Source organism: Neomonachus schauinslandi, chromosome X, assembly GCF_002201575.2.
Source record: "Neomonachus schauinslandi chromosome X, ASM220157v2, whole genome shotgun sequence".
Classification (NCBI taxonomy): domain Eukaryota; kingdom Metazoa; phylum Chordata; class Mammalia; order Carnivora; family Phocidae; genus Neomonachus; species Neomonachus schauinslandi.
The window spans coordinates 67,564,513-67,674,658 of NC_058419.1; the positions used below are offsets into that span (position 1 = coordinate 67,564,513).

The window sequence follows — 110,146 nt, forward strand, 5'->3', positions numbered from 1 at the left end:
AACTTTCAGGGGCACCTGGGTGGCTCAGATGGTTAAGCATCTGCCTTCAGCTCAGGTCATGATCCCAGGGTCCTGGGATCGAGTCCCGCATTGGGCTCCCTGCTAGGCAGGGAGCCTGCTTCTCCCTCTGCTTCTGCCTCTCTCTCTCCCTGACTCTCATGAATAAATAAATAAAACATTAAAAAATTAAATTAAAACTTTTAAATAAATAAATAAGATGAATCTCTTGTAGATAGTATATAGTTGGATTATGTGTTTTTAACCATTCTTTCAATCTCTGTCTTTCAACAAAGCTTAAACCACTTAAACTTTAGGTGATTACTGATAAGGAGGGACTTTTGTCACTTTACAATCTGTTTTCTATATGTCTTATAGCTTTTGTCCCTCATTGCCTGCATTCCTGTCTTCTTTCGTGTTTAGTTGATTTTGGTGGTGAAATGTTTAATTTCCTTCCTCATTTCCTTTTATGTATACTCTGTAGCTATTTTCTTTTTTTTTTAATAATTTTTTTTATTTATTCATTTGAGACAGAGAGAGAGAGAGCAGGAGCAGTGGGGAGAGGCAGAGGAAGAGGGAGAAGCAGACTCCCTGCTGAGCAGGGAGCCCGATGTGGGGCTCGATCCCAGGACCCTGGGATCATGACCTGAGCTGAAGGCAGACGCTTAACCATCTGAGCCACCCAGGTGCCCCTCTGTAGCTATTTTCTTTGTGGTTATCAAGGGATTACATTAGTATCCTAATGTTATAACATTCTAATTTCAATTTATAACTGCTTAACTTCGGTAACATACAAAAATTCTGTTCCTTCACAACTCTGTCTCCACTCCTTTTAGTTGTTGATGTCACAAAATTATGTATTTTTTTTTTTAAGATTTTATTTATTTGCGAGAGAGACAATGAGATACAGAGAGCACGAGAGGGAGGAGGGTCAGAGGGAGAAGCAGACTCCCTGCTGAGCAGGGAGCCCGATGCGGGACTCGATCCCGGGACTCCAGGATCATGACCTGAGCCGAAGGCAGTCACTTAACCAACTGAGCCACCCAGGCGCCCACAAAATTATATTTTTATACACTGTGTGTCACAAAACATAAACTAATAATCTTTTTAAATGTGTTAACTTCTTAAATTATGTAGAAAAAATTTGGAGTTACAAACAAAAGTTACAATAATACTAGCTTTTATAATTGCCTATTATTGAAATCTTTATTTCTCCATACGGCTTCAAGTTACTGTCTAGTGTTTTAGAAGATTTCTTACAGGGCTGGTCTAGTGGTAACAAATTCACTCAGCTTTTGTTTATCTGGGAATGTCTTAATTTCTCCCTCACTTCTGAAGGACAGTTTTACTGAATATAGAATCCCTGGTTGATGGGATTTTTTTTCCCTTTAGCACTTTGAATATATCAGGCCACCACCTCTGACCTCCAAAGTTTTTTATGAGAAATCTGCTGATAATCTTATTGAAAATTCCCTTGTATGCGATGAGTTGCTTCTCTCTTACTGCTTTCAAGATTCTCTCTTTTTCTTTGGCATTTTAAAGTTTGATCCCTATGAGTTCATCTTACTTGGAATTTATTGAGCATCTTGGATGTTTATATTCATGTCTTTCATCAAATTTGGGAAGTTTCCAGCCATTATTTCTTCAAACGTTCTCTCTGCTCCCTTCCTCTCTCTTTTCCCTCTGGGACTCCCACAGTGTGTATGTTGAGCTTCTTAATGGTAGCCCACAGGTCCCTTCGGCTCATGTTCATGTCTCATTATTTTTTTTTTTCTGTTCATCAAACTCCATACCTTCCATTGCCCCATCTTGAAGTTTACTGATTCTTTTTTTATGCCTGTTCAAATCTGCCTTTGAATCCCTCTGGTGAATTTTTTATTTTAATTAATTATTGTGCTGAAAAGCTCCAGAATTTCTTTTTGTTTTCTTTTTAGATTTTCTATCTTCTTATTGATATTTCCATTTTGTCCATTCATTATTCTTATGACTTTCTCCACATCTTCCTTTAATTAATTGAACATCTTTAAGACTGATGCTTAAAGTATTTTTCTAGTAGATTTGTCATCAAATCTTTTGCAGGGACAATTTCTGTTGATTTTTTTTTCCTTTGAATGGGTCATACTTCTTTTCTTTATATGCCTTGAGATTTTTTTTTGTTGAAAACTAGACATTTGAATCTAATAATGTGGTAATTCTGGAAATCAGATTCTCCTTCCACAGGGTTTGCTGTTTTTTGTGATGATGATGATGATGATGATGATGATGATGATGATGATGATGATGTTTTAGGCTGTCTCTGTGCTGAGTTTCAGCCTGCGGTAGAAACTTAAGATCGTCTCAGGTCTTTTTTGAGCCTGTCTGTAGGCATGCATGCTCACTTCTAATTTCCCCATATATATAGTTGTTTTTAAATGTCCTTATCTCTAATGCCTGGCTCTCAAAAGGGGGAAAAGAGAGAAATCAAAGGGGAGAGGAGGGAAAGGGCATCAGTCCTTTAAATCCACTGGGAGTCATTTCAGCCAAATGGGGTGGGGTTTGCAACAATGCAGGGAGATGCAACAACAATGGGCAGTGCTTTTTTGTCTGTATCTCTGTGTTTCGAAGCAACAGTTGATAATCAGAAGGCAGATCCTTGATATCTGGAGAACATGATCCTTTCTGCCTACCGTGGCTCCTGCAAGCTGTGTGCAAGCTGCTCCAGGAACACATGCAGAGCTGCCTGCCTGTGGCTGGGGGTGGGAAATGGGTGGTTGCTACTGTGTTAAGAGCTGAAAATGACCAAAATTAACTTCAATTTGCCATGCAAGCCTTTCCCTGGATGTTTTGATCTTTTAATACACTCCAGAATTCCAAAACAGTTACATCAGACACTTTCTGCCAGTGCAGTTGTCTAGGAGGGAACACAGATTCCTGATGCTTCCCACCCCACCATCTTCCTAGAATCCTCTCACCCAAGAGCCCTAATTTTTATTATGTTATGTTAGTCGTCATACATTACATCATTAGTTTTTGATGTAGTGTTCTATGATTCCTTGTTTGCGTATAACACCCAGTGCTCCATTCAGTACGTGCCCTACTTAATACCCATCACCGGGCTAACCCATCCCCCCACCCCCCTCCCTTCTAAAACCCTCAGTTTGTTTCTCAGAGTCCATAGTCTCTCATGGTTCATCTCTCCCTCTGATCCACCCCCCCCTTCATTTTTCTTTTCCTACTATCTTCTTTTTTTTTAACATGTAATGTATTATTTGTTTCAGAGATACATGTCTGTGATTCATCAGTCTTACACAATTCACAGCACTCACCATAACACATACCCTTCCCAATGTCTATCACCCAGCCACCTCATCCCTCCCACCCCCTATCACTCCAGCAACCCTGAGTTTGTTTCCTAAGATTAAGAATTCCTCATATCAGTGAGATCATATGATACATGTCTTTCTCTGTTTGACTTATTTCGCTCAGCATAATACCCTCTAGTTCCATCCACGTCGTTGCAAATGGCAAGATTTCATTTTTTGATGGCTGCATAATATTCCATTGTATATATATACCACATCTTCTTTATCCATCCATCTGTTGATGGACATCTTGGCTCTTCCCATAGTTTAGCTATTGTGGACATTGCTGCTAGAAACATTGGGGTGTACGTACCCCTTCGGATCACTATGTTTGTGTCTTTGGGGTAAATACCCAGTAGTGCAATTTCTGGGTCATAGGGTAGCTCTATTTTCAACTTTTTGAGGAACCTACATACTGTTTTACAGAGTAAGAGCCCTAATTTTTAATACACTTTATTTTTTAGAACAATTTAGACTTACTAAAAAAAATGGAGAAGATAGTATAAGGAGTCACCATATACCTTGCACCCAGTTTCCCCTATTATTAACAGTTTTTAGCAGTATGATACATTTGCTACAATTAATGAACAAATATTGATACCTAATTATTAACTAACATCCATAATTTATTCAGATTTCCTTACTTTTTAACTAATGCCTTTTCTGTTCCAGGATTCCATCCAAGATATCTCATCACATTTAGTTGTCATGTCTCCTTAAACTCCTCTTGGCTGTGATCATTTTGATGCTTCCCTTATTTTTGATGACCTTGACAGTTTTGCAGAGCACTAGTCACATATCCTTTCTCTCAGAATTTGTCTGATGTTTTTCTCGTGATTAGACTTGGGTCACATATTTGGAAGAGAAAGATTGCAAGGTAAAGTGTCATTTTAATCACATTATATAAAGGGTACATACCTCAATATCACTCATCATCAATGAAATACAAATCAATGAGATATCATCTTACACCTGTCAGAATGGCTAAAATCAAAAACACAAGAAATGACAAGTATTGGCAAGGATGAGGAGAAAAAGGAACCCTTGTGCACTGTTGGTGGGAGTGCAAACTGGTAAAGCCACTCTGGAAAACAGTATGGATATTCCTCAAAGAGTTAAAAATAGAGCTACCCTACAATCCAGTAAACACACTACTGGGTATTTACCCCCCAAATACAAAAACACTAATTCAAAGAGATACATATACACCCATGTTTATTGCAGCATTACTTATAATAGCCAAATTATGGGAGCAGTCCAAGTGTCCATCAATAGGTGAATGGAGAAAAAAGATGCAGTGCATATATACACAATGGAATATTACTCAGCCATAAAAAGGAATGAAATCTAGCCATTTGCAATGACATGAATGGAACTAGAGAGTATAATGCTAAGCATAATAAGTTAGTCAGAGAAAGACAAATACCATATGATTTCAATCATATGTGGAATTTAAGAGACAAAACAAATGAGCAAAGAAAAAATAAAAGAGAGAAAGGCAAACCAAGAAATATACTCTAAACTATAGAGAACAAACTGATGGTTACCAGAGGGGAAGTGGGTGCGGGGATAGATGAAACAGGCGATGGGAATTAAAGAGTACACTTATCACGATGAGCCCTGAGTAATGTACACAATTTTTGAATCACCATATTGTACACCTGAAACTAATATAACACTGTATGTTAACTATGCTGGAATTAAAATTAAAAACTTAATTAAAAATGAGTATATACTATCAACATTATTTGTGACTCTGCATGTTGAAATTGATCACCTATTTTATGTAGTGTTTGTCAGGTTTTTCCACTGTGAAGTCCTATTTTTTAAAATTAAACTTTTCATTTTAAGACAATCATAGATTTACATATAGTTGTTAGAAGTAATACATAAATATCCCAGGTACCCAGTTTTCCCCAGTGGTAACATCTTATAATACAACAGTGCAATATCACAACCAGGAAAGTGGCATTGATACAGTCAAAATTCAGACATTTCCATCACCATTAGCATCCCTTATGTAATTCTTCTATACCCACACCCTCTTCCCTCTCACTCTCACTCACTCCTTAACTCCTGATGATCACTAATCTGTTCTCCATTTCTATAATCGTATGATTTCACAAATGTTACATATATGGCACCATACAGTATATGATTTTTGGTATTGGCCTTTTTCACTCAATATTATTTCTCGGGAGAATTATTTATTTGACAGAGAGAGACACTTAGGGGTTAGGAGTGTACCTGAGTTTATTTTGTTGCAACAGCACACAACGACAGAATCAATTTCTAGGAACCCAAGAGGGTCACAGAAGTTGAAACTCAGCTGCATTGAAGGGATCTTTTAGATGGGAATGAAGGATTACACATGAAGTTTTGTGGAAGTTCATAAAAGAATGTGGCTTCAGTTATAAAATCAGTTACATTTCTTTGACCTCATGGGTTCATAGACCAAAAATTGTACCCTCTACACTATCTTTTCTAATATAAATTCTATCATATCCTAGGTTTGACATGTAGTTATTATTTTCCAAATCATTTTTTCATTACAACTTCAATTATGGTTACCTCCCCAATCCCAGGTTTTATTTAGAATTTAAAAGTACCTTTTCCACTTTATAGAACTTTAGTTGTTTTTCAGATTTAATTTTTAAAAATAGATATCAGCATTTGAAACTGAACATTTTTATATCGGTGACAACACATTTTTTCAGAAACTCCTAAATATAAATATAATTTTCCTATCTATGAAAACGGGTGTTTTTTAAATTGTCAAAGTCCCAATCAGTGTTTAATGTTAACATTTATACTTTTCTTAGATTTTAAAAAATATGTAAGTCCAAACTTTGCCATATGTTTATGTCAACCATTTGCTGCGAGGGTTTTTCATTTCTCACTGCCCCCTCTCTCTCAAAGCTACTTATATACATTATACCCATTTTCTGGTTTATTTTCATTAAACTGTACACTCTATGTAGGGCCAGATAGAGATGTCTTTCAACTTTATTTGAAACCTGATGAAACCCTCTTACACTGTTGGTGGGAATGCAAGTTGGTACAGCCACTTTGGAAAACAGTGTGGAGGTGCCTCAAAAAATTAAAAATAGCTACCCTATGACCCAGCAATTGCACTCCTGAGTATTTACCCCAAAGACACAGATGTAGTGAAAAGAAGGGCCATATGCACCCCAATGTTCATAGCAGCAATGTCTTCAAGAGCCAAACTGTGGAAAAAGCCAAGATGCCCTTCAACAGATGAATGGATAAAGAAGATGTGGTCCATATATACAATGGGATATTACTCAGCCATCAGAAAGGATGAATACCCAACTTTTACATCAACATGGATGGGACTGGAGGAGATTATGCTAAGTGAACTAAGTCAAGCAGAGAAAGTCAATTATCATATGGTTTCACTTATTTGTGGAACATAAGAAATAACATGGAGGACATTAGGAGAAGGAAGGGAAAAATGAAGGGGGGCAAATTGGAGGGAGAGATGAACCAAGAGAGACCATGGACTCTGAGAAACAAACTGAGGGTTCTAGAGGGGAAGGGGGGGTGGGGGGATGGGTTAGCCCGGTGATGGGTATTAAGGAAGGCACGTATTGCATGGAGCCCTGGGTGCTATACGAAAACAATGAATCGTGGATCACTACATCAAAAACTAAATATGGTGACTAACATAACATAATAAAATTTAAAAATAAATAAATAAAAGCTAATGAGATCAGATAATTCAAAATGGTCAATATGTAATAAAGTTAAAATTACTTTGACAAGGTCATAGACATTTTCAGAATGAGCTTTATTTATCAACGAATCTCTGAGGAAATTTCACTTCCTCAGGGCACCTTGTGTATCTAAGACAGAACTACATGTCCCCTCTCCAGCATGTTCTATCCTTTTACCGGGTGTTCTTTTTTCTCTATAGCAATTTATCTTCACTGACACTCTGTATTATTTGTTAATAGATTCTAGGCCTGTGTTCCCAAACATGATCTTATTTGTTCACTGATATATCCCCAATTCCTCCAGCAGTGGATGGCACACAGTAGCTGTTAAATGTTAAATCAAAGTACAAAGAACCAAAAATCGCCTAATGACTGTCCAATAATCAGATTCTCCAGTGGCGCAGAAACACATTAATGACATCTAAAAGTGAACAACTTCTTCTGAGATTTTTTTTTCCAGCCCTTTCCTCCTTCAACATGGTAATTGAAGCTCACTGGCCTGGGAGTAGCCTCCATCTATCAACTTTTGGTCAGTGAAGAGGTTTCAGAGAAAATAATACAATTATCAATCAGCAAAAGGTCGGGGGGGGGGGGGGGAAAAAGGGGAAAAACTAACTGGTAGTCTCAATGGGGCATTCCCGGGCCAGATGTCCCGACTCGCCACAGCGGTAGCAGTTGACTTCACTCGTTTTGCTGCAGTTGATGGCCATGTGACCGGTCTTGCCACACCGGTAACACTTGACTTGGGTGCAGTCTTTCTGAATGTGGCCATATTCACCGCAAGAGTAACACTTGGGCTCTTCCTGACGGTCACAATCACGAGCCAGGTGGCCTGGTCTGCCACAAGTGTAACAGCACTGCTCTCTCTCTCTCTTCGGCTCACTACAGTCTTTAGCGATGTGGCCACTTCTCCCACAGTTGTAGCAGATGTCCTCGAGAAGGTCACAATTCTTAGCATGATGGCCAGACTCACCACAGCGGTAACAGATGTCAGGTAAGTAGGTGGAACTGCACGGAGAACCTCTACCACGGCCTCTGGCTCCGCGCCCTCGGCTCCCTCCTGCTCTAGGGCATCCCCGGGCCCAGTGGCCAGACCGCCCACACTTGAAACATTCGTTACTGCTCATGGCGGAGGTGAGATCTTACGGTGAGTCGGCCCACCACTGCCCCGAAGGCTCCAACGCAACTCCCCTTAGGGCGGCTTAGAAACAAGTGGCCGTTTTTCTCTAGGGGCCTCAGCAACGTCACACAAGGTTTGCGCACGGCCCCAATTATGCGTCACAGGCATTCCAGCTGCCCTTCCCCCCGCCCCCCGCCCCCCGCCCCGACTTTCCTACTACCCTTGAAGTCAAAAGCATGGCTGAGTGTTGATGTTTTCTGTTTTTGTTTTTGTTTTTTTAAGTAAACACTTGGATCTTTAAGTTTGTTTGAATCCTTCCCTGTTCAGAAAATATACCCTGTAAGATTTCTTATAAATAAGAATTATATCTTTGTGATCTAGTAGATGATGTTTTTACACACGTCCTATGGACATAGGAAAAACATGTATGAGATGTATCTAATCCAGTAAATGAAAGAAACAAATCATAGCAAATTAGACCAACCTCTTTGTTTTAAAAAATAAAATACAAATGCTCATAAAGATATAAGATACATAAAGTAGAAAAAAAAAGTCTTTAAAATGCCACAGTGACAGGCGTCTGGGTGGCTCAGTCGTTAAGTGTCTGCCTTCGCTCAGGTCATGATCTCAGGGTCCTGGGATCCAGCCCCGCATGGGGCTCCCTGCTCCTCAGGAAGCCTGCTTCTCCCTCTCCCACTCCCCTTGCTTGTGTTCCCTCTCTGGCTGTGTCTCTGTCTGTCAAATAAATGAATAAAATCTTTAAAAAATAATAAAATAATAAAATAAAATAAAATAAAATGCCACAGTGAGGGACGCTTGGGTGGCTCAGACAGTTAAGCATCTGCCTTAGGCTCAGGTCATGATCACAGGATTCCTGGATGGAGCCCTCAGTCCAGCTCCCTGCTCAGTGGGGAATCTGCTTCTCCCTCTGCCTCTCCCCCTGCCTGGTGCTCTCTCCCTCTCTCTCTCTCAAATAAATAAATAAAATCTTTTTAAAAAATAAATAAAATGCCACAGTGATACTTACTCACAATCTTGCATATGTTATTGAAGGAATCCTAGTTTTCAACATAATCGCCACCATTTGTTATAAAACATAACAGGATTGAAGCAGTCAGTATAAAGAACACATTATCACTTGGAAAATAAATTACAAAATCGTAATTTAAATATTGGGCACATTTCCTCTCTGTTGTTTTCCAAATTGTTTATATCTTATATAAACTGCATAAAGATTTATGGACATGTTCATTTATATAGATACAAAAGTAAGTATGGAATACTAGACACTGAAATATCAACCACAGCTATTTTGGGTTTATATGATTGAATGCAATTTTTTTTCTCCTTATTTTCCTTCTTGTACTTTACAACTTTTGAAATGAGTTTAGGTTATTGGTAATTTTATTTTATTTTATTTTTAAATTTTATTTATTTATTTGACAGAGACAGCAAGAGAGCACAAGCAGGGGGAACAGTAGAGGGAGAGGGACAAGCAGGCTTCCTGCTGAGCAGGGAGCCCGATTTGGGGCTCGATCCCAGGACCTTGGGATCATGACCTGAGCTGAAGGCAGATATGCTTAACCATCTGAGCCACCCAGGCACCCCGGTTATTGGTAATTTTAAAAACTCACAATAAATATTTTTCTTACAAATATTTTTCTTTAGATTACTAGTTAACTAGCTTTGCGCAGTGGCAGTATCGTAGCCAATGAGGTTTATCTGAGGCGCGATTATTGCTAATTAAATTACTAGTTAACTATATGTTTTGCGTATGAATTTTTTTTCTGGCAGGCAATACAAACATATTTGGTAAAACACAGACATAAGAATAGTATATGTAGCCTGTTATTGATTTATAATTTCATTCCATTATGACTGGAGAACATACTTTGTATAATTTCGATCATTTTACATTTACTGAAGCTTGTTTTATAGCCTAGCATATGATCTGTCTTGGAAAAATGTTTCTTGAGTGCTTGAGAAGAATGTTTACTCTGCTTCTATTGGTTGGAGCATTCTCTAGATGTCAATTAGATCAATTTGGTTGATAGTATTGTTCCAGTTTTCTATATCATTGCTGATTTTCTGTCTACTTATAGTATCCGTTATTGACAATAGAATATTAATTCTCCAACTATTATTGTTGGATTATTCATTTATCTATTTAATTTTGTCCATTTTTTTCCCCATGCATTTTGGGGATCTTTTGTTAGGTGCATTATGTTTTTAGTTGTTATAGTTTCTTGATGAATCATTTTTATCATTATAAAATGCTTTAATCTTTTAAATATTTCTCCAAGGTGTCACATTTCTCTCCAACCCACAACTACGCTAAAGCAGGTCTACATCATCTCTTGATCAAGTGATTTTCTAAAATGCAAAGTGGACCACATCACTCTCTTGCTTAAAATCTTTCTCTTCAATAACTACTAGATAAACTCCACTAGGCCCAAGAGAGGAAGTAATCTTCCCAAGATCAAATTAAGACCATGACAGAGCTAAGACTACATCCCAGGTTTCCCAACTGAATACTCCCTTTACTGTATGTACCACTGAGCAGGGTACTCTGGACTGGCTTATTCAATCTTCATTTAATTATCCTTCTTGTTTGAGAAGTTGGAAAGTCAAAAAGTCCACTTTCTATACTCACTTGCAGCCATAGTTCTGGAGGCAAAATAGGGTCTATCAATTAGAATCAACTCTTCAAGATTTGGAAGGCAAATGTGACATCTTCCAGTTACATTTTGCCTGTTCCTGACAAGTGAATTGTGCAGGCTTGCCACACAAATAACATTTTGATGTTCATTCATCAGCATTGTCTGCCAATAATCAGTTCTGGTGGTGACAGCAGCAGCTGTGGTTTTTCACTTTGGTTTTGGTGTACTCTTGAGGTCATGGATGCGGTTGTAGCCTCAAAGGTACTAGCGATTCTGGTTAGTTTTTACTTTGGTTTTTGTTTGTTTTGAGAGGTACTCTGTAAATTCTGCCCTAGGTGGGGCCGCCAGAACCATGATCCATGCTCCCAATTCTAATGGGGACCCCATTATCCTGGGCCCCAGGGTTCACACTCACGATCTTAGACTGGAGCCCACAGACCCAGTGGCACCACTATAATCCCACTTCTGGGAGTACTTAAACCCTCAAGCCCACATTCTGGATTTCCTAAACCCTATCTTAAGGGCCTCTAGGCCAAGAATCTCTGATCTGAGCCCCTGACCCACCCAAGACCCCTAAGTCCAGTTCTGGGGCTTTGGGGCTCAGATTTGAGCACACAGACACATTGAAGATGGCTTACACCAGCTTGGAGCCCCCATCCAAAGAACCCCACCAGACCAGGACCCCTACCTTTAATGATGCCTATGCATAGACTCACTCCAGGGTCCCTCAAGCCAAATGGGGATATTTTGGATTGGGAGGGGACTTCAAACCTGATCCTTTTTCCCCATCCCACCCATCCAAGAACTGCCCTCCCTCAGAAGCCCAAACCCTATTTCGAAAGGATCCTCAAGCCCCCAGCCAGAGGACAGGTCCCTACCACAAGGCCTCATATTACTCCTCCATGTCCAGCTGCCAGAAATCCATATTTTGTAGGGAGAGGGCAGGCTCAGGAGCAAAGCCGTCACCTGCCCCGTTTTTTCCCTCAGAAATTTTAAGTCTCAGCCATGTTCTCTGTTAGATGGTTTTTTGAAGGGTGGTGGCTCTAGGGGAGGCAGGGGCCTGGGTGGGGGCTGGGGAATGTGCTTACATGACTGAGGTGGCAGCAGCGGTGGTAACAGAACTCTGGTTGGTCAGTTCTGTATTCTTCTGGGAGTTATTCCTTGAGACTCCACCTAGAACCTGTTCCTCTTCTCCTTCCAAATAGTTTGTAGGCATGTAATTTTTTATATTAAATTCCTTCTTACATCTAAAATACAGATGGGAGGGGCGCCTGGGTGGCTCAATCGGTTGTGTCTGCCTTCAGCTCAGGTCATGATCCCAGGGTCCTGGGATTGAGCCCCACATCGTGCTCCCTGCTGGATGAGGAGCCTGCTTCTCCCTCTCCCTCTGTTGCTCCCCCTGCTTGTGCTTGGCGTGTGCTCTCTCTCTGTCAAATAAATAAATAAAATCTTCAAAAATAAATAAAAATAAAAAATAAAATACAGATGGGTTTTCTGCTCCTTACAGTGATTCCTGATTGATACAAACATCTCCCAAATTACAGTTATGACCTCCTTAAAAACATACACATCCTCTTAAATAACACATCTTTGCTCTATAACCAGATATCTTTATTGCCCATACACAAGACTGGATGGATTCTAGACCCCAGTGTATCTAAATTTGTGTCCCCTGGCTGGATTTTGTTGCAAGAGGTTTTTCTCGAAGTAATTTATCAGGGTGTCAATAAACAAATCAATCCCATTACTTGGTCTCTTAGCCATCTTGTTCACATATTCAAACTAATTAACTGTTAGCAATGAAATTAAGGCCTTTATTATATGAGTTTGTTACTGTACCATCTTGCCAGTCTCTGCTTTCCCATTACCTCATTCCTCAAAAATCACAAAGAACAGACAAATTCTTGTGCCAAAGTAGACTAGTACTATCATGGAAAAATTACTGGACTCTGAGAAGACAAGGATACTTATTTCCTCAGTTGTTTTATATCCTTGTAACAATAGCTTTTGCGAAGTTAAGTCCAGTTCTGTGTCAGATTTAGTTGATGTACAATTTGACAATGCAAAGCTATATTCAAGGGATTAATAGAGTATTCTTGATTGCCTCTTGATTGCCTCTTCTCCCTGCACCCCAACCTCAGTTCAGGGTATTCACAGGTTTCAAGAAATCCTCTGTGTTAGTCAGGATTCTTCAGAGAAGCAGAACCGACATGATATCTTTATCTATCTATATATGGATATTTATGACCATACCAATATGACACATATATATCTCCAACATGGCTATAATCATATATTCATAATTAAAATTATATATTTATATCTATCTGGGAAGTCCAAAATCTGGGAAGAGTTGATGTTGCTGTTCAAGTCTAAAGGCTATCTGCTAGCAGAATTCTCTCTTGCTTGGGGAAGGTTAGTCTTTTCTTCTATTCAGGACTTCAACTGACGGATGAGGCCACCCACATTATGGCAGGTAACCTGCTTTACTCAAAATCCACAGATTTAAATGTTAATCGCACCCAAAAACACCCTCATAGAAACATCCAGAATAACATTCGACCACATATCTGGGCATCATGGTCCAGACAAGTTGGCACATAAAATTAACCATCACGTCCTCTAAGAGTGTAGGGTGAGGGAAATAGAGCCTCAGAATGCTAGCCTCAAGTGGGTGGATACACTAGAGGTCTCCAAATTTCTCCTTTACCACTTCTGAGGAACTGCTTATGAACTGGGAAGTTCAGACAAATAGGTAGGCCCAGGACTCTAAGTATTTTATAGGATTCAAAATTTACAACTTGTGCCTCCTTTTTAAATTTCTCTTCAAATGGGACCATTGTAGATTAGGGAAGTTTTGTCAAAAGGAAGAGAAGTGGAAAGAGCAAGTAATTCCATCTGCAAGAATTATTATTGAGGTCAGACCTCATTTTTACACTACTTAAAAAATGAACGCTGTCCATTTATTTAAAAAGATAAAGATGATAATTAGAAACATGGAAAAATAGTTAAGATGACACATTGTTACAGCTTATAAAAATAAAAATATCGATGTTAAAACATTACATGTTTAAACAAAAATGTAAAAAACATAAAGATATGCTAATGGCATGAGGTTTGTTTTTGGAGTAATGAAAAATTCTAAAATCGTGGTGATGGCTGTACAACTCTGTGAACATACTAAAATCCATTGCATTGTACACCTTAAGTTGGTGCATTGTATGGCACAAAATTATATCTCGATAAAACTTAACAACAACGAAAAGAACGCAAAGAGCAAATAAAGGTAGCCAACGGGGAGACTTGGCAAGGAAATGGTGAGCTAAGAATAGGAATGGGATTGACGAAGGAAGGATGGGCTGCAGAAGGGATGGTGATGGAGGCCGGTGAGACCAAGGGGAGGAGAGGTGGAAGAAGCAGGATGGGCTAGGGCCCTGGGCCCTGGGGAAAAGGTGAAGAAGGCCCGAGGGTTAACCTCTGAAAGGCGGTACTGGGTGGGGGTGGAGAGAAGAGGGCGTACTCCGCGCATGCGCCAGAAGCATACTGCGGCGGTCCCGGAGAGGCCGTGCTTTAACTGGCGTCCTCGCTGCGGCTGGAGGCGCCCCTGGTTCTCTTTCGCCTGTCCAGTTCTACCTTGGCCTGTGCAGCCACCCTAGATCCGCGAACTTTGTGCCGCCGCTCCCTCTACCCTGTCTTGCGGCGGCCAGCGCTAAGAATTCACGCTACGACACTCGGTTCAGCCAGGAGGTAGGAGAAGAACATGGAGGGCGGGGGAGGGAACTCGGGACGGAGAGATTCTTGATCTGTGTATTCTCCCGGTTCACGAGAGGAAAAAGTGGGGGACAGCATGGGTGTCAGGCCTACAAAAGGATGTTGAGCGTTTACTTCCCATTGTGAAAGGATACAGACTCTAATCAGGGTTGAGGCACATGAGCGTCGTTGTTTTCATAACGTTCTGTTTAAAGATTTGGGGTTCCTCTTACGTAGCAGAAGGTGTATTTAAAGGATGGGCCTTAGTACTAGGCTCATCCAATTATGAGAGCTTTCTTGGCCTTTGTTCCGGGTGGTGGGTCTTACTAACGGAGTCTGAGGGTACTCCAGCTCCTCCCTGGGGGCCGGGGCGGATTCCATCTACATTTGCTCTCTGCGGTCACCTGCAGTGTTTCCACTTCCCTAGTGTATCACACGTAACTCCCATTAGGAAACGCTCGTGGTGTCTCTCCTTGAGTAGTGGGGCACAGCTATGGCGAGAAACACGTCCAGACGGCGTCAGGCGTGTGTATAAGAAGCGGAGGAGGGAGGGCAGGGAATTGGAGAGGACGGCCTTGGTGCGCATGTGTATTTGAGAGGTTGGGGAGGCGCGGGATCGCGCACGTATATTTGAGAAGGCCTGATGCGAGGGGGAAGGGGCCCCAGTTGGGGAGAGTGGGAGGTAAGCACGCGCAAGCTTGGGGCGTTGCGGGGTGGGGGCGGTGTCGAAAGCGTAGCTAAGAAAGCAAAGTTTCTAGTACACAGTTGGCAGCGGCAGTTGGGAGGGAAAGTGAAGGCGCGCATGCGTATTTGAGACGACATTGTGACGGTTGGCTTTAGGAGGAGAGAGGAGCGCAAGCGTATTTCAGACAGAATGACGGGGAGGGGAGGCGCGCGCCGTAGGTGTAATTAAGATTGCAAAATGGCGAGGGGGGAGGTAAGTTGTCTTTGCTTGGCCGTCTTGGGCTGGGGGCCCTGCAGAGAAGTAGAATCTGCCTTTCTGGTTGGGTGAGGGCATCTGCCGAGCGGGAGATGTCCTAGGCTGTGGCCAAATCCACGAGAAATTAACCCAGAATCTTAGCCTTTCACTGGCCTATTGATATATGGGTTTGAAAATGCCGAGGCGATGATGACTGTCCAAAAGGTTTCGGCAGCTGGCTGTGTGTAGGAAATGGGTAAAATGGGACCACTGGAGCTAGGCCACATTCCGGCAATACACATTTGGAGGGCTCTCTGTCAGACTTTGGGCCGCTGTACTCGGCTCTGGACACATTCTCTCATCCCATCAGAGTAGCAGAACACAGTGATTGCGGTATTGTTAGAATCTACTGTTAATGTTAGGCAGAAGCTCTTGATGTCCCCCACTGCAGAATATTGGTGTGAGGATTTGGCTGTGTTTCCAAGTGCTTGTTACACTTTAAACCTAGGATTTGGGCAAATGGTAATGATGGTATGAAGGTGACCTTTCCTCCAAATTATTTTTTTCTGTAAAACTTTAGCCTAGGGGGAAGGTTTTTTGAGGTAGCCGTACTTGTCGTGGATCTCAGAGGGCTTCAGTGAGGATCTACTGTAAATCGCTAAAACTAATAGTTTATCACTTAAATATGTAGCACAAAGGGCACAGGATTCAAAATAGAAGAGACCGTTCTTGCCCAGTAATCCTAGCTGTGATCTCATACTGGTCCTTTTCCTTCTCTAAGCCCATTTCGCTATAGTAATAATTATATTTAAACGTCTATAGCACTTAAAACTATAATGCCAGGTACTGGTCTAAGTGCTTTTACATGTGCCCTAACTCATTTAGTACTCTCGACAATCTTAAGAAATAGCAGTACCATTATTCATATTTTACAAATGAGAAATGTGGGGGACACAAGATTAAGTGGTTTGTCCAAGGCTTTACATCCATTTGAATGGCTGAAACTGGATTTTTATCCAGGTTGTGTGACTCCATAATTCTGTGCTCTTAAACATTATGCTTTATTCCCCTGAAATGAGGGTTCAAAATTTAAAGGACCCTTCTTTTATGATTTCAGATTTTGTTTGTAATTTACCTGTGCTGTTTAAGAAAGGAGACCTGTTTGCTCTTGGCTGCTTTTTACTCCATGCATTGTACAGGGTTACAGCTGTAGAAGACAAAAAGTAAAGAACTGTTGATTTGGAGCCTACCGGGGTGGCCATCCTTATCTACCCTTGTCTTCTATGCTTTTTGTTCTGCAGAGGGTTTAAAATGGCCGACTGCGGCAGGCTGGACACACCCTTCTTGTTTTGCCTGATTTGAGATCTGGTCAAATGCTTTGAGACAGCGGTCTTTTGCTGCAGTAGAGATTTTTTTTTCTTACCCATTATTAATATTTCGGTGTGTTAATACAAATGTCCAATAGTAAAGGAAAGGTTCTTGTTTTTTTCTTATAATAAAAGACTGAAAATACATGCATTTCTTTTACTATTGGTTAGGATGGATTCACTGAAGTGCAATTACTGTCAATGTTTTTAACACTCCTTATGTATTGACAGATTTCATTCTGAAAAGGTCGTACCAATTTTTACTCACAAGCATTGAGTCGTGTTTGTTTTGAAAACTATATGTTATGGATAACAACCAGTATTATTTTAATTTTGCATTTCTTTGATTATTAGGGAGTTTGGACTCCTTTTTCCTCCATATACTTCTTAGCAGTTTCATTTTCTTTCATGTGATGTTAGTTCAGGTCTTATACTGATATATCTGTTGCAGTTTCAGTTTACTGTTACTGTTACCTATTTGAAAGTGTTCTTCAAATTAAGGCTATTACTCGAATTTCTGCAGTGTTACATATTCCAGGTTATTGTTTGCCTTTTAATTTTTGTTTTTAAATTTGGGGTTAGAGATTCGAAAGCAAGTGGTCAAATCTCTATCTTCTGTTTTGTGATTTTTCTTCCATTGTTTAAGTTTGAATAGTTCTCTCAATCTAGAAATTTGGTAAATATTCATTGTAGCTTTGTTTGAGGGTAACCATCAAGTTTGCGGAAAAAGGATCTGTAATTTCACCACCCAGAGATAACTCAGTGTTTATAAATGTGTTCACGTCTTTTCATTCCCTGCATTTTTCTACAGTTGATCATATATTTGTACTATTTTATGTTGGGTTTTGAGTTTAACATTATAACATGCATTTTTCCACGTTAAACATTCTTGCAATTGTCATATAATGGTTTCATGATACCTTGATGTCTGGAAATATTTTTAAATTTTCAGTATTTTAAATGATGTAATGAATGTCTTTTCATTTTCATTTAGTTTTTATTGTTTATCTATTTTGAGTTATTTCTTTATAGAATAGAATTCCAGAATTAGAATTGTTCATCAAAAAGTTTGAACGTTGTAAAGACTTGCTATAGTAACGTTCGAAAAAATTATGTCATTTTTTCTGTACCCAGTTATTTAGGTATTTAGAAAAATCTTTTTTGCTACCTTATATGTAATAGAATGGTATCTTTGTTTTACCATCCATTTCTCTGATTCCTGGTGAGGCTGGATTCTCAAATGTTAATTATTAGCTCTTCTCTTTGTGAACTATTCGATTTGGGTCTGAATGTTATGTATTTGTAAGAGCTCTCTATTATGTGTGCTGTAAAAGGATCTATTATCCCTTGTTATTTATTGCAAATGACAAATGCGATTTGTTGCACATACACTCCCGGTATATGTTGCCATTGAGTCTTAAGAAATGTTTGTGATTCCAAGGACAACTGCTTTGTGGGATACATGTCAGATTCTTGGTAGCCATTTTGAGATAACATTTGTCTGTCCTTTAAACAGATAGCCATGTCTTTTTATTTAAAAAGAGAGCACTCTTGAGTGCCGCATAGCATTGGTACGTCCTGGCTATGGGTGTGGAAAGAAGACATGGCAACATTTTGTCCCTAATAAGAAACCAACTTAGACAAGACACAAAACAATAGAGCCCTCTCCCCCATCCATTCTGGGACTGATCTTATTTTGAATACTTAGGAGTGATCTGGAGGAGGATATGTACATAGTGTAATGTCCACATTTATAGATAACACTAAGCTCTTTGGAGGTGTAAAATGCTAGGAGGAACAAACTGCAACGCCTGAGAAGGCATTGTAAGTGTGGGCTGACAGTGGCAGAATGGAACAGTGTAGGCAAGAGCAATATGATGACTTTAGGGGGAAATAGCATGTTAAGCATATAAAAGTGGCCTCGGAGACACTGGGTCCCAAGACGGGGATCTCAGTGTAAATGGCAGCAATCTATTGATGTCATCAGCTCAGTTTGCTGGTGCAGAGACGGAAGAGCCATTAAAACCCTAGGCCTTATTAGGAACGGTATGGGACACAGGAAAAAATCCATCCTGTCTTTGTATAAAACCATCTGAACCAAATGACTAGTTAACACTAGTAATCTCTCTTCAAGGAGTCTCTTACTATCACTCAGTGTTGAAAAGTGGTTGGGAAGAGTGTATTACCTCCTTGTTTCATTTTTCTTATTTATTTTGTTATTTATGATTAGGTAATTTAGAATAGATATTCTTAAAGGTTTTGGGGTGAGGTGTCTTAGAAGGTTTCCTGAAACTGGGTCTTTTATTTGTGGTTCAGAGAATCTGTTTAATTTTATTTATTAAGTAAACCTCTCTAAATTACCATTCCCAATACATGGGCTCTGTACTATCTCATATATTTAATAACATTCTAATTTTTACTTTTTCAGTGAAGGGTAGGGATTATAGGATTTAGAGGTGTCAAGTGATTTGTTACTTACTGCTTTTTGCTGTCCAGTTACACTGGGTTAATCCAGGTAGTCGTTAGCCCCCATTTTTCAGCATTTTGTTAGTTGCAGATGTTAAACGAGGCTTATTGCGTGTGTGGAGGAGGTTGACAGATGTATAATAAGCAAAACAAAACAACAGAGCTTGTATTGTAGAGGAGGTGGTTGAGAAGATCCTTAACAGGATGGCTCTGCCCATCCTAAGCGTGGGAGTTCCCAAACCCATCTCTGATCAGGAGTTAGGGAGAGCGTGGGTATTTGAAATAGCCTAAAAGCCTTTAACCTTTGATTTCTACAATTTGTTCCTTCTCTCTCTTGATGTTACAGCCAGCAGCAGCCTGGAGCAGCGCCCCCTGGAAAGAAATTTTACATCGGCCATTATAATACAACCTGATAAGTGTTGTAGCACTTACCAGGTTGTATTGTAATTGTCTGTGTATATGCCTGTCTCCCTTCCTGTGTTCTCAGTTAGACTGTAAGCTCCTTGAGGGCAGGGACAGTGTCTTCTCCAGAGCCCAGCCTGGCACATTAGTAGGCCTCAGTAAATGTTTATTGGATGAATAAATGAATGAGTCATCAACAAACATTTATCGTGTGCCTGCTAAGGTGATCTCCACAGGCTCTGGACTGTCAACTGTTTATTCAAAATGCATGTGGTCAGAAACGTGCTATTTCTTTGTGGTTATGCATCTAAAGAGTTTTTCTGAGATAATGTTGTTTTTGTGTTTGGATTTCAGTCCTTGGTATTTACAGATGTTGCTAGTGTTGCCCCTGCTGACACACTCTTCCTTGGTGGGACCTGGGTGGTAGCTGCCAGATAAGGAGCCTCATCCTCACTGCCCAGTGTTCGCTATCTGTAGACTCATCCCCTTTCCACTTCTCCTCAGGTCATCCTTCAAATGGTGTTCCTAGGTAGGGCTGCACGTTCTAGATCAGGGGTAGGCAAATGCAGCCCATGGACTGCCTGGTTTTGCAAATAAAGTTCTTCTGGAACACATGTTATTTGTTGATATTTTGTCTGAGGCCTTCCCGGCCTGCAACAGCGATGTTGAATGACTACATCAGAGACCTGGTGGCCCATAAAGCCTGTCCTTTACCGAAAAAGATTGCCTGCCCAGCTTTGGATCATTACTCGACTGTGATGGTTTCATATGCCTCTCCATTCACCAAAGATATTTTTAACGTCTCAGAAACTCATTTATTTACCTCATTCATTATTGCTTATAACAGGTCTTTTTCCTATTTTACAGGTGGGCCAGCTAGAACACACTTCAAACTAGATTGATTATAAGGCCTCCACCAGGGTCCGACAGTTAGTCAGTTATACCATGTACTTCAGCATCAAGTTTGGAGTTTCATCTCTAGAAATTCCTTTTGTTAAATCCTAACCTGAAGACCGTGGCCATATCATACCTTGGTGCCTTATCCCTTGCCCCCCCCCTTTCCTGCACAGGTCTTTGCAATGAGAATATGGAAAGTAACAAGTTAATGTGAGCTAAGGCAGAAAGGTAGGCCAAGGCAAATGTTTACGGGGTCTGAATGCTAATACACAAAGAAATGGGATTTCTGAAATAGTCACTTACTTAGACTTCATACAGTTAGGGAGCCTGGACTTCCAAGAGCTTAGGGCCTTCCCCTTTACCCTCTCTAACCTTCCACACATTATCTTGGAAACCTGCCTGTGGGTGTATTGTGATTCATTTCATGTCATTAAAAAGTTGAGAGCTCCCAAGTCCAATTCAAGAAAGCTAGATCTAAAAAAACAAACAAACAGAAAGGAAAGAATATAGGATAGTCTCATTCTAGGAGTAAAATGGTGGGAAAGGCCTTTACAGCATTGTTTTTCAAGCTGCTTGTTGGATTTTCCCCAGCATTTTATTGTGAAAAATTGTAAATGTACGTATAGAAAAGTTGAAGAACTGTACATTGAAAATCCATCTACCTACCAACTGGATGTTGCAATTAACATTTTGCTATATTTGCTTTATTGTGTATTATCCATCTTTGTCGGATAGGTTTTTTAAATGTTTGTGGTGGTGTCCATTTTGAGCTCATCTGTATCTGACCCACATGGTACTGAAAAGGAGTTTCTTTTTATTCTTATCTGTATTTCCCAAGTGGGAATGGATACTACTGCAGCCTAACTATGTATAAGCAGATCTGCCTGGTAGTGAGATTCCAGGGAGAGAAGCCATTTGACGCCTGAAAGAAAATGTTTACAGCTCACTGTTTACTGGAAATGGTAGGACAAGAAAAGATGGAAGTCCAGGTCCAGTGTCAGTGAATCTTTCCAATCAAATATTGCCCTACACTTCATTCACTTCACTGCCTGGGGGGAGGGGAACAGGTCGTTTTCTGAGCAGCTTCTGCTTGGTTCTTAGACTTGAAGGAAAAACAACAAAGTCACATCAGAATGCCCCCTAGGTGATTAAGGATTAGCACAACTCCTTGGAATTTTAGCAGATGGATTTTTAATTTGGAATACTGTCGAATCATATTCTTTAGGACCTTTTCTATTAGCAGTAGCTGCAGAGTCAATTTGGGAAGCAACCATGAACTGAAATCTTAATTTCTCTTCATCATGAACATGATAATGGTAAACGTTACCTGTTTGTGTCTGTCTCCCTTCATTTAAGCTCAAGGGCAGAGACTGTATCGTACTCACCTTTGTAATTCTCATAGTAATAAATGTTTGAATCATTGAAAATGTATTGTTGCATTTAATATCTATCACATGGGCAAATTTAAAAAAAAATGTTATACTGATGTTGGTGGGGTTATCCAGTTTCAGTATAATCCTTTGTAGGGGCAGTTTGGTAATATATAATGTGGCAGAATAAAAATTGTATGTCTTTTTGACCACACAGTTTCATTTTTAGGGATATACCCCAAAATATTCTAAAGAAATCCTAAAGAAATATTCTAAGGGTATTCTAAAAGATGTAGTTACGGGAATGTTTACAATGTTCATAGCAATAAAAAATGGAAAAAAAACTTACCTCTTCATGAATAATCATTTGGGTAGATATATTTTGATGTATTCATGTAATATTACAACATGGCATTAAAAGTAAAAATAGTCTTGTAGACGAATATTTTACTTGGAAAGATGTATCAAGTATATTAATTTAAAAAAAAGCTAGAGAGCAATAGTATGGTTTTCATCCAGTTTTTGTGAAATAAAAATTCATGTTTGTTTGTGTACGTGAAAGTAATTGGGAGAACATACCCCGAGTGTTAAACTTTCTGGGATTCTGGGATTTTTTTACTTTCCATCTTAATATATTTCTGGAACTTTTTTCACGGTGTGCATTTATGACTTTCACAGTTAGACAAACATGGAAAGTATTTCCATTTTGAAATTTGTTGACCTAAACAGAAGTGGAATAAATTGGGCAGCAAGGGGGCTGGAAACTGGAGTAGTTTAGTTTAGTTTAGAAGAGAGCTAGGTGGAGTGGGAGAAGGGAATGGAAATAAGATCTCTGTCTTCAGAGAGAGGTGCTAACTACCAACTACTCTATTCTTGGCTCCTTAGTGCAGGCATTTCATGGTAAGGTGTCTACACTGACATTTGCCATTTATTTCCCAATTAGGCCCGGTACAAATTTCTCTCCCCTTCTTGTCCCTCTGGGCTGTAATAAGCTCAGGAATTGCCGGCGGCAGCTGCTGCTTGTACGTGTGCGGATCGTGCTCTAGTAACAGCTGCTTTACTTTATCCAGTAAAGAGATGGCTCAGACTCATCAAGTCTCCTGTTCCCCTTCCCCAGTGCTTGGCAGCGTGAAATCTTCCCCACTTGCAGCGGGAGAGCTTTCTGCCAGGCTCTCAGGATTAGTAGTAGATTCTAAGACATTTTTGCTGATGGGGAATGCAGTAGTTAAAAATGAGCCCTGAGAAACTGCTCCTTGAATTTTCCTGGGGTTCAAGGGTTGTCTGCCTCTCACTGGGTAACAGGAAACCTAGTTGCATTTGCTGGTACTGCCAGCATCTAATGATTTTAATAGCTTGGGCTTTGGGCCATTGCTGAATTGCCAGATTTCTGGGTTGCTTTTCATGCTAAGCAGCTAGGGACTGGGAAACTTAGTGGCGTTAGGCTGCTTTCTTAGAAAGAAAGGACCCCTGGGGATCTTTGGCTTATCCTGTGTGGGTCTTAGGTCTCAGAGTCCCAATCCTTCCTAGTGGTTGAGTCTTGGGAGATAGGGGAGTAACCATTGCCTCACCTAGCTCCCTTTGATCATTTTGATAACCTGGGCAGCGGATAAGGCAATAGATACGTTTAATTCCTTTCACACACAGGTAAAGTGAGTCCTGGTGGGAGTTGAGATTGTGAATGACAGGCCTTGGCCCAGAGCCCATACCTTTCCTCATTAGTGTGAACCAAATGCCATCCAATGACTAGATGGAGGTTTCATCCACTTTTAGGGAGCTCTTTTTATCCAGGATTACAGAATGGAGGGTCATAACTGCCAGACAGAAAAGGGCCCCTAAGAAATCAAGTTTACCCCCACTCCGAGGTAGGGATATTGAAGTCTAAAGAGGGAAAGACTTGCAGGCAGCTAGGCAGATCAGCATGAGTTAATATCTGAGTTCTAACACTTTGATATAGCCAGTTACTTGGTGTCTCTGTACCCGAGTTACCACATTTAAAATGGATACACGAATTCTTACTAAATAATAATTGTAGGCATTGCAACAGTCTGCCAGATAAAGAAGAGAGCAAAATCTGAGGTCCATGGTGTGGGCTGGATGACATGACCAAGGTGGTAAAAGTAAATTCAAAGCTGTATCTCAAACCTTGGCTATTCTGTCTTAACATTTCTTTCTTCTTCCTTCTCTCTATCCTACAGGTGACACCCAAGTGTGATCAGAAGCCATGCCACTGGTGAAGAGGTATATTGAGCCCCGCCTGGCCCAGTGAGGTTACCTGAGAATTGGGAGAGGCTTAGATCAACATCCTGCACATCCTGTTATCAAATCATTGTGAAGTCTTGGTAAGTGGCTAGTGGCTTTGGCAGGCTAGCCCAGTTGGTGGGAAGGGGCAGGGAAGGTGGTCTTAGTAGGTATTAGGCGATTACTTGATAGTTTCCCCATCATGGTATGAATAAAAAAGGTCTTAAAATGTTCAGACTACACTAGAAAATAATGAGCCTAACGTTTCATTTTTTTCATTCTCCCATTTTTGCAGATGGGCGAATTGCTTATCTTGCCCAAGATTATAGCTAGTTGATGTAGGAAGTGGATTTGAATGTAAGCCAGTACTGTGTCTTCTACCCAGTGCTTCCTCTAGGTCCCATTTGAGTCCAAGGAGGCCATGTGAGACAGAAATGTTTTTTATTCCACACCGAAAGATTTTTATAATAGCCTCTGAGGTGGTTCTTGCCCAATGAAGTAAATGTTCATGGTGTAAAAAATTTTTATGCAGAAAATCACCTGGGATGCCTGTTAAAAATGCAGATTCCTGGGCAGCCAGAAACCTTGTCATTGGTCAAGAGCAACACTAAGACCTACCTGTCACTTATATTGAGGCTTCCTGCCCAGTGGGTTCATCAGCAAGCCAGAACGAATCACCATTGCCATGGTTGTCCTTGTGAGGCAGTTGGGAAGCCTTGGTAAGTCGCCGGTGGTTTGGGTGGGGGTCCCCCAGTTGGGGGTAGAGAAGAGATGGTTGTGATGCAGCGCTTCCTCCCTTCCTTAGACAGTTATTAAGTGCTCACTAGTTGCCAGAGACTATTCTAGATATTAACAGAGTTCTGCCATCGTGGAACTTTCATTCTTGTGAGAGTAGACAAAGGAATAAAGAACGAGTAAAAGCAGAAAGTATCATAAATGTTGAAGTTTTTCCATTACGGTATGAAAATTGTGTTAAAAATGGGTAGGTTAGACTAAGCAACACCTTGTGTTTTTTCCCCACTTCCCATTCTCCCTTTTTTGTTTTAAGATTTTATTTATTTATTTGGGGGAGAGAGAGGGAGAGCAAATGAGCACACACAAGTTGGGGAAGGGGCAGAGGGAGAAGGAGAGAGAGAATCTCAAGCAGACTCTGCACTGAGCGTGGCGCTCGACGTGGGGCTCGATCCCACGACCCTGGGATCATGACCTGAGCCAAAATCAAGAGTCGGATGCTTAATTGCCTGAGCCACCTAGACTCCCCCCACCCATTTTCTCTTTTAATACTTGCCACTGTCTTTCAGTACATTGGAGGCTGAGCAAGGTGAGTATGGGGCGGTCATAGATGATGAAAGCAATCTTCTTCCTTTTTGTAACCCCTCAGTAGGCTGAATTGGGAAGGATGTCTTTCGGAAAGTGTTTGAGAGAGTCTGCCAGCTCTTCCACACGAGTGAACATGTAGCAGAAGAGGGGGTCCTCTCGGTGATTAAGGTAACACAGTGATTAGGTAAATAGGGGAGGAAAGGATGACTGCCCTGACTCCTGTCAGGGAGGCTCGTAGAAATGTCCTTTCCAGGGGACAGTACCTTTAAAGCCTGCAGTTTATTCCGTCGTACATCCTCCTCAAAACAGTTGGGGTAAATTACATGCTTACCCAGTCTGTGATCACCCCTGCAAAGGATCAGGACTGAAATGGTTCCCAACTAAACTGGGTCGCATAAGTTACATGTCACAGATAATATCAACATGACACTAATTATTCTCCCCTTATGGGGAGAGTCTATTCTTTCTAACCAGATTTGTTGGGAGTTTTTATCAGACAGTGGAGCTACATACATCTTGTCAAAAGTCAGCTCATAGCAGAGGCTCATCATTTCAGCAGCAGCCAAGTATATAGCACTTTGGGTTACTAATTTCAGAGGCAGCAGGGTCTTCTGGATTGCATTTAAACCAGCTGGACTAGTATTCATTTTTGGCTCCTAAGGGGTCCAGCCCCTGATAGGCTCCAGGGACCACTTAAATGATCCAGAGTTAAAGTGGGCAGCATATATAGTATGACCATCCCTGGGCTATCTCTGTAGAGGCCCACTCCTACTCTAAGCTTTTTTAAAGAATGCCAGATCATTCCTTGGTGTCTGCCATTTTTCATAAAAGTAATAAAGGTCACCTTTTCCCGTGAGGATGGTCTTGAGATGGTGCCTTCATAGCATAAGGTTCCCCATATGATCTCTGGAATACTTGGATAATTTCTACTGACAGAATTAGATAATTAGCCTGTGCTGGGAACCTGAATGATAGGAAAATTGTCTTTTCCCTAAGGAAAAGCCTGGGATAGCCATTCATACAAAGGGAGTTCCCATATTCTATGTCCTTCATGAGAGAGAGAGAGAGCACAAGCAAGGGGAGTGGCAGGCAGAGGGAGAAGCAGGTTCCCCACTGAGCCGGGACCCCGATGCAGGACTCGATCCCAGGCCCCTAGGATCAGGACCTGAGCCAAAGGCAGACGCTTAACCGACCAAGCCACCCAGGCGTCCCCCTTCACAGCTTATTTTAAAATGACATTGGTCTTGTATAAGGATATGAATGTTAGCATGCTGTCAAAAACCAAGTCTCCCTATCTCTTTCTCTATATGGGCCAAAAGGGATTATATAAATCTGGCTTTTGCTATCTGAACCTCAGTTCTTTCCCTAGGGTTTCCCTATTCCCATTATCTGCTCTTTATTTTTGTGACAGCAAGTCTGTTGTGGTTTTCTTTTTTTTTTTCTTTCTCTTGTCGTTCTCTTTAGGCTAGCCATCACCCCTGTAGTAGCACCCACGCACAACTTGTGAAAATTTTCTGCCGGAGGTCATAGAACAGTAACAGTGATTAGCAGTTAATTATAGGTGCCTTTTATGTTCTAGGCAAGGGCTTTGCATGTATTTGTCATCTCATTTTAACTTAACAGTAACCCTGGGAAGTGTGATTTGTTCCTACTTTACAGACAGTAAAGCTGAGCCCCAGAGAGGTGGTGTCGCCAGCATGCCACAGGGAGCCAATGGCGGAGCTGTATGTGTCACACTCCAAAGATCTGAACTACCTTCCTGTCCTTGAAGCACTAGATGTGAGGAGTGTGTTCTTCATTGTTGGGACTTCCTGCCTCCTCATGGGGCCCTTGTCACTGTCTTCTTCCGGGACACGGGGGCACACGTGAAGGGTTTGTTTTCAAAGGGGGATTCAGATGTGCAAGAGAGATGGTGTGAGGGCTGTGTAGGTCCCTTCAGTTTCTAGAAATAACCACTCTGGGTGAACTAGCCTTTATTTCCCCCACCCCCCCACACAGCTATTCACTGTGTGCTTATCTTTGTTGGCTTTTCACCTTTCGGTATTGCCCCCACCCTCCTGCATGATGTTTATGTTGCACAATTTCTGTGAGGGTATGTTTTCTTCTACCCCCCGCCCCCCACAAAAAGGAATCACAAGAGTCAGAGTCACAACTGAAAATCCACTGCTTACAGAATGTTAGCTCAGGTGCAGCTGCACCAAGGGCTGGAGCAGCTTGCTGTGCAAATCAGTGTGTCCCAGCTGGAATTCAGCATAAACATTGCATTCTGCTAGCAGACAGTACTGATAAGATTACTCTTTGTATGTATCGAGTGGAAAATAACAGGGATACCTATCCGTTAACACTTGCGTAAATTTTATTGCTGGTAAGGTAACGGTGTCCAGATAGTTGGCATAGACTGAGGTTTGGCAAGCTATGGCCCACATGGCAGCAGCTTGTTTTTTCAAATCCGCAGTTTTGTTGGAACACAGGATCATGCTTATTCTCTATTGCCCACAGTTGCCTTTTGGGCTGCAGTAGTGCCGAGTATTTGTGATGGACTCTGTGGTCCACGGCCTGAAGCGTTACCATCTGGCCCTTCACAGAAAATGTGCCAACTCCTGGCACAGGTTAGATGTACTGTGTCTACAAATCCTTGCCTCCCCCCCTCCCATTTTCTTTTCTGTGGGGCTTGAATTTACAGCTAACTAATCCTAGAAAGTACAGAATTTCATAGTGGTCAGTTTGCCTCTGGATTTCCTCCCACTCAGATTAAGTTCACCAAGAAGGCACATTCACAAATTGGGCCATACATACAGAAAGAACTGTGTTTCATATGCCTCATTGTAGTTAATCATTTATCATATATGGTGCCCCCATTCTTTTCCTTCTTTTCAGGGATAACCATTTTAAAATTTAGCCATTCTCAGGTATCCAAAATGTTAGAACTCATGTTTCCTAATTATGACTTTACCTAATTTTAATACATCTCCCCACTCTGTAGCATGAAAGCAGCCGTAGACAATATGGAAACAAATGGGCAGGACTGTGTTCCAGTAAAACGTCATTTACAAAAACAGATAGCAGCCTGGAATCAGCCCATGGGCTATAGTATGCCATCCCCACTCTACATTATACATACAAGAACAAGAGGATTTGAGGTGTTCCATTAAAGCAAACATTAAGGGTAATTTTTACTCAACAATTCGTGTGATACAGGGGCGCCTTGGTGGCTCAGAATGTTAAGCGTCTGCCTTCGGCTCAGGTCATGATCCCAGGGTCCTGGGATCGAGCCCCACATCGGGCTTCCTGCTCAGCGGGAGCCTGCTTCTCCCTCTCCCGCTCCCGCTGCTTGTGTTCCCTCTCTCACTGTGTCTCTCTCAAATAAATAAATAAAAGTCTTAAAACACACAATTCGTGTGATACAGTAACAGTAGCACGCTGTGCTTAGTCAGCCCTCCAAAGTGGCTTGTGATCTATGCATTATGTACATGACTTAAAAGTCATCTAAATGTTGGCTCGAGTTCTTGGTAGAGTGATAGCATTTTCATGGGGCATGTTATTACCATCCTTTAGAGGATCCTCTTCCTTGCCATAGTTTTCCTTTATTTATTTATTTTTTTGATACAGTTGACAGAGTGTTACATTAGTCTCAGGTGTACAGCATAGTGATTTGACAAGCCTTTATGTTATGCTATGTTCACCACAAGTGTAGCTGCCATCTGTCACCATACAATGCCATTACGCTACCATTGACTGTATTCCCTGCACGGTACCTTTTATCCCCATGACTTATTCCTGTTTAGATTACTACAGCTTTGAAGTGTTATCTTGAAATCTGGGATTGTGATACCTCCAGCTTTGTTCTTTCTCAAGATTGCTTTGGCTATTTGGGGTCTTTTGTGGTTCCATACAAATTTTATTTTATTTATTATTTAAAGATGTATTTATTTGCTAGAGAGAGAGGGAGAGGGAGCGCAGGAGCGGGAGGGAAGGCTAGAGGGAGAGGAAGTGAGGGAATCTGAAGCAGACTCTGTGCTGAGCCCAGAGCCCAGGACTCAGATCTCACAACCCTGAGATCATGACCTGAGCTGAAACCAAGAGTCGGGGCACTTAACCGATTGTGCCACCCAGGCACCCCCCCCATATGAATTTTAGTATTATTTGTTCTAGTTCTATAAAAAATACTGTTGCTATTAATAGGGTTTGCACTGAATCTGTAGATTGCTTTGGTTAGCATGGACATTTGAACTATTAATTTTTTCAATACATGAGCACGGAATATGCTTCTGTGTGTTTGTGTCATCTTCAATTTTTTTTTTATCAACATTTCGTAGTTTTGAGAGTATAGGTTTTTCACCTCCCTGGTTACGTTTATTCCTAGGTGTTTTATTATTTTGGATGCAGTTGTAAATGGGATTGTTTCCTTAATTTCTCTTTCTGCTATTTTGTAATTAGTGTATAGAAATGGAACCAATTTCTGTGTTGCTAGAGCTTTCAGTATTATGTTGAATAAAAGTAGAGAGAGTGGATGTCCTTGTCTTGTTCCTAATGTCAGAGGAAAAGCTCTGAGCTTTTCACCATTGAGTATGATGTTAGCTGTGGGTTTCTCATAGATGGCTTTATTTATGTCGAGATATGTTCTCTCTGAACCCACTTCATTGAGAGTGTTTAATGGATGTTGAATTTTGTCAAGTGCTTTTTCTGCATTTATTGAGATGCTCTTAGGATTTTTATCCTTCGTTTAGTTAATGGTGGTGTATCACATTGACTTTGCAGATATTGAACCATCCTTGCATCCCTGGAATAAATGCCACTTGATCGTGGTTAATGATTCTTTAGTGTACTGTTGAATGTGGTTTGCTATTGGCCTGTAGTTTTCTTTTTTTTGTAGCTTCTCTGTCTGGTTTTGGTACAGTAGGTTTTTCTTTGCATGACTTGGAATATTTATTTCATTTTTTTTCTTATCCTTACATTATCAGCTCTAGTGTTTACCTTCTTCACCAGCGTATGTTTTCTATGCTACTTAGGCCCATAAGTGAGTCTAATACAGAGATTACTTTAGATGTAATCACTGTCCTATTCTAAGGTCAAGGTAGGAGGCTGTGATTTTGATAATTTGCTGTGTCAAAACCTAAATTTCTCATTCAGGATAGGAGGCATTAATCTTTCCAATGATATCTAAAAATGTGATCCTGACAAAGGAACAGGTCTCTCAGTCGGGTAAGTGATTATTTTGATGTGGAAGTGAATATTTTTTTGACCTTTTGTTGTATGTATTATATTTAATAGCTTTCTTAACAATGACCCTACCTTGCATTTCCAGAAGAAAATCTTTTACTTTTCAAGGATTTTGAATTAGGTTTCCTAAATTTGCTACTTTTAATGTTAGTCTCTATTTTATTTTTTTACTACTTTGTTTCTGTGTTCAACAGTTGGAGTGGCAGGCAGTCTTTGTCAGTTGTTGAAGTTAGGATCATTAATGAAATCTTGTTGCCGTATCTTTTCCGTTTAGCAGATCTCAAACGTGTTCCACACCATTAAATAGACTTTCATAACATCTCTTTTAAAATGGCACATAATATGCCACTGCATTAATGTAAAATTTTAATTCTTATCTAATATTTGGGCTCTTGTTCAGTTACTGCTCTTTTAATATTGTACAAATAATGATGTGAACCTCTCTGTAGATAATCTCTGCACGTATCCATATTTGTTTACCAAGGTTGAATTAAATGTTCACTCCCTAGCCTAGTAATGTATGAACATGCCTATTTTGTCATATCCTCACCAATATGCTATTATATAGTTTTTTAAAAAAAATCGACCAATTGCAAAGGTGAAAAGTGGTCTTCCTTGATGTTCTAGTTTTTATTTCTTTGATTTCCTAGTGAGAAAGAACAGTTAAAAATCTTACTGGGGACTTTTTTTTTTATTTTCTTTTTTCACACAGATTTTGAATCTACCATAGGTTGTAGCTCTTTTCCCCAATTTGGTGTGGAAGTTGTTTTTTATTCTATTTTATTTATTTTTATCCAAGTATAATTAAACATACAGTGTTATTAGTTTTGGGTATACAATATAATGACTCAGCAATTCTGTACATTACTCAGTGCTCCTCATGGAGCACTCTCTTAATCTCTTAATCTCTTAATCTCCTTCACACATTTCACCCATATCCCCACCCGCCTCCCCTATGGCAACCACCAGTTTTGTTCTCTATATTTGTAAGAGTGTTTAGTGTTTTTGTTGTTTGTCCACTCTCACTACTTTTATTCAGTGTAGTACTGGAAGTCCTAGCCACCACAGCAGTCAGCCAAGAAAAAGAAATAAAAAGCATCCAAATTGGTAAAGACACAGTTAAACTGTCACAGTTTGCGGATGACCTATTATACATGGAAAAAAAACAACCCTAAAGTCTTCACCAAAAATCTATCTGAATGAATGAATGTAGTAAAGCTGCAGCAGGAGTTTGTGGGTCTTCATGTTAGGATTGTGCCATTTATGTAACAGAGCTACTCTTTCTGCTTAGCTTTTGTGTCTTATTTCTCCCATTACATATTGGCTTGCCTGTTCGTTTTATCTTTTTTAATCCTTCTCACATTTGTAGCTTATTCATCAGTTCTGCTTACTTCAGGCTTCACCTTCATCGTTTAAGGTTTACTTGCCTGTGGCCCTCATGGCCTCACCTCTGCATCGCGTTGGCTTGCTGTGTGTTCTCTCAGTTTCAGTTCCCTTTGCTACTATGATGATTTTAAGAGCCCACTTCTAATACTGAGAGCACAAATTTTATTAGGCCTGACTTAGCTTAGTTATTTATATATATAATGCCCATAGCAGCAGTTTGTGGGTCTTCACTGTAGTGTTCTGCAATTAATAGGATTATTATACTCTGTCTCTGCTTTTTTTTTTTTTAACTCTGTTTCATTTCTTCCGGCTTCTAATGCATCCATTAACAACTGGCTTCTCCATCCTTTATTTCAGAGGTTTCAATTGCAAATGCCTGCGGGGTCCAGATGGGGTAAATGCATAATATGGTTCTGATTTTTATTTTCTCCCTTTTTCTTCAGATGCTGCTTAGGGGTTTTGGCAGGGAGCTTTTCTTTTGTTTATCTACTTTGGATAGAGACCTTGGAAAAGAGATTTCTCTACTCTTAAAAACAAGAGTGCAAATTGGATGGTAAGAGCAGCTGATGCTTCTGAGAGGATTAGTAGGGAGTGTTTGGGATTGGTGTTCCATGGAACATGCACCTTTGATACAAAGAGCAAGGCCATGATTCCTTGGCTCTTGATTGTTACCCAGTGGGAAACCTGCCCAATATTGACAGGACTTTCAGCTCTCTACAAGGAGCCTGATTTTGAGCTGTTAGTTTGCTTTTTTTAAGATTTTATTTAATTATTCATGAGAGGGAGAGAGGCAGAGGCAGAGGGAGAAGCAGGCTCCCCGTGGAGCAGGGAGCCCGACATGGGGCTCGATCCCAGGGACCCCGGGATCCTGACCTGAGCCGAAGGCAGACGCTTAACCGACTGAGCCACCCAGGCACCCCTGTTAGTTTACTTTTTAAAAAAAATTCCACAGTCCAACACAGCATGTTTATAAATGTTTTTATGACCTCATAGCATCTGCTTCTTCATAATTTTGGCTTATTCGTAGTGTTACCTTCTTCACATGTGGTATTGAGAAATGGGTGTGTAGCCCTACCCATTCAATTTAACCTGGAGGTTGGCAGTTTCCCTTAGGTAGTGTTTAAAACTAGGTCACAGTTTTGAATGGAATTGTATAGATTAGACTAGGATAGATTAGGAAAGAATAGATCTGACAAAGGGTAAGTACTCTGTGAAATTTAAGACACTGAGTGAAACATTGTGAGCAAACTGGCATCCTCTGGTCTGGATCCACACCTCTAGACCCACATAATATTTCCTAAAACTCTGGTGGTTGTCGGGCTGGGGTGGGCGGAGGTAATGGGGAGTTGTTTAATGGGTATAGAATTTCAGTTTTGCAAAATGAAAAAGTTCTGGAGATTGGTTACTCAACAATGTGAATATACTTAACACTACTGAACCTAAAAGTGGTTGAGATGGTATTAAAAAAATCGAACAAGAATAGTCCGTTAAACAGAAAATTTACACAGTCATCAGAATATCCTTGGGTATGTTAAATATAACACCTTCAAATTTTAAGAGTTTCGTGACCATCCTTCCATTTCTGTATATCAAGGGTCTGTTCATAAACTGTGGCCCACCACTTCTTTTTTTTAACAGCCTGTGAGTGAAGATGTTTACATTTTTTAATGGTTGGGAAAAAATCAAAAGGAGGATAGTATTTCGTGACATGTGAAATAGACAAAAACTCAAATTTCACATTTATTGGAACATAGCACCACATTGATGTATGTATTGTTTATGCCTGTTTTATGCTACAGTGGCAGAAGAGAGTAGTTGTGACAGAAACCATATGGCCTGCAAAGCCTAAATTATTTACTACCTGGCCGTGAACAGGAAAACTTTGAGGTCGCTCTGTTGCAATAGTTACCAGATCCCTCACAAGGACCATCTTTGATGGCTTTAAATGCCTAATTAGCAGTTTTGTTATGGACTACTAGGTAGGGACTGTTATTCTATTCTAATATGTGGGGGAGAATCTCACTTCCTTTTTCCCAAATGTGACTCCCTAACGAATTCTGGAAAACTCACATTCTTGGTGAACTTCAGTTGTGGCTGGAATCCTGTTAGCAATTTCCGGTATTGTTGGCTCCTTTGTTTTCAAGAAACAGACTTCTCTTGGGCCATCCAAGCAATCTGGACCACCCACAGCTATGCATGGCCAGCCTCTAAGATAGACCGGTATCTCCTGTGAATTCAAATACAGAAAACCCTATATTCTAATAAAGACAGTTTAAAAAATAAAATTCAGTTTCCCCTCTGAGGAAAATGTTTTGAGGATTAGAAATGGTGGTTCCAAGACTGATCTGGGAATGTTGGCAACAGGGGTTTGTATCCTACATCTAGTATGTCACCTTTAATATCTTTTTTTAAAATACAAACTGGATATAGTTAATGTATAAACACAATGCTTTGATATACATTGTGAAATGATTACTATAGTCAGATGCCAAACAAACTTCTCACTTAGTTAAAATTTTCTGTGTGTGTGAGGAAAGCACCTGAAATCTACTCTCAGCACATTTTCAGTATTCAGTACAGAATTAATTGTAGATACCATTTCATACATTGTGTCTTAATTCCTCTTTATCTCTGCTTTTTTCTTTTTTTGTCTCTGCTTCCTCATATTTATTCAAGCTTTAGTTTACCTCCTTGCTTTGTATTCTGCCTCCTCATAAATTTTCAATTACTCATCATTAAACCTTGCTTATCTCTCTGCTGTCCTTGGCTGTATCTCATGTTTCCCAATTCTGTCCTTCATGGTTCAACTCCCTTGGCTATGGGCCTCACTCTCTTTGCATTCCACAAACTTCATTGTTCAGTGCAAGAATTTCAGTGTCTTAGCTCACGCCTGCTTGGGTAGTCACTTTCTGAGTCATGAAATAACACAGCACTTGGGTAGTGTATTCTACACCTGGTACATTCTACCTTGGATGACAGGACAGGTGATATTCTAAAATTTATTGCTGTCTATAGGACTGCCTTTTCTCCAGAACTACCTGTGGCTGGGACAGTTTACCTTAGATGGGACTATGAGTGTGGCTACCGTTTAATTCAGATGTGTTTGTATTACATTTTTACATCTTGACCTCTAAGTAAATAATGCTCCTCATTTCATATATTCATTTCTAAAGATGCTCTGTCTATACTTTTGCAACTTGTACTTAAGTATAAATGTTGGAGAGTAACTAAGTCAAGCCAGATACCGTAGTCTGAAGTAATGTCATAAAGCTACTTTTAAAATTTACTTTCCAATTTCAGAAGCACTCACCTATCATTGATCTTCCTTGGCCACTTGAATTTTTGTCTGTCGTTGTGATTGTGTCACAACTTATGTTCATTGGGTGTGTGGTCCTGCGACAATAACTTTGCCACGGTTCGAGGCTCTTAAAACATTCCAGCCAGGGTTGTGGTGGGTGTATCTACTCTCTGTCCCACCACCAGGTAATAACCAGGTCTAAATATTTCACATTCCTGCCAGAGTTCTGTTCATGTAGCCCAACTCCATACTGTTTTCTAAATTACATAGGATTTCTGGTTTCAAGAAATAATACACAGGCTTAGGTCAAGAAACAGGCGTTTATCACATAGATACACATAGTGAGGAAAATAGGGATTTCATAGGAATCTCAAGAACAGAGTGGCATGGAAATTCATCTATGGTGGCTCTAGGGACTTAAGCACATGGACTTAGTGGACCCTTTCCACTGTGCCATTGACTTGATTCAGCTTTCTGTTCTCCTGTCTTATCTACATTTTCCCTCATTCATCTTCCCTATGCCTGGCTTTGCCCTTACCTTGTCTTTGGTGACGCTTTTAGCTTCAGATTTCACCGTTAATTACTTGTTCTCATGGTTTCTTCTCAAATTTCAAAGAGTTTGAGCGCATCTAATTGGCTTAGTTTATCTTTATTTGTGCAGTGCTTTTTCATGCTTAGACAGTTCCTAAGCTGCTGGCAGTGTATGGATTGATCCCACCAGCTGTACTCAGTGGAGAGGGTATAATACTGGATGATGTGAAACAAAACCTGATCATAAAGGGCTGTGCTACAGCTTGACAATAAACAGGTCTTTAGAAGGAAATGGGCGGGGGCACCTGGGTGGCTTAGTCAGTTAAGCGTCCGACTCTTGGTTTCGGCTCAGGTCGTGATCTCAGGGTCGTGAGATGGAACCCCGCATCAGGCTCTGCGCTCAGCAGGGAGTCTGCTTGCGATTCCCTCTCTCCCCCTCTGTCTCTTCCCACCACGCACGCACTCTCTCAAATAAATCTTTTTTTTTTTTTAAAGAAGGAAATGGGTATATGTTTGGGAGGAACCAGAACTGCCACATTTGGTCCGATGATTCTCAGATTTGTGAATCTATTATCTATCCATGTTATTCCATGCCTGTTGGAATGGTAAACTGAGAACCATGCCTAGCCATAATAGAGACAAAATCATGCTTTCCAGTGTCAGCACCTCATGGTTATATCAGAATTCGTACATCATTGTCAGAAGAGAAACTGTCAAACCCTACTTGCTTATTTCTTTGAAGTTGCTGTAATACCAGCCACTACCGATTGCCTCAGAGCTTTACCCTAAATGGGTGCATGTCTGAGTCACAAAGGCAATTGCATAACTAGTGGCTTTGCCACAGTATAAGCTGGACTTCTAAAAAACGTTTCATCCTGGTTTGTGGCGGGGATTGTGTGTGATTTTCACACAACAGTCATACCCTAACAATTTCAAATGTTTCTTTTTCTGCTGAGGGTCTGTTTCATGCAACTATATACCTGATACTAATTTCTATACTAATTTGATTCTTTTGGTCCCAAGAAATGAAGAATCACTCAGCCTGCCACGTTAATAGGGGTTTATTTTATGTAAACATGTGGAACATGGTGGAGGATGGGGATTTAGTGGGACTCTAAATGAACAATATTAAATGTGGGAACTAACTAGATTCAAGCAGCCCTGAGGTACCTTAACGGCAGTACGTTTGGATAATTATTCTTGTGCTTCACCATTGACATCACTTGGCCGCCTCTACATTTGCTGTTTCCCCTAGCTTAGTGGTTTTCTGTCACGGTTGCACTTTAGAATTAACTGGGGGACTTTAAAAATAAACCAGAGCAAGATGTTGTGATTTAATTGGCCTTGAGTGGCCCCAGGCACCTGCATTTTTAAAACTCCTCACTCTTCATTCTTCTTTTGTGATCAGCTGGCTTCCCCAACCTTTATTTCTCTACCTTCTGTGTCCTTGTGGTACTCATGGATTGTAGTACCTCATAAATTTGCCTTCTCTTGTCCTTCATGAACTCCCTTAGAGAAGAGGCTATGGATATGACAGCATCATTGAAGTGTCTACTACAAGGGTTGCCAAACATTTTCTGTAGAAGTCCCAGATAGTTCATACTTTGGGCTCGTGGGCCACACAGTCTCTTCTGCAACCATTCACTTGAAGAAACAACCACAGACAATGAATACAAAATCTGTTAGCAGCCAGATTTGACCCATTGGCTCTAGTTTGCTGACCCCTAATCTATGCCCTTCTTGTTTATAGTAAAACTTATTTATTCTTTCTCAATATTTTCTTAGCTACTATTCCCTAATTTGTTATTAACTGAATTTAAGAAGTATTTTGTAGGGGCACCTGGGTGACTCAGTCAGTTAAGCGGCTGACTCTTGGTTTCAGCTCAGGTCATGATCTCAGGGTCCTGGGATTGAGCCCCGCGTCGGGCTCCTTGCTCAGTGGGGAGTCTGCTTGAGGATTCTCTCTCTCCCTCTGCCTCTCCCCCTGCTTGCATGCTCTCTCTCACTCTCTCGTTCTCTCTCCCACAAATAAATCTATTACAAGAATTATTTTGTAAAATTCTGCTTTGTCTAAAAAATTCACTTGGAGGTATTGTAATAGCATTTGATTTGGACGTTCATTTGGTCAGAATTAACATGTTTGCAACATTTCTTCTCCCCTTCTAAAAACATTTTATTTAACTCTTTTTATATCCTAATAATCATAATTTTCATCATGTCGCTCTCCAATATTTCTTATGTCATTCCTTAGTTATTTCATGCCTTATATAGCCAAAATTAGATTGTTTTCTATTAATTTTAATAAGTGGTTATTTTTCCTAGCTTATTTCAAAATGGAAGTGCTATTATTGTTCCTGGTTATAAAGTGAAGAGGTACTTATAAACAATTCAGATAACACAGGATATAAAAAAACATAGTCAAGATAAGCTATAATCCCATCATTCAACTAAAACCATCGTTAAACCTCTGGTATATAAACTTCCTGAATGTGAGGCTGTCTTTGTCTAATGTTATTGAGCATTTATTTTATCTAATTATGCCACCTGTTCAAATTCTGTACCGGTTAAGCAATTTTATGATATAATTTGGCTACAGGAAAAGAATGTTCTTCATGTGGAAACAAGTATTCTGGTTGCATTGATGGGTATGTTTACAGTCTTGTAAATTAAGAAATTTGCGTGTTGAAGATTATTTACTTCTTCTTATATGTCAGTTGTGGTGAATGCCCTTGTAATTTATTTTTACACTTGACTCATCATTTCCTTACCCACTAATTTTTAGTCACAGAAGCTGCAGTGAATTCTCTCATGGCCCTGAGTATGCTTTGTTCCCATGGAGAAGAACCTAACTGGAGACTGATAGTGTGGACATGTTTCTGGCATCAGGGATGAGGGTAAGTATGCATTTGGAAGTATTAAGAGAAGATAATGTGATAATAAAAATCAACGGCTGTCGTTTGTTAGGAGAAACTCCCTCATTTTCTAACTGAACCTAGAGAATTACTTTAGACAGTTTAGAGAAAGCATATATATCTCTGAGGCACGGTTGCTGGAAGTTAGCTACAATGGGCCACCAAAGGATTTTTACACTCCTTGAAGTCATCCAAGTAGAGAAAATTGCTTGAACTTTTTTTTAAATTTAAAATAAGAATGACTCTTTTTATCTGGAACTTGATAGTAATGTCACTAATTAAAATATTACAACTGAGACCAACAGCTTAATATCTAAAAAGAACTTCTGCATCACTAAAGAAAAGTATCTTGCTGGGAAAAGTTAAGGAAACAAATGTACCACCTTTTTTTTTTCTTTTCTTCTTCTTCTTTTTGGTTTTTTTTGGGGGGTTTTTGTTTGTTTGTTTTTTAGGAAGATGCCCTCTCAAAACAAAACAAAATGATTTGCCTAGCTAGGAAGATGCATTTCTAGGCACAGTGAGCCACCCTTATCCGTTAGGGAAAGTTTTCTACCGGCGTAGGGAACCGTTTGCCTGTACAGTTCCCAGATGCCAGCCAAGGCCAGCCTTGCAAAGCAGGCCTCTCTGAGGATAGTAGTCTTAGGCTTCCTTATGTTAACTTTTTTCTGTGTACATGAGTTGAATGTATAATAAAAGGTCGAAATTAGAGCAGTCTGTGATTGATCACATTCAGACCCTGTTTAAGGGAAGAGAGGGTGGGCCACTTCGGTAAGAGTGAGTTTAAATACATGATTTCTGTTCTGTTTGGGGCATGTGAAAAAATTTGAGAGTGTCTGTTTGGGACACTTGTATGTCAAAGTGTGGTCTAAGCTTATGTGTAAAATATTTTTCACAAAATCTTTGATACGCTAGCTATTCTTTCGCTTCCTTTTTTCCCCATGCTATGGTGACAGTTAACCGTGAAAAGTGTGTTAATTTTAAAATTCCTGTGTCATTCCTTCCCCACACGTTAATTTGGAATTTGACATTCAAGGAACCATTCTTTAAGAAATAAGTCTAAGGGAATGAAATTTTTGTTCTGTGGTCTCACATGAATTTAATTAGAAAACTGAAAGTTAGTTTAAAATAAACAGGCCTTTCCATTTGACAAGATTTAAAAACAGATTAACTGGCTATCTGGACATAATTCAATTTAGGTAATCCTATTTTTGCCCATTATCAGAAATTAAAGGAATTGCTGTAACCTCTTTCATGCATTTTCCAGATACAGTTAAAAATGTTGAGGGGCACGTGGGTGGCTCAGTTGGTTAAACATCCAGCTCTTGGTTTTGGCTCAGGTCATGATCTCGAGGTCCTGGGATTGAGCCTGCTTGTCTCCCCCTCTCTCAGCCCCTCCTCCCCCCATACTGTTTCTCGCTCTCTTGCTCTCTCAAATAAATAAATAAATCTTTTTAAAAATGTTGAAGTCTGCACACCAAAATGTTCACGTTAGTTATCTTTTGAGGCAGGTTTAGCTAAGTAATTGTTATTTGGGGGGAGGGGTGTTTTGGTTTCCTTGATTTTCTTTTTCTTAATGAAAATATACTATGTTGAGAAAAAGTGAATAATTTACTTAATTTGGTAGTTTAACAAAGTATTCTGACACCACCTGGCTGTCCTGCAATTCAGTTCACTTCTGAGGCTAACTACGCCAAGTTAATGCCACATCCCACAAGTTAAGGGGCAGAGCCTTCCTGAAAACTGCCCTCCCTTCTGCAAGTCTTAGGTCCATCTGTATTTCTGACTAACTAGCTAAATTCAGGGGTTCCCATGACCATCTCAAGTTTTGTTAATTTGCTAGAACAATTTCCATAACTCCCTGAAAGCACTATACTTAGTTTCAATATAAAGGATACAGCTCAGGAACAGCCAAATGAAAAAGATACACAGGACAAAATCTTGGGGGGATCTTAGATAAGGAGCTTCTATACTCTCTCGCCTTGGACTCCAGTAACCTTGCCTTTTTGGCACATCAGTGTGTTTACCAATCAGGAAACTCCTTGAGGTGTGGGTGTCCAGAGTTTTATCGGGGGCCTTACTATATTGTTGGCCACTTGATTAAGTTCAGTCTCCAGCCCTTCTTCTCTCCTTAGAGGTCTAGGGGCTGGGGCTGAAAGTTCCAGCCTTCTAATCCTATGCTTGGTCTCTCTGACATGGCCATCCCTTCTCCGTGGAAACTATCTTAGGGCCCACCTTGAGTCATCTTGTCAGCATAAACTCAGGTGTGGTCAAAAGGGGCTTTTTTTTTTTTTTAAAGATTTTATTTATTTGAGAGAGAGAGAATGAGAGACAGAGAGCACGAGAGGGAAGAGGGCAGAGGGAGAAGCAGACCCCCTGCTGAGCAGGGAGCCCGATGTGGGACTCGATCCCGGGACTCCAGGATCATGACCTGAGCCGAAGGCAGTCGCTTAACCAACTGAGCCACCCAGGCGCCCGGGCTTCTTATGAATAACTAAAGAAAACTCCTTTTCTCTCGGTGGTTTTTTGGAGTTCTACGCTACCAACAGGGGACAAAACCCAGATTTATTACACAGTTTTATATTTTGCCTCTGGTTTTGTAAGGTTTTTGTTATGAGGAGCAAAAGTGATAGATCCAATGAGGGGATCATGATTTGCAAGGCTACAGAGGATAGTGGGCAGTAAGGGAGGTAGGGATTTTGGTGGAAATCCGTCAAAGGAACTGGTGAGTGGCTATGCCTCTGGGATGAGAACTAGAAAGCCATCGGGAAATGGAGGCTTCTGGAAAAACCCTCTGTGTTTCTTTATTGGCCATATTTGGTCTGCATTTCTGCTCTGTCATCACCTTGCCTCTGATTGTTTTTGTTCCCTCCTTCTATGTCCTTCTTCACCCTAGAGCTTTTGCTGACTCATAGGTTTTTTTTTTAATTAATTGTATTTTTTTATTTTAATCCAGGATAATTAACATATAGTATTATATGAGTTTCAAGTGTACCATATCATGATTCAACAACTCTATATATTCATTACTCAGTGCTCATCAAGATAAGTGTACGCTTAATCCCCTTCACTTATTTCATCCATCCCCCACCCACCTCCCTTCTGGTAACTATCAGTTTGTTCTCTATAGTTTAAAGAGTGTTTTTTGTCTGTCTCTTTTTTCTTCCCTTTTCATTTGTTTTGTTTCTTAAATTCCACATATGAGTGAAATTGTATGGTATTCGTCTTTCTCTGACTTATTTTACTTAGCATTATACTCTCTGGCTCCATCCACATTGTTGCAAATAGCAAGATTTCATTCTTTTTTATGGCTGAATAATATTCCTTTGTCTATATATACAACATCTTCTTTATTCATCTATAGATGGACAATTGGGCTGTTTCCATAATTTGGCTATTGTAAATATGCTGCAGTAAACATAGGGGTACATATATCCTCTGGAATTAGTGTTTTCATATTCTTTGGGTAAGTACCCAGTAGTGCAATTACTAGATCATAGGGTAATTCTATTTTTAATTTTTTGAAGAACCTCCATACTGTTTTCCAGAGCAGCTGCACCAGTTTGCATTCCCACCAGCAGTGCATGAGGATTCCTTTTTCTCCACATCTTTGCCAACACTGTTTCTTGTGTTTTTGATTTTAGCCATTCTGACAGGTTTGAGGTGATATCTCATTGTAGTTTTGATTTGCATTTCCCTGATGATGTGTGGTGTTGAGCATCTTTTCACTTGTCTGTTGGCCATCTGGATATCTTTGGAGAAATGTGTGTTCATGTTTTCTGCCCGTTTTCTGATTGGATTAGTGTGTGTGTGTGTGTGTTGAGTTGTAGAAGTTCTTTATATATTTTGGATTCTAACCCTTTATCAGGTGCATTTCTATACACTAATAATGAAGCAGCAGAAACAAGAATTAAGAAAACAGTCCCATTTACAACTGCACCCAAAATAATAAACACCTAGGAATAAACGTAACCAGGGAGGTGAAAGACCTATACTCTGAAAACTATAAAACACTGACGAAAGAAATTGAAGACGACACAAACAACTGGAAAGATACTCCATACTCATGGATTGGAAGAACATATATTGTTAAAGTGTCCATACTACCCAAAGTAACGTACAGGTTCAGCCCTTATCAAAATGCCACCAGCATTTTTCACAGAGCTAGAACAAACAATCCTAAAATTTGCATGGGACCCCAAAAGACCCTGAATAGCCAAAGTGCTTTAATCTTGAAAAAGAAAAAGCTGTGGGATGCCTGGGTGGCTCAGAGGGTTAAGCGTCTGCCTTCGGCTCAGGTCATGATCCCAGGGTCCTGGGATCGAGCCCTGCATCGGGCTCCCTGCTGAGCAGAGAGCCTGCTTCTCCCTCTCCCTCTGCTGCTCCCCCTGCTTGTACTCTCTCTCTAAAATTTAAAAAAAAAAAAAAATCTTAAAAAAAAAAAAAAAGCTGTGGAGAGGTATCACAATTCCAGAGTTTCAAGTTATACTATCAAGCTGTAGTGATCAAAACAGTATGGTACTGACACAAAAATAGACACATAGTTCAGTGGGACAGGATAGAAAGCCCAGAAACAAACCCACGATTATATGGTCAATTAACCTTCAACCAAGGAGGCAAGAATATGTAGTGGGAAAAAGTCTCTTCAACAAATGGTGCTGGGAAAACCGGACAGCTACATGCAAAAGAATGAAACTGGACCACTTTCTTACACCATACACAAAAATGAACTCAAAATGGATTAAGGCCCTAAATGTGAGACCTCAAACCATAAAAATCCTGGAATAGAGCTCAAGCAGTAATTTCTCTAACATCGGCCATAGCAACATTTTTCTAAGTATGTCTCCTCGGGCAAGGAAAGCAAAAGCAAAAATAAATGATTGGGACTATATCACAATAAAAAGCCTCTGCAGAGCAAAGGAAACAATTAAAACTAAAAGACAGCCTACTGAATGGGAGAAGATAATTTTCAAATGACATATCCAATGAAGGGTTAGTATCCAAAATGCTTACTCATGGTTTCTGCTTCCTCATGAACTAGATCCAGTTCTAGTTCTTACTTGGCTATGCATATTTAAAACTTGAGTGTTTAGGAATTGTCAGCCTTTCATCCTGACTGGCTCTTTCCTAGGCTAGTCAGCTGGGGGTTGGGAGTAGTAGTCTTGGGCTCAGAAGACAGACAGACTTCCCTTAGGATCCAAGGGAAGACAGGCTTATTACAATGGAAATCACTTCTAAAACAACATTAAAATGTTTCTCTTTAAAGAGTACTTAAAACATTAAGGATATTAAGGGTATCAGTCCTTTTCGTAATACCAAAAGCAAAATCCTTTTTTTTTTTTTTTTTAAGATACTATTTATTTGAGAGAGAGGGAGAGCTTGGGTCGCGCGCACAAGCAGGGTGGAGGGGCAGAGGGAGAGGATGAAGCAGGCTCCCTGCTGAGCAGGGAGCATCACGTGGGGCCCGATCCCAAGACCCTGGGATTATGACCTGAGCCAAAGGCAGACGCTTAACCACTTAAACCGACTGAGCCACCTAGGCACCCCAAAGCAAAATTCTTAATACAAAAGATTGGTAAATGTCTTGACATAAAATTTAATCAAGTTTAAGGTACTTAAATAAGTGACTTTGGATTTATTTTTAGAAAGGAATTCTAAATGCCAAGACTGACTAAGTCAGTATGTTTGCTTATATATTTTTTCTTATTCCAAAGTCTTCTAATATTTAATCTTTTTTTTTAAAGATTTTATTTATTTATTTGACAGAGACATAGCAAGAGAGGGAACACAAGCAGGGGGAGTGGGAGAGGGAGAAGCAGGCTTCCCGCAGAGCAGGGAGCCCGATGTGGGGCTCGATCCCAGGACCCTGGGACCATGACCTGAGCTGAAGGCAGACGCTTAACGACTGAGCCACCCAGGTGCCCCCTAATATTTAATCTTTTTTTTAAGTGAAAAGGATTTGCTTTTTTCTCTCAATTGTATAATTATTCCTTTTGTTAATTAATCCATCCTTTGCTCACTGATTTATAAATGCACCTTTATCTTTTTAGGTCTTCAAACATAGAAGCCATAATAAAAGATTCATAAATGCAGCTATATAAATAAAATACTTCATGTCAAAAAGCACTGTAAATGAATTTGAAAGAAAAATGAAATACTTGGAAAAATATCTGCAGCACATTATTAAGTTTTGATCTCCATTAATATATGAAAAGCTTCTAAATAAAAAAATCAAGAGATCGTAGTTCAAAATGAACAATGGGCATGAACAGACAGTTCATAGAAAAACAAATGACACCCAAACCTTTGTGAAAGAATGCTCAAGCTCATTTATAAGAGAAATGCGAAATAAAACTACAGAAAGTTAACATTTGAGAACTTTGTTGGAAGGACTGTGGGAAAACTGGCATTCATAGAATGTTTGTTGTAGTACAAAATAGTATATGATCCTTATAGAGGGCACTTTGGAGATATTTATCAAAATTATAGTTGCCTTTATTCTTTGAGTTAATGATCCCTCTTTAGAAATTATCCTACATATCTGAAAATGTGAAACAAATTGCCTATGTAACATTGAAAAGTGTTTTATAATAGCAAAAGACTGGAAACAACCCAGGGGCCCATCAGTGTGAAACTAGATAAACTGGTACATTACAGTAACCTAGAATACTAGGTTACTGTAAAAATGAATGAGGAAGCAGTGATATGTTTTTAAGTGAAACTAGTGAAATATACATGCTTTATGTTTTAAAAAAAAAAATATGGGTAATACAAAAGTGGTTACCTCTTGGTGCTGGGGGAATGGGGCATCCAGGGATAAGGGCAAGAATTTTCTATATATAATTTTTTGGTAGGGGAAGGTAGCAGAATATGTTTGGAAGGTTCCAGTGACAAAATACACCTTTAATTTTTACTCTTTTATATATTTGTGTAAATTTCTAAGTGTATTGTGTTCACTGATCTGTTGATTTCTTTTACCTACTGGTCTTTAAACTATGTTTTAATACGTGTTTTTGAAAAACAATTGTGGCAGTGTTCACTCATTTGTTCTTTTGATTAGCTTTTTGTTCAACTTGTATTAATTAAATGCCTCCCATGCCATGGCTACTGAATATACAGTTATGCATGTAGTAATTTCTAGATTTTCTCAGGGAGTTCAGTAAGCTAGGGGAAGTGTAGGGTATGTAGGAAGGTTGCCTAACAGTATAGAAGATAGGAAGCCAAGGTAGGAAGGAGAGGAAGACTTTGTAACATTGGACCTTGGGGGAATTTTCACCAAAATGACATCTTAAAGCAGAATCCCACTTTGGGAATAACTAACCAGGCTAACATTGGTATATCTTGTTCTCTGAAGGACTTTTGGTATTGTCACAACGAACTTAGCACTATATATATATATCTCCACAGAATAATATTTTTAGGGTTTAAGTTGCAACTATTAGAGGTTCCAAGGGATCTAATTTTGTACATTGGATGTTCTAAAATTACTGTAATTTTGCATAAGGAATCATGTCACTCATAAATGTAGCCTTTTTCATGATGTCCCTAGATAAAATTTTGTCCATTTTTATTTTATGTTAAGCTGTTGGTCATCATCCATTCCTTTCTTTTGGAGTCATGGTACCTTGGTGGCCTGGAGTGATTTCCAGATTATTTTTCATTTTGTAGAAACTTAAAAATCTGTTGACATAATGTCAAGTGTCTGACTTAAGTTCTGCTTGGGCATTTCTTTGACCCAGAATGGCCCCTCTGACATAGGCGAAATACAGTGATCCCAAGGGGTCAGTATATCTTGTAGTAATTTTAGTGAATGATCTTTAATTGGTAATTTGATACTTTGGGATTGATTATTTTCTAGTTAAGAGACTATACAATATGTCTGTCAGTAACTGGGATTGAATAATTGTTATATCTTATTATATAAGCATTGCACCCTGGATCTGAAATTACATTGTTACAATGTAGGCTATAGACTTAGCCACTTTCAACAAGTTGTATGAACCTCTTAAAACCAATGAATTTCTACCAGAGTCATGGAGGTCAAAGGTGTATTTTAGAATACGCCTTAGGAGTCCACTAAGCATTAACACTTGAGACTCTAATTAGGTTGGAATTATATAAGGCGGCCTGCCATCTTACTTTGGTGTATTTTCCTATAACCCCTGACTGATTTGGCAGCCTAGTGGCAATTTGGTTGCTGTTGCTGATACATAAAATTCTTGCTGATATATACAAGGATTTGTGCATCTGTAGACAGGATTTTTGTCCTTTTAGAATGTTGTGATTACAACTCTTAAAACTGCCTAGCACATAGTAGAAGCTCATTAAATGTTGAATAAACATTGGTATGGATATAATACCAATACACATATATATGATACTATATGTATCATCCCCTAAATGCAAACAATGTGTTACACATTTATATTTTTATATATCTTATACAGTTGTTTTTGGGTACTTGCACTAGTAATTCTATATCATAATTTATGAGTAAAGAGTATGTAGTTTTAATAATTTGATTCATTAGGTTGGTAGATTACCCTTTGAAAATATTCCAGTCTTATTCTCATATATTTATGTTTTTTCAAAAACAATAATATATGCAAGTGGTAAATAGTATAAAAATCAATTTGTACTAAAGTTAATTTGGTTAAAAGTTTCCTCCCCACCCCCGGTTTTCTAGTCCTCAATCTTCCTTCTTTCCAGATAGAAAGTATTGTTACTAATCTCAGAGATAGTCTCTACATACATAAGTCAGTAGTCTTGTTAAAAAGTCAGCATATTGTAGAAAAATAGCCTGATAAAAACTGAAAAAATGAAAGAAATCTGTAGACCAACCTCTGATAGTAATATAGAAGCAAATAACCCAAATATAAGTTTGGTGATAAGATTCCACAAGCAGGGACGCCTGGGTGGCTCAGTCATTAAGCGTCTGCCTTCGGCTCAGGTCGGTCCTGGGATCGAGCCCTGCCCCGCATCAGGCTCCCAGCTCCGAGGGGAGCCTGCTTCTCCCTCTGCCTGCCACTCCCCCTGCTTGTGTGCTCTCTCTTGCTCTCTCTCTATGACAAATAAATAAATTCTTAAAAAAAAAAAAAAAAGATTCCACAAGCAAATTCATGAGGAATACACAGGCAAGTGGTATTCATGCCAACTGCAAGGATGGTTCAATTTTAGGAAATCTGTGACTGTCATTTAGGACATTGTAGGTCAAAGGAAAAACTATCACAAGAGTAGCTCTACAAGTTGAACTTCTTTTTAGTATTTTTTTTTTAAGTAAAATTACCGATCCATTTGGATCATATTTTGATGTCAGTCATCATATAATCTCACATTTGATTTTTTTCAAAGGGACAGCCAGTTGTCCAGTACTATTTATTGAAAATCCATCCTTTGCTTACTCATTTAAAATTATATCCGTCAAATATTAAATTCTCATAATTTGGGTCTGCATCTGGGCTCACTGGCTTCTGTCATTAACTCTTTTCCTGTGGCAGTTATGGAATTATTTTGATTTATAAGTATTATAAATTTCACTTTTTGCTGTGCTCATTTGCTGCCTGTCCACATTTAGATTCATTTGTGATAGCATTTCGTAGACTCCAAATTTCTTGGTTCTACACAATAATTTTTGTATCGATGTCTATTCATTATGGTTCCTGACTTCCTCACTTCAACAGTTTACTAGAATAGGCTCCATCTTGAGTTTTTTCATTCTATTTTGTGTCAGTTCTGCCCAAGGTTTTGTTCATTTTTCTCAGCTGCTATTTTATTTTCTTTCTGCCAGATGTCCCATAAAGATGTCACATGGTGTGTGTGTGTGTGTGTGTGTGTGTGTGTGTGTGTGTAGAGAGACTTTATAGTAGAAAAATGTATGTGTTAAAATTAATATTCAGGGTGATTTTAATCAGAACACATGTAATAGAGTTACATCAGAAACAGTATAGGTAATGTTTCATGATCTAGGCTTTCTTGCATGCCTAGTTGCTGCATATTGCTTGTGTTCTTGGTTGAGTAATAAGTAATTTTTATGGGATGTTCCATGGCTGTCATAGTCATAAAGAGCCCTCTCCCTTGTGATGTGTCTTTGCATGGCTCAAACAGGACCCTTTGTCATATACAAGTCATTCAATTTTACATTCTAAAAATCATTGGTTTTAGCATTTAATGTGACTATAGGCTGTGCATCAGAATACATGGCTCTTAGTTTGAAATGAAAATTCATGTATACCATAATAAGAGTTTACTTATTAGTAAACCTTTTGGCTGTCTTTCATAAATCGTGGTGCAGTGAAAACTTGATCCATGCATCCTTATTTCTGTATGACAACATGGTGGAATCCTTGCAAAAGTTGATAAAAATATGAACAGTTTTTGTTTATTAAAGTTCCTCCCAAATTGCCCATCTAAAAATGTTTTAATATATGCCACAGTGCTTTTATTTAACTATTTTATAGTTGCTTAGGTAATTTTCTTCAAAATATACAAGATTGTGGACTGCTTAACCTGTATTTTAGGACTGTATCACAAAACGGGTTTTCCAGAATTTTCCTTGCACACCAGGGGTCTCACAAGGATAATACAAACTTGATTCAGTTTGTAATGAGTAAGTCTCATTTTTAGCACACACAGAGTATCAAAATGTATGGTAACCTATTTATAGAGTAAAAATTTTTTTGAGTGGATGTCCCCATTCTGTTCATTATTAAATAAACTTTTTTGTTTTTAGAAAAGTTTTAGATTTATGTGAAAGTTACAAAGAGTTCTCATATACCCCATACTCAGGGCATCTTACATTAACATTTTATATTACTATGGTACATTTGTCACATTCTTCCCCCTCTTCCTAGCCCTTGGTAAACTAATCTACTTTCAGTCTCTGAATTTGCCAGTTCAGGCTACCTCGTATAATTGGAGCAGTGCAATATTTGTCCTTTTATGTATGGCTTATGTCACTTAACATATCTGCAAGGTTCATCATCAATGTTATTGCATGTGCCAGAACTTCATGGTTTTTTTAATGGCTGAATGATATTCCATTGTATGTATGTGCCACATTTTGTTTAGCCATTCAGTTTTTATGTGCCACATTTTGCTTATATGTACATGTATTAGCATATATTTATTTATATACATATTTTGTTTATCCACCATCTGTCTAATGGATAGCACTGCTCTAGAATATACTTTTGGTTAATTGTTATAACATTTTATTAGTCTAAATTGGTCATAGTAAACTGAACAATAGGAAATTATTTAACTCTTGCAGTAAAATCCTGAAATTGTCTCTGGAGTATTAGATAAAACTTCAGTCCACTGGAATTATGAAGCATCCATATTCCTTTTAGCACAGGCTGTCAAAAATTAAGAAAAATGTTCTCCTATTCTATATGTGATACCTTTGGCATCACTGTCTTACTCAGTTAAAAGTGAACAGTAACACTAATTGGGTGAATAGTTTTGTGATTTAAAAAGTATTTTTCTTTTAGCTATTATTTTTTTTAAGATTTTACTTATTTATTCAAGAGAGAGCGGGGGGTGGGGGCAAAGGGAGAGGGACAAGCAGACACCGCATTGAGCGTGGAGCCGAAGCCAAGAGTCAGACACTTAACCAATTGAGCCACCCAAGTGCCTCAGCTATTATTTTTAGTGTAGGCTAGTATGTTATGTAGAATTATTATCCACTTCCTGAACATCTCTTTTCTTTCCTTTCTTCCTTCCTAGTCTCTTTGTACTTTCTGAGAGCCTTTAGTCAGTTTCTCTAGGGAAGAATAAGTTCAAATCTATACCTATTGCTCAAAGAATAATTTTCTTGCCTCCATTATAAAATGTATTAAAAAATTATAAAAGGCATAGGTATTCATTGTAAAAAATTTGAAATAAAAAAAAACCGTAGCACAATTAAAAATATGTAGAAATACTCAGGTTGTTGGTACATTTCTTTCTAGTATGTTTATGTATATTAATAATGTTTTTAGATACTCTTTTTGAGTACAGTTGAAATACACTGTTACATCAGTTTCAAGTGAACAACTTAGTGATTAAATGGCTCTTGAGTTAACAAGAACATTTTCCTATCTTTAAATATGAATGCATACAAGTCTTTGGACCATGATTTTTATATAATATTTACATCTTTTTTTAAACATTAGGATTATTTTAAATTTTTTAAATAAAATTTGAATATAACAACGTAGTTAACATACTTCTGGGAACATTTTTGTGTGCATGCATCCTTGATGATTTCTTTTATTATAATCTTGTTAGAGACCGATTATGTTTTGTCTTTTTTGCATCTCTTGATTAGCTAATGTGAATGAAATCAAGTGTAAAGTAATTAGACTCACATTCAAGAAGCAGATATTGTTCATATACCCCCTACATCTCTTCACACTTAATTCATTCTCACCTCTGACAAGCATAACCATCCTGTGCCCTGCTATCATCCACTATTCTTTGCTTTCCGAGACAGCCCTATGTAATGAGATGGCTCTGTTCCTTTCTCTTTCACGAAATGATATACTTTTAATGATCATAAGATTATTTTACCCTTTTAATTAGTTTTTCAGCACTTCCTACTAAATTCAACTATTTTTTTCTCATTTCAGTACCTCTTAATTGCCTCTTATTTATTTGTTCTATTTCAGGCAGCATTCCATTTTATGCAGTATTCTTTTTTTAGAGTAGTGTTTGGATAACAACAGTTCACATCAACTGAGCACACACAGTAAGCGTTAACACACTGTTGTACATGTGCATTAGCTCAGTTTTAATGCTCAGGAAGTACATTCTAATATTATCCCTTATTTTTTCAGATGGGGTAATTGAGGTCATTTACACTTAGTAACATTGCCCCCAAATGTCACAGAGTCAGGCACTTTGGCCCCAAAGTCTCTGCTCCATAGGCTCTCTTCTTTATCATTGATGCTTTAGTTGTGGGTTAAAAAAAAAAAAATGAGGTCCTTATCAGTGTCTGGTGGTGACTATGTTCCTAGGAAGATCAGGACCTCTTTAAGAATTGCCTTATTCTAGGGCGCCTGGGTGGCTCAGTTGGTTAAGCGACTGCCTTCGGCTCAGGTCATGATCCTGGAGTCCCGGGATCGAGTCCCGCATCGGGCTCCCTGCTCGGCAGGGAGTCTGCTTCTCCCTCTGACCCTCCTCCCTCTCATGCTCTCTGTCTCTCATTCTCTCTCTCAAATAAATAAATAAAATCTTTAAAAAAAAAAAAAAAAAAAAGAATTGCCTTATTCTAAAAGATTTATTTATTTATTTTAGAGCGAGCGAGCAAGCATGAGGGGGAGAGGCAGAGGGAGAGAGAGAATCTCAAGCAGATTCCCTGCTGAGCGCAGAGCTCAACACGGGGCTCGATCCCACAACCCCGAGATCATGACCTGAGCTGAAATCAAGAGTTGGACGCTTAACCGACTTGAGCCACTTCAGGCAAACCCCCCGCCCCCCACTGGCTTTTAACTAAGTGCAGGAGTGCAGGGTGTACTCTAGAGTTAGGAGGTCTTGGATGAGATTCCAAACTAAAAGATTTAAGAAATCCCATACCTTACGTTAGGACGAGAGCGTGTGGTAAAGAATGTAGTGAGGTGGCTTTTCGTCAGAAGATGGTTGTGGGCATTGACCCCAAGAATCATCCAGAACACTTTTACAGTAAAAAGAACAAAGACTAGCCCTGCTTTCATCGGGAGGAGGGATGAGCCTGATGCCTTTTGGTTGTGGTACACTTACCGCAAAATGCTTTTTGATGCCCATAAACACCGATAAAGGTAATCTTTGATGACAGCCAGCCAGAATGCCCAGTGCACTCTACTCAGGACCCTCCCTGTATTGAGTTGTCTGTCCTTTGGATGAGATGCTTTTACTGTGCTTGGTTTTTAAAAGGGCTCTGAAAGCTTCTTTCCATTTCCTGGCTCATATCTCGCCATCAATTACCTGTCAAAAAGATTTGGTTTATTTTAAGCTTTAAAAGTGATACTGGCAGAGGTGGGAATAAAACCAGCTTCTGAATTGTCAGTTTTAGACTCCGAGAGAGAGAGAGAGAGAGAGAAGGAAAAACGGACATTTTTAAGTGAAAAGCATCAGTTTTTATGCATGGGTTAACTCTAAACTGGGCAAGCTTCCTGCAAAGAGGGAGGGATAAATACTTTTTACCATGTTCTTGCAGTTTGGGTGGGGTTCATGGACATGCTTCCCTGCTTGGCCGTTTTAATGATTAAAAGAAGCCCCCTGTTGTGCCTGAAGCTCTCTCTTCCTTGGAAGTTAAGGTCAGTTTACCTTCATTGCTCCCTCCCTGTTTTGCACTAGAGTATGTGAATCAGAAACACATAGGTCTCCCTGTAGTCTGTCCTGGACCCCATCCATACAAAGGTCATTTCTAGGACCCCTTGGCAATTTGTGAGGTGCCTCCCAGGACACCTCAATACTAATAAGAAATCAGAATTGCCTCAGGACAACATTGATAAGATGTCTCCTCAAGTGAGCTAGGAAGCAAAACTCCAGGTGGGAGTTTGCCATCGACAAATACGAACAGTCTCTTAGGTGATGAAATTCTGTAATGCCTAATAGTGAGTTCCTGTCTTCAACATGGTTGCTATCTGAAAAGGTTCTAATATAATTTTGTCACCTGTAGCGTCCCTGCTCTATGGGAACCATATGATCACAATTGCATCTCCACCTATTGGCTTTAAGGACAGTTTTCCTGCAAGTGAACAGGAAGTTGTTTTAGTATAGTGCTAGCACTTTTGGTCTGAGCCAGCCGGGGTTCTTCTAAACACTGTGGTTCTCAACTATCCACTGATGGGCTGGGTTGTATTTTTCTAGTTAGTAAATGTCTGTTACTGTCAGTAGTCATCATTGTTCCTCTAAGATTTTACAGCCAGTTCCCTACATTGGTAGTGCAGCTAAGCTTAGCAGGTTGTTTTTTTTGTTTGTTTGTTTTCAAATAAATGCTTTTGGAATATTTTGTTTTCTTGAAAGTGTGCTACTGCCATCCTTCTCCTAATTATCCATCTGCCCCTCCTAAGCATGCTCTTGTAGACACTGCTTTGTTGTATTGCCGACAGCCACTGCTGGAGAATTGCTGTCCTGAAACAGGATGCACATCTCAGACATGGTGCTGCTTTTATTTTTCAAGCTGAATTGATTCTTTAGATGGGATTTAACACCCAGTCAGCAGCTAAACTCAGCAAAGGATTATCTTGCCATGTATATAGTCGTAATGAATTTCCAATTTTGGTTTTTGTGTGAACAAATGAGAAGCAAATCTTCTATATATAATTGTGACCTTGTCCTTTGGAAATTTCTGGTGCACAGTTCTGTTCCAAAGTTTAGACTGAGTAAAATTTTAGTAAAAATCTGCTTATTTAAAAAAAAAAAAAGCATTGCATCTTAAGGGCTTTTGCTTTTTGGAACTGTATTCATACATACATGGATAAACACATAGCGATAAATCAGTCACTGTGTTTTTAGGTGCAGTGTTTAATTTTAGTTAGAAAACCTATTACCTAGTTGGGCTATTTCCATCCTGTGCAAATAGTACAGTCATGTTGCCCAGTAAGATTACAGGTTGGACACCCATTTTCTAAATACTGAGACATTAACTGCATTTTGTAGTGCAATAATGTAGACTTGCTGTCAGATGGCAGTCTTCTGTGGGGAAATTTGGCATTCTGATCAGACACTAGGATAGATAATATCAAAAACCTGTATCGTTATACTTTCACATATTTACGTATTCACATTAACTCATGTTACTAATGTCCTATACTATAACTTCAGTCCTCTTCCCTTTATTTGACGACACTGCCTAGAGGCTTACAAATAACAGTCTGGCTTTATGGAGTTCCTGATGGTCCACTCTGCATTGCCCCTTTAGGGGTGGCATTACATGCCAACTTACCAGGGTATTTCCTGTTGCATTTCATTAGAATCCCTCCATTCAATGCCAATACAATGAGGCTTTTAAAGAATTTGCTGCAAATTATTGTGCTTTCGTGTTGGCACCTGTGTTGCTCAGCACATTATAGTGCTTCACGTGTGTAACTGTTGTTTACTTTTAGTTCAGTGTTGCTCTGTAGATTGGGTATATTCGGGGTTTTTTAATTTTGTATACACATTTTTTTTTGTATACACATTTTTTAAATTTTTTATTATTATGTTAATCCCCATACATTACATCATTAGTTTTTGATGTAGTGTTCCATGATTCATTGTTTGTGCATAACACCCAGTGCTCCATGCAGAACGTGCCCTCTTTAATACCCATCACCAGACTAACCCATCCTCCCACCCCCCTTCCCCTCTAGAACCCTCAGTTTGTTTTTCAGAGTCCATCGTCTCTCATGGTTCGTCCCCCCTCCGATTTCCCCCCTTCATTCTTCCCCTCCTGCTATCTTCTTTTTTTTTTTCTTAACTTATATTGCATTATGTGTTTCAGAGGTACAGATCTGTGATTCAACAGTCCTGCACAATTCACAGTGCTCACCATAGCACATAGATTGGGTATATTCTGTTTTTAACTATTTAGCTGTTACTATTTAGTATTAACTATTTACCTTTGCCCCTTCAGTTGACTGCCTGGAATTTTGTCTATTAGCAAAACATTAGATATTAGGATCTGCCAACCGTGGGTTGAGTGGTTCTGGAAGTACTGTTCTTAGCCGTATTATGAAACCACAGGTCCATGAGTTGTTATACTGCCATTGTTCACTTAATCAAAAAATGTACCCAGAATTTTATCTTGGTGAGCCGTCATTTGTTGAATAGTATTCATCTAAACCATAATCACCAAGGTGATTCAGATATATTTGTTAAGTCTTAGACTTTTTCCACATTAAGAAAATTTTGGTATTCCACTGTCCTGTTTGGTTGTGAGTTGTCATATTTTTCCTGTCTGTTGCCAGAAATACATGTTGTCTAGTTGTTGACTCAGCAGTTCCTCTGTATTGTAGATCTGGTCCTGCTAAGATTTTCTTTTTACCACCTGTGGTCACATGTAGGGGTACCTTCTGTTTTTGAGGTTCTTTAGTGACTGTTCTTTGTCAGATCTTGCCTCTGTTACTTCACTACTAGATCATTATTTAGCCCAGTTAAAATATGGGATCATCAGGGGCACTTGGGTGGCTCAGATGGTTAAGCGTCTGCCTTCGGTTCAGGTCATGATCCCAGGGTCCTGGGATCGAGTCCCGCATCGGGCTCCCTGCTTGGCGGGGGGCCTGCTTCTCCCTCTCCCTCTGCTGTTCCCCCAGCTTGTGCTCCCTTGCTGTCAAATAAATAAAATCTTAAAAAAAAAAAGGGATCATCTTGTGACTTCATGGTGTCACTGGAAAACTTACATTTCCTAGTGGATGAGAATATTTCAATGATAGGGCTAATCTCCATGTGGTATTCCTTCATCTCTAATCTTTACTTACATGTTTATGTGTTATGCCTACACATACTGGGCAGTTTGATACTTTCACAAATACTTTACCTGCACTCATGGCCAAGATACTGGTAACCACTATTTGGGGGCAACCTGTCAATGGGGTTATAACTAACAAGTGTCCTCTCAATTTTGTCATAAGATTAAATGCTTTAAAAGATTAAATGCCTGTCTTAGCAACCCTGCTAATCAGTGTGACTCTGAATAAGGCAAATAACTTAAAAAAAATAATTATTACTGTGATATAATTCATATACTATGAAATTACCCTTTTACATTTCACTGGCTTTTAGTGTATTCATAGAATTGTGCAGTCATTATTTCTGTATTACTGTAAAACATTTTTATCACCCCAGAAAGAAGCCCCACACCCAGTAGCAGTAATTCCTCATTTTCGTCTTTCGCAGTCCCTGCAACCACTAATCTAACTTTTTGTCCCTGTGGGTTGGTCTGTTCTAGACATTCATATGAATGGAATCATACAGTATGTGGCCTTTATGTTGACGGCTTCTATCACGTAGCATGTTTTGGTGATTTACCCACATTATAATATATATTAGTACTTCATCCGTTTTTATGTCTGAATAACATTCCACTTTATGGATTAACTTCATTTTATCTATTCATCTGTTGAAGGACATTTGGGTTTCCAGCTTTTGTCTGTTAGGAATAATGGTGCTGTAAACATTTGTGTACAAGTTTTCATGTGGACATATTTTCATTTCCTTTGGTATACATACACTTAAAGCAATGGGATTGCTTTGTAGTGTGTAACTCTATTTTAATGTTGTGAGATAATTTTGACAAACTTTATTAAAGTGGCTGCACCATTTTACAGTACAACCAGCAATGTATGAGGATTTCAACTTACCCCATTCTCACTTGTTACTTTTGGTCTTTTATAATAGCCATCCTAGTGGATGTGTAGTGTCTCACTGTGGTTTTGACTAGTATTTCTGTGTTGAGCAACTTTTTTTGTGCTTATTGGCCATTTGTATTTCTTTGCAGAACTGTTTGTTCAAATCCTTTGTTCATTAGAATTGGGTTATATGTCTTTTTGCGGTTTTGTTGTGAAAATTCTTTCTATAACTGGATGATAGACCCCTATGGGGTATGTGATTTGCAAATATTTTTTCCCATTCTCTATGTTGTCTTTTAACTTTCCTGTTTGCGGTATGTGAATTTTTAATATTGATGAAATCCATTTGATCTATTTTTTGGTCACTTTTGATTTTGGTGTCATAACAAGGAAACCATTATCTTACATTGAGGTCTGATCCATTTGGCATTTATTTTTATATATGATGTGAGGTGTAAGTTCAACTTTATCCTTTCGCATGTAGATATATAATTGTCCTACCACCATTTATTGAAAAGACTATCCTATTGAATTATCTTGACCCCTGTATTGAAAATCCATCGATTCTGAATTCAAGGGTTTATTTTGGGCCTGTAAGTTCTTTTTCATTTACCTGTATATCCTTATATCCAGATCACAGAGTCTTTATTTTTAGTTTTGTAGTAAATTTTGAAATCTGGAAGTATGAACCCTCCCAACTTCGTTCACAACTGTTGGACCCTGAGTTTTCATATGAATTTTAGGATCATTTTGTCAATTGCTATAAAATAAGATCTGGAATTTTGATGAACATCGCATTTAACCTATAGATCACTTTGTGGAGTGTTGCCATATTAACTGTTAGTTCTCTTAGTCCATTAACATGGGATGTCTTTCCATTCATTTAGTCTTTAATCTCCTTCAACATTGTAATTTTCAGGATAAAAAGTCTTGTATTTCCATGTGAAAAATTATTCTAAATGTTCTGCTTTTTCTCATGATAATGAAAATAGAATTGTTCTCTTATTTTATTTTGATTGTTCATTGTTAGTATATAGAAGTAAAATTATTTTTAACTGATATTGTATGTTCTAAGCTTTCTGAAATCATTAGAGTTGCTTCTTTTTATTCTAATAGTTTTAATATTAGGCGGGGTATGGGTTTTTTGGTAGATTCCTTAGGATTTTTATGTATAAGATTATATCCCCTACAAATACAGATCATTGTACTTCTTTCTTTCTAATCTTGTTGATTTTTATTTCTTTTTTCTGCCTAATTACTCTGGATAAAAACTCCTGTACAGTATTGGCAAGAGAAGGCTTCCTGGTCTTAGTGAAAATACACTTACTTTTTTTCCATTAATTACAATGATAGCTGTACAGTTTTTGTAGATGCCCTTTGTCAAATATAGAAAATTCCCTTCTGTTCCTAGTTTGTTGAGGTTTTCATTTTTTTAGATCGTGAGTGGTTGTCATCAAATTTGTCAAATGCTTTTTCTACATTTGTTGATATGATCATGAGGTTTCCTTTTTATTCTGTAAATACAGTGTATTAGATTCATTGATTTTCCGATATTAAGCCAACTTGGCTGTACTGAGGTAAATCTGACTTGGTCATGGAATCATTTTCATTTCTAGATTTGGTTTGCTAGTGTTATGTTGGACATTTTTGGAAATCTGTATTCAAAAGGTAGCTTGCTCTATAGTTTCCTCATTTTATCTTTGTCTGGCTTTGTTATCAGGCTAATGTGGACCTCATAGAATGAGTTGGAAAGTGTTTCCTTCTCTAATATTTTTTTTGGAACATTAAGCAAGGGACTGGTATTAATTCTTCAAATGTTTCACCTATTAAAGTCATCTGTTCAAGGACTCTTTTTGGGGGGACTTTTATAGATTATCATATTTATTTTTATAGGTCTATTCAGATTTTTCTTCTTGAGTCAGATTTGGTTGTGTCTTTTTATGTTTAAAGTAATTAAACATACTGATAAGGTAGGACTGATGTCTGTTGTTTTCCTATTTGTTTTCCATGTGTCTTACGTCTTTTTGTTTCTTTTACTGTATTTTCTAACATTCTTTTCATGGTTGCTCTGGTATTTCAATTAACATCTTACCTTAAAATAATTGTTTTCAGGTTAATACCAACTTAATTTCAATTGTGGACAAAATTTGCTCCACTGTATCTTTGTTCCCTCCCCTCTTTGTGCTGTTATTATTATACAGATTACATCTGTATGCAATGTAAACACATTAGCACAGTCTTCTAGTTACTCCTTTATGCTACTGTCTTCAAGTCAGAAATGAGCAAAAAAAATGTTACAATTAAAATTGAATTTTTTGTCTTTTAAATTTATTTATGCAGTTACTTTTCCTCATGCTCTTTTATTTTTCATATATATATGAGTTACTGTCTAGTGTCCTTTCATTTCTGCCTGTAGGACTCTTTTGTATCTCTTGTAAGGCGTGTCTGTTAGCACTGAATTCTTTTAATTTTTGTGTATCTGGGAGTGTCATAATTTCACCTTCATTTCTCCAGGATAGCTTTGCTGGATACAGAATTCTCGGTCAACGTTCGTTTTCCTTCAGTAGTTTGAATATAATCATCCCACTATTTTCTGGTCTATGGTTTATGAAAACTTACTTAAGATCCATTACATATGATGAGTTGTTTTTCTCTTGCTGCCTTCAAGATTCTAAAGTCACTTTGACAATTTGATTATTATGAGTCTAGATTTGATTTGAATTTGAGTTTATCCTTCTTGGCATATATTGATCTTCTTGCATGATGTATAGATTAATACTTTTTCATCAAATTTGGCAAGTTTTGGCCATTATTCATTCACATACTCTTTCTGTCCTCTTCTCACCTTTGTTTGGCTCCCATTATGTTTGTCATCTTTACTGAGGTAATTCTTTTTCATTATTTTATAATAAATAAGAAAACATAAGGCTTGGGCGCCTGGGTGGCTCAGTTGGTTAAGCGACTGCCTTCGGCTCAGGTCATGATCCTGGAGTCCCGGGATCGAGTCCCATATCGGGCTCCTTGCTCGGCAGGGGGTCTGCTTCTCCCTCCGACCCTCCCCCTTCTCATGTGCTCTCTCTTTCTCATTCTCTCTCTCAAATAAATAAATAAAATCTTTAAAAAAAAAAAAAAGAAAAAGAAAAAGAAAACATAAGGCTCTATGTAGTACTGGCTGAATCTCATAAGTGGTGTTCTTGTTTTGTTGTTTGTTAAGTGTGTTTGATCATAATTTACATTTCTTTTTTGACCCAATAGTTATTTACTGTGGTGCTTCATGTTGAGAATTTCTGGTTTGAACTACCTCATATATACATGATATATATATGTTACATAAATATGTATTTATTGTATATAACCATATAATGTATAAGCTTATATGTTTTTATAATTAACATATAAAATTATATATAAAATAAACTGTTTTATCGCATTGTGATTAGTGTGGTTGCTGTCCTTTTGTACATGCCTGGTTCTTAATAACTTTAGTACAGCGAATCCCTCATTCTTACTTTTTAAAAAAATTGTCTTTATTTTCATGTACTTATTCTTCCAGGAGACCTTTAGAAACAACTTGTCAAGTCCTCACCATGAATACCATTGGAATTGCAGTTGGAATGGCACTGAATGCAGAGATTGATTTTTGGAGAGCTATCATATGTATAATCTTCTCATACATGAATGTGGTATGTTTCTCCTTTTATTCAGGTCTAAGTATTGTGTGTATCTATTCCACTTATTATCTTCAATATTTTTTCCTAGTTTATGAAAGAAATAGGCAGATGTCCTAGGAACTGAGATTCTGATTGAAAAGTACAGAAGATGTCATCTGCATAGACTAGATTGTTCAGTATAAAAGGTCATACAAAATGTATTTTTTTTTTATATGATGGTAACATTTCTTCCACGTGGCCCTAGGAGTCTGCCTTATTTATAGTGTTCCATTTCCTTGTTTTGTATTAATTACAGAGATGATTTCTAATACTAGGGAAATTATGTAGTAAGCCATTTGTTTTTAGTGCCGTCGGCATCCCATCAACTCTTCTTTCCCATTTAGAAGTGCTTCCTCTATACTTCAAGCTTCTGGGAACTCAGTGCCCATTGTATACAGGATATGTACCCATTGAAGACCTTCATGCCCTCCAATATAAGGCTAACTTGTGTTCTCACTACAAAAGTTTAGAATCAGAGAGGTAAGAGTCCTGTTCTACCTGATGGTTCTGTTTCAGTCTTAAGAGCAACTCTCCCGAGAGGGAGCTAGAAAACATCCAGGATTCTGAGAGGGATTTGAACTTAGATCATATGAGAAGCATCATAGGAATTAGGGCTGTTTAGATCGTGGGAGACAACACATCCAAAATAAAGAGTTTGATAATCTGTTTTCAGATCTTTGATAGAGTCAGGAATAGTTGATTTTTGCTGCTTTTGAAGGCAGTTCTAGTTAATGGATAAACAGATTTAAGAACTGTCCACAAAGATAACAATATTCTTGGAAGTGATACCTAATGGTTTTTCTGTGACCACTTGGAATGGAATTTGAGAATCTCCCTGCATTGTTTTTTTTTTTTTTTTTAAGATTTTATTTATTTATTTGACAGACAGCGTGAGAGGGAACACAAGCAGGGGGAGTGAGAGAGGGAGAAACAGGCTTCCCGCCGAACAGGGAGCCCGATGCGGGGCTCGATTCCGGAACCCTGGGATCATGACCCGAGCTGAAGGCAGATGCTTAACGACTGAGCCACCCAGACACCCCGAGAATCTCCCTGCATTGTAATGAGAGGTTGGATTACATGCACTTAAAGGTCACATTTGTTTCTGAGATTCTGACTATCTCAATGAGGACAAATGAAACAGTATTATTGTGTGCCTACTTCACATGTTCCCATTTCATCATCACCACAACTTTCTGAGGCATCCCAGAGAGAGAGAATAAATTTGTTAGGATAACTCATCTAATTAATGGCAGAGTGTACTTCTCCAGTATATCTTAATTTACAATATATCTTCTCCAGCATATCTTGATTTACAAGAGTAATTCCTTAAATTTGTATAGCACTTCATCATTTGAAAACCTTTCACAAACATGATTTTATTTGACCCTTATAGAAATTTGGTGAATTTGGAAGAACAGATTTCATGTGTTTATTTTACAAGTGGAAAAACATGGGTTTGGAAGCTCTTTGAGTTTCTCTGGGGTAGGAGGGATCTGGGAGACCATTCAGTACAATCTCCATATTTCGCAGTTAAGGAAACTGAATACCAGAATTTAAAAATCAGTGTTATTTTGTGGGTATTCTTCGATTTGTGTTGGAGGGAGGGGAAGATCAGGCTAAATGATTTCCTGTGGGGGACAGAAGGGTTGTGTTGCTTTTATCCGTCCTTTAGTATACACTTGATTAATGCTGACTCATCACATTAGATTAAATGGCATTTTAACAAACATTGATCAGAGACACTAAGGGTTTAAGGAGAAAACTAAGGCTTTAGGGAGCAGGTTGTGGAAGATACTCAGGGTCATGAGATCCTTCTTGGTAGCCCTGAAAGCGTTTAAAGTATTTCCTGCTCCTGGTTCAAGGGACACCTGGGAAAGCAGGGCCTGAGGGAATGGGTTATGTTGTTAGTTTGCAATCAGTCTAGTATGGATGGGAATGAAACCTCGGCCCCTGCCACGATTCTGGGAGCCAAGTCACTCATGGTTCTGTGACATAGGCTCAGCGTGATGGCTCCCTTGGATTTAGCATAGGTTGCAGATTTAGAACCTCAGGAATGGAAGGGCCTTAAGAGCCTCATATCCAAGCCTGCTTATTTCAGTTTGATCCTAATTCAAGTTCTTTTAAGATATACCCATCAAATGGCCTTAAATTTTATCCAGCGGGTCAGTACAATTAGTGATGGGGAAGTCCTTCCTAAGTCAGCTTGTCTCTTCTTTGAAGACTCGCGTGCAGTATTGAGCTGAAATGTTTTTCTACAGCTTCAGCTTAATCAGCATATTTGTATTGTACCCAAAGTCAAAAATATTGCTTTATTGTTCTCTCTCCTGCATCTGCAGTTTCTTCTCTCTGCTGCCTTTTGAGCTGCGGCACGGTGCTGGGAGATGGGGATATGGAGACGAATTTAGACACAGTCCCTGCCCTCAGGAGTTCTCAGTCTAGTGAGAGAGTTCGACATGTACACAGATAATTACAACAGTATGGTATGCTCTACAGTGGAGGTATGTACAAGATACTCTGGGGTTCGGAAGAGAAATCATTTGATTGAGTATGGAGATGCCAGAGGCTGGAGGAACTGATGCTTAAGGGGATTCTTAAAAGAAGTAAAGCTTGACCAGGAAGAAAACAGGGAAGGACCTTTTAAGCAAAGGCATGGACATTGGAAATAGAATGATGAAATGGGACTACAAGTAGTTCCTGAGATTGGGTTAGAAATGTAGGCTGACGATAGATCCTTATATAGTGTTTCATGAAATGCGGATTCCATTTTGAGTGTTTCAGTAGGACATGCATTTGATGGTCACTCTAGCAGTACTATAGAGCATGTTCTGGAAGATCTTCAAATCCGGACAGGGAGATTAGTTAGAAGGCTACTGTAGTAGGTAAGATGATAAATGATCTGAGGCCAGAAGGAGTGGGAGTGGAGAAGAGGACCTGACCTCTTAGAGGCTATACAAACATGGACCTAATAGAGGGGCCAGTTAAGGCTCTCAGACTTGGGCAAATGTGCATTCACCTACCTCCATCCCTGGCCTTGATGAGAAATCCCCTCATGTTTTTTAGATGGGCATTGCTACTATCTCTTTTGGACCAGGGCTTGACTGGACCGTGTTTTGCAGGTTTCTCTTGGGGTGCAGCTGTATAGGAAATGTTGATTCTCAGACATCTGAACAGCTGCAGACCTGTCCTAGGATTACTTAGTTCCTGGTGCTTCTCAGCAGTAGCAGCCCTCCCTCATGACCACATGTCACCCAAAGTCAGAGTAGAGGCTCTCTTCTCTAAAACCCACTCAGGGAAGAGGTGGCTTTCGTTGTTACTGTCTCAGTCATTCTATTTTGCTTAGGGACTTTACAGTGTTTATGGTTACACCTCCCAGTAAAACATGTTCAGTAATCAAAAATCTGTAGATGCAGTATTCATTTCCTCTTTGCTCAAAGCAAGAGGAACATGTCCTTTGGAAAATTCTCCACCTAGGGCTCAGAGTAGTGACCTTGGAGATTCAGAGAATGGATTTCTGTGACTAGAACGATTAATAGGAGATTGCAGTTAAGTAGACCTTAGGTATTTTCAGTGGACCCTGTGTACGTAGCCATCCTAGAGGGCAGTAAGGGGAAGAAGGGGTGGGAGAGGAAGCTCTGAGTAGGACAGCAAAGCCAGGACAGTAAGAGTTTGGGCCTTGGGACTAAATAGCCTAGGCTCTGATCTGCTCTTACATTCACCAGTGTGGTGTCAAGCATGGTTTTTCACCTCTCTGGGGCTTTCCTTTCACTTATGTAAAATAGGGGTAATAATCTTTTTTTGCAGTGGTTTGGTGGGGGGTAGTGATCGCAATGATTTTTAAGGATTTAATGGGATTGTTCGTGTAAATGGCTTAGAACGAGTCGGAAGTATGTTAAATGCTGTATCAACTATAGTTGCTGCTGATAATGATGTTGACTGTGACAAGGATTAAAAGAAGATAGTTAACTAGAGGTGCTTATATTTTACATTGTCGATGAGACTCTGAGGGTTCGAGGAAGAAAAAATGAACCGACGTGAAGGTTTTCAATGGTATGCTAGTATGAAGTCAATTCTCTGCCATCTTTTTCTTCTCTGCCAAATGGGTTGGGAAACCAGATGAATTTTGTCCATGCCCTGATCACTAATCTATTGCCTTTGCTCTTATTTCCAAATAGAAACCTGTTGAAAAGTTGTGTTACACCTGAATAAAGGTTATCCTAAAAATGTAGAAAAATGCTTTGGAGTTGGTCAAAACCGGACTTGAAACCTGACTCAACTGTTTACTAGCTGTGTGATCTAAGGCATGTTACTTAACCTCATTGAACCTCAGTTGCTTCATCTAATATCATAATTAATTTGCAGGGTTTCTATGAGGACATTTGTCAAGTGTATGTCATAAGCACTCTATCAATCATAGCTATCATTGTTAGTTCTTGGGATGCTCACCACGTGACAGAGACAACAGCAGGCCCTGGTGGCTGGGAGGACTGCATGGATCCAACCTCAACCTGGAGTTGTGCTCTTCTGAAGAAATCCTACTCGGATGGATATAATACAACCTGCTAAGTGTCCTAGCACTTATCAGGTTGTATTATCATTGTCCGTGTCTATGGCTCTCGTCTACCAGACTCTAAATTCCTTACAGGCAAGGACAGTGCCTTATTCATCTTTGTATTCGGTGCCTAATCCCGTGCACATTGTAGGCCTCATTAAATGTTTGTTGAATGAAAAACTGAATCATCAACAGACATTAATTGGGCGCCTGCTCTGTGATCTCCATGGGCTCAGCTTTTCCCCGCCAGTTGCCTACAACGTCCAAGCTGTCTTCAGTATGCTTTCTCCCGAAGCTTACTCCTATCTTCTAATCCTTTTGCTGAGGACTTTTCTGTGTAGCACAAGCATAGCAGATATATTTACTTCATCTCAAGTACCATCTCCAGCCGATTGAGAGTACCTGCCTTGATTCTGTTTTATAAAAGGATTCCGAAGCCAGCTCTCAGGGCAGTGTGAAAGAGCGTTAACGACTCATCAGTGATGTTTGCCGAGGGTGGGAGAATGGGCCGTAACAGCACAAGGGCCACATCTGGGTCATATTTGAGATTATGTTTTCCGTGAACTACTCTGTCTCTATGCCTGCATTTTAGTCTTGGCTACTTGCAGATGTTGCATGGCTGCCGCTGCCGCCCCAGTTGCTGCTGGTTGCTCCTTGGGTAGGACCAAAGTGATCACTGATCAGAAACTTCATCCTCACAGTCTGGGGTTTGCTCCTGTGGCTGGTATTCACAGTTTCCCCTTTCAGCTTTACCTCAGCTATCCCCTTACCTACTACACTGACAGGTAGGCCTCCCCTTTCTGTTCGCCACCCAGCGGGCTCACATTTCTTTTCTTATTTCCGAATGATTAATTGTTCTTGTTCCGTGAGAAGCCTTCTTTCTGTTAGAAGATGTGACAACTAGAATACAAGTTAAACGATTCCATCAGGGCGCTGCAGTGAGTCGTATAAGCTTCCCCTTTACCGTGGGAGAAAATTGCAGACTTTGGGGTGGGAAGCACTGAGAAGGGAAGGGAGGCATTGTAGATGTGGGAGAGAAAGGTGATAGCAGACGGAATAAGATCCTGGGAACCAATGTAGGTTGGGAGGGTGAAACCTCTGGCTCTAAAATGGGGGTGGAGGGATAGCCTTGGTTGAAAGGAGTTACCTTCTCGCTAGAACACAGGCATTCGGAGTTAGGAGGAGGAGCTGAGAAGGGGGTTGAAGATTTGTAATTGTCGAGGTGATTGATGGGGAGAGGAAGCCGACCAGGGACAGGATTACGGAGACGAACCAGCGTCTGCGGAATATTCGGGCCAAAAGGCTGGAGTGGGGCCTTTTGGCATGTTAAAGCGAGGTACTATTATATTAAATGATACGTGAGATGTGATATTACTCCGTTAAAGCGAGAAACTAGCTTGAAACTCCATTAGAAACTCAAGAAATTGTAAAGTGGTCTTGGGCCACTGTCACAAGTAAATTTGATTGCCTGGGCCTGACCTTTATTTATTGAGGAGTGGACAGCTAGCAAGAGAAGGGTTATGCAGAAATGACTTTGAAAATCCAGACTCTCTGTGGAAGGCAGTGTAGGTCCAAAGTGAGCTCCAAGTCTGTGACTAAAAAGAGGACTGGGCGTGATCAAGATGGGTGTTGAGTAGTTGGAAACTTGGAATAATAGGACCTGTGATCGGAGAGTGGATTTTGAAACCTTGAGACTTCAAACCCGGAGTGGGCAAGATACTTGTGAAGCTGGGATGTCAGATGGTCTGTTACCTACATACTGAAGTGACCCAGGATTATAGCAAAAGCTGGTCTGGGAACGAGCACTGTGGGCCAGCTAGAATACGCTTCAGTGCCTGAGGAATGGTTAGAGGTTGGCTCACGGCGGCTGTGCAGATGGAAAAGAGGAAAGGATGTAGTGGGTTGTTGGTAGGAGCCGCAGAAGAGTGGCAGGGAGTCTTCGAAGTTACACAAACTATGATTTGCACATTGCACTGCAGTGTTGGCTTGCAGAACGCCCAGCAAAAACGATCCCCTCGTTTACTGAGCGCCTGCTCTATCCCCGGCACCTTGCTCTGTGCGCTCCCATTTACCCCGTCTGGGTCTGTCACATACCGGGTGTGAGAGAATGAGCAGCAGTCCCAAGCAAGGACAGCTAGAGGAGCTGCTGGCTCTCAGAACTGAGGGGATGCCGTGGCCATCTCAGCACAGACCTGGGCAGCTTGAAGTGGCATAAAAAGGTTTCCTTAGATCAAAATTTTCCCTTGACATTGACCTAACTCTGTTACATGGTACGAGCTTGTGTTGGCTGTTCCATAATGTACTCTGGCTTCTGAACCTCTGAGTTGAGGAGTATGGGCTGGTACTGTCCTTTAAAAAAAACAAAACAAAACAAGAAAACAGGCACAGCACTTTAAAAAACTCACATATTGATTGACTAGAACAAGACAGTCCAGTTACCTAATTGAGCTTTTAAGATAAAGGATAGACAAAAGAAAGCTCGCATCAATGGGTGGTGAATAACAAGACCACTTTGCGAAATCCACTCTGAGGTCAGGATGCATCCAGTTTAGTGGACGTATTGTAGATACCCGCTGTGCTGTTGGGAAGGACTGGAAATTGATGCAGAGAGATGTCCCTTGGGACCCGGAAGGTCAAGTTTAGGAGAAGAGAGTGTGAACCCTGCGACATTGCATGTAGTCATTTTTCTTCGGTTATAGTCTTCACATGAGTCAATATTTCACTGAAGGTTTAAAGCCACTGTGATAGAGTGACCAGGCCCTCAGACAGCCCATCCCCTCCTGTGGGGGCTGCTTTATATTTATTCCTCAGGAGAACCTGGTAGAAGACTTCGTGTGAGGGAGAAGAAAAGGCAAGAAGCGGAGAGTGACTACAGCCTGTCTTCATCTCAGCTTCACAAGGCATGACTCAGCAGAGGGAGGGATCATCCTCTGGAGACTCTCCAGACCACAGGTTGCTCCTTTCAGTTGCATGCTTAGCCCTCTCAGCTACTTTTTCTGTTCAGAAATCATACTGTATGTGCATATATGAACTGTCACTTCCCATAAAGAGTACTCCACGTTCCCAGTTTAAAAAAAAAAAAAAAATCCCTCAAAAAAGGTATAAGGCTCGCTCTGTTATCCAGTAGTCAAAAATTGCTGGATCCCCAATGCTGGAATATAGGCCACCAGAGAGGAGTTTGGGTTTCAGCAACAAAGGCCCCCAGCTTAATGGAAGGAAGGCAGTCAGCTGACTTGAAAGTAACCCCTATCCCTGCAGTTCACATTATTCCTTCTTCCTTCAGCGCCTTGACTCAGATACGACCACTGATAACAGCAAACCAAAGCCATACCTTCTCCTTCCACTGGCACTTTTCTGGCCTGTGCAGCTGCTGTTAGGAGTCACTCTCTTTCTTTAGCACTTCCTTCCTCCCATCTCTTAAGACGCAGGGAGTCATGAATGCTAGAGTTGGGGTCGAATTTGTCCTACTTGCCTCTGTGGTTGGGAAATACTAACGTTAATCAGCCCGATACCCACTTCCTCCTGATATTATGACAGTTACTGGAGAAGCTGTAGCCAGGGCCAGCAACCCTGTGGACCCCAGCCCCAGGACTTACTCCTGAGGTCTCAGCTGATTACAAAATACTAGTAGGAGGGCTTGCCCCATCCCAGCCCCCCTTCTGAGTTAGTCATCAGAGATCAGGACTTGTCTTAGGGCATATGTTGCATAAGAACAGATATCTCAGGGGTTAATAGTGAACAATATCAGGAGTCCAGGTTACCTTTTATCTCTCTTGGGGATGGGCAGCATAGGGTAAGTGGAAAGTCTTGTATCCCCAGTGATTCCTCAGGACACCCTGGGTCACACTATCTGGTACCTTATCCCGGGTCTTGCCTCTTCAGAGTTTTTCTAGTGCACATCTTGCTCTCACTAACCACCTTTTATTCCCTGCCAGACCCTGGTGGGTTTCAGTGGGTGTGGTTTTGTTTTGTTTTTTTCTTTTCCCTTCCTCAGGCCATCTGTAACAGTCATCATCTGGGAGGAGCCTTGTTGTGAATGAAGCCTCAGTGAGTGGAGTGACACCCATGTTTTTCTCTGAATATAAGGAGAGGGAAGGAGGCCATGAAATCCCATAATGGAGTAACAAAAATTTGACATTTTAGTAGATACTGGACCTAGAAGCCTACATGAAGGAAGTAAACAAACCTGAGAGATCTTGGATGTGTGTTGAGTGAAGATAAGAGTGAATTCCTTATTGCCCTTAGTAATGGAGGAAGAGAGGGGAGAAAAGTGAGGGTCCTTTATGTCACTGGAGGAGGCCCTGAGACTTGCTTCTTAAACCAGTGGCTTTTAAGTTGCATTGCACTACTTCCGTTGCTGTTTGTGTGAGAGTCACTGTTCCAAGCCCTCTTCTCAGGTACAGCTGCCTTTGTAGAGATTCCTCTTGACCCCTGTTGAGAAACAACCCAGAACGAGGTTTGCAGCTTAGAACTCTCTGGATCAGTGACAGTTTCAGAGGGGTCGAGAACAGAGCAGGTAGCACAAGTAGTACCAAATAGCTCAGCCTTTTTTATATAGGATGGATGGGGTAGAGGCGGAGAGCACAGTGGTTCCAGGCAACTCCAAACACCTGGTAAGGTGTAAGGAAACAGTACACTGAAAGGTCAACCCTTAGACCTATTATTTGTCAATCCCCAGAGCATGATAGAATATCTAAAAGTTATAAAGATGCTTTCCTAGAAGAGATTTAGAAGAGGGGAACTTCCAATTATGTAATACGGGCATTGCAGCTTTTAAAAACATCTGTTCCCTACATAGGTCATGGAGATTGATACTCGTATCAGCCTGTGGCTGACTAGGCCAGTATTAACTTCAAGGTTTCATGCTCTTGGAGGGATCCTGCTACTCTCTTGCTTTGACAGGTGTTCATCTGCAGTATGAGTCCAGTACTTGAAGGAACAAGAGGACAACAGGCATCCAGGGGACATCAGTGTAGTCTTCGAAGTGAAGATGGCAACAGAAAAGATCATGGAGTTGGCTGGATTGGGCTGGGCTCGTTTGTTGTTTCGGAATTTTAAAAATACTTTTTTTCTTGATGATAAAAGTAACAGATGATCACTGTTGAAAAATCAAAGGTATAAATTAAAAAGTAAAGAACACCAATAATCTTATAACCCAGAAAACAACTCAACATCTGAGTTTGTTACCTTTTGCTCCTTTAAAAAAGAATGTAGCATAGTTTTTTCAAGTTTTCATTTTACTTCCAGTTAGTAAACATACAATGTTCTGTTCATTTCAGGTGTACAATTTAAAAACAAAATTGACATCATATTGTATATGTTGTTCTCCATCTTTTTTCATTTGAAAATAATGTATTTGCATGTAATTAGCGTTCTTTGAAAACACAGTATTGTTACATAATATTTCATATGGATCTAACAAAATTTAGGTAGATGACTGCATGCTGCTGGACATTTTGCATATTACCAATTCTGTCTATAAAATGTAATAAACTTCATTGTACATTAATGTACATTTGTAATTATTTCTTTGCAGTAAATTTCTAGAATGGGAATTACTGAGTTTGATGAGAGCATTATTAGGGCATCTGAAAAGTACTATTGAATTGTGCTCAGTATAGTTGTAAAAATTACATTCCCGTCAGTGGTGTATAAATATGCATATTTCTCCACACATTCATCAAAATACGGCCTTTCTCTCTTTTTGTAAATGTCTGCTCATTTAATAGGTACAAATATACATCTGTTAGAGATTTGTATTTGTAATTTACATACAGTAAAATTCAGTCCTGATTTATAGTTCTATGGGGTTTTTTTAAGATTTTATTTGAGAGAGAGTGTGCACACGCACGCATGGGGGGAGGGGCAGGGGGAGCAGCAAGCAGAGGGAGAATCAGGCTCCCCACTGAGCAGGGAGCCCAACAGGCTCAATCCCAGGCCCCTGAGATCATGACCTGAGCCGAAGGTAGACACTTAACTAACTGAGCCACCCAGGCCTCCCTCTCCCACTCCCCCTGCTTGTGTTCCCTCTCTCACTGTGTCTGTCAAAAAAATTTAAAAAAAATTGAGAGAAATTATTAGTGATAAAACCCATAGAACAGGGGGCCTGGGTAGCTCAGTTGTGAGCCTGATTACTTATAAAAAGCAGGCTTCCCGTGGAGCAGGAAGCCCGATGCGGGGCTCAATCCCAGGACCCTGGGATCATGACCTGAGCCGAAGGCAGACGTTTAACAACTGAGCCACCCAGGTGCCCCTCTCAATTGTTCTTTTTGTTGTAAACCACTTTCTCCATTCCCAATCCCTGAAAACCGCTGATCTGTTCTCCATCCCTATGGTTTTTCCCTTTCAAGAGGTCATATGATTGGAATCACACAATATGTAGATATTTTGGTCGGGTTTCTTTCACTTAGTGAAATGCATTTAAGATTCATCCATGTTGGGGGGTGGAGCGAGATGGCAGAGTAGTAGGAGACCTGGATTTCGTCTGGTCTCAGGAATTCAGCGGGATAGGGATCAAACCATTCTGAACACCTACAAACTCAACAGGAGATCGAAGAAAAGAATATCAACAACTCTGAACAGAAAAGCGACCACTTTCTGGAAGGCAGGACGTGCGGAGAAGTGAATCTGAGGCGATATTCAGGAAGATAGACGGCGGGGGAGGGGGCATCCATCAGCCGCTACCGACAAGTGAAAGAGCTATGGAGCACAAAATCGGAACTTTTAGAAGTCGGGTCCGCTGAGGGATGTTGCTCCAGTGGCTAAGTGGGAGGTGGAGCCCTTGCTGGGACTGTGGTCTCAGGACCCTCGGGGTCACAGAAAGACTGGGGGTGCCTGAGTGCAGCAGAGATCCCAGGTATCGGAGCGGGGAAGCCGGCTGCAGAGATGGAGCCGAGGAGTGGGCTCTCAGCTCGGGGTTGCCATAAACTGTGATCCAGGGCACAGTCGGGCCACTGCTCCTCCAGCAGGGACCCAACAAGCGGCAGATATGGGGAGACTCCTCTTCCTCCCCCAGGAGGAGCGGCGCGGGAGCGCACTGCAGGGATCTGCTGGGTTTGGAGACTCCACACAGGGTCAGGTGCCAGAGATAGAAACGCTCGGTCACAGGCCGAGTGAGCACAGAGTGTGGCCGGAGACCGGGGAGAAGGGAGTGACTGACTGCTTTTCTCTGGGGGCTCACTGAGGAGCAGGGCCCCAAGTTCTCGGCTCCTCAGGGGCAGAGATTGGGAGGCCGCCATTTTCACTCTTGTCCTCCAAAGGTGTATGGAAAGCTTGCAGGGAACAAAAGCTCCCGAGAGCAAACCCGAGCAAATTACTTAGCCTGGACCGGCAAGGGCGGGGAAATTCCACCTCCGGCAAAGACATTTGGGAACCACGGCAACAGGCCCCTCCCCCAGAAGATCAGCAAGAACAGCCAGCCAAGACCAAGTTTACCGATAAATGAGAATGGAAGAACTCCAGCACTAGGGGAATACAGCACATAGAATTCATGGCTTTTTTCCCCATGATTCTTTAGTGTTTCAAAGTTAATTTTTTTTTTTGAATTTTTCTTTTTCCCTTTTTCAACCATCTTATCAATCCCTTTTTTAAAAAATCTTTTTTATTTTTCATTTTTAGAGTCATATTCTATCCCTTCATAGTAGTTAACCTTATTTTTGGTATATATAAAGTGTTCTCTCTTTAAAATTTTGGGATACAGTTTCTTGTAACAGATCAAAATATACCCTAAATCTCTAGTGTATGGCTTTGTTCTAGTCTCCTGCTTGATCACATTCTCTCCCCCCGTTTTTTTAAATCCTCTTTCTTTTTTCAACCTTCTTATCAATTCCTTTTATAAAATCTTTTATAATTTTCATCTTTACAGTCATATTCCATCCCTTCATCGTATTTACCCTTATTTTTGTACATATATAAACTTTTCTTTCTTCAAAATTTTGGGAGGCAGTTTCTTCTAACAGACCAGAATACGCTAAAAATCTAGTGTGTGGCACCGATCTGTTCACCAGCCTATTCATATTTGATCATATTCCTTTTTAATCTTTTTCTTCTTCCCTTTCTTTTCCCCTGGTTTCAGGACTCTTCTGATTTGTTTAGTGTATATTTTTCTGGGGTTGTTGTTACCCTGTTAGCATTTTGTTCTCTCATCCATCTATTCTCCTCTGGACAAAATGACAAGATGGAAAAAAAGAACAAGAGGCGGTACCGACTGCCAGGGACCCAACCAATACAGACATTAGTAAGATGTCGGAACTAGAGTTCAGAATGACGATTATAAAAATACTAGCTGGGCTTGAAAAAAGCATGGAAGATGTTAGAGAAACACTTTCTGGAGAAAGAACTAAAATCTAACCAAGTCGAAATCAAAAAGGCTATTAATGAGGTGCAATCAAAAATGGAGGCTGTAACTGCTAGGATAAATGAGGCAGAAGAGAGAATTAGTGATATAGAAGAACAAATGATGGAAAATAAAGAAGCTGAGAAAAAGATAAACAACTACTGGATCACGAGGGCAAAATTCAAGAGAGAAATGATACCATAAGATGAAACAATATTAGAATAATTGAGATCCCAGAAGAAGAAAGAGAGAGGGGGGCAGAAGGTATATTGGAGCAAATTATAGCAGAGAACTTCCCTAATTTGGGGAAGGAAACAGGCATCAAAATCCAGGAGGCACAGAGAACCCCTCTCAAAATCAATAAAAATAGGTCAACACCCTGACATCTAATAGTAAAACTTACGAGTCTCAGAGACAATGAGAAAATCCTGAAAGCAGCTCGGGAGAAGAGATATGTAACCTACAACGGTAGAAACATTAGATTGGAAGCAGACCTATCCACAGAGACCTGGCAGGCCAGAAAGGACTGGCATGATATATTCAGAGCACTAAATGAGAAAAATATGCAGCCAAGAATGCTATATCCAGCTAGGCTGTCATTGAAAATAGAAGGAGAGATAAAAAGCTTCCAGGACAAACAAAAACTAAAGGAATTTGCAAACACAAAACCAGCCCTACAAGAAATATTGAAAGGGGTCCTCTAAGCAAAGAGAGAGCCTAAAAGTAACATAGACCAGAAAGGAACACAGACAATATACAGTAACAGTCACCTTTCAGGCAATACAGTGGCACTCAATTCATATCTTTCAATAGTTACCCTGAATGTAAATGGGCTAAGTGCCCCAATCAAAAGACACAGGGTATCAGATTGGATAAGAAAACAAGACCCATTGATATGCTGTCTGCAAGAGACTCATTTTAGACCCAAAGACACCTCCAGATTGAAAGTGAGGGGGTGGAAAACCATTTACCATGCTAATGGACACCAAAAGAAAGCTGGGGTGGCAATCTTTATATCAAATTAGATCTTAAACCAAAGACTATCATAAGAGATGAAAAAGGACACTATATCCTACTTAAAGGGTCTATCCAACAAGATCTAACAATTGTAAATATCTATGCCCCTAACATAGGAGCAGCCAATTATATAAGCCAATTAGTAACAAAAGCAAAGAAACACATTGACAACAATACAATAATAATAGGGGACTTTAACACCCCCCTCACTGAAATGGACAGATCGTCTAAGCAAAAGATCAACAAGGAAATAAAGACTTTAAATGACACACTGGACCAAATGGACTTCACAGATATTCAGAACATTCCATCCCAAAGCAACAGAATACACATTCTTCTCTAGTGCCCATGGAACATTTTCCAGAATAGATCACATCCTAGGTCACCAATCAGGTCTCAACCAGTACCAAAAGATTGGGATCATTCCCTGCCTATTTTCAGACCACAATGCTTTGAAGCTAGAGCTCAATCACAAGAGAAAGTTGGAAAGAACTCAAATACATGGAGGCTAAAGAGCATCCTACTAAAGAATGAATGGGTCAACCAGGAAACAAATGAAAATGAAAACACAACTGTTCAAAATCTTTGGGATGCAGCAAAGGCAGTCCTAAGAGGAAAGCATATCGCAATACAAGCCTTTCTCAAGAAACAAGAAAGGTCTCAAGTACACAACCTAACCCTACACCTAAAGGAGCTGGAGAAAGAACAGCAAATAAAGCCTAAACCCAGCAGGAGAAGAGAAATAATAAAGATCAGAGCAGAAATCAATGAAATAGAAATCAAAAGAACAGTAGAACAGATCAACGAAACTAAGAGCTGGTTCTTTGAAAGAATTAACAAGATTGATAAACCCCTGGCCAGACTTATCAAAAAGAAAAGAGAAATGACTCGAATCAACAAAATCATGAATGAAAGAGGAGAGAAATACAAACAATTATAAGAACATATTATGAGCAACTACATGCCAGCAAATTAGATAATCTGGAAGAAATGGATGCATTCCTAGAGATGTATAAACTACCAAAACTGAACCAGGAAGAAATAGAAAACCTGAACAGACCTATAACCACTAAGGAAATTGAAGCAGTCATCAAAAATCTCCCAACAAACAAAAGCCCAGGCCAGATGGCTTCCCAGGGAATTCTACCAAACATTTAAAGAAGAATTAATACCTATTCTTCTGAAACTCTTCCAAAAAATAGAAATGGAAGGAAAACTTCCAAACTCGTTTTATGGGGCCACCATTACCTTGATCCCAAAACCAAAGACCCCCATCAAAAAGGAGAATTACAGACCAATATACCTGATGAACATGGATGCAAAAATTCTCACCAAAATACTAGCCAATAGGATCCAACAGTACATTAAAAGGATTACTCACCACGACCAAGTGGGATTTATTCCTGGGCTGCAAGGTTGGCTCAACATCCACAAATCAATCAATGTGATACAATACATTAATAAAAGAAAGAACAAGAATCATATGATCCTCCCAATAGATGCAGAAAAAGCATTTGACAAAGTACAGCATCGTTTCTTGATCAAAACTCTTCACAGTGTAGGGATAGAGGGTACATACCTCAGTATCATAAAAGCCATCTATGAAAAACCCACAGCGAATATCATTTTCAATGGGGAAAAACTTAAAGCTTGTCCCCTAAGGTCAGGAACACGGCAGGGATGTCCACTATCACCACTGCTATTCAACATAGTACTTGAAGTCCTAGCCTCAGCAATCAGACAACAAAAAGAAATAGAAGGCATCCGAAGTAGCAATTCTAGAAGTGAAACTCTCACTTTTTGCAGATAATATGATACTTTATGTGGAAAACCCAAAGACTCCATCCCAAAACTGCTAGAACTCATACAGGAATTCAGTAAAGTGGCAGGATATAAAATCAATGCACAGAAGTCAGTGGCATTCCTATACACCAGCAACAAGACAGAAGAAAGAGAAATTAAGGAGTCCATCCCATTTACAATTGCACCCAAACCATAAGATATCTAGGAATAAATCTAACCAAAGAGGCAAAGATTCTGTACTCAGAAAACTGTAAGAATACTCATGAAAGAAATTGAGGAAGCCACAAAGAAATGGCAAAACGTTCCATGCTCATGGATTGGAAGAACAAATATTGTGAAGATGTCAATGCTACCTCGAGCAGTCAACACATTTAATGCAATCCGTATCAAAATACCATCCACTTTTTTCAAAGAAATGGAACAAATCATCCTAAAATTTGTATGGAACCAGAAAAGACCCCGAATAGCCAGAGGAATGTTGAAAAAGAAAAGCAAAGCTGGTGGCATCACAATTCCAGACTTCAAGCTCTATTACAAAGCTGTCATCATCAAGACACTATGGTACTGGCACAAAAACAGACACATAGATCAGTGGAACAGAATAGAGAGCCCAGAAATGGACCCTCAACTCTATGGTCAACTCATCTTTGACAAAGCAGGAAAGAATGTTCAATGGAAAAAAGACAGTCTCTTCAACAAATGGTATTGGGAAAATTGAACAGCCACATGCAGAAGAATGAAACTGGACCATTTCCTTACACCACACACAAAAATAGACTCAAAATGGTTGAAAGACCTCAATGTGAGACAGGAGTCCATCAAAATCCTAAAGGAGAACACAGGCAGGACCTCTTCGACCTCAGCCACAGCAACTTCTTCCTAGAAACATCACTGAAGGCAAGGGAAGCAAGGGTAAAAATGAACTATTGAGACTTCATCAGAATAAAAAGCTTTTGCACAGCAAAAGAAACAGTCAACAAAACCAAAAGACAACCAATAGAATGGGCGAAGATATTTGCAAATGACTATCAGATAAAGGGCTAGTATCCAAAATCTATAAAGAACTTAATCAAACTCAACACCCAAAGAACAAATAATCCAATCAAGAAATGGGCAGAAGACATGAACAGACATTTTTCCAAAGAAGACATCCAAATGGCCAACAGACACATGAAAAAGTGCTCAACATCGCTTGGCATCAGGGAAATCCAAATCAAAACCTCAATGAGATACCACGTTACACCAGTCAGAATGGCTAAAATTAACAAGTCAGGAAACGACAAATGTTGACGGGGATGCAGAGAAAGGGGAACCTTCCTACGGTGTTGGGAATGCAAGCTGGTGCCACCACTCTGGAAAACAGTATGGAGGTTCCTCAAAAAGTTGAAAATAGAGCTACCATATGACCCAGCAATTGCACTACTGGGTATTTACCCCAAAGATACAAATGTAGGGATCTAAAGGGGTATGTGCACCCTGATGTTTATAGCAGCAATGTCCACAATAGCCAAACTATGGAAAAAGCCAAGATGTCCATTGGCAGATGAATGGATAAAGAAGACATGGTATATATATATATATATATATATATATATATATACACAATGGAATATCATGCAGCCATCAAAAGGAATGAAATCTTGCCATTTGCAACGACGTAGATGGAACTGGAGGGTATTATGCTGAGCAAAATAAGTCAATCAGAGAAAGATGTGTATCATATGATCTCACTGATATGAGGAATTCTTAATCTCAGGAAACAAACTGAGGGTTGATGGAGTGGTGTGGGGTGGGAGGGATGGGGTGGCTGGGTGATAGACATTGGGGAGGGTATGTGCTATGGTGAGTGCTCTGAATTGTGTAAGACTGTTGAATCACAGACCTGTACCTCTGAAACAAGTAATACATTATATGTTAAAAAAAAAAAAAAAAAAAGACAGCAGGAAGGGAAAAAGGAAGGGGGGGAAATCGGAGGGGGAGACGAACCATGAGAGACTATGGACTCTGAGAAACAAACTGAGGGTTCTAGAGGGGAAGGGGGTGGGGGGATGTGTTAGCCTGGTGATGGGTATTAAAGAGGGCACGTATTGAATGGAGCACTGGGTGTTATACACAAACAATGAATCATGGAACACTACATCAAAAACTAATGATGTAATGTATGGTGATTAACATAACATAATAAAAAAAAAAAGGAGACCACTATGTGAGGCCATGATCATCTTTGCAGTGATAGTGACATTTTTCTTTCACCTCAGTGGGATCCTGTTCTGAGAGATATATGTACAAGGTTCTCTGAGCTAATGAAAAATGAATTCTCCAGTCTTAAAAAAAAAAGAAAAAAAATTCATCCATGTTATGAGAATCATTGGTTTATCCCTTTTTATTGTTGTACTTCATTGTAGGACTGTGCCACAGTATTTTATAATTCACTACTTGCTGGGCATGTGAGATGTTTCCAGTTTGGGCAATTATGAATAAAACTGCTATAAACTTTCAGGTACTGGTTTTGTGTGAACATAAATGTTCATTTCTATAGGGTAAATGCCTAGGAGTAGGAATGAGCACCAAGCCTTTCCAAACTTCCTGTGTCATTTTGCATTTCCACCACAAATACATGAGTTCTAGTTGCTCCACATCTTCCCCAGAATTTGGTATTATATATTTTTTAAAGGAGATGGGTATTAAAGAGGGCACGTATTGAATGGAGCACTGGGTGTTATACACAAAGAATGAATCATGGAACACTACATCAAAAACTAATGATGTAATGTATGGTGATTAACATAACAATAAAAATTAAAAATTAATTAAAAAATAAATGTGTAGTCATTCTACTAAGTATATAGTGTTATCTCATTGTAGATTTAATTTGCAGTTCCCTAATGGCATATGAGTTTGAGCATCTTTTCATATGCTTATTTGGCATCTGAATATCTTCTTATCTTTTGCCTCCCATTTTTCTTAGGTTGTTCCTTACTATTGCGTGTTTAGGTTTCCTTATGTTTTTTTTTTTTTTAAGATCTACCTCTTTATTTTAGAGAGAGAGTCGGAGGGAGAAGGAGAGAGAAACCCAAGCAGAATCCACACTGCGTGGGGAGCCCAACACAGGGCTCAGTGCGATGACCCCAAGATCATGACTGAAGCCGAAACCAAGAGTTGAATTCAAGCCCAACCTACTGTGCCACGCAGGCACCCCTATTCTTTAGGTTTTTTAATTCCAGTTAACATACAGTATTATATCAGTTTCAGGTGTACAATATAGTGATTCAACCCTTCCATACAACACCCCGTGCTCATCACAAGTGCCCTCCTCAATCCCCATCACCTGTTTCACTCATCCCTCAACCCCCTGGCCCTCTGGTAACTATCAGATTGTTCTCTATAATTAAGAGTCTGTTTCTTGCTTTGTCTCCCTCTCAATTTTTTTCCCCTTTGCTTGTTTTGTTTCTTAAATTCCACATGTGAGTGCAATCCTCATATATTCTTGATACAAGTCCTTTGCCAGGTGTGTTATTTGGAAATGGGTTTTCCGAGTCTGTGGCTTGTCTTTCCATTAGCACTACTTTGCTCAGAGCAAAAGTGTTTAATTTAATGAAGTCTACCTTGTCAAATATATGACAATTGTAAGTTGGGACGGGTATAAATGGAGTTGAAGTGTAAGTGTTCTAAGCCACTTAAATGATCCAGGAGGTGTTTAATCATAATAAATATTTATTGTAAAACTATGACTCTAAAGATAGATCTAAAAGATCTATCATGATCCTTACACTGTGTAATCTCCTTCCCTTAAAAGTGGGCAGGATCTGTGTCTTGCTTCTAACCAACAGGGTATGGCAAAGTTGATGGGATGTTACTTCCATGAAAATGTTATGTAATATTGCATATACATTTAGAAATACCCTCAAAATATACAAAGCATTAATAGAAGACCATGGAGAAATTGCAGATCCACAGTGAGTGAAATAATTCAACACCTTTTCAATTATTGAGAAATCACATATACAAATCAACAGAATACAGAAGATTTAAACAACCCAATCCATAAGCCTCACCAAATGGAAATGGAAACATATGCACTTCTGCTTTGAAGAATTACAGAAATAATCCATCTAAGGCACATTTGCAATAGTCACAAGAAATGATCTTGCATTAGATCAGAAAGATTACTTCATAATTTAAAGAATTGGCATTATAGGATTCATGGCTGTCTTACCACACTAATAAAGGTAAATGAAACATCTACACATATTTCATAATTTAAAGCACATTTCTAAATACGGTACTTGTCTTTCTCTGATGAGCTTATTTCACTTAGCATTATTTATACTCTAGCTCCATCCATGTTGCAAATGTCAAGATTTCATTCTTTTTAATGGCTGAACAATATTCCATTGTGTATTTATGCCACATTTTCTTCATCCATTCATCTCTGGATGGGCACTTGGGTTGCTTCCATAGCTTGGCTATTGTAAATGCAATAAACGGGTACACATACCCTTTTGAATTAGTGTTTTCATTTTCTTTGGGTAAATATCCAGTAGTGGGGGGTGCCTGGGTGGCTCAGTCGGTTAAGCGTCTGCCTTCAGCTCAGGTCATGATCTCAGGCTCCTGGGATAGAGCAGCACATCAGGCTCTCTGTTCAGTTGGGAGTCGGCTTCTCCCTCTCCCTCTACCTATCTCCCCAGCTTCTGTGTGTGCTCACTCTTTTTCTCTCTGAAATAAATAAATAAAATCTTTAAAAACTATATCCAGTAGTGGAATTACTGGATCATGTGGTAATTCTATTTTTAATTGTTTGAAGCACACCCATACTGTTTTCCACAAAGGCTGCACCAGCTTGTTTTCCCATCAACAGCACATGAGGGTTCCTTCTATGGATCAAATAAATCATGAGGGACATCTTAAAATTTAACAATAATGAAAACACATTAAAAACCTGTGAGACATGGTGAAAGCATGTTTCAAGGGAAATTTATAGCCTTAAATACTTAGAAAAGAAAAGGGGGTGAAAATTAATGAGCTTAGTATCCAGGCTAAGAATATAGTAAGAACAATAGGAAAAAGGAAAAGGAGGTATTAAAGGTAAAAGCATCAATTCATGAAATAGAAAACAAAGACACATTACAGAAGATCAATAAAACCTAACATTTGAAAAAATAAGTAAAATAAAATAAAACCCCACAATTGTTTCTTTTACAAAACTTATTAATAAGTGGTGTCTGGGTGGCTCAGTCGGTTAAGCATCTGACTCTTGGTTTTGGCTCTGGTCATGATCTCAGTGTTGTGAGATCAAGCCCTGTGTTGGGCTCTGTGCTCAGTGCAGAGTCTGCTTGAGATTCTCTCCCTCTCCCCTACTCTCACTCACTCTCTCTCTCAAATAAATAAATTCTTTAAAAAAAATAATAAAATAGACAAATGTTTGGCTGATTCATTAATATAAGAAAAGGTACATAGTAATAATATGAAAAAAGAGGGAACATAAAAACACAAAGATTAGGGAACATTATTAATAATTCATGCCAGTATTATTGTAAATTTAGAGGAAACAGACAAATTCTTACAAAAATGTAATGACAAAACGGACAATAAAAAGTAGCTTGTATAGTCACATAAAACATTAAGATAACTTAAGTAGTTATTCAAATCTTCCTCAATATCCAACTATATGCTTTCTATCAGAAACACAATTTAAATAAAAATGCATGGGTAAGTTATATTATGCAAACACTATTCAAAGGAAAGTTGGAATGGCTATATTAAATCAAAAAGTAGATTTCAGAAGAAGGAATATTCTAAGGATAAAGAGGGGGCATTACACAGTGATAAGGAGGGCAATTTACCAAGAAAACATAACAATACCTGAATCAAAAACTGACAGACTGCAAGGAGACACAGACAAATCCACAATTGTATTTGGAGATTTCAATACTTTGAAGAATTAACAGAAGAATTAGCTAGAAAGTTAATAAGAATAAATCTAAACAACACTAGAATCAACTTATAATAACTGACATTTGTAGAACACTATACCCATTAAAAGTAGAATTCACATGGAATGTTCACCATGATAAACTATATCCTAATTCATAAACTAACAGACTGGCTTCTTTCACTTAACAATATAAATTTAAATGTCCTCCATGTCTCTTCAGGGCTTAATATCTCATTTCTTTTTATTCCTGGATAACATTCCATTTTATGGATGAATCCCAGTTTAACCATTCACCTATAATGGGACATCTTGGTTTCTTTCAATTTGGGGCCACTATTAATAAAGCTAGTATAAATATTCCTGTGTACATTTTTGTGTGTAATTGTAAGTTTTCACTCATTTGGATAAATACCTAGAAGGGCAATTGCTGTATGACATGGTTAAGTCTATGTTTAGCTTTATGAGAAACTGCCAAACCTTCTTCCAAAGTGACTCTACCATTTTACATTCCCCCCAGAATGAGTTCCTCTTGCTCCAAATCCTTGACAATACCTGGTATTGCCGGTATTTAGGATTTTAGCCATAGAATGATATGTAATGATATCTCACTGTTGTTTTAATTTGCAATTCCCTAATGACATGATGGTGAGCATTTTCTCATACACTTATTTTCCATATGTATATTTTCTATGGTAAGATGTCTGTTCAGATTTTTTCCCATTTTAAAATCAGGTTCATTTTCTTACTGTTGAGATTTAAGAGTTCTTTGTACATTTTGGATAACTCCTTTATCTGGTATATCTTTTGAAGATATTTTCTCCCAGTCTGTGGCTTATCTGCTCATTCTCTTGACAGTGCCTTTTGCAGGGCAGAAATTTTTAATTTTAAAAAAGTCCACTTTATCACTTCTTTCTTTGATGGATTATGCCTTTGGCATTGTATCTTAAAAAGCCACTGTCAAACACAAGGTTATCTAGATTTTCTTCTATCTTACAGAATTTTTATAGTTTTGCATTTTACATATAGGTCTATGATGCATTTTAGGTAAATTTTTGTGGAACATATAAGGTCTGTGTATAGCTCCCAGTCAAGGTTTACCATATCTCACCTGGCTGCCAGAATTTCTTCTGCCCTCCAATTCCAAGTTGTAAAGATCAAATTCCTGGTGAGTACAGCCAAGAGTCTGAGGGCTCTTTTCGTTCATCCAGTTCCTATTGATAGGATGGAGATTTTACTCCAGGCATGGCAGGACTAGAACCCTGGAACCCTGACTTCTCACCCTTGCCCCAGCTTTTTCATGGGGCAGAGGTTCCACACAGGGAGAGAAAAAGCCAGTAGACTACCACTTCACCCAGTACCCACAGTAGTTTTTCAGAGGGTTTTCCAGGGGCAGAGACAGTCCATAAGAAAAGTAAGCTCCAAGCTATACCCAAGGCAAATGACTATTTGAGAGTGTAGGAAGTTCAAATCTAAGGGGCACTCTTGAAATAATTAGTTTTGGGATGCCTGGGTGACTCAGTTGTTTAAGCGTCTGCCTTCTTCTCAGGTCATGATCCCAGGATCCTGGGATCGAGTCCCAAGTTGGGCTCCCTGCTTAGCGGGAAGTCTGCTTCTACCTCTGCCTGCCACTCCTCCTGCTTGTGCTCTCTCACTTGCTCGCTCGCTCTCTGACAAACAAATAAATAAAATCTTTAAAAAAAAAATTAGTTTCTCCCCTTTAAGAGCAAGACATTATACCATAAGCTGGCTACTTTGCCAGAGAAACCAGGGAAAGATACAGCTAAAAAGAACTTTCCTGAGTAGTGGAATAAACTACAAAGATTGGCTTCAAACTATAACTTTGTGAATTTAATTAAATCAGACTGCTAAGGATTTATGCTTCAGAGCATTGTTGAAAACATAACAGTCAGTTGGTAATTAGTAGAGCCTAATAGGTGAAGTATAATAAAGCAGACAGCTGAAAAGAGAGGTCAGAAAAAGAGTCAAAAAGCACTGCTATACTCTCTGTGATCCCAAGATGACTACGCACATGCTCAAGTCTTCACCCTCTGAAGAACAATACAAGTGCTTCACACCACAAAGAAATAGACTTCACTAAAACAGCTGAGCCATAAAACAACAACAACCAAGTAAACAAGAATAAAAATGAGTCTTGGAGAGGGTTAGACGTTAGGATCCAGTATTCAACATATTACCTAAGATGTCTAGTTTTCACAAAAAATAATGAGATATTCACTTTCTGCCCGTGGATGCCGCCGAGTAAGCATCCTTAAAGTCTCCCCTCCCACCGCCGTCATGTCTAAGTCAAAGTCTCCCAAAGAGCCTGAACAGCTGCAGAAGTTCTTCATCAGAGGTTTGAGCTTTGAAACAACCAATGAGAGTCTGAGGAGCCATTCTGAGCAATGGGGAATGCTTACAGACTGTGTGGTAATGAGAGATCCAAACACCAAGCACCCCAGAGACTTTGGGTTTGTCACGTATGCCACTGTGGAGGAGATGGATGCAGCCATGAATGTAAGGCCACACAAGGTGGATGGAAGAGTTGTGGAACCAAAGAGGGCTGTCTCAAGAGAAGATTCTCAAAGACCTGGTGGCCACTTAACTGTGAAAAAGATTTTTGTTGGTGACATTAAAGAAGACACTGAAGAACATCATCTAAGAGATTATTTTTTTTAATATTTTTTATAAAGATTTTTTTATTTATTCATTCGAGACACAGAGATACAGAGAGAGAGAGAGAACATGAGCAGGGGGAGAAGCAGAGGGAGGGGGAGAAGCAGGCTTCCCGCCGAGCAGGGAGCCTGACGTGGGGCTCGATCCCAGGACCCTGGGATCATGACCCAAGCCGAAGGCAGACGCTTAACCATCTGAGCCACCCAGGCACCCCTAAGAGATTATTTTGAACAGTATGGGAAAATTGAAGTAATCGAGATCATGACTGACCGAGGCAGTGGCAAAAAGAGAGATTTTGCTTTTGTAACATTTGATGACCATGACTCTGTAGATAAGATTGTCATTCAAAAATACCATACTGTGAATGGCCACAACTGTGAAGTAAGGAAGGCCCTATCTAAGCAAGAGATGGCTAGTGCTTCATCCAGCCAAAGAGGTCAGTGGTTCTGGAAACTTTGGTGGTGGTCATGGAGGTGGTTTTGGTGGGAATGACAACTTTGGTCGTGGAGGGAACTTCAGTGGTCGAGGTGGCTTTGGTGGCAGTCGTGGTGGTGGATATGGTGGCAGTGGGGATGGCTATAACAGATTTGGTAATGATGGAAGCAACTCTGGAGGTGGCAGAAGCTATAATGATTTTGGCAATTACAACAATCAATCCTCAAATTTGGGACCCATGAAAGAGGAAATTTTGGAGGCAGAAGCTCTGGCCCCTATGGTGGTGGAGGCCAATACTTTGCCAAACCATGAAACCAAGGTGGCTATGGTGGTTCCAGCAGCAGCAGTAGCTATGGCTGTGGCAGAAGGTTTTAATTACTGCCAGGAAACAAAGCTTAGCAGGAGAGGAGAGCCAGAGAAGTAACAGGGAAGCTACAGGTTACAACAGATTTGTGAACTCAGCCAAGCACAGTAGTGGCAAGGCCTAGCTGCTACAAAGAAGACACATTTTAGACAATACTCATATGTATGGGCAAAAAACTCAAGGACTGTATTTGTGACTAATTGTATAACAGGTTATTTTAGTTTCTGTTCTGTGGAAAGTGTAAAGCATTCCAACAAAGGGTTTTAATGTAGATTTTTTTTTTTTGCACCCACGCTGTTGATTGCTAAATATAATAGTCTGATCATGATGCTGAATAAATGTGTCTTTTTTTTAAAAAATGAGATATTCAAGGAAATAAGAACATCTAACCCATAAATGGCGGGGGAGGGGGGGCAGGGAGAAGTAGGTAAGAAAAACGGCCCGTGAAAGAAAGCAGATGATCTATTTAAGAGATAAAGACTTGAAGGTAACCATTAGTTCAAAGAAATTCACTTCAAAGAACTAAAGGAAACTATGCCTAAAGAAATAAAGGAAGGAGAGAATATTATGAAAAACTATATACCCAACAAATTGGAAACCTAGAAGAAATGGATAAATTCCTAGAAACATATAAACTACCAAAACTGAAGCAGGAAGAAATAGAAAATCTGAATAGACTGATAACCAGCCAAGAAATTAAATCGATAATCTAAAAACTCCCGACAAACAAAAGTCCATGACCAGACGGCTTTACAGGCAAATTCTACCAAACATTTAAAGAAGAGTTAATACCTATTCTTCTCAAACTATTCCAAAAAATAGAAAAAGAAGGAAAGTTTCCAAACTCATTCTATAAGGCCAGCATTACCCTGATACCAAAACCAGATAAGAGACACCACAAAAAAAAAAAAAAAGAGAGAGGGAGAACTACAGGCCAATATCACTCTACATGGATGCAAAAATTCTCAGTAAAATACTAGCAAACGAAATGGAACAATACTTTTTTTAAAAAATTCACCCAATCAAGTGGGATTTATTCCTGGAATGCAAGGGTGGTTCAATATTCACAAATCAATCAACGCGATACATCACAAAAAGAAGAGAGGATAAGAACCATATGATCATTTCAATAGGTGCAGAAAAAGGTACAACGTTCATTCATTCATGATAAAAAAAATAGGTGCAGAAAAAGTACAACATTCATTCATGATAAAAAGTCTCAACAAAGTAGGTTTTAGAGGGAATAAACCTCAATATAATGGCCATATCTGAAAAGCCCACAGCTAATATCATCCTCAATGGGGAAGAATTGAGACCTTTTCCTCTGTGGTCAGGAACAAGATGGGGATGTCCACCCTCACCACTTTTATTCAACATTGTACTAGCCCCAGCAATCAGACAACACAAAGAAATAGAAGGCATCCAAATAGGCAAGGAAGAAGGAAAACTTTCACTATTTGCAGATGACATGATACTATACATAGAAAACCTGAAAGACTCAACCAAAAAACTGCTAGAACTGATGAACAAATTCAGTAAAGTCGCAGGATACAAAATCAATGCACAGAAATCTATTGCATTTCTATTCACCAATAACGAAGCAACAGAAAGAGAAATCAAGGATTATCAATCCCATTTACAACTGCACCCAAAATAATAAGATACCTAGGAACAAACCTAACCAAAGAGGTAAAAGACCTGTACTTTTGCAAACTAATGATGTATTGTATGGTAACTAACATAACATAATAAAATTAAATTTTAAAAAACTTTAAAAAATTAAAAAAAAAGAAATATGCTTTATTATACAAACCTCCCAAAAGAAGATCATGGTGAAGAAGGGCTTAATGGAAGCGATTTCAGGGTGTGGTGTTTATTCACAGGAGACCAAAAATTATTTTGAAATAATTGTATTTCCAGACACATCACCAACTTTTAATGACAAGGATAGAAATACCACAAAAAAAAAAAAAGAAAAGAAAAAGGACTTCGAACCCTCAAAACCTACTTGCAGTGAGCAAACTGCAAAAGCTACACAGTTGAAAGTACAGGCTACCTATCATATAAGGAAAGATAACATAGAGGGTGGAACAAAGAACCCTGAGGGAGAACCAAGAACCATGGAAAATTATTCTTTTTGAAAAAAAAAAGATTATTTATTTATTTATTTATTTGACAGAGAGAGACACAGCGAGAGAGGGAACACAAGCAGAGGGAGTGGGAGAGGGAGAAGCAGGCCCCCGCAGAGCAGGGAGCCCAATGTGGGGCTCAATCCCAGGACCCGGGATCATGACCTGAGCCGAAGGCAGACGCCTAACAACTGAGCCACCCAGGCACCCCCATGGAAAATTATTCTTGGGCAGGAATGGGACTGAGTCATAATAAAGAAACTTCTAAAATTTTCCTGCTTACATTTCAGAATTTCTATGTATTCCTCTGTGCCTCACATTTTCTCCCTATTTGAATAGGAATGTCTATTGGGGTTTCCTTTTCATACAGTCTCACCCTGTATGTTGAATGAAGGAAATGCACACAACTTCAGATTCAGGGGAACCATACTTGAGGTGATTTACTTAAGAAAGTACACCTGAGAAACCTCATCTGCACACGAATCTGATTTAGATGATGAAATCATGGACTTTGAGCTAATGGTGTAATGAGATATAATGAGAGGAGGTTTTTGTGGGCCTTAGTAGGAGGTGAGTGTATTTTGCATGTGGGAGGGTTGTAAATAACTTGTGGCCATAGAAACACCTATAGGGTTTTTTTAATCCAAATAAACTACATGACATAAAATTCACCATTTTAAACAATTCAGTGGTTTGTGGTATATTCACTAGTTTTGCAACCATCACCACTATCTAACTCCAGAATACTTCAGTGGACAACCCCCAAAAGAAAGAACCATACCTACTAGCAGTTAATCCACATTCATCTTTCCTCTCATATGCTGGCAATTAACTAATCCACTTCGTATCTTTATGTGTTTGTCTATTCTGATTATTTCATACCACAGGTGGTCTTTTGTATGTGGCTTCTTTCACTTAGTGTAATGTTTTCAAGGTTTATCCATGTTGCAGCATGTCTCAGTACTTCATTTTTTTAATTGCTGAATAATATTCTACTGTATGGTTATACCACATTTTATTTATCCACTCAAGAGTTGATGGACATTTTGGTTGTTTTCTTTTTTGGCTATTATGAATAATGCTGCTATAAATCATCACGTATAAGGGAAAAGGTGTTATAAGCCCAAAATACAGTAATACTGGCTTTTACATTTACCTACTTAGTTATCTTCCCTGCTGTTCTTCATTTCTTTATGTGGAGTTGAGTTACCATCTAGTATCCTTTCATATCAGCCTAAAGGACTCCTTTTAGCATTTGTGAAGGGCAGGTCTGGTAGTGACAAACTCTCGGTTTTTATAGATCTGAATATGCCTTAATTTCTCCTTCATTTTTTTATTGTGGTAAAATATATGTATTTTTTAATCATTTTAACCATTTGTAAGTGTTAAATTCAGTGGCATTAAATACACTCCACAATGTTCTGTAAGCATCACCACTAAATCAATACCCAAAACTTTTTCATCATCCCAACAAAAACTCTCTGTACCAAGTAAACAAAGACTTGCCCTTCCCCCAATTCCAGTCTCTGGTAACCTCTATTCTACTATCAGTCTTGGAATTTGCCTATTCTAGGTATGTCATAAAATTGAAAGGACACCATATTTGTCATCTGTGTCTGGCTTATTTCACTAAGCTAATGTTTTCAAGGTTCACCCATGTTATATCACATATCAAAATTTCATTCCTTTTTATGACCAAATAATATTCTATTCCTCTGTTGGTTGACACTGGGTTGGTTCCATCTTTTGGCTATTGTGAATACAGCTGTAATGAACACTGTACAAATATCTGTTTGAGTCCCTGTTTTGAATTCTTTTGGATATATGCCTAGGAGTGGAATTGCCATGTCATATGGTAGTTCAATGTTTAACTATTGAGAAATTGCCAAACTGTTTTCCATGGCAACTGTGCCTTTTTATATTTCCACCAGCAATGAATGCACAAGGGTTCTAAATTCTCCATATCCTCGCCAACACTTGTTCTTTTCTTTTTTTAACTATAGACATCTTTGTAGGTGTGAAATAGCATCTCATTGTGGTTTTTATTTACATTTCCCTAGTGACATATAATGTTAAACATCTTCTCACGAGCTTATTGGCAATTTGTCTATCTTCTTTGGAAAAATGTCTAAGTCATTTGCCCAATTTTGAATTGGGTTCTTTGTCTTTTTGTTGTTGAGTTTTAGGTGTTCTTTATTTACCCTAGATACTAATCTCTTATCAGATATATGGCTTAAAGGTTATTTTTCTGGTTTCTTTATAGCATCCTTTGATGCACAAAATTTCTTAATTTTCATGAAATCCAATTTATTGTTTCATTTGTTTCTTGTGTGTTTGGTATCATATCCATGAAATCACCAGATCCAATGTTATTAGGATTTTCTTCAGGGTTTTCTTCTAAGAGTTTTATAGTTTTACCCTATAATTTTAGGTCTTTGATGCATTTTGAGTTAATTTGTGTATATGGTGTAAGTTAAAGATCTAATTTTATTCTTTTACATGTGGATATCCAGTTTTTCAAGCACATTTGTGAAAAAACTGTCTTTTCCCCCATTGAGTCTTGGCAACTTTGTCAAAAAGGAATTAATCATATATGTGTGGGTTTATTTCTGGGATTTTATCCTATCCCATTGCTCTATATGTCTGTCCATAATACCTATACCATACTCTTTTATGTACTGTAGTTTTGTAGTAAGTTTTGAAGTTCAGAATTCTAAGTCCTCCAAATTTATTCATTTCTTTCAAGATTGTTTGCACTAACATGGGTCTCCTGAGATTTTATATGAATTTTAAGATAGGTTTTTCTATTTCTACAAAGCAAGTCATTGAAATTTTGATATGGATTACATTGAATCTGTAGATCATCTTGAGTAGTATTTTCATCTTAAGAATATTAAGTCTTCCAATCCATAAATATAAGATGTCTTTGCGGTTATTTGGGTCTTCTTTAAATTTCTTTCAGGAATGTTTTATAGTTCTCAGTGTACAAGTCATTTGCCTCCTTGGCTAGATTTATTGCTAATGATTTATTTTTTAATTAATTTACTTTTTACAGGTCTCACTTAGGAAAGTATGCACGAAACACATTCACATTTCTTTTTTTAAGCCAATGACAAAGACCCAGTTTACCAGTTTCACTTTTTTAAACATAGCTTAATGTTACATATTTGAACAATTGTTAAAACTTGCTAAGTTGCCAGTATTCATACACAACTAGAAAAATCTTCAATTTACATTAAACCAGACATGTATTATGATTAATACATTAATATTTTTCACTACTAATAGTAATACTAAAAATAATTGAAATTATTTTTGTAGAAGATTCATCCTGGCACTATTAACTTCACAGAACACTGACACTACTTAGCTCACATTTCAAAAACAATGGAAAAGCAGGTCTGTGCCGGTGTTAGTGAATGAAAGTGTCGGGGCCACCTTTGATTACACTTAATAAAAATAAGCAAAGTACATACAGAGATTTACAACAATTTCAAAGATAAAAAATGCTACTATCATGTAGTCCCAACAATAAACTCAAAAGTCTATAACGAATAGGGGCTCTGATGAGCTGTTTATAAAAACTTTAGATGAGGTGCACTTATCCTGAGAGTTGAACTCTCTAGAAATCTTCAAAAAATGTTCCTGTTAATCCTCAAATGGTGCTTGTTATAGTTTAACATTTCTGTTAACTGCATGCATTGAATTACTTCTTACCCAAGCATAGCTGCTGCTCTTTGCCATTTATTGTTAAGGACTTAACTGGCCCTCTTTAATTTCTTTCTTGAGCATTTTTGACAATTTTCTTTGTAGTGATTTCTCTGCCATGAACCATTTTAGTAGAAGTTGATATAGATTTGAAGTTTCTCATCCCACTACCACCAAATGACATGGAAGAAAATGAAGTGAGCCCCCCCCCCCCATTTCTGACCTAGTAAACCAAAGGAAGTAAATCCTGAATCTGACAACTGGGGTCCTGGGGTCGAGCCCCACACGGGCTCCCTGCTCCGTGGGAAGCCTGCTTCTCCCTCTCCCACTCCCCCTGCTTGTGTTCCCTCTCTCGCTGTGTCTCTCTCTGTCAAAGAAATAAAATCTTAAAAGAAATTAAAGTAGTGATAAACAAAATAAAGACTAAGCAAACAATAAAGAAAATCAATGAAATCAAAAGATGATTCTTTGAAAAGAAAAACAAAATCACCAAATGGTTAGCTAGACTGAGAAAAAGAAGATACAAATAACTAAAATGAGAAATGAAAGTGGCAGCATTACTACTGACTTTAACAAAATTAAATGAATTGTAAGAAAACAGTATGAAAAATTGTACATCAAATTAGATAACAGAAAAATGGACAAATTCCTTGAAAAGCACAACTTTTTTTGTTATTAGGAGGTAATTGTTATGTCTTCCTCATATAGATGGCCAAAAACACATGAAAAGATGTTCAACATCACTAATCATCAGGGAAATGCAAATCAAAACAACAATGAGATATTACCTCATGCCTGTCAGAATGGCCAGAATCAAACAGACAAGAAATAGCAAGTGTTGGGAAGGATGTGGAGAGAAAGGAACCCTTAGTGGGAATGTCAATTGGTACAGCCGAGTGGAAAACAGTATGAAGTTTCCTCAAAAAATTAAAAATAGAAATACCATGTGATCCAATAATACTACTACTGGGTATTAACCCAAATTAAATTAAAACACTAATTTGAAAAGGTATATACACCCCTTTGTTTATTGCAGCATTATTTACAATAGCCAAAATATGGGAGTAATCCAAGTGGAAGATGTATACACACACACACACACACACACACACAGGAATAAAAGTTACAGCATAAGGAAATATTCAATGATATTTTGATAGTGTTGTATGAGGACAGATGGTAGCAAATTTTTAGAAGTTTTTATTTAAATTCCAGTTAAACATACAGTTAGTATGTTAGTTATATTAGTTTCAAGTGTACAATTAGTGATTCAACACTTACATATGACACCCAGTGGTCATCACAACAAGTGTACTCCTTAATCCCTATCACCTACTAACCCATCCTCCCACCCACCTCCCTTCGGGGAACCATCAGTTTGTTCTTTATAGTTAGGAGTCTATTTCTTGGTTTGCCTCTCTCTCTCTCTCTTTTTTTCCCTTTGCTTATTTGTTTCTTAAATTCCACATATGAGTGAAATCATATTGTATTTGTCTTTCTCTGACTTACTTCACTTAGCATAATACTCCCTGGCTCTATCCACATCTAGCTTCATCCAGATAGTTGCAAATGGCAAGATTTCATTCTTTTTTATGGTTGAGTAATATTCATATATAACTATATATGAATACATATAATGTGTGTGTGTATATATATATATATATATATATATACACACACACACACATACACCACAATTTCTCTATCCATTCATCAGTTGATAGACTTTAGACTTTTGGGCTCTTTCCATATTTTGGCTATTGTGGACATTGCTGCTATAAACATTGGGGTGCATGTGCTCCTTTTAATCAGTATTTTTGTATCCTTGGGGTAAATACCTAGTGGTGCAATTGCTGGGTCATAGGGTAGCTCTATTTTTAACATTTTGAGGAACCTCCGTACTGCTTTCCAGAGTGGCTGCATCAGTTTGCATTCCCACCAACAGTGTAAGAGGGTTCCCTTTCTCCACATCCTCACCAACATCTGTTGTGTCTTGTGTTGTTCATTTTAGCCATTCTGACTAGCCATTTTTTCTTTTCTGTTTGTCTCGTTTTTCTCCCATTTGTTCATTTGTTTTGTTTTGTTTCTTAAATTCCACATATGAGTGAAATCAAATGGTATTTGTCTTTCTCTGACTGGCTTATTTGACTTAGCATTATACTCTCTAGATGCATCCATGTTGTTGCAAATTACAGGATTTCATTAATTTTTGTAGCTGAATAGTATTCCATTATTAATGGAATACTATTCAGCTAAAAATATATCACAGATATATCTGAAATATATATATCACATCTTCTTTATCCATTCATCAATCCTTGGACACTTGGGCTGCTTCCATAGCTTGGCTATTGTGAATGATGCTGCAGTAAACATAGGATGCATATATCACTTTGACTTAGTGTTTTCATATTCTTTGCGTAAATACCCAGTAGTGTGATTACTGGATCATATGGTAATAATATTTTAACTTATTGAGGAACCACCATACTGTTTTCTACGTGGCTGCACCAATTTGCATTCCAACCAACAGTGCACATGGGTTCCCCTTTCTCCACATTCTTGCCAACACTTGTTTCTTGTGATTCACTTTAGCCATTCTCACAGGGGTGAAGTGATACCTCACTGTGGTTTTGATTTGATTTCCCTGATGATGAGTGTTGTTGAGCATCTTTTCATGTGTTTGTTGGCCCTCTGTTTGTCTTCTTTGGAGAAATGTCTGTATGTGTCTTCTTCCCATTTTTACCTGGATTATTTGTGTATTTGGTGTTGAGTTGTATAAGTTCTTTTTTTAAAAGATTTTATTTATTTGTCAGAGAGAGAGAGAGAGAGAGAGAGAGAGAGCACAATTGGGGAGCAGCAAGCAGAGGGAGAAGCAGGCTCCCTGCTGAGCAAGGAGCCCAATGTGGGGACTCGATCCCAGAACCCTGGGATCATGACCTGAGCCAAAGGCAGACACTTAAACAACTGAGCCACCCAGGCATCCCTATAAGTTCTTTATATATTTTGGATACTAATCCTTTATTGGATATGTCATTTGCAAATGTCTTCTCCCATTCAGTAGGTTGTCTTTTATTTTTTAAAGATTATTTATTTATTTATTTAAGAGAGAGAGAGAGAGCATGACCTGGGGGAGGAGCAGAGAGAGAGGAAGACAAGCAGACTCCCCACTGAGCAGGGAGCCTGATGCAGGGCTCAATCCCAGGACCCTAAGATCATGACCTGGCTGAAATCAAGAGTTGGATGTTTAACCAACTGAGCCACCCAGGCACCCCAGGAAGTTGTCTCTTAGTTTTGTTGGTTGTTTCCTTTGCTGTGCAAAAGCTTTATTTTTATATAGTCCCTATAGTCTATTTTTGCTTTTGTTTCCCTTGCCTCAGAAATCATATCTAGAAAGATGTTGTTATGGCTAATGTCAGAGAAGTTACTGCCTGTGCTCTCTTCTAGGACTTCATGATTTCAGGTCTCACATATAGGTTTAATTCATTTTGAGTTTACTTTTGTGTATGGTGAAAGAAAGGAGTCTAGTTTCATTCTTTTACATACAGCTGTCCAGTTTTCCTAGCACAATTTGTTGAAGAGACTCTTTCTCCCATTGCATATTCTTGCCTCCGTGTTGAAGATGAATTAATCATATAACCATTGATTTATATCTGGGATTTATATTCCATTCCATTGATCTATGTGTCTATTTTATGCCAGTACCATACTCTTTTGATTACTACAGTTTTGTTATATAATTTGAAATCAGGAATTATGATACCTCCAGTTTTGTTTTTCAAGATTGCTTTAGCTATTAGGGGTATTTGTGATTCCATACAAATATTAGGATTGTTTCTTCTAGTTCTATGAAAAATGCTATTAGTATTTTGATGGGGAGTTCACTAAATGTGTAGATTGCTTTGGATAGCACAGACATTTTAACAATGTTTGTTCTTCTAGCCCATGAGCATGGAATGTCTTTCCATTTGTTGGTGTCATCTTCAATTTCTTTTATCAATGTTTTATAGTTTCCAGAGTACAGGTCTTTCACCTCCATGGTTAAGTTTATTCTTAGGTATTTTATTATTTTTGGTGCAATTGTAAAAGGGATAGTTTTCTTAATTTCTCCTTCTGCTGATACATTATTAGTGTATAGAAATACAATTACTTTCTTTACATTGATTTTGTATCCTGTGACCTTACTGAATTTACTTATCAATTCTAGTAGTTTTTAGGTGGAGTCTTTAGGATTTTCTGAATATAGTATCATGTCATCTGCAAATAGTGACAGTTTTACTTCTTTCTTACCAATCCAGATGCCTTTTATTTTTCCTGTTTGCCGTGGCTAAGACTTCCAGTATGATGTTGAATAAAAGTGGTGAGAATGGTCTTCTTTGTCTTGTTCCTGACCTTAGGGGAAAGCTCTAAGTTTTTCACCATTGATTATGATGTTAGCTGTGGGTTTTTCATATATGGCCTTTATTATATTGAGGTATGTTTTCTCTAATCCTACTTTATTGTGTTTTTATCATGGATGTTGTATTTGTCAAATGCTATTTCTGCATTTATTGAAATGATCATATGGTTTTTATCCTTTCTTTTATTGATGTGATGCATCATGTTGATTTATTTGTGAAAACTGAACTACACATGCATTCTGAAAATAAATCCTCTTTGATTGTGGAGAATCATTTTTTAATGTATTGTTGGATTCAGTTTGCTAATATTATGTTGATGATTTGCAATCTATGTTCATCAGAGATATCGGCCTGTAATTCTCTTTTTTGTGGTATCTTTATCTGGTTTTGATATCAGGGTAATGCTGGCCTCATAGAACGAATTTAGAAGTTTTCCTTTCTCTTCTATATTCTGGAAAAGTTTGAGAATAGATATTAACTCTTCTTTAAATGTTTGTTAGAATTCACCTGTGAAGCCATCTGGTCCTGGACTTTGGTTTCCTGGGAGTTTTTTGATTACTGAATCAGTTTCATTTCTGGTAATCTGTTCAAATTTTCTAATTCTTCCTGCTTCAGTTTTAGTAGGTCATAGGTTTCTAGGAATGTATACATTTCTTCCAGATTATCCAGTTTATTGGCATATAGTGTTTCATAATATGCTCTTATGATTGTATTTCTGTGGTGTTGGTTGTGATTTCTCTCATTTGTGATTTTATTTATTTGAGTCTTTGAATTCTCTATCAGGCATATTGCTTATCTTCATTTCATTTAATTCTTTGCTGTGATTTTGTCATGTTCTTCATTTGGGACATATAACTCTGTCTCCTTATTTTGCATAACTATCTTTATTTGTTTGTATGTATTAGGAAAGTAAGCTACATCTCCTGATCCTGTAGGTAGTGGCCTTATGAAGAGGTCCTGTAGGGCCCTGTAGTGCAGTGTCCCCTGTTCACCAGAAGTAGGCACTTCAGGTGTTTATATTATGTGTGTTTTGTACACCCTATTGTTGTGGTTGAGCCATGTTTGCTTTTAGCCCAGTCGGTTGCCATGGCCCTTGTGGCCTATTGTGGGGAGGTTTTGGTACCTGTGCTTTTAAGGGTCTAGTCTGGCATCACCCTGGTGTTTTAGTTGAAGTTGATCAGTTGCCTTCCCTTAGCCTGCTTGCCAGGGTTGTAGTTCCACCAAACTGCAGGGCACTCTCCTGTGGTGTCCCCTGAGAGGTTCTAATTGGTGAGTGGGGCCTGCAATGTGATTAGATGTCTGCCCACAATTTGTTGGGTTTTCAGTGACCCTGAACTATAGGTCTCTCTCCTTGTACTGCCCAGTGTGAGGTTTTTGTTTGTAGTCAGGGCCAGCAGTCTGATCATATGTCGGCCCCCAGCCCACTACTGGGACTGTAGTTGAACTGGTATGTGATTATCTTCCCCTCTTTCCAGGGCAAGAATCCCTTTGGAGTGCTGCTGGTCACTGGGCTTCTTACAAAATGAGACAGGTTAGGTGCCACTTTGGAAGGATTCCTGCTGAGTGGTGCAGGTTGGATGTGGTGGATCTACAGGAAATGATGGGGCCTGGGCATGCTGTGTTAACATGCTATGTGGAGAGTGTTTATTCTGGTTTCAGCATGTGTGCAGGTATCTAGGCTGGAGAGGGGAGAGATTCTCTCTCCTTCTCCCTCTGCCCACTCTCCCTACCCCACTGGTGCCAGCCAACCCCCCTTTTTTTTTCTTGAAGAAGTCTCCTAAAGATCCTTGCCCCTCCAACACACTTTCTGAATTTATTAAAGAAATCTTCTTGTATACCCTAGGTGCTTTTCAAACTGCTGCTTCTGTGCTGTATCTTGGTGAGGTTGCTTGTTATGCTGTCTCTTTAAGGGCAAAGACTAGCTGAACCTGCTGATTTTTAAAGTACCTAGAGTTAAGCCCCACTGAATGCAAAAAAAAAAAAAAAAAAATCACAAAGTTAAGCCTCAGTGATTTTCAAAGCCAAATATTATGGGTACTTATCTTCCCAGTGCGGGTCCCCCATATCTGAGGTGCCTGGTGTGGAGTCTGTTCCTCTCCTTTATCTGTGTTTGTGGTGTTCATGATTAGTCTTGTTGGGAGTTTGGTTTCTGACCGGGTCTCCACCTCTCCTACTGTTTGCTTTCTTTTTCTTTCTTTCTTCTTCCTTCCTTTCTTTCTTTCTTTCTTTTTCTTTTTCTTTCTTTCTTTTTTCTTTCTCTTTCTTTCTTTCTTTTCTCTCTCTTTCTTTCTTTTCTCTTTCTTTCTTTCTTTCCCTTCCTTCCTTCCTTCCTTCCTTCCCTCCCTCTTTAGAGAGAGAGACAAAGAGAATGTGTGTGGAAGTGGGGTAGGGAGAGTGGGCAGAGGGAGAAGGAGAGAGAATCTTAAGTAGTCTCCATGCTCAGCATGGAGCCCAATGCAGGGCTCAATCTCATGACCCTGAGATCATGACCTGAGCTGAAATCAAGAGTTGGATGCTTAATTGACTGAGCTGCCCAGGTGCCCCACTCCTACAGTTTTCAATGTGGCCTCCTCTCTATGTTTAACTATGGAGAGTCTGTTCTTCCACTCTTCACATCATTTTATGGGTTAGTTGTACTGATGTGGCTGTTAGTTGGGATGAGGTGAGCTTAGGGTCCTCCAATTCTGCCATTATCCTCAATTCTAATGGTTTGTTTCATGCAGTCTTTATGGCTTTCTGGTATCATGTCATTTGCAGACATGACTTCTTCCTTGGTAATTTGGATGTGTTTTATTTCTTTTTATTTTCTGATTTCTGTGGCTAGGACTTCCAGTATTATATTAAATAAAGTGGTAAGAGTGGACATCCGTGTTTTGTCTTTGATCTTAGTTTTTCATCGTTGGGTATGTTAGCTGTGGGTTTTTCATCTATGGCCTTTATTATGTTGAGGTATGTTTCCTCTAAACCCACTTTGTTGAGAGTTTTTATCATAAACATGTTTTATTTTGTAAAATGTTTTTTCTGCACCTCCTGAGATTCCCATATCGTTTTTTTTTAACTTGAGTGTAGCTGACACACGTTACATTACTTTCAGATGTACAACATAGTGTTTCAACGAGTTTATACATTATGCTATACTCACCATAAGTGTTGCTACCATCTATTACCATACAGTGCTATTACAATATTGTTGATTGTATTTCTTATGCTATGCCTTTTATTTCCATGACTTATTCATTCCATAATAGAAGTCTATATCTTCCCTTCCCCTTCACCTATTTTGCCCATTCCCCCATTCTGCTGCCCTCTGGCAACCATCAGTTTGTTCTCTGTATTTACAGGTCTGATTCTGCTTTTTGTTTGTTTAATTCATTTGTTTTGGTTTTTAGAATCCATGTATAAGTGAAAGCATATGGTATTTGTCATTCTCTGACTGATTTATTTCACTTAGCAATATACCCTTTAAGTCCATCTATGTAGCAAATGGAGCAATCTCATCCTTTTTATGGCTGTGTAAAAATCCGTTATATATATACCACATCTTATCCTTTCGTTTACTGATGGACATTAGGTTGCTTCCTATCTTGGCTATTATAAATAATGGTGCAATAAACATAGGGGTGCATATATCTTTTTAAATTTGTATTTTTGGTTTTTGGGACCCAGTAGTGGAATTATTGGATCATATGGCATTTCTATTTTTAATTTTTTAAGATGTATTTATTTATTTCAGAGAGAGAGAGTGTGGGGGTGAGGGGCGGGGGGAGGAGGAGAGAGAATCCTAAGCAGACTCTGCGTTGAGTGCAGAGCCTGATGCAGGGCTCAATCCCACAACCCTGAGATCCATGACCTGAGCCAAACCAAGAGTCAGATGCTTAACTGACTGCACCACCCAGGCACCCCTCTATTTTTATTTTTTAATTTTTTTGTGGTAACTTCATAGTGTTTTTCACAATGGCTGTACCAGTTTACATTCCCAACAACAGTGTACTGGGTTCCTTTTTCTCTACATCTTCACCAACACTTGTTATTTCTTGTCTTTTTTATTTTAGTCATTCTATCAATTAGTCTTTATCCTTCCTCCTGTTAAGGTGATGTATCACATTGATTGATTTGCAAATGTTGAACCAATTTTGTGTCCCTGGAATAAATCCTACTTGATCATGGGAGATGATTTTTTAATGTATTGTTGAATTCAGTTTACTAGTATTTTGTTGAGGATTTTTGCTTCTATGTTCATGAGTTATTGGCCTATAGTTTTCTTTTTTAATTTTTTTTTTGATCATCTGTCTGGTTTTGGTGTCAGAGTAATGTCTTCATATAATAAATTTGGGAGTTTTCCTTCCTTTTCTCTCTTGGAATAGTTTGAGGATAGGCACAAACTCTTCTTTAAGTGTTTGGTAAAATTCACCAAATTCTGGTCTTGGAATTTCATCTGGTCCTGGACTTTTGTTTTTTGGGAGTTTCTTGATTACTGATACAATTTCATTACTAATAATCAGTCTGTTCATATTATCTATTTTCTGTTTCAGTTTTGTGAGAATGTGTTTCTAGGAATTTATTCATTTCTTCTTGGTTGTCCAATTCTTTGACATAGTTTTTGATAATATTCTCTTAAAATCCTTTGTGTTTCTGTGGTGTTGGTTATTTCTCCTTAATTTCTGATTTTATTTTTTTTGAGTCCTCTCTCTTTTTTCTTTGATGAGTCTGGCTAAAGTTTTATCGATTTTGTTTAACATTTCAAAGAACTAGCTCTTGGTTTCATTGCTCTTTTCCATTTTTCTTTGTCTCTGTTTCATTTATTTCTGCTCAAATCTTTATTATTTCCTTTTCTCTACTACCTTTGGACTTTGTTCATTTTTTTTAAAGATTTATTTATTTATTTTGCGGGGGGAGACAGAAAGAGAGAGAGAGAATGAACAGGGGAGGGGCAGAGGAAGAGAACCTCAAGCAGACTCCCCCATGAGCACAGAGCCCAACATGGGGCTCAATCCCATGACCCTGAGATCATGACCTGAGCCAAAAGCAAGAGTCGGATGTCCAACTGACTGAGCCACCCAGACACCCCTGTTCATTCTTTTTTTCTATCTCCTTGAGGTTTAACTTCAGGTTGTTTATTGGAAATTTTTCTTGTTTCTTGAAGTATGTCTGTATTGCTATAAACTTCCTTTTTTTTTTTTTTAAGATTTTATTTATTCATGAGAGAGAGAGAGGCAGAGGGAGGAGCAGGCTCCCAAGGAGCAGGGAGCCCGATACGGGACTCGATCCCAGGACCCTGAGATCATGACCTGAGCCGACGGCAGACGCTTAACTATCTGAGCCACCCAGGCGCCCGCTATAAACTTCTTCTTAAAACTGCTTCTGTTGCATTCTAAAGGTTTTGTACCATTGTGTTTTCACTATCATTTGTCTAAGAAATTTTAAAAATTTCTTCTTTGATTGTTGGTTCACCCATTCATTGTTTAGTAGCATTTTGTTTAGCTTTCATATATTTGTGTTCCTTCCAGATTTTTTCTTGTAATTGATTTCTAGTTTCAAACCATTGTGGTCAGAAAGGATCCTTGATATTATTTCAATCTTTTTAAATTTATTGAGAATTATTTTGTTGCCTAACATACGATTTCTTCTGGAGAATGTTCCATGTGCACTTGAAATGAATGTGTATTCTTCTGTATTTTTGTTCAATGTTCTGTATATATCTGTGAGGTCATTCTGTTCTAATGTGTTGTTCAAAGCCACATTTTCCTTACTGATTTTCTGTCTGGATTATCTACCCACTGATGTAAGTAGGGTGTTAATGTCCACTACTATTATTGTATTACTGTAAATTTCTATGTTTATGTCTCTTCACATTTCTTTATCTATCATGGTGTTCCCATGTTTCTTGCATAGATACTTACAGTTGTTCTATTCCCATCTTCGTCTGATCCCTTTATCATCATGTACCACATTTCTTTCTTGCTATGGTCTTTGTTTTAAAGCCTATTTTGTCTGATATAAGTAATGCTACCTCAGATTATTATTTTTTTTTTTTTGCTTCCATTTGCATGGTGTATGGTTTCCTATCCCTTCACTTTTAGTCTGTGTGTGCCTTTAGATCTGAAGTGCATATTTTGCAGGCAGCATATAGATGGGTTTTCTCTTTTTTCTTTCCTTTTCTTATTTTTTTCTACTTTTTAAAATTAGTTTCAGGTGTACAATGTAGCAATTCAGCATTTCCATACAATATCCAGTGCTCATCACAACAAGTGCACTCCTTATCCCCATCACCTACTTAGCCGACTTACTCACCCACCTCCCCTCTGTAGCTATTAGTTTGTTTTCTTGGTGTACCACTCTCCTCTCTTTCTTGCTCTCATTTCTTCCCCACATACTCGTTTGTTTTGTTTCTTAATTCCACATATGAGTGAAATCATATAGTATCTGTCCTTCTCTGATTGGCTTATTTCGCTTAGCATAATACTCTTCAGCTCCATCCATGTCATTGCCAATGGCAAAATTTCATTCTTTTTTATGGCTGAGTAATATTCACACACACACACACACACCACATCTTTACCCATTCATCAGCCAATGGACACATGGGCTGTTTCCACAGTTTGGCTATTGTAGATACAGCTGTAATGAACAATGGGGTGCATATAGCCCTTTGAATTAGTATTTTTTTGTATTCTTTGGGTAAATAACTAGTAGTGCAATCGTTGGATCACAGGGTAGTTCTATTTTTAACTTTTTGAGGAACCTCCATAGTGTCTTTCCAGAGTGGCTGCACCAGTTTGCATTCCCAGCAAAACTGCAAGAGGGTTCCTTTTTCTCCACCTCCTTGCCAAAACCTATTGTTCCTTGTGTTGTTGATTTTAGTTATTCTGACAGGTGTGAGGTGATCTATCTCATTGTAGTTTTGATTTGTATTTCTCTGATGATCAGTGATATTGAGTATCTTTTCATGGGTCTGTTGGCCATCTGTATATCTTCTTTGGAACAATGTTTATTCACATCTCTCCATTTTTAATTGGATTATTTGTTTTTTGGGTGTTGAGTTTTATAAATTCTTTATATATTTTAGATACTAACCCTTTATCAGATATGTCATTTGCAAATATCTTCTCCCATTCCATAGGTTGCCCTTTAGTTTTGTTGATTGTTTCCTTTGCTGTGCAGAAGTTTTTTATCTTGATGGAGTCCCAATAGTTTATTTTTGCTTTTATTTCCCTTGCCTCAGGACACATATCTAGTAAGAGGTTGCTACAGCCAATGTCAAAGAGGTTACTGCCTGTGTTCTCCTCTAGGATTTTGATGATTTCAGGTCTCACATTTAGATCTTCCATCTATTTCAAATTTATGTTTGTGTATGGTGTAAGAAAGTGGTCCAGTTTCATTCTTTTGCATGGTGCTATCCAGTTTTCCCAACACCATTTGTTGAAGAGATGTCTTTTTCCTGTTGGATATTCTTTCCTGCTTGGTTGAAGATTGGTTGACCATATAGTTGTGGGTTCATTTCTGGGTTTTCTATTCTGTTTGATCTATGTGTCTGTTTTTGTACCAATACCATAGTGTTTCAACCACTACATCTTTGTAATATAACTTAAAAATCCGTAATTGTGATGCCTCCAGCTTTGCTTTTTTTTTTTTTTTCTTTTTTTCCCCAAGGTTGCTTTGGCTATTCACGGTCTTTTGTAGTTACATGCAAATTTTAGAATTGTTTGTTCCAGTGCTGTGAAAAATGCTGTTGGTACTTTGATAAGAATTGCATTAAATCTGTAGATTGCTTTGTGTAGTATAGATATTTTAACAATATTTTTTCTTCAAATCTATGAGCATGGAATTTTTTTCCACTTCTTTGTGTCACCTTCAATTTCTTTCTTCATATTTTTATACTTTTCAGAGTACAGGTCTTTTACCTCTTTGGTTAGGTTTATTCCTAGGTATGTTATGGGTTTTGGTGCAATTGTAAATGGGATCGATTCCTTGATCTCTCTTTATGCTGCTTCATTATTGGTGTATAGAAATGCAACAGATTTCTGTACATTGATTTTATATCCTGTGACTACTGAATTCGTGTATCAATTTTACCAAATTTCTGGTGGAGTCTTTCAGGTTTTCTATATAGAGTATTATGTCATCTGCAAATAGTGACAGTTTGACTTCTTCTGGTTGATTCGGATGCCTTTCATTTCTTTTTGTTGTCTGATTGCTGAGGCTAGGACTTCCAGTACTATGTTAAATAACAATGGTTAGAGTGGACATACCTATCTTGTTCCTAACCATAGAGGAGAAGTTCTGTTTTTCCTCATTGAGGATATTAGTTATGTGTTTTTCATAGATGGCTTTTGTTATGTTGAGGTATATTCCCTCTAAATCTACTTTGTTGAGGGTATTTGTCATGAATAGATGTTGTACTTTGTCCAATGCTTTTTCTGAATCAACGATAGGATCATATGGTTCTAATCTTTTCTTTATTAATGTAGTGTAACATGTTGATTGATTTGCAAATACTGAACCACACCTGAAACCCAGGAATAAATCCCACTTGATCCTGGTGAATGCTTCTTTTACTGTATTGTTGGATTCAGTTTGTTAGTATTTCACTGAGAATTTTTGCATCCGTGTCCATCAGGGATATTGGTTGTAGTTCTCTTTTTTAGTGGTCTTTTTCTGTTTTCTTTTGGGGGGGGGTATTTTTTTTAGTAATCTACACCCAACGTGGGGCTCAAACTCATGACCTTGAGATCAAGAGTCATATGCTTTTCTGACGGAGCCAGCTAGGCACCTTTTTATCTGGTTTTGGTATCAGGGTAATGCTGGCCTTATAGAATGAATTTAGAAGTTTTACTTCCTTTTCTATTTTTTGGAATAGTTTGAGAATAAGTACTAACTATTCTTTAAATGTTTGGTAGAATTCACTTATGAAGCTAACTGGCCCTGGACTTTTGTTTGTTGGGGTATTTTTGATTACTGATTCAATTTCTTTGCTGGTTATCAGTCTGTTCAAGTTTTCTATTTCTTCTTCATTCAGTTTAGGTATTTTATATGTTTCTAGGAATTTATCCATTTCTTCTGGGTTCTCCAATTTGTTGGTATATACTTTTTCATAATATTCTCTTATAATTTTTGTATTTCTGTGGTGTTGGTTTTTCTTTCTCCTCTCTCATTTATGATTTTATTTGGGTCCTTTCTCTTTTCTTTTTGATAAGTCTAGCTAGAGGTTTATCAATTTTTTTGAGGTTTATCAGTTTTATTAATTTTTTCTATGTACTAGCTCCTGGTTGCTTTGATCTGTTCTATTGTGTCTCTAGTTCCTATTCATTTATTTCTGCTCGAACCTTTTTTTTAAGATTTTATTTATTTGTTTGACAGAGAGAGACACAGCGAGAGAGGGAACACAAGCAGGGGGAGTGGGAGAGGGAGAAGCAGGCTTCCCACGGAGCAGGGAGCCCGATGCGGGGCTCGATCCCAGGACTCCGGGATCATGACCTGAGCCGAAGGCAGATGCTTAATGATTGAGCCACCCAGGCACCCCTCTGCTCAAATCTTTATTATTTCCCTCTTGCTGGCTTTAGGCTTCGTTTGTTGTTCTTTTTCTGGCTCCTTTAGGTGTAGAGTTAGGTTGCTTATTTGAGATTTTTCTTGCTCCTTGAGGTAGGCCTGTATTGCTATATACTTCCCTCTTAGGACTGCTTTTGCTATATCCCAAAGGTTTTGTACCACCATGTTTTCAGTTTCATTTGTTTCTATGTGTTTTTTTTTTTAATTTCTTCTTTGATTTCCTGGTTGACCCATTCATTGTTCAGCAGCATATTGTTTAACCTCCATGTATTTTTGGTCTTTCCAAGTTTTTTCTTCTGGTTGACTTCAAGTTTTGTTGTATTGTGGTCAGAGAAGTTGCATGGTACGATCTTAATCTTTTTGTATTTGTTGAGGTCTGATTTCTGACCCAATATGTGATCTATTCTGGAGAATGTCCCATGTACACTTGAAAAGAATGTGTATTCTGGTGTTTTAGGATGGAATGTTCTGAATATATCTGTTAAGTCCATCTAGTCCAGTGTGTCATTCAAAGCCATAGTTTCCTGGCTGATTTTCTGCCCATTGATGTTAGTAGGGTGTTAAAGTCTCCTACTATTATGATATTATTATGAATGAGTTCCTTCATGTTTGCTATTAACTGCTATATATTTGGGTTTCCTATGTTGGCTGCATAAATATTTACAATTGTTAGATCTTCTTGTTGGATTGTCCTCTTTATTATGATATATTGCCCTTTCTTTATCTCTTGTTACAGTCTTTGTTTTAAAGTCTAGTTTGTCTGATATAAGTATTACTACTCCAGCTTACTTTTGACATCCTCTTGCATGGTAAATGTTTCTCCATCCCCTCACTTTCAATCGGAAGGTGTCTTTAGGTCTAAAATGAGTCTCTTGTTGGCAGCATATGGGTGGGTCTTGCTTTTTTTTTAAAATCCATTCTGACAACTTATGTCTTTTGATTGCAGGATTTAGTGCATTTACATTCAGAGTAATTATTGATAGATATGAAGTTAGTGCCATTATATTAACTGTTATTTCACTGTTTCTGGAGATTTTCTCTGATCCTTTTTTGTCTTTGTCACTTTTGGTCTTTCTTTCTCGCTCAAAGAGTCTCCTTTAATATTTCTTGCAGGGCTGGTTTAGTGGCCATGAATTCTTTTATTGTTTGTTTCCCTGGGAATCTCTTTCTCCTTCAATTCCGAATGATAGCCTTGCTGGATAGAGTATTTTCAGCTGCAGATATTTCCCATTCGGCACATTGAATATATATCATGCCACTTTCTTCTGGCTTGTGAAGTTTCTGTTGCAAGATCCCCAGCTAGTCTTAAGGGTATTCCCTTGTAAGTTAAGGATTTTTGCATTGCTGCTTTTGAGATTTTTTTCTTTATTGCTGTATTTTGCAAATTTAATTATATTTCTTGGTGTTGGTCTGCTTTTGTTCATTTTGATGGGAGTTCTCTGTGCCTCCTGAATCTGGATGTCTGTTTCCTTCCCCAGATTAGGGAAGTTTTAAGTTATGATTTCCCCAAATAAATTTTTTGCCCCCATATTTTCTCTCTTCTTCTTTTAGGACTCCTATAATATGAATTCTAGAAGATGGCAGAGGAGTAGGAGACCTGGATTTCGTCTCCTCTCAGGAATTCAGCTGGATAGGGATCAAACCATTCTGAACACCTATGAACTCAACAGGAGATCGAAGAAAAGAATAGCAACAACTCTCTCATCAGAAAAGCGACTACTTTCTGGAAGGTAGGACGTGCGGAGAAGTGAATCCGAGGCGATATTTGGGAGGATAGATGGCGGGGGAGGGGCCTCCGTTGGCCGCTTCTGGCAAGTGATAGAACCACGGAGCACAAAATCGGAACTTTTAAAAGTCTGCTCCGCTGAGGGACGTCACTCTGGTGGCTAAGTGGGGGGTGGAACCCTCCGGGACAGTGTGGTCTCAGGACCCTCGGGGTCACAGAAAGACCAGGGGTGCCTGAGTGTGGCAGAGCTCCCAGGTAATGGAGCAGGGAAGCCAGCTGCAGAGGCAGAGCCCAGGCGCGGGCTCTCAGCTCGGGGTGGCCATAAACCGTGATCCGGGGCACAGTCGGGCCACTGCTCCTCCAGCAGGGACCCAACAAGCGGCAGATCCGGGGAGACTCACCTTCCTCCCCCAGGAGGAGCCAGGCAGGAGTGCACCGCAGGGATCTGCTGGGTTTGGAGACTCCGCACAGGGTCGGGTGCCAGAGATAGAAACGTGCGGTCACAGGCCGGGTAGCACGGAGTGTGGTCGGAGACCGGGGAGAAGGGAGTGACTGACGGCTTTTCTCTGGGGGGCTCACTGAGGAGCGGGGCCCCGAGTTCTTGGCTCCTCCAGGGCAGAGATTGGGAGGCCGCCATCTTCACTCTCCGCCTCCAAAGCTGTACGGAAAGCTTGCAGGGAACAAAAGCTCCGGAGAGCAACCCGAGCAGATTACTTAGCCCTGACCGGGCAAGGGTGGGGCACTTCCGCCTCCGGCAAAGACATTTGGGAACCACGGCAACAGGCCCCTCCCCCAGAAGATCAGTGAGAACAGCCAGCCAAGACCAAGTTTACTGATCAATGAGAACGGCACAACTCCAGCGCTAGGGGAATACTGCACATAGAATTCATGGCTCTTTTACCATGATTCTTTAGTCTTTCAAAAAACATTTTTATTTTTCATTTTTAGAGTCATATTCTATCCCTTCATAGTAGTTACCCGTATTTTTGGCATATTTATATAAGTTGTTCTCTCTTTAAAATTTTGAGATAGTTTCTTCTAACAGATCAAAATATACCCTAAATCTCTAGTATATGGTTTTTTCTACTCCCCTGCCTGATCACATTCTCTCCCTTTTTTTTCTTTTTTCTTTTTTTAAATCCTCTTCTTTCTTTTTTCAAACAACTTCTTATCAATTCCTTTTATAAAATTTTTTATAATTTTCATCTTTACAGTCATATTCCATCCCTTCATCATATCAACCCTTATTTTTGTACATATATAAGTTTTTCTTTCTTTAAAATTTTGGGAGGCACTTTCTTCTAACAGACCAAAATACACCCAAAATCTAGTGTGTGGCACTGATCTATATACCAGCCTGATCATATTTGATCACATTCTGGTTTTTTTTGTTGTTGTTGTTTTGTTTTGTTTGTTTTTGTTGGTTTTTATCTTTATCTTTTTCTTTTTCTTTTTTTTTCTTTTTCTTTTTTCTCTCTTTCCCTTTCTTTTCCCACTGCTTCAGGTCTTTTCTGATTTGTTTAGAGTATATTTTCTGGGGACGTTGTTACTCTGCTAGCATTTTGTTCTCTCATTAATCTATTCTCCTCTGCACAAAATGACAAGATGGAAAAAATCACCTCAACAAAAAGAACAAGAGGTAGTACCGACTGCCAGGGACCTACTCAATACGGACATAAGTACGATGTCAGATCTAGAGTTCAGAATCATCACTTTAAAGATACTAGCTGGGCTTGAAAAAAATATGGAAGTTATTAGAGAAACCCTTTCTGGAGAAGTAAAAGAACTAAAATCTATCCAAGTAGAAATCAAAAAGGCTATTAATGAGGTGCAATCAAATATGGGGGTGCTAACTGCTAGGATAAATGAGGCAGAAGAGAGAATCAGTGATACAGAAGACCAAATGATGGAAAATAAAGAAGCTGAGAAAAAGAGAGATAAACAACTACTGGATCATGAGGGCAGAATTCGAGAGATAAGCGATACCATAAGATGAAACAACATTAGAATAATTGGGATCCCAGAAGAAGAAGAAAGAGAGGGGCAGAAGGTATAATGGAGCAAATTATAGGAGAGAACTTCCCTAATTTGGGGAAGGAAACAGGCATCAAAATCCAGGAGGCACAGAGAACCCCTCTCAAAATCAATAAAAATAGGTCAACACCCCGACATCTAATAGTAAAACTTACGAGTCTCATAGACAAAGAGAAAATCCTGAAAGCAGCTCGGGAGAAGAGATATGTAACCTACAAGGGTAGAAACATTAGATTGGCAACAGACCTATCCACAGAGACCTGGCAGGCCAGAAAGGACTGGCAGGATATATTCAGAGCACTAAATGAGAAAAATATGCAGCCAAGAATACTAGATCCAGCTAGGCTGTCATTGAAAATAGAAGGAGAGATAAAAAGCTTCCAGGACAAATAAAAACTAAAGGAATTTGCAAACACAAAACCAGCCCTACAAGAAATCCTGAAAGGGGTCCTCTAAGCAAAGAGAGACCCTAAAAGCAACATAGACCAGAAAGGAACACAGACAATATACGGTAACGGTCACCTTACAGGCAATACAATGGCACTAAATTCCTATCTTTCAATA

At 39.0% G+C, this 110,146-nt stretch overlaps 1 protein-coding gene, 1 long non-coding RNA gene and 1 pseudogene across 5 annotated transcripts; 2 read left to right on the plus strand and 1 right to left on the minus strand.

Annotated features, from left to right (window-relative positions):
- Window positions 1-7,575: 7,575 nt before the first annotated feature.
- ZCCHC13 (zinc finger CCHC-type containing 13) lies at window positions 7,576-8,270 on the minus strand. Of its 2 annotated transcripts, XM_021686349.1 has the most exons (2): window positions 8,065-8,202; window positions 7,576-8,004 (listed from the first exon to the last, which is right to left on the minus strand). In XM_021686349.1, exons 1-2 carry the CDS (start codon window positions 8,200-8,202, stop codon window positions 7,687-7,689), a joined length of 456 nt encoding a protein of 151 aa, XP_021542024.1. In that variant the 3' UTR covers window positions 7,576-7,686. The 2 variants fall into 2 exon arrangements, with proteins under 2 accessions (XP_021542024.1, XP_021541949.1); XM_021686274.1 differs by having other exon boundaries at window positions 7,582-8,270.
- A 1,607-nt stretch (window positions 8,271-9,877) lies between these two features.
- Window positions 9,878-10,045, plus strand: LOC123323579 (annotated as a pseudogene).
- Window positions 10,046-14,388: 4,343 nt separating this feature from the next.
- Window positions 14,389-70,976, plus strand: LOC110570553. 3 transcript variants are annotated; one of them, XR_002479740.2, is made up of 8 exons: window positions 14,415-14,602; window positions 24,222-24,365; window positions 24,797-24,983; window positions 38,802-38,913; window positions 60,772-60,901; window positions 68,289-68,429; window positions 69,472-69,524; window positions 70,380-70,976. It is a non-coding gene; the product is annotated as an uncharacterized LOC110570553 (long non-coding RNA). The 3 variants fall into 3 exon arrangements; XR_002479736.1 differs by having other exon boundaries at window positions 14,389-14,602; window positions 68,289-70,976; XR_002479738.1 differs by lacking the exon at window positions 24,797-24,983 and having other exon boundaries at window positions 68,289-70,976.
- Window positions 70,977-110,146: the final 39,170 nt, after the last annotated feature.

Bases quoted from the DNA above. Each gene is read 5' to 3' on its own strand.
- ZCCHC13 (XM_021686274.1), bottom strand. From the start codon at position 8,202: ATGAGCAGTAACGAATGTTTCAAGTGTGGGCGGTCTGGCCACTGGGCC.